The 143,444-nt window shown below is 47.0% G+C and overlaps 4 protein-coding genes across 9 annotated transcripts; 1 reads left to right on the top strand and 3 right to left on the bottom strand.

Annotated features, from left to right (window-relative positions):
• Positions 1-15,090: 15,090 nt before the first annotated feature.
• On the bottom strand, positions 15,091-17,571 carry RPLP1 (ribosomal protein lateral stalk subunit P1). Its single transcript, XM_027570642.1, has 4 exons — positions 17,350-17,571; positions 16,585-16,659; positions 15,446-15,563; positions 15,091-15,210 (listed from the first exon to the last, which is right to left on the bottom strand). Exons 1-4 carry the CDS (start codon positions 17,419-17,421, stop codon positions 15,131-15,133), a joined length of 345 nt encoding a protein of 114 aa, XP_027426443.1. The 5' UTR covers positions 17,422-17,571; the 3' UTR covers positions 15,091-15,130.
• Positions 17,572-35,349: 17,778 nt separating this feature from the next.
• Positions 35,350-61,758, bottom strand: KIF23 (kinesin family member 23). Of its 5 annotated transcripts, XM_027570635.1 has the most exons (24): positions 61,600-61,758; positions 60,031-60,100; positions 58,771-58,899; positions 55,200-55,305; positions 54,651-54,787; positions 54,351-54,460; positions 53,733-53,903; positions 52,446-52,487; positions 51,643-51,755; positions 51,370-51,491; positions 49,993-50,095; positions 45,891-45,970; positions 45,690-45,809; positions 45,339-45,465; positions 44,841-44,999; positions 43,737-43,894; positions 42,867-43,040; positions 42,404-42,583; positions 41,804-42,115; positions 38,793-39,023; positions 37,836-37,918; positions 37,607-37,685; positions 36,879-36,949; positions 35,350-35,905 (listed from the first exon to the last, which is right to left on the bottom strand). In XM_027570635.1, the coding sequence occupies exons 1-24, from the start codon at positions 61,608-61,610 to the stop codon at positions 35,890-35,892; spliced, it is 2,904 nt and encodes a 967-aa protein (XP_027426436.1). In that variant the 5' UTR covers positions 61,611-61,758; the 3' UTR covers positions 35,350-35,889. The 5 variants fall into 5 exon arrangements, with proteins under 5 accessions (XP_027426436.1, XP_027426438.1, XP_027426440.1 ...); XM_027570637.1 differs by lacking the exon at positions 38,793-39,023; XM_027570639.1 differs by lacking the exon at positions 41,804-42,115 and having other exon boundaries at positions 61,600-61,757.
• A 5,057-nt stretch (positions 61,759-66,815) lies between these two features.
• Positions 66,816-142,719, bottom strand: PAQR5 (progestin and adipoQ receptor family member 5). Of its 2 annotated transcripts, XM_027570641.2 has the most exons (8): positions 142,605-142,719; positions 108,434-108,599; positions 90,775-90,902; positions 88,068-88,273; positions 83,271-83,397; positions 76,084-76,180; positions 74,090-74,231; positions 66,816-70,109 (listed from the first exon to the last, which is right to left on the bottom strand). In XM_027570641.2, the coding sequence occupies exons 2-8, from the start codon at positions 108,482-108,484 to the stop codon at positions 69,868-69,870; spliced, it is 993 nt and encodes a 330-aa protein (XP_027426442.1). In that variant the 5' UTR covers positions 108,485-108,599; positions 142,605-142,719; the 3' UTR covers positions 66,816-69,867. The 2 variants fall into 2 exon arrangements, with proteins under 2 accessions (XP_027426442.1, XP_027426441.1); XM_027570640.2 differs by lacking the exons at positions 76,084-76,180; positions 108,434-108,599; positions 142,605-142,719 and adding exons at positions 78,550-78,691; positions 91,180-92,336.
• On the top strand, positions 71,391-72,581 carry LOC113909467 (profilin-1-like). Its single transcript, XM_035728016.1, has one exon. It carries the CDS (start codon positions 71,512-71,514, stop codon positions 71,932-71,934), a length of 423 nt encoding a protein of 140 aa, XP_035583909.1. The 5' UTR covers positions 71,391-71,511; the 3' UTR covers positions 71,935-72,581.
• Positions 142,720-143,444: the final 725 nt, after the last annotated feature.

The raw sequence follows: 143,444 nt of genomic DNA, 5'->3' as shown, positions 1-143,444 counted from the left end.
GCTCCCCAATGCCGGCAGCACCCCTGTCAACCCTGTGACCACCAGAAATACCACCCCCCAACATTTTAATCCCCTGGAGCTTTCCTACCTTCACGGTGAAATGATCTGAAAGAACACAGTCGCCAAATGCACTAGGGCGGGTGAGGACAGGACTTGGGGATTGTTTCAAGGACCCCACCATTCTTTCCGTGGGCATTTTTTTTTTAATTGAGATATTCACATACCACAAAATTCACCCTTTGAAAGTGGTTTTTAGTATATTCACGAAGTTGTGCAACCCTCACCACTAATTCCAAAAACATCTTTATCAGCCCAAAGCCTTGTACCAGTTAGCAGCCACTCCCATTCTCCCCTCCCCACGCCCTGGCAAGCACTAATCCACTTTCCACCTCTATGGATCTGCCTACTCTGGACATTCCATATAAATGGAATCATATAACATGTGGCCTTTTATGTCTGGCTTTTTCACTTAAAACAATGTTTTTCAAGGTTCGCCGATATTGTAGCATGGATCAGTACCTCATTCCATTGAATGGCTGAATAATATTTCATTATATGGATATACCACAATTCATTGGTTGATTCAACCATTGATGGACAGTTTGACCGTTATGAATAGTGCTGCTATGAACATTTATGTATAATTTTTTGTGTGGACATACGCTTTCAATTTTCTTGGGTATATACCAAGTTGTTGCTGGGTCATATGGTAACTCTACACTTAAATTTTTGACAACCTGACTGTTTGTTTTTTAGTTAAGTGATTACACTATTTTAAAATCCCACCAGCAAAGTATGAGGGTTCCAGTTTCTCCACATCCTCACCAACACTTGTTACTGATAGTCTTTTGGAAAACAGCCACCCTAGTAAGTGTGAAGTAATGTCCCATTAGGGTTTTTGTTTACGTTTCCCCAGTGACCAGTGATGTAACACATCTTTCCAGGTACTTATTGGCTATTTGTATTTGTTCTTTGAGAAATGTCTGTTCAAGTCTGTCGCTCATTTTTAACTGGGTCGCTTGTCTTTAGTTTTTAGGTCAGATAATCATCTACATCAATGTCTGGAAAGACGTTCTAAAGTCATGTGGAATGCAAGGCAATTCTTCATTGTGAGATGGGCCCAGGCACTGCAAAATATCTAGTATTCTGGCTCCTCCCAGGCTCCCCAATGCCGGCAGCACCCCTGTCAACCCTGTGAACACCGGAAATACCCCCCCCAACATTTTAATCCCCTGGGGCTTTCCTACCTTCACAGTGAAATGATCTGAAGGAACACAGTCGCCAAATGCACTAGGGCGGGTGAGGACATACCCCCCTTATCAGATGTACGAGTTGCAAATTTTTCTCCCATTCTGTGGGTTGCCCTGATGATGCCTTCTGGAACACTAGTTTTTAATTTTTAATGTTAAAGTTTTAATTTTTAATTTAATTTTGATGAAATCCAAAGTATCTCTTTTTCTTCAGTTGCAGTACGCCACGGACCTTTGAACCAGCTGCCCCAGCAGCCCCACCTCACAGGGCAAGGCCAGAGAATGGAGGCTGCCGTGATTTGAATGGGGCAGCCAAACCCTTCCAGCTTCAAAGCCTCTTGCTGGGATTCCATAAACAGGGTTTAATTTCTCTAGATAAAAAAACCTCTGTCCTTGCCCAAGTAAATAACGTCCCCAGAATGGGCAGCACCAACCCTACCAGTCATTCAAATCTTAGAGGCAACTACCCTCCTGGCCCTTTCTCAAAGAGCAAACCAAGCTGAGGGTATGGGGACCCTGAACCCCAAGTGGGCACCACGTGTGTCAAGGGACACCAGAGGGGCAAGCTGCACAATGGGGAAGGCCAAGGTCACCGCTTTGCAGAGGGAAGTCATCACAACCTGTGTCCTCCATGGGCCTCAGCTGGGAGCCCACCCCTTCCCTACCTCAGGCCATGCTCGGGTTGCACAGCAAAGGGCCCTTCTAAAACATAAAGATGTCTGCAAGCTGGGGACACATTCCTGGACAGCTGATGTTGGACTGCGCTGGGGAAATCAAGGAAATCCTGCAGCGGGGAAATCGAGGCCCGGTGACACCAAGGCCCTTACAGCGAGTCAACAGTACCCTCCTGCTCCCCCGGCTGACCTCCAGTGAGCATGCTGGCCAGAATGAGGTTCGTGGGTCTCTGGCAACAGGCAGGGCCCATGGGACATGAACAGCTTGTTTGGGCAGAAGAGGCACAGAGAGGTCCATGTCCCAGCGGGTGAGCCCACTGACGGAGCAGAGCAGGGAAGCCTGAGCAGCACAACGACATGACCCCTTGGCAGGCAGGCAACTCACCTCTTTGGGACGACCCCACAAATCCCACTGTCTTAATAACGGTAACAGCGGCCGTTCCTTAGTGCTCCCTTGAGCACCAGGTACCATGCTCAGAAATGTACACGCACCATGGCACGGATCCTCCCGACAACCCCACGAGACACACAGTAAGTTTCTTCCACGAGGACACCGAGACTAGAAGAGGTTAAGTGACTTGCCTGTGATCACGAACCGTAAGAGCTGAGCAGGCTTTCAAACACAAGCACACCAGCTCCAAAGTCAGTGCTCATAATGGCCCTACCTCCTGGGTTCTGGAGACCCTGGAGTTCTCAGCTCTCCAGTTGAAGATCCTCCCCTGAGTGAATGGGTGGACGGCTACCCTTAGCCCGCTTCATTAAGCTGAGCTTGGCTCTGGAGCCATCAGAACCCTAGTCTGTTCCCCCAGCGACAGCTGGGCTCTCCTCCGGTGTCACAGCACCCCCTGCTGTTCACTCCCACTCTCTTCTGCAAGAATCTCTTTACTGCCAAAGGGCCACCTGCTAACAGAGGCTCTAGGGGTTCCCCAGATGGGAGCCCCGCTCCCTCACTAACACCATATCCTCTTTAAAGGTCCTCCGATGGCCTGGAGCAAAGCAGAGAGAAAATATGCATGTTTGTTTCTGGGTGCTGAGGTCGGCCCCGGGGCCCCAAATCCCTCTAGCTTGCCACCCTCCCGTCACAGAGCAGGCAAGAGGAGCCTCCACACCCTGGAGGTCAGCGACCCCACTCCAGCTCTGCACATTCCTGCAGACGTGTGTAAACCAAGTCTCGGTTCCCTCATCTGCCAACGGGAGACAGAATTGCCTACTTCCCTCCCGCACCCCATACTGAGCTCCTCCCCTTCCTGAGCCTCAGCTTCCTCATCTCCTGATGTTTCTTGGGCACCTGGCCTTCACCTGCATTACCTCACTCAATCATCACGGTAATACACGAGGTAGGATAAGGAAATTGAGGCTCAGAGGAGTCAAGCAAGTTGCCCTAAGTCGCAGAGCTGGCAATATCTGGAGCCAGGATTCCAACCCAAGCAGCCTGGCTCCAGACGCCCGGCCCATAACCACCATGTCACAGTGTCTTCCAGGGGGCAAGATGCCTTATACACTATGAAATGTGCAGACTCGGCATGGGGCTGGGGAGATGCGAAGGAGGAAGAAATTAGAAAAATTAGTAATTAGAAGAATAAGGCCACAGTGGGAAGACTCCTGGGCTTGCATCCATCTTGGCAGACTTCTTGGAGGAGGTGGGGGTTGAGCCAAATCTCTCAATGTTATCGGGTCCAATGGTCAGAAGGACTGGTGGAAAAGGGCCTGCTGGCCCTCCATTTGCCCATCTGGAAAGGAGGGGTTCCCAACTTCACAGGAACTTCAAGAGAACAGGCATGAGGGACTGTCACACTAATAAACACATTTGCTGCGTATCTATATGGGCCAGGCACAGTACTAAGTGCTTCACGCAGATTATCTTTTTTAATCTCCCAAGAGCCCTGTGGGGTAGGAACCGTTAATAGGGCCCCTTTACACTTGAAGAAACTGGACTTTCCGAGACTTTGAGTGTCTTTCCTGAGTCCTCACAACAACCAAGAGGAGAAGGCAGGATTTGAACCCAAGTAGCCTGACTCCATGCCTTGTGCTACACACCCAAGTCATAGAGCTGCACTTTCTCCAGGAAGAAAGTCTCTGGCAGCGATCCTCACTCTCCTGCCATCTCCGTGTGGGCAGCCTTCCTAGATGTTCCTCCTGGTGACTTTGCTCTCGGCTGAAGCAAAACAAGGAGAAGAAGAAAGACTTCCTTTCTCCCCATGTCCCAGCATCCAGAAGGTGTCAAATGGAGGATACTCCCAGAATGAAAGGTTCTTGCTTGGGGAAGGACAGATTATCTATGTCTCTGGCGCCCCCTGCTGCCCCAACGGAGAACTTCATGGGACGGCCTCGCTCGGGGATCACCCCAGTGCAGGCAGGCAAAGGGGGTCAGGAGCAGGCTTCTGACAAGCCATCTGTGAAGAAGGACCAGGTTGTCATTGTTTGTTTGTTTTTTTAACTTCCAGTCTGTCACAGACTAAGACTTTTTGTAAGATGCAATACAAATGAATTAGGGGGAGGAATGAAATGCTGCTTAAATATTACAGGCAGCCATGTCAAATTGCTATAAAAGCTTCTCAATGTGACTCTCAGGTTCTCAGTTCTCTAAGAATTTCCTGGGCCTGTCTTCAGGTGACAATGGTCTGTGAGCCAGCGTGGGCCCAGGGATCTCAGTTTGAGTAGCACTGGTCCAAAGGGCCACTAGGCAAAAAGGCTGGCCCAAGATCGATGGCTAGCTAAGAGGAATCCATCCCCTGAGGCACTGCCTCAGCGGCAGCAAGGGTTCCTGTGCCATTCAGAGACTGCTAACACTGTTAGCTGCTGCTAACTCGGGGCACAGCTCTGCACCTGCAGTTGGGAAAGAAGGAGTAGCTTCGGCCTAAGAGAGCCCCAGGGACAGCGTCCCAAAGAGAGTGTGCAGAAGCCAGGCCCCGGACTCTGCCCTCCCCGTCTGTAAGCAGGAAGGTGAGCCTTTCCGAGCCAAGGAAACCTCTGGAAACAGCTCTATCCTCTAACAAGCTGGGAGGTTGGGGGACGGAGGTCTGAACCTGATGTGAGACCAGGATGGTGGATGCCCTGGTTTCTAGTCCAAATCACCTCCCCACTCTGAGCTTCCTCTTCCACAAATGTTAAAAATGAGGGGATCGGATTGTCTCTGAGGTCCCCTCTAAATCCAACATGCTGTGCTTGTCCCGGAAGATCTACCGCCTGCACTCGGCAGGGGAGGGCAGGGAGGGCAGCAAGGCTACAGAACAGCCAGGAGGAGAAACCAGAGCAGAATGGAAATGCATTGGTTGTGCATTGCAGGCTGTCCCCAGGGCTTCTTGAGGACAAGGGAGATCCAGGGCCAGGGAGACCAGACCCGACTTCTGGGCAGTACCTTGGAGGGCAGGGGTGTGGCGGATCAGCTGTGCAGAGAGGCATTTGCTGGAACTGAAGGAGCACTTGAGGGAGGGGAAACAGCTCTTGCCACATTAGCTAGCGGCCACACATAGCCACACTCATCTTGTCACCACCCCCCACCCCCACCACCACTCTCGGGGCCCCGCGTGAAAGAGAGCAAACAGCTGCGGAGCAAGGAGCCAGCTTCCCACCCATTCCCAGCCAAGGTGAACAGGCTGTGAGTTTGTTGACAGAGAAAAAAGTCATCAATTTTTCATTACCCAGTGAAGGCAACAGAATGTCTCGGGATGTCAACAGTTTCCAGGCAACAAAGACAAACCAAATACACAGTCCCCTCACCTAAAAAGATGTTTCCTTTACAAGCATCAGCTTGGATTGGGGAGCCAGGGGAAGACGAGAGGCTGAGGAAGGCGAGATCACTTGGCAGGCACAGGGCCTGATCCAGACGTTGGGGGTTTGTGGCTGTCTCCAGTGACCCTGTTAGCAGATTTTGTCAGACTATGACTCAAGCTGAGCCTGCTTTTGGAAGCATTCAGGCCCAAGACATCAGAGCGAGACCCAAGAGGTCAGCTGGTGTAGCTTATTCATCCCTTCATTCAAAACAAACATTTTGAGCATTCTTCAGGCCCTGCACTCAGGTCTGGGGCCCAGCCTAGCTGTGGCGATGCGTCTGACGACCACTTCCCCTCACCTTACAGATAAGAAAACTCAGAGCCAGAGAAAAGAAATGACTGTCCCAAGATGACGCAACCACGTGGAGGCCGAGCTGTCCCTGAACCCACAGCTGAGGGCACTCTGCAGCCGTGCCATGGTCCCCAGCAGGCTCAGGACTGGGCTCTTGGCAGGGGGCCCACCAAGTGGCTGGCCCAGAAAGAGGCTTGTCCAGAATCAACACAGGAAGCTTTCTAGAGACCTCTAGCAAAAGTGTTCAGATATCGAATCTAAAAACTAAAAGGAGATCATTAGAATCTCTTGTGGTGGGTATGTTATTGTGATTTTTAACTCTCAAGGTGGGTCTAACCAAAACAGGAAGGATGGCCCTTTCTGGAGCACTTTGTCAGGCCTGCAGACCTCCAGGATGTCTCCTTGTGTTTGCATTGACATTTCCCAGTGAATGTCAATGACGACTCAACAATAAGTCAACACAGGTCCTCACAATAAATGCCAAAGCTTGTTAGCAGAGTAAACCGTGTGCTTAGCCTGTCTTAAAAGAATCTTTGCTGAGTAAACAGAAGGAAGGCTTTCCTTGAGAGCAAACAGAGCAAGGAGCTGGGCACGCCCAGAGGGCTGGTAGGTGACTCCACTGGCAGACGCTGTAGAGACATCTTCGAGGGGGACCGCGAGGTCAGTGGGCTTATCTAATGTCACATAGCCCCTTCAAGCAGAACAGACCTCTCTCCCCAACAGCCTCTGATCCTTCAAGGAGCCACCTCTCTTGGGAAGGAGGCAGAAACCAAGACTGAAAGTAGAACCTAGAGATTCATCTCCTTTGCTCAGAGGTGTCAAGGAACTAATGTCTTAACCTTCCCAGGACCATTTTTATTTTTAAACACGATTACAATGAAATGTAGCCCTAATGGTGGCTCGTCAGACGGCAGTGGGAAAAATGTTTTTGGTCCAAATAGGCTACCAGCTTTCTGTCTCTAACTGTCAACACCGAATCAATATTATCCTTGGTGGTAGTGGATAAGGAAATGAACCTTAATAGCTGCTGATCTTTAGCTGACAACTTACCACTTCCTTCATGGCCTTATTTACATGAGCTTCTCATTTTCCCAAGTAAAGACACATTACGGTCTGAAATCTTTGACCCATAAACTTGTTAGTCTCAAAAACCCAAGTGCAACCACTGACTTAAAATAATCTCAAATAGCTTTTCACCAAAAAGAACCCCTCAAATATTCCACTTTTCATTTAATTTATGGATTCCTTGCCTCTTTCTTGAAAGAATATGAGAGCGTAGATCAAAGTATAAATATGCAGCGAAATCGTTAAAAAAGGCACACACAAAAATTTTTTTTAATTAGCACCAGGTAAACAAGGAGGAAACATTACCCATCTTGGGTCAATTTAACTGCTGAGAATAGGCATCCAGGCTGGTACTGTTTCTCAGTAGCTGAGACTGAGGGGCAAGCGTGGTAAGTCACAGAGCTCTTGTTATGATAAAAGAGGCATGGCTACCAATTCCTCAGAGGATACGAAATTTCTCTTGGCCCTAAATTTTAAAAGAATTTTCACATGAGACCTTGTAACAACAAAACAGCCTCCACAAGTTTTATGGCAAAAGCAGAAGTGGTTTTCATGTGGCTGTTTCTTCCAACAACCTTGGAGGAAAGTCAAGGGCACACCAGATAGCACAGCAGCTCAGCAACGTGCTTCTTTGTTTTTCGACAAGAAATGAACTTGAGCATGTTAAGAGGAAAAGTCAAATGTTCTAAGTAAATTACACAGGAGGCATGACCATATTAAATAAAGTGCACTTGGTTTCCTCTTGGCGGAGTCACTGGTGGGCATACAAACAAGCCTCTCCTTCCTGAGGTGGAGACTCACTTGCTCACTCCTGGGCCAACAGCCCACCACCCCAGCCTGCTGGACTCACACACCCCACCCAGCCCAGGTGTGCTCTGGTAAGAAAAGGCCAACTTATCTAAGTAGCCAGTCGGATGATTGGCCACTGTGGGGCAGCACTGAGCCAGCATCTGGAAAACAAACTTCCAAAAAATTCCCTTTGTAAGCAGAGCCATCCAGCATATATGCAATTCTACCGATCCACTAAATCCATTAAGCCTGAAAATCCCATATCTGGTTATTTCCACAAATATTTAAGGGTGGAAAAATAAAATAGCCCCTCCAATAGTAGAAATGTTTTCTGTGATTCTCTTTTTAACTTTTTAAGTGTCGATTCATCATACAAAACAGCAAAGAAATACCAACATTTTTTGAACAGGAACTGTGCTGAGTGTCTTACATGTACCATATCATGTAATTCTACAAAAATTCGATGAGGTAGGTTTCATCATTATCCTTATCATGTAAGTGAGGAAACTGAGGCACCCAGGGTTTAGACGACTAGTCTAAAGTCACACAGCCGTATTCAGTGGCAGAGTGGGATTTGAGTTAATCCAGGTAGTGTGACAGAGAGCATTTAACCTACCTCCTTAAAGACCTGTGGTATCTTAGAGCTGCAAGAGGCATCTAGTCCACACTCCTCCCAGAAGCGGACATTGTATTCCCCGTCCCAGCCTCAGGCTAATGGCCAGCAAAGTTTTCCCTTACTTTTCTTATTTTGAGCTAAAACTGTCTCCCAATTGGTCAGAGTTGTTCCCTCCAGAGCTACATAAAATAAATTCAGTTTTCCTTCCTTTTTTTTTTTTAGGTTGGTTGGTTGATTTATTTATTTATTTATTTATTTATTTATTTATTTATTTATTTATTTATTTATTTATTTGACACAGAGAGAGAGCACAAGCAGGAGGAGTGGCAGGCAGAGAGGGAAGGAGAAGCACACTCCCCACTGAGCAGGGAGCCCAATGCAGGGCTCGATCCCAGGGACCTGAGCTGAAGGCAGATGCTTAACCGACTGAGACACCCAGGTGCCCCAAGTTCAGTTTTTCTTCTATATTGAAGCCCCTTCACTTTTTAAAAAAATTAACGATAGTGTTAACTGTTGCTCCCCAACCACCCCCTCTCAAAAAAACCAGCCCTGTGGCAGAAACAGGTCATTATTCCTAATTTACAAATGTGCCCCATCCCATTCCTGCTGGTTAACAGCAAGTGCTAGAATCTCCTGACGCAGAGGTGTAACAATAGATTAGTTGCTTTAATTGGCTAACCAGTGCCAGAGACGACAATGCCATTACCAAACCAGACTTAAAGGCCATTAAAAATAATACGTGGTTGTGGTTTTTAAAAATCCAAGCAATATGGAATGGATAAGCTGAAATGGAAAAATCTCACTCCCATCCTCCCCAATCCTTCTCCTCAGAGGTAATCTTTTACCTTTTACTTTATTTGTGTTTTTCTTTAACCCTTCCAGAATTTCTTTTACACATACAAACACATGCATGTGAATCTTTCAGGGTCATATTACGTATACTGGTCTTCAACTTGCTTGTTTCATTTAACACGGTATTCTAGATATCATTCAATAGCAGCACTCCTGTTAATAGCCACATGAAAGCTTCCTCTCATGCAATTTTCTTCTCTCTTACAAATACGCTTCATTGAAATTGTACATGCATTTTTGGATGGATTTCTACAAGTGAAATTCCTGGATGAAAGAATACTTTTAATTCTGAGAGATGGAACCCAATCACACTCCTTAAAAAGTGGTAGTAATTTACACTCCAACCAACAGTCCCTTTTCCAAGTGTGGTCAACGCGGTTTATTATCCAACTGTTAAACCTTCCTTCAATATTTGAAGACAGTTATTAATTCAGCCATTCTTTCAGACCGTGTTTATTACGCACCTTTTCTTGTCAGGCACCGCGTGAGCAGCTGGGTTTGCCCTAAACCAGGAGTTCCCAACGCTAACCATCAGACTCTTGCGGAGGGTGGGTGAAAACGCAGATTCCCCGTCCCCCTTCGCCCGCCCCCCAGGTTTCGGTTCCTCGGCCTGTGATGTGTGCAGGGGCCCAGGAAACTGGGTAGTTGTTGCTGTTTGTTCCATTTGGGTGTTTTGTTTTGTTTAACAACTTCCCAGGTGACTCAGCTGGATGATGAGCAGCCAAAAGCAGAGCAAATCTCACTTCTTTCTCTGGGTGAAAACGCTTTCTGGAAATGAAGGTGCTGGGAAGAGTCAGTACCCACTTCCCTAAAGGGAACTAGTTGGGGTGATATTAACTAGTAATGTCCAGCCGCCCGTTCCGTCGAAAACCAGCCCTGGGACATTATTCCCAGTTTACAAATATGCCCCATTCCTGCTGGTTAGCGAAAGTTCCGGAATCTCCCGGCAGAGGGGTTTCACAACGGACTAGTCGTTTTAGTTCACCAACCAACGCCCGAGCCCGGGAAGCCTACACTAAACCAGACTTAAAAAGCTGGTTCTTGCGGGACCATGTTAATGAGCATGCGCAAAAGGCTCCGCGGACCCGCGCGCGTCCCTAACGGACAATGGGCCTCGGTGCAATTGAGAAGTTCGGCTTCCCTCGGCCACACTCGGCTTTTAGCCCCGCCTCTCGTCCCGCCCCCCCAGCACGGACGTTGATTGGCGAACAGCGGCCTATAAAAGCTCGAGGGCGGGCGCACGATTCTCAGGCACCTGTGCGGGTTGAAGAATTCTGCTCTGGTACGTGAAGCCGAGGCGCGCAGAGGACCCTTCATCCCTCGGCCTGCCCTCCGTCCCCAAGCTCGTGCACCTTCTCCGTCATCCTAGACGACGTGGACGTGACAGGGAAGGTGACAGGTCGCTGTGTCCGGAAGGCAGTTTGCGGGCTCCGGGGCGCCACACCTTTGCTTCTGCTGCCTCACCGGCTCGAGAATTCCCGGTTCGGCACTGAAGCCTGGCTCGGGCCTCACCTGGGGAAATTTCCGGACGCCCCTGCTTTCCGTTCACGGAGCCGGGTCCCGCGGGTTCCCACCTCGGGGCCTGACCGCCCACACCTGTACCTGGCAACCTGGAAGGTGCGTACTAAGTGGGGAATGAATGAATGAATGAAGCTTGCGGTGGGGGGGCGGGCCTGGTTTTGTGCCCCTGTACGGCCTGCTACAATGGTAAGAGCATTCGCTGGTCCAGAGACTTGGGTTCCAGTTCTGGCTGTCCCATTCACTGCTGCTGAGCAAGGTCCTCCTCCGCTCTGGGCCCCGAATTCCTCACGTGAAAAGGAGAGGTTTGGACAATGCGATGAATGCATACTGAACACCAACAATGAGCCAGACATTGTGATAAGTATTGGGGATACAGGTGAGCACCACAGGCCCAATCCCCAAGCATACTGTATGGAGGAGAAAGATACTGAACAAACTCTCACAAACGCCTCGTTACACATCTACTCTAAGCACCAGTAAGACAGGGAACTTTCAGCAGAGAATTTAATACAGCCTGGGGTGGGCTTCTGAAGGCTTGAAGGAATAGAATTAACTGGGGTAGGTGGTCAGTGGCCTGGCGAGAGTGGGGAAAAGCAAGTGCGAAGAAATGGAAGGTGAACACGCACATTTTTTTTTCACTGTAATTGGATGTCCTAATAACCCTCAAAGTATACAAGCCAGAGGAGTGGAAGATTTGGTGAGTTAAATGGAATAGAAGTTGAAGGTTTCTTTGGAAGCCCCTAACTATTTGAGCAATCCTGTGAAAATACGCAATGGCCCCTGACTCTGTGTCCTGATATAAGTGTTCTGGAAGATTGTTGAATCAGACCTAACAGCTCCGGTTCATGATGCAGGCTGTGTGGCCCCTCCGATCTGACTCTAAGGGGCATCTCCTGGCTGCTTCAGAAGAACTAAAATTACCAACGCTCTCTTGAAAGTGGCCCATGTCTACCTCGAGCTGAATTATCCAGGCTTCTTTGCAAAGATAAGATGGAGAAGAGGCTTGTACGGTGACAGAAAAAAATCAAAGGCTCACCACCGTACCTTACAAAAGTGCACATGTGGAGGGGACGCTGAGTCATGGTAGAATTACTGGAGACAACAGAGGTGGCAGGCCCAGCTTTGCCTTCCATTAGCTGTGCGAACCTGGCAGGCACTCAGACTCTCTCAGCACCAGTCTGATGTGTGACCAGGGCGAATTCCGTGCTCTTGACATGGTCAAGTTCAGAATGGGAAAACCGTGAAAGTTAATTCTAAATTACAAAGCACAATGCGACTAAGCCCATAGACACCTGGCTCACGTTGTTCCCTCAGAATTTTATTGTATACGCTCCTTCAAATTATGGGGAGAAAGGATTCGACATCTTTTATTTGAATTTGTAGCAATATACCAAGTTGTTTTGTTGCATAAATATTTTGAATTCTTTCATTTTAATTAGAGTGCTTCTCTTTTCCAAAAGGTGGTTTTAGAATTTCATGTGTGGTTCTCTCATCATTTTTAGAAGAAGAAAAAAAAAAGAGTAAAACTGTTGACAGGAGCTTTGGATTTTTTTTATCCCATTGTGTAACACATTCAGTGACAATATGGATTTTATAAAAAATTGTTGTTCTTAGATGGTTTGTCAGCAAGTCTGTTCCTAAAATTCTCCCCTACACCTAATCCTGGCTTCTTGCTGATGCAAGATTATAAAAGGGGTGAGTGAGCCAGCCACGGACCTGGGTATGCTTTCAGTGTGGCTGCCACAGGAGAGAGTCGAACAGAATCTTAGGAACAATGGAACTTATTAAAGTAGAGTATGTTTGGTGAACAATCAGTAGCGCAAAACCAGTCATGAGAAACCAAACCTGCTGCCTGATTACAAAGGACTGGCAGGGAGAGGTCTGAAGAGCACAAGGCTTAGGCTTACTGGACCTAGGGATTCTGAGAACTGTGTTCTTACGCAGAAGGGAAATGGCATCTGCATACCAGCAAGCACTGATGGGCAAGTTCATTCCCCAATATAAACTAGATATTCCCATTTTGCAAAGAAGAAATTAAGGGTCAGGAGAACTAAAAGGGGAGTGGAACTGGGCAGACTTTTTAATTCAGTATCAAATGAATAAAAGGTTAGCATTTCTACATGTGTAAGTGGGTCTCCTACTTTATCAGATCATTCTTTGGAAAGGTTTTAGCTCTATTTAGATTTTTTTTACTACGTTAAAAGATTTCTTTTCAACAGCTGGGCCCACCCATGAGGCCATGTTAACACTTGCGTCTTGCTATAGTGAACATTTGTCACTGTATAGTTTGGGTAACTGAACTTGGTATTTGTATCCCAATTTACCACTTAATTTTCAGCTGTTCTAGATGCTGTTTTCCTTTATCTTCTTGTTAAGTGTTCTCTTTAATCCGTTCAAAACATTTCCTTGGCTAAGTCAAGTGTCCATATTCCCTCCTCACACTTAAGTGCTCACCAACTGCAAGGAATTCCTGTTACCTCAGAACTCTCTCAAACCCAGTGAGGCAGGCCCTATCGTTATAGATGAGTAAACTGATGCAGGAGGGGAGAAAGGAGCAGGGGCATGGGGAAAGATGCTAGGAGCAGGCTTAGCAGAGCCTGGTCTGAATCCTTCTACCCATTTACTAGCCTTTACCTCATGTTAACCTCTGAGCTCCCACTGACCCATCTGTGACATGGGGTTCTAACCATGGGATTGTTGTGCAGAATGACAGGACATGCTAGAGATCGGCACAGCATTGGCTGTTAGCTGATGGATGAAGATAAGGGGGAAAAAACACTTAAATGTGGGTGTAGATCAATCTTTAGGTAAGCTCTTCACCCGTCAGGCTTGAACTCATGACCCCAAGATCAGAGTTGCATGCTCTACCAAACCAGCTAAGCGCCTCAGAATCGCTTTATGACCCGTTCCTCATGTGCACAAAGGATTCATCTCTAATACATGAGAACTCCAAAATTTGAATGACAGTAACATCTATGTACTACTATTCATTGCACTTCCTCAAGGTCTTAAATTGATCATCCCTTACTTTTCTTGTCTAATCCATCTTTTTTTTGAGCTTTAGGAAAAGGGTAGTGTGCTGTATGCAGTTTACCAGGACTTGTTCTTTATCTAACCTTACTTTTAAGAATTCCTCTATATCCAGAGCTCATTTTCAGGGCTGATAATTTAGGATCATGTTTTCTGATTGATGGAACTTTGAGGTTTTTGCTATCTTTTAAGTACTGCTTTAAACATTCCCAAAAATGCAGCAACATCCATAATGTAGTTTCTCTTGGGTAATGCATAGAAACATAATTGCTAGGTTGTGTTCAATTCTGTAAGGTACACCAACCATTAACCCATGTGGTTCTAAAACTTAACACTAATGGTCTTATACACTGGACAGCTGGGGCTATGAATCCTGCTTTTCACCAACTCCTGATCTCCTCTATTAAATGGAGACAGGAAAGGGCAAGAAGTCCAGATGCCTGGCAACTAACAGATGTTCTTAAGACAAAGTAATCATATTTTATAAATCCAAATCTTAGGGTCCCCTGGCATTTTGAAGTGAACCAGTCTCCACACCAGTGCTCAGCCACCCCCCTTCCCCAAACCCTACTTCGTTAGTGTCAAATACAAGTTTGAATTTTGGTTTTAGCCTTTGTGTAAATAAGGACCCAAACCTGATTTTTGAGAGTGAGCAAGAGATCAGAGGGAGAGGGAGAAGACTTGCCGCTGAGCAGGGAGCCCGATGTGGGGCTCAATCCTAGGACCCTAAGACCATGACCTGAGCCCAAGGCAGATGCTTAACTAAGCCACCCAGGTGCCCCATCAAACCTGAATTTACACCACTCCTTCAGGATTGCTGCATTATAAGCCCAGGGATATAGCAGTCTTCTACCTCTGATGGCTCAGCACAGCTCAAAAATTTGTAGCCAGGATTCTACTTGGGATTTTTAAGAGGCCTTGATTATACCACCACCGCTGCCTTATTCCTGTCAAGGGGACAAACCCTGTCGTCGTGAACTCACACAGGTGACCCCGACAAGGCATTTGCTCTGATCCTTCTCCCGCCTCTCCATGCGGTTCTAGATGCAATTATTAGGTACATTCTTGGTACAGCATGTGGCTGGTGTACTATTTCTCACCATGAGATGGTGGCAGGGGGAAAAAACTCAGCTGGTGTCATACAAGAAAAGGCTGAAAACCAGTGTTGCAGAAGGGAGATCATCCATACATAGCACATCCCCAAACAAATGGCAAAATCAACAGCAACCAAGAGTTCAGCTTTTTATTGAGCAGCTTATAGAAGAGGTTTAGTCAAAAAGACCAAAGCCCATGTCATCATCAGACTCCTCAGATTCTTCCTTCTTTGCTTCCACTTTCTTCTCCTCAGCTAAAAAACAGAAAGAGTCAATCACACACCTGCTCAATATTTTAAACTCCAAAGAGCTCCAGGCCCTTCAACTTACATGGTCAAAAATACCCTACCTTCCTTCCAACTATGTCCCTGATTTTAGGATTTCTACACATCATCTTCTCTTAGCAAATGAAGTATTATAGGCAATATTGCTCTTCATCTCCACTCCTCCCTCCAATACCAAAAAAAGAAAAAAAAAAAAAAGGTCTACCTGGGGCAGCAGTGGTGGAAGGAGCAGGACCTCCGGCTGGCGCAGTGCCAGCTGCTGGGGCAGGGCCACCAGCTCCTACATTGCAGATGAGGCTCCCAATGTTGACGTTGGCCAGGGCCTGCAACACACGTGCATACACAGATCACTCAGTTCTGGCCTTTTGTTATGGTACCCTTCCCCCTTTTGAACTGACAGCAAGCAATTCCCAACACTGTATTGTTCTTCTTCCCTGGAGTCTGCCAGTGACATTTTGTCTTCTGCTTGGATTAGACATAGATAGGGCCACACAGCTACATTAAAAATTAATCACACACACACACACACAAAACTACTCAAGCTTTAATCTCACAAGTGTATTGCCATACTTAAGTTTAACAAGACAGAATAACTAACTGAATTCCTTCCTTTTATAGATGAGAAAACTGGCCCACAAAAGCTGGCTTAAGTTGTTGGCAAACAACTCAAGCTTCCTTAAACACTCAAACCAGGATTCTTGCCACAGTTCCAAATTTCTTAACAGTGAATTCAATTTTTCAGACTGCTAAGTCCAGGGACTTTATTAAAGGCACAATGTTTTCAATCATTCAAAAGTCTCTGGACACAACCTGAAGGGATGAAGCTAATAGCCACTTGCCAAAGATTAAGTAACATATACAATAGAAAAGGGAGCCAATGCCAAGTTCCTTGGGTAGGAATCTTGTCTTCATTAGTCTTTTTAGATATCCCAACAAATAGTAAACGGTCAATGAAAGGACACTACACCCAATTTCCATGAAATCAGAAAGAAGGATCTCCTTGGAACGGCATGGGTGGTGGTATCCCCTGGGTGACCCTTTTAATAAGGAAGTCATCTGGTGCATATGTCATATATACATATACATACATGTACACATACGTGTGTGTCTGTCATGGTTTCAGAACAGAAGAGAAACCAGATTGAAATCAAGAAGGAAAAGACAAGATAAACTTTAATTAGGTTCTAAATGTGGAGCTATAAGGAAATAGCACTTAAACTTAAAAAAGGTCCAGTGGAATATGGCACCTTCCAGTCTTTTTCGTGTTACATGAGCACCTGATTTAATAAATCAGTAATGACCCCAAATTTGCTTCTCCAAATCACTTTGCTGCCACCAACTTACCTTTGCAAACAAGCCAGGCCAGAAAGGTTCAACATTCACACCCGCTGCTTTAATGAGGGCATTAATCTTATCCTCCTAAAAAAGATGAAACAGCAATCCATCAGAGCAAAGTGTAGTTTTCGTAAACGTCTCCAAAATACTGCAACTGAAAGTAAATCACTCAAAACGTGTGTACAAAACCATGTTTAACCACTTCAAATATTCTATCTGTATTTCATGTATGCTTATTTAAAACGACCATTTCTTACTCTTACGATTGCCACGAGTAAATGAAATGCACCCGGCTCCTGTGTGCCAGGCACCTTGCAAGGCGGCGAGCCCATCGCTGCCATTTCGCAGGCTGGGACTTGCCCAAGTCACGCCGCTATTTTAAGTTACGAGTCAGGGCGGGAGGTGGAGCGAGCTAACGTGCTCTCCACATCACGCAGCCTGGCCCAACAAGGCCTACCAAGTGGACCACAGGAATTCCAGGCCATCACACCAAACACGGATAGTGACCTACGTGAGGGTGAGGATGCCCACACGCCGCGGAAATTTTGCTAAAGCAAGCTCCTAAAGCCGGAGCGCGAAGCCCAAGTTTACTCCACTCCCCCAGGAAGCTGCAGCACGTGGCCGAGGCCCCCCGCCGCCCCGCACGTGGGTCCGCCCCGCCGCGAATGTCGATGGCCGCGGCTCCGGCCGGAAGGGCCTGGCAGGGAGACACGGCAGAGGAGAAAAACGGCCGCCCGCAGGCCGACCCCGCCGCCGGCCCGGGCCCGCACTCACCGTGACCGTCACCTCATCGTCGTGCAGGATGAGGGCCGAGTAGATGCAGGCGAGCTCCGAGACGGAGGCCATAGTGCGGGCGAGTGCTGAGCGGACGCTGCCGGGCGCGGTGCTAGTCGCCGGATGAAGTGAGGGCCTCACCCCAACGCGGCCTTAGCTTCCTCGGAAGAACCGAGCACCTTTGCGGCAACTGAGGAAAGGAGGTCCCGCGCTTGCGCGCAGCCTCTTATAGTGGTCACGCGGACCAATCGGTGCCCGCGCCTGGCGGAAGAGGCGGAGCGAGAACCGCCCGCGCCGACTACCGTTGGCGCCTGCGCATAAAGTGCGACTAGCTCGTTCGTTCAAAAAGTTGGTGGGTTCCTCCAACTGCGGGTTCTTTGGGTTAGGCTAAAACTCAGGACTGGCGAACAGTAAAAATATTTTTAGGAAAAAGTTATCTAAGTAAATGGCTTTCACCCCCATCTACTGTAGCCCGTGTGACACTATATGGACATTTAATGACGCCGCCAGCCTCCCCTAGCTTGCTGTGACCACCTGGAGCGCAGGAGCTAAAATTCAGCCTGGAGGCCTCTGGTGCTTAGCGCAGCGTCTCGGATGAATTAAGTGATGTAAGAGGAAATGAGAAGCTTGCAGCGTGACGATAGCAATACCATTGGAACGCCTACTGTGTCCCAGGCACTGAGCCACACTCTACAAGGATTCATTTAATCTTAATACAGCATAAGAAGTAAGTACTATTATAAGTATAAAAGACCTATTGGGAATGTAGGGGAACTTTCCATATCAACTTCATTTTTTGTAACTAAGGCACTCTGTGTTTGGGTGGAAGTGTCTTGAAACTGCCTGTTCAAGACTTCTTGAAGCAACTGCAGTCTGTCTAGGTGCTGCATTGCCATTTTGTATCTTTGAAGCTTAATAAAATTGGATTCATATTGAGAGTTGGGCTTTGTTTTTAAGTATAATTGACATAACATTTTTATTTCTGGTGTATAGCATAATGATTCGATATTTGTGTGTATTGCAAAATATATGTCAACCATTTTTAAGGTCTACTCTCTTAGCAACTTTTAAATATGAAACAGTATTATTAACTATAGTCACCATGTTGTACATTACATCTAGTGACTTAAAACTGCAGGTTTGTAACTCTTGACTCCCTTCACCCATTCCACCACTCCCTCTGGCAACCACCAATCTATTCTCTGTATCTATGAGTTTGATTTGTTTATTTTTGTTTGTTGTTTGGATTCCACATATAAGTGAGATCATACAGTATTTGTCTTTCTCTTTTGCTTAGTGTAATGCCCTCAAGGTCCACCCATGTTGTCTCAAATGGCAAGGTGTTATACTTTTTTACAGCTGAATAATATTCGTGTGTGTGTGTGTGTGTGTGTCACATTTTCTTCATCCATTCATCCATTGATGGACACTTTGGTTGTTTCTGTGACTTGGCTATTGCAAATAATGCTGCAGTGAACATCGGAATGAATATATCTTTTCAAGTTAGCGTTTTTGTTGTCTTCTGTTAAATACCTGAGAGTGGAATTGCTTGATCGTATGGTAGTTCTACTTTTAATTTGAGGGGGAACCTCTGTACTGTTTTCCACAGCGCCTGCACCAATTTATATTCCCACAAACAGTACACAAATGTTTCCTTTTCTTCACATCCTTGCCACCACTGGTTCTTGTCATCTTTTTTTTTCAAAGATTTTATTTATTTATTTGACAGAGAGAGACACAGAGAGGGAACACAAGCAGGGGGAGTGGGAGAGGGAGAAGCAGGCTTCCCGCGGAGCAGGGAGCCCGATGCGGGGCTCCATCCCAGGACCCTGGGATCATGACCTGAGCCAAAGGCAGACGCTTAACAACTGAGCCACCCAGGCGCCCCTGTTCTTGTCATCTTGATGACAGCTTTTCTAACAGTTGTGAGGTGATACCTCACTGTGGTTTTATTGATTTCCCTGATGATTGGTAATGTTGAGCATCTTTTTCATGTGCCTGCTGGCCATCTGTATATCTTTGGAAAAATATCTATTCAGATCTTTTGCCCATTCTTAATGAAATTTTTGTTGATAATGAGTTGTAGGGGTTCTTTATTCATTTTGGATATGAACCCCTTATCAGATAGATGTTTGCAAAAATTTTCTCCTATTTAGTAAGTTGCCTTTTCATTTTGTTGATGATTTCCTTTGCTGTCCGGAAGTTTTTAGTTTAATGTAGTCCCACTTGTTTAGTTTTTGTTGCCTTTGCTTTTGGAGTCAGATCCAAAAAATCTTTGCCAAGACCAATGTCAGGGAGCTTACCGCCTATGTTTTCTTCTAGGAGTTTTATGTTCCAGGTCTTACATTCAAGTTTTTATTCCATTTTGAATTAATTTTTGTGTATGGTGTAAGATGGTGGTCCATTTTCATTCTTTTGCATGTTTCTGTCCAGTTTTTCCAACACCATTCATTGAGGAGACTGTCCTTTCCTGATTATATATTCTTGATTCTTATGTCATAAATTAATTGACCGTATATGAATGGGTATATGTCTGTGCCATTGATCTGTGTGTGTGTGTGTGTGTGTGTGTGTGTGTGTTTAAGATTTATTTATTTATTTCAGAGCCGGGGAGAGAGACAGATATTGCCTGAGCACACAGGGGGTGGTGTGGGGAGGGGCAGAGGGAGAGGGAGACAAGCAGACTCCCCACTGAGTGGGGAGCCTGACAGGGCTTGATCCCAGGACCCTGAGATCATGACCTGAGCTGAAACCAAGAGTCAGATGCTTAACTGACTGTGCCACCCAGGCACCCCTTAATATCCCAAACTTTTAAAAACGCTTTAAAAGCTATCAAGCTTTCTAAAAATAAAACTTATTTTGAGTTTTCATCCAAATCTAGAAGCAATTATCGTGGAATTTGGGTGGAAAAAGGTAAAGCTATTGAAAAATTCAAACATTTCCAAAGCCAAAATGAATCAGTCTAAAACATAGTCATCCCCCTTTCCCGCCCCTAGTGTACTTCAAAACAAAATAAAACAAAAACTGATCTGGCAAATATACATCAACAAAAAGTAAAACAAAATATTGCCTCTCTTAAACTGTACTAATAAGGGACCTTTTTACATCAATGTTTTGTTCCCCAAATAGTTTTATAACTGTAGTAGTAAAACCTGAACCTTAGAATATAAGAAAGGTAAATTGTAAGTTCTTCTCACTTATAAATGTAAACACAAAAATCTAAAATGTGAATGTCAATTATATCAGTAAAACTGGAAAAACTTAAAGATTAATGAACTGAATTCAGTACTGTGTGTCAAAATATGGTATATCATGACTAAGGATAGTTCAACATAAAAGCTATTAAAAGTAATCCATTAACAAAGAGGAAAATCTAGATGAAATTCTTACAGATTCAGAAAAACCACTTGATAAAATTAAGTAACTATTAACATAGATTCTTAGAAAATTGGAAGAAAAGGTAGCTTCCATATCCTGATAAGATATCTACTAAAAATCTACAATAAACATCATACTTAATGGTGAAACTTAAAACCTACTCTTTAAAATCAGGAACAAACAAGGATGTGTCCTTCCTCTGCTTCTACTTCAATTATGGTTTTAGAATTTACCCATCTTCATAAGACAAGAAAAAGAAAAGGTATTAAATTGGAAAGTTGTGAACTCTCATTATTCATAAATAATATGATAATTTACCCAGAAGTTCCAAGAGAATCCATAGACAAACAAATCAGCCTAATAAGTAGTTCAGCAAAGTAGCTAGATTCAAGATTAATACACAAAAGCCAGCAGCATTTCTGTGTTCAGCAAAAGTCAGTTACAAAATGTAGTATTAAAAAATACACCTCATAAAATAGCAACAGAAATCATATAGTTTCTAGGAGTAAATCTAACAATTTATGCATGATCATTATTTTTAAAATTACAAACTTTATGGAACATCAGACGCAACCTAAATAGAGTGGTACATGATATTCACAGATGAAAAGATCTTCAAGTGGGTAATTCTCTTCAAATTATATAATTTCAGTCAGTATTCCATAGGAATATTCCAATATTCCACTGGTCAAATTCCATTCCAAAAACCAGTTGACCTTAAATTTTCATGGAAGGATCAAGGACCAATAAAAATGAAGGCAGTGTTTTAAAGTAAGAATAGAAGCTTTACTTAAATGTCAGTTCCATGGAGGGCACACATTTTGGTTTGCCACCACATTAATTGTGCCTAAATAGTGCCTGGCACATAGGGGGCACTCAAACAAATACATGCTGAATGAATTAAAACTATGTTATTGATATACAAGTAGATAAACAGACCAATAGAACAGAGAACCTAGAAATCCACTCTCATACATATGGGAACTTGGTAAGTCAGAGGTATGACTTTATAAATGGGGAAGTGGAGTGGTTAGGGGGAAGAGTACCTTTTCAAAAAAAACATAACTGGGACAATTGATTTTCTATCCATATGGAAATGTGGAAAGAATATTTTTAAGTCCGTCCTCATCATATATAATGTGAAAAGAAAAACTCTAAAATTTTAGAGGAAAACAGGAATTTATTATTGAGTATATGAAAAATTTCTTAAGGCACAAAAACATAAAGGAAAAGATTCATAGGTTTGATTACATTAAAATTGAAAACTACAAGCCAAAAGAAACCATAAACAACATCTAAAAAAACTGTTATAGCCAAGAGCCTAAGGAAACACAATGACTAAATGTGATATGGTTTCCTAGATGGGATCCTGGGAAGGACAAAAGACATTAGGTGAAAAATAAGGAATTCCAAATAAAATATGGACTTTAGTAAATACCAGTATATCAACATTGGTTTATTAATTGTAATACATATTAATATGTTAATAATAGGGGAACCTGGCTGTGATTATAAGGGAATTCTTACCACAATTTTTTGGTAAAACTAAAATAATTCTAAAAATTAAGTTTATTTAAAAAAAAAAAAAATCACCGTAACCGAAGTAAAAAAAAAATGTCAGATTGGGAGAAGATATGAGGTCCAAAGTACCCAAAAGCTATATAAAGTCCTGCAAACCAGTAAGAAAAGACACAACTGTCTTGTTTTGCAAAACATCAAAAATTACCAAGTAAGGGGCACCTGGCTGGCTTAGTCCATAGAGCATGTGACTCTTGATCTTGGGGTCCTGAGTTCAAGCCCCACACTGGGCATAGAGCTTACTTAAAAAAACAAAACAAGATTATCAACTAAAAGTAACTAGGGCTAAGAAATTTTTACTTAAACTGTAAAAAAATGAGACAGTCATTAGCTAAGTGGTTAAAAGCTTTGATGTCAGGCTCAGACTTGGGCTTAAATATCAGCTCCACCATTTATGATTTTGGGGGTCCTTGAGCAAGTCATTAATCCTCTCGATCTGTTTCTTCACCTATAAATTATAGATAATACCTGTCAGGGTGTCAGATGCTGAGCACCCAGTTAACCACAGCCATTCTTCATAAATGTTTAGGAGAACTCTTTAAGCAAAACATCAGTTGCCCATGCATTTCCCTTTGTTATGTGTAGTTCACAGACTTAAAATGGATTCAACATCATACTTTGCCTTTAGACAAATTCTACTACCCTTTAAGATGTATTTTTAAAAGACTAAGCAATATGCCATTTAAAACATTAAAAATAAGAAACTGGGGTGCCTGGGTGGCTCAGTTGGTTAAGCAATTGCCTTTGGCTCGGGTCATGATCTCAGGGTCCTGGGATTGAACCCCGCATCGGGCTCCCTGCTCGGCAGGAGGCCTGCTTCTCCCTCTCCCACTCCCCCTGCTTGTGTTCCCTCTCTCACTGTCTCTCTCTCTGTCAAATAAATAAAATCTTAAAAAAAAGAAAATAAGAAATGGAGAGGTTAAATCCAGTAACATCTACTGAAATAGGATTAAACTTTAGTGCTCTGGAGCATTCTAGAAACACAGTTGTGACATTGCTTACTACTATACTGTTAGTGACAAGTGGTTTTTGTGGGCTAATATTCCACCTTCACTACTAATATAACATTACCATGGTAGTAAAAAAAAAAAAAAAAATCAGCCTCCAAAGAAACCCTAATTTAATCAGAAGAAAAATGTGTCTTTACCCAGGTAAGAATGTCTATTTCACTGTTTTTCAGTAGTGCTTTTTCTAATTTATGTTGTCTCCATACCATGTTTTTTGTTTAAATGTCTAGAAGAATATATTTAATACGTAGATATAATGGTTGTTACACAAAAAAGACATTATCAATTTATTGTCAAATTACTTTATATTTCCTACTGCCTTTTTTTTTTACAAATGCAAAAATTATACTTTTCATTTTTTTCTATTGAAATGTGTTTGACATAATATTTTATAAACTTGGGGCACCTGGGTGGCTCAGTCGTTAAGCGTCTGCCTTCGGCTCAGGTCATGATCCCAGGTCCTAGGATCGAGCCCTGCGTCGGGCTCCCTGCTCGGTAGAAGGCCTGCTTCTCCCTCTCCCACTCCCGCTGCTTGTGTATCCCCCCCGATCCCTTGATAACCACCATTTTATTCTCTGTTTTTACAAGTTTGACTTTTTAAAATTGCACATGTAAGTGATACCATATAGTACTTGTCTTTCCCTGGCTTACCTCACTTAGTATAATGTGTTCAAGGTCTATCCATGTGGTGGCAGATGGCAGGACGTCCTCCCTTCTCACGGCTGAATAGCACTCCTCTGTGTGGGTGTGCGGTGCATGCACGCACCACATTTTTTATCCATTCATCCCCTGATGGCCACTTAGGTTGTTTCTGTATCTTAGCTATTGTAAATAGTGTTGCAGTGAACATGGGAGTGCAGGTATCTTTTCACAATAGTGTTTTGATTTTCTTCAGGTAAATACCCAGAAGTGGAATCATATTGTAGTTCTAATTTTAATTTTTGGAGGAACCTCTGTGCACTGTTTTCCATAGTAGTTGTGTCAGTTTACATTCCCACCAACAGTGCACGAGGGTTTCCTTCTTTCCACATCCTTGCCAACACTTATTATTCTTGTCTTCTTGATGATAGCTGTTCTAATACCTGTGAGGCGATATCTCGCTGTGGTTTCATTTGCATTTCCCTGATGATGTGTGATGTTGAGCATCTTTTCATGTACCTGGTGGCCATCTGGATGTCTTCTTTGGAAAAGGGTCTATTTAGTTCTTCTCCCTGTTTTTAAATCAGATTGCTTTTCTCTTACTGAGTTGTATGAATTCTTTATATATTTTGAATATTAACATTTTTTTTAAGATTTCATTATTTGTTAGAAAGAGAGAGAGAGAGAGAAAGAGCACAAGCAGGGGGAGTGGCAGGCAGAGGGAGAAGCAGGCTCCCTGCCGAGCAGGGAGCCCGACGCGGGACTCGATTCCAGGGCCCTGGGATCATGACCTGAGCCGAAGGCAGACGCTTAACCGACTGAGCCACCCAGGTGTCCCTGGATATTAACCTTTTATCGGATGTGTGGTTTGCAAAAACTTTCTCCCATTTTGTAGATTGCCTTTCATTTTATTAAATCTTTTGTTCAAAAGCTTTTAAGTTTGATGTAATCCCTTCTGTTTTTACTTTTGTTGTTTGATGTCATATCCAAAAATCATTGCCAAAACCAGTCTCAAGGAGCTTCTTCCCTATATTTTCTTCTAGGAGTTGGATAGTATGAGTCCTTATGTTGAAGTCTGCCATTGATTTCACCTGAATTTTTGTGAGGGGTGTAAGATTGGTGTCCAGTTTCAGTGTTCTGCATGTGTTCAGTTTTCTCAACATCATTTGTCTTCAACAGTCTATCTTTTCCCCATTTGGTGCTATTGGCCCCCTTGTCGATATTAGTTTAATGTATAAGCAGAGGTTAAGGTTGGCCTCTCTGTTCTGTTTGTCGATGTGTCTGTTTTTGTGCTAGTACCATACTGTTTTTATACTATAGCTTTGTTGTATAGTTTGAAATTAGGAAGTGCAGTACCTGTAGTTTTGTTCTTTTTCCTCAGGATTGCTTTAGCTATTTGGAGTCCTTTGTGGTTCCATACAAACATTGCAGTTTATTTTCTATTTCTGCGAAGAATGCCATTAATATTTGATGGGGATTGTGTTGAATCTATAGATTGCTTTGAGTAGTATACACATTTTAGCAATATTAATTCTTCCAATCCATGAGCATAGGTTGTCTTTCCATTTGTTTCTGTCTTTTTCTATTTTTTTCATCAGTCTTGTAGTTTTTGTTGTACAGAACTTTCACCTCCGGGGCGCCTGGGTGGCTCAGTCGGTTGGGCATCTGCCTTCGGTTCAGGTCATGATCTCGGGGTCCTGGGATTGAGCCCCCTGTCAGGCTCCCGGCTTGGCAAGGAGTCTGCTTGTCCCTCTGCCCCACTCCCCTCTCCACCTGTGCTCTCTCTCTCTCTCTCAAATAAATAAATTCTTAAAAAGAAAAAAAAACTTTTACCTCCTACATTAAATTTATTCCTAAGTATTTTATTGTTTTTGATGCTACTGTGAATGGGAAAGCTTTTGTTTGTGTGTGTGTGAGACCGTTATTACCTTTTTCTTAGACTTGACAGTCATTTTATTGAAACATAATTGACATACAATGTTTTATTAGTTTCAAGTGTACAACAGATTGATTCCACAGTTCTGCACCTTACTCATTGCTCCCCATGGTAAGTGTAGTCACTATATGTCACTACACAACATTATTACAATATCATTGACTATATTCTCTGTGCTGTACTTTTCATCTCTGTAACTTGTTTATTTTACAACTGGAATTTTCCTCCAATCCCCTTTATTTTGCATATCCCTCTACCCATCTCCCTTCTAGCAACCACCAGTTTGTTCTCTGTGCTTAAGAATCTTTTGTTTTTTAGATTCCACATATAAGTGTAATCATATGGTATTTGTCTTTTCTCTAACTTATTTCACTTAGCATTATACCCTCTCAGTCCATCCAAGTTGTTGCAAATGGCAAGATCTCATTCTTTTTTATAGCCAAGTAACATTCCCCATGCGCTTGTGTGTGCCACATCTTCATTCATCCACAGATGGACTCTTGGGTTGCTTCCATATCTTGGCTATTGTAAACGATCCTGCAGTGAACATAGGAGGGAATATATCTTTTCAAATTAGTGTTCATTTTTGAGGGGTAATTACCCAGTAGTGGAATTACTTGATCATATGGTATTTCTAGTTTTAATTTTTTGAGGGACCTCTATACTGTTTTACACAGTGGCTGCACCAGTTTGTTTTCCCACCAACAGGGCATAAGTGTTCTGTTTTCCCCACATCCTTACCAACACTTGTTATTTCTTGACTTTTTGATACTAGGCATTCTGACAGGTGTGAGGTGATATATCATTTTGGTTTTGATTTGTATTTCCCTCATGATAAGTGATGGTGATCATCTTTTCATGGGTCTGTTGGCCATCTGGATGTCTTCTTTGGAAAAATATCTACTCAAGTCCTCTGCTCATTTTAAAATCAGATTATTTGTATTTTTTTGGTGTTGAGCTGTTTGAGTTCTTTACCTATTTTGGGTATTAACCCCTTATTGGATATATCATTTGCAAATATCTTCTCCTATTCACTGGGTTGCCTTTTTGTTTTGTTGATGGTTTCTTTTGCTGTGCAAAAGCTTTTTATTTTAATGTGGTCCCAGTAGTTTACTTTTGTTTTTGTTTTCCTTGCCTGAGGAGACAGATCCATATATATGTTGCTTAGGACACATTCCATGAGATTATTGCCTATGTTTTCTTTTAGATTTTTATGGTTTCAGGTCTCACATTTGGGTCTTTAATCCATTCTGTTTTTTTTTTTTTAAGATTTTATTTATTTATTTGAGAGAAAGAGAGAATGAGAGATAGAAAGCACAAGAGGGAGGAGGGTCAGAGGGAGAAGCAGACTCCCCGCTGAGCAGGAGCCCAATGTGGGACCCGATCCCGGGACTCCAGGATCATGACCTGAGCCGAAGGCAGTCACTTAACCAACTGAGCCACCCAGGCACCCCATTTTGAGTTTATTTTTGTGTGTGGTGTAAGAAAGTGGTCCAGTTTCATTTTTTTGCATTTAGCTGTCCAGTTTTCCCAATACCATTTATTGAAAAACTGTCTTTTTCCTCATTGTATATTCTTGTCTCCTTTGTCATAGATTAAGTGACCAGGTAAGTGTGGATTTATTTCTGGGCTCCTGGTCATGTTCCACTGATCTATGTGTCTGCTTTTGTGCTGGTACTGTATTGTTTTGATTACCATAGCTTTGTAGTAAATCTTAAAATCTGGAATTGTGATACCTCCGGCTTTGTTCTTTCTTAAGTTTGCTTTGGCTATTTGAGGTCTTTTGTGATTTCATACAAATTTTAAGATTAAATATCTGAAAAATGCTATTGGTATTTTGTTAGGGATTACATTGAATCCAGTTTGCTTTGGGTAGTATGGACATTTTAACAATATTAATTCTTCTGATTTATGAGCATGATATATCTTCCCATTTGTGTCATCATCAATTTCTTTCATCAGTGTTTTATAGTTTTCAGAGGACAAGTTCTTCATCTCTTTGGTTAAGTTTATTCCTAATAATTTGTTGTTTAAAGCCACTGTTCCCTTATGGATTTTCTGCCTCAATGATCTAGCCATTGATGTTAAGTGAGGTGTTAAAAATCCCCTACTATTATTGTACTACTGTTAATTTCTCCCCTTATGTCTATTAATATTTGCTTTTATGTATTTAGGTGTTCCCATGTTGGGTGCATAGATATTTACAATTGTTATACCCTCTTGTAGGATTGGTCCCTTTATCATTATGTAGTGTTCTTTGTCCTTTGCTACATTGTGTTAAAACCTGTTTTGTCTAGGGGCACCTGGGTGGTGCACTCAGTTGAGTATCAGACTTGGTTTTGGCTCAGGTTGTGATCTCAGGTTCATGAGTGAGCCCCACATCGGGCTCTGCATGGAGGCTGCTTGAGGTTCTCTCTCCCTCTCCCCCCACACATGTGCATGCTCACTCTCTCTCTCCAATAAGTAAATCTTTAAAAAAAATAATGAAGTTTGTTTTGTCTAATATAAGTATTCCCACCATGGCTTTTTTTTCTTTTTGCTTCCATTTGCATAGTATATGCTTTTCCATCCCTTCACTTTCAGTCTGTACGTGTCTCTCAGTCTGAAGTGAGCCTCTTGTAAGCAGCATATAGATGGGTCTTGGTTTTTTTATTTTTATTTTAAAAGATTTTATCTATTTGACAGAGAGAGACACAGCGAGAGAGGGAACACAAAGCAGGGGGAGTGGGAGAGGAAGAAGCAGGCTTCCTGTGGAGCAGGGAGCCTGATGCTGGGCTCGATCCCAGGACCCTGGGATCATGACCTGAGCCGAAGGCAGAAGCTTAACTGAGCCACCCAGGTTGCCCCCTTTTTTTTAACCCACTGAGTCACTCTGTGTGTTTTGATTATTTAGTCCGTTTACGTTTAAAATAATTGTTGATAGGTATGTACCTATTGCCATTTTGTTAAATGTTTTCTGGTTGTTTTGTAGCTTTTCTCTGCTTTTTTCTACTTCTCTTCCTCTTTTCCCTTGTCTCAGGGTTTTCTTTAGTGTTATGCTTGGATTCCTTTCTCTTTTTATTTTTTGTATATCTGTTATTGTTTTTTTTTTTTAAGATTTATTTATTTGAGAGACAGAGAGCACAAGTGAGAGAGCACAAGCAGGGGCAGCAGCAAAGGGAGAGAGAGAAGCGACTACCCGCTAAGTAGGGAGCCGGACACGGGGCTCGTTCCCAGGACCCTGAGATCATGACCTGAGCCGGAGGCAGACACTTGACCAGCGAGCCACCCAGGTGCCCCTCTGTTACAGGTTTTTGATTTGTGATTACCATTGGGTTCATGTATAACACTAATGTATATAGCAGTCTGTGTTTAAGTTGATGCTCTCTTAAGTTTGAACACATTCTAGAACCTCTAAATTTTTACTCCACTCTCCATGTTTTATGTATATGATGTCATATTTTACATTCTTTTGTGTATGCTTTGCTTAATTTTGTAGAGATAATTGATTTTGCTACTTTTGTGTTTTAACTTTCATATTGGCTTTATAAGTGATTAACATACTACCTTTATTATATTTTCATTTTTATCTGTGAAATTTTTTCCTTTCATTATTTTATTCTAGTTATGGCCTCTTTTTTTTCCCAACTAAAGAATCCCCTTTAACATTTCTTACAAGGCCAATTTAACTATAACTTGTTTGTCTGGGAAACTTTATGTCTCCAGTGATAACCTTGCTGGGTAAAGTATTTTTGGTTTAAGTTTTTTCCCTTTTAGCCCTTTAAATATATCATGCCACCTTCTTCTGGCCTGCATAGTTTCTGCTGAAAAATCAACTGATAGCTTTATGGGGTTTTCCCTTGTATTGTTTTGGTTTGCTGCTTTTAAAATTGTGTCTTTATTATTACTTTTTGCCATTTTAATTTTTATGTGTTTTGGTCTGGACCTCCTTGGGTTTACCTTGTTAGGGGCTCTCTTTGCTTCCTGGACTCGGGTGTTTGTTTCCTTCCCCAGAGTGGAGAAATTTTCAGCTTTTATTTCTTCAAATGATTTTCAGCCCTCTCTCTCCTTCTGGCACTCTATAATGTGAATGCTTTTATACTTGATAATGTCTTTTCTCAGGTCCAGTGAGCATCTTTATGACCATTACTTTGAATTTTTTATCAAGCGTATTATCTCTCTTTCATTTAGCTCTTTTACTGTGATTTTGTCTTATTCTTTGATTTGGGACATATTCCTTTGTCTCCTGATTTTGTCTGTTTTTATGTATTCAGTAGATCAGCTGTATCTCCTGGTCTTTAAAATAGTGGCCGTGTGTAGAAGAGGTCCTGTGGTGCCCTGTAGGGCAGTGTCCCCATGGTCACCAGAACCAGGTGCTCCAGAGGGATCCCCTTTGTGGGCTTGTGTGCCCTCTTGTGGCTGGGCCGTGATTGCCTTCAGCCCCACTAGCTGCAGTCTACCTGCATTGCCTGCTGTGGCATCCTGGGAGGTTAGTCTCCCGGCTGTTGCGAGGCCTCTGCAGCAGCAGTGGGTTTCATTAGTGGACAGGGCCGGCATCAGTCCAGCTGTCTGCACTTAGCCTCTCTGCCACAGCAGGGGGCACACTGACGGGCAGGGCTTGCTCTATGCACAGTCAGCTAAGAGGCTCAGCTGCAGGGACTGCATGCATTTTGGTGTGTGGGCTTATTTCCACCACACCTCAGGACAGGAGTTACTTTGGAGGGAATCCTGGGAGGTGGGCAGTTCGATTGGGTGGATCCGCAGGAGAACACTGGGGTAGGGGCACGCAATGCTAGCAAAGTAGATGGAGAGTTTAGTGCTGGCTCCTGCAAGCATCCAGCCATCTAGGCTGGGGAACCAGCACTTTTGTTCCTGGAGAAATCTCCTGCAGATTCCTACCTCTCCAAACACATTCTAAAATTAGTCAGGATATCTCTTTCAGGCATACCCTAGGTGCTTTTCAAACTGCTGTTTTCATGCTGTGTCTCCCCCCACGTTATTTAGTATATTGGCTCTAAGGGTGGGGACTCAGTTTCCTATCACCCGCCCTCTGAATTTTAAAGCTCCTGGGCTGAAGGCCTGTTGGTTTTCAAAGCCAGATGTTATGGGGACTCCTCTTCCCCAGTGTGCGTCCCCAGTGCTGGGCGTGCCTGGTGTGGGATCTCATCCTCTCGCTTCTTCCTGTTTGTGGCTAGTCACACTGGGGGTCTGGTTCCCAACCCTGACTCCATCCCCCTACACTTTCTGATGTGGCCTTCCCGATGATTAGCTGTGGAAGGTCTGTTCTGTCAGTCTTCAGGTCATTTTTGGAGTTAGTCATTTAGATGTAGCTGTTGTCCCAGTGTGTCCATGAGACAAGGTAAGCTCAGGATTCTCCTCCTCTGCCATCTTCCCAAAATTCCCTCAGCAAAAGTTTATTTCTTTTTCAGATGTTTCATACCTAGTGTATAGAAATGCAACTGATTTCAGTATGTTGGTTTTGTATACTGCAACTTTATTGAAATCATTGGTTAGCTCCAACAGTTTTTTGGTTGAGCCTTGGGATTTTCAGTGTACAGAATCCTATCATCTAAAAATAGTGACAGTTTTACTTCATCCTTCTCAGTTTGGATGGATTTTAGTTCTTTGTCTTGCCTAATCGTTCAGGCAAGGACTTTCAGTACTGTATGGGATAAAGAGTGCTGAGAGTGGACATGCTAGTCTTGGTCCCGATCTTAGAGAAAAAGCTTTCATTTTTACCTCCACTGAGTATGATGTTATTTGTGGGTTTGTTGTATATGGCCTTTATTATGTTCCATTTATTTCCCGTCTAGCAAGGGTTTTTACTATTGAAAGTATGTTATATTTTGTCAAATTGCTTTTTCTATGTCTCTTAAGATGATCATGTGATTTTTATCTTTCATTGTTTTAATGTGATATATTACATTTATTGATTGGCATATATTGAACCATCCTTGCATCCCAGAGATGAATCCCATTTGGTCATGGTGTATAATTCTTTTTATGTGTTCTCAAATTCAGTTTGCTAATATTTTGTTGAGAATATTTGCGTTTATATTCATCAGGGATACTGATCTAGTTTTCTTACGGTGTCCTTGTCTCTCTTTGGTATCTGGCCTTATAGAATGAGTTTGGAACTATCCCTACCTCAATTTTTTGCAAGAGTTTGAGAAGGACTGCTGTTAATTCTTCTTTGAAGGCTTGGTAGAATTTGCCTGTGAAGCCATCTGGTCCTGGGGTTTTCTGTGTTGGGAGGGTTTTGATTACTGATTCAATCCCTTTATTCATTATTCATCCTTTCAGATATTGTTTCTTCCTGACTCAGGCTTGGTGGATTGTGTGTTTCTAGAAATTTATTCATTTCTTCTAGGTTGTCTAATTTGTTGATGTACAGCTGTTCATAGTAGTCTCTTATGGTCCTATGTATTTCTGTAGTATCAATTGTAATGTGTCCTTTTTCATTTCTTATTTGAGTCTTTCTTTTTTTCTTAGTCTGGCTAAAGATTTTGTTTACTGTTTCAAAGAACTGGCCTTTAGTTTTGTTGATCCTTTCCATTTTTCTGGTCCCTATTTCATTTTATTTCTCCTCTGATCTTTATAATTTCCTTTGTTCTGCTAACTTTGGGGTGGTTTTTCCTGTTCTTTGGGGGAAAGGTTATTTGTGATTTTTCTAATTCCTTAATGTATGCATTTATTGCTATAAACTTTCATCTCAGAACTGCTTTTATTGCATCCTGTAAGATTTGATATGCTGTATTTCCATTTTCATTTGTTTCAAGGTAATTTTTTATTTCCCCTTTGATTTCTTCTTTGACACATTGGTTGTTCAAAAGTATGTTGTGTAGTTTCCACATATTTGTAAATTTTCCGGTCTCTCTTTTGTTGATTCCTAGTTTCATACCATTATGGTAAGAAAAGATAGTTGATATGGTTTCAGTCTTCTTAAATTTGCTGAGATTTGTTTTGTGCCCTATCATGCCATCTGTCCTGGAAAATATTTCATGTGCACCGAAGAAGAATGTGTATTCTGCCTCTGTTGGATAGAATGCTCTAATATGTCTGTTCTTTTGTTCTATAGTTCAATTTAGTTTCTTTATTGATTTTCTACCTGGATGATTTATTTATTGCCTACAGTGGGGTACTGAAGTCCCCTACTATTACCGTATTGCTGTCTGTTTCTCCCTTTGGATCTTTTGGTATTTGCTTAATAAATTTTGGTGATCCAGTGTTGAGTGCATATATATTTACTATTGTGTTGTATCTTCCCGATGTATTGACCAATTTATCATTATATAATGACCTTTGTCTCCTTTTGTTTTTAGGCTTGACTTACGCCTGCTTTCATTTGGTTTCTGCTTGCCTGGAATATTCTTTATAATTCCTTCACTTTGAGCCTGTGTGTATTTTAAGAGTTGAAATGAGTTTCCTGTAGGCAGCATGTGGTTGGGTCTTGTTTTTATCAAGCTACCCTGTGCGTTTTGATTGATGAATTCAATCCATTTATATTGAGTAATTATTGATCTTAAGGACTTAATACTACTGCCTCTTATACTTAGCCTTCTGATTGTTTCTTTTCCGTTTCCATCTGCCTTTATAACGTGGTGGTTTTCCATGATAATTTGCTCAGTCTCCCTTTTTTTGTTTTGTGACTTCTCTAGATTTTTGCTTTGTGATTACCATGTGGCTTACATAAAACATCTAAGGAGTCCTCTTTTTATGCTGATAGCACTTTATCTTCATATAAAGCTTCCACCCTTTTACTCCTCCCCTTTTATATTTTTTATGTCATAGTTTACCTCTTCTTTTTGCTTTGAATTATTGAGGAATTATAGTGGTGATAGTTTTTTGTTGCTCTTTTTCTTAAGCTTTTATATTATAATTAAGTGGTTAACACATCATTCTAATATACAGTTTTCTAAATGTTTTTCACCTTTGTCTCGAGTATAGGTCATTTCATGTGCTTTTATGTTAATTAGCGTCTTTCTATTTCAGCTTGGAGAAATCTCGGTATTTCTTGCAAGGCAGATCTAGTGGTGAACCCCCTCAGTTTTAGTAGGGAAAGCCGTTATTTCTCCTTCATTGCTTCAGCTATGTTGTATGGTGTATGGTGTAAAAACACCAGCTAAGTGTTTTTATTTTTCAGCACTTTGAATGGGTCATTCCACTCCCTCCTGGTCTGTAGAATTTCTGAGAAACCCATCATTAAGCTAATGGAGGTTCCTTTGTAGGTTACTTTGTTTCCTGGGTGCCTTTTTTCTTTTAAAAAAACAGATTCATTATAATGTGTCTTGGAGATCATCTTTTTGTATTGAGATAATAGTGTTCTGTTAGCTTCTTGGACTTCTCCACTTCCTTCCCCAGGTTTGGGAAATTCTATTTCTCTAAATATGCTCTCTGCTCCCTTTTCCCCTTCTCCTTCTGGTAGACAATTATATTTTTCTCATCATACGTAATAGCTCTTGTAGGGTTTCTTCTTTTTTATTTTATTTTTTTAATCTAAGCTCTCCTCTCCTGGGTCATTTCTAAATTCCTATCCTCCAAGTCACTAAATTCCTTCTTCAATCTGATCTGCCCTATTTCACTAAGCTCTCTCTCTAATGCATTTCTTCATCTCATTCACTGAATTCATCAGCTCCAGAACTTGTCTGATTCTTTTTGAAAATTTCAAACTCCTTGGTAAAAAAAACCTCCTGTTCAATAATTTTATTCCTAAATTGAAGCACATGAGTTTCATTATAAGCTCATCTAATTTCTTTATAATAGCTATTTTGAATTATTTGTCAGTTAAGTCACAATATTTTGTACCTTTGGTTCAGTTGCTGGAGAATTTTTTTTGTGATACCATATCACCATGATTTTTTATAGTGCTTGATTAAATGTACCTCTGCCATTGCATTGAAATAGCACACTTTTCTTAGTTGTTTACTTTGTTATAGTTCAACAGATTGGCAATTGCAGACCTTTCTTTTATTTCCCAGAAGGTGGTGCAATAGCTCAAGTTTTTGGCTTCTCCTCACCTGAGCTGGTTCTGGAGGTAAACTCAGGACTGCATGTAAAAAAAGTCAATCCAGAAGCTGGCAACAGAGGTAGGGAATGAGGGGAAGTGTAGGCTTAGCACCGTGCTTTGTGGTTGCCTACAGGCTGGTAGGGGGAACCTGGAACAGGGTAGTCCCAGAGGTCCTTGTGTGGACCTCCTACTGAAATCCGAAAGCAGATAGCAGGGAATGTTCCTTCAGTGTCCTTTGATAGTCTTCTAGTTTCTATCTCCTCTCCTCCCCATTCAAGGAGGTCCCTCCTCAAAGCTGTGCTGCTGGGGTGAAATGCGTCCCTGGGCAGGAGAAGTACCCTGTTTTGAAGCTGTTCCTTTGTGTGCTTTAAAACAGGTAGCCCCAAGATGAGAGAAACAAATGAGCATCAGCTCAATGCAAGGCATGACGCTAGGTGCTAGGAGTATGTGTTAAATGACTGTCACTCAACTGCATTTCTTAGTGTTTATTTCAATTCTTTTCGCATATCTATAAGGTCAGAAAGTGGATATATACATACAAAATTCAAAACAACTTTCTAAAATGGCTTTAGTATTAGCCAGTTATTGACATCCTTATTTTGAAAGTTTGAATTGTCAAATGTGTCTAAAGTGCATTCTTGCAAGCTAATCTATAGCAGCATTTGTTGTTTATAAAACCTTAAGTATTCAGACAAGAGCAGAAAACATCACAAAAAAAAAGTGTGATCTACATATATTTTTCCTTAATCACCCAGGACAAAACACTTGTGCGAATTAGTTATTAAGTACATAAGAAATATACAAAACAATAGCATTATTAAAAAGTTCATATGGCAAGGCATGGAATATAAAAAGTGTGCTGAATCCTAGATATCTTTGGAACCATAGGAGGATCTCTGATCTGCACCAGTGTATGATGTATCTGAGGTCTGTGATATTCAACAATGCTGCCAGATGACTCAGAAGACTCCTGCCATGGCTTTGGAGAAATCACCAACACAAATTAGATTGTCAGGTCATGGTTTCTTGCGCCTAAAATGTGAAAACCAGCATTTATTATTGACTGTTGCAATCAATGACACATTCATAGCAATTGGACCTCCTAGGAAAGGTTTTACAAGAACTCGGGTTTTACTGTGAGAAAGTTCAAATCCTGAAAAAGCAAGTAATGGTTATAAAATATATGTACCCAGTATTAAATTTAAAAAGCAGGATTCCTGCCTTCATCCTATTGCAATGATTTTCCAACTTGCCTAAGGAATACATGTGTTAAAAATGGACACAAAGACTTGTATAGGTAAACATTTGAAAGGGGATTTTACTAATATGGAAAATGAAAGGGGCGCCTGGGTGGCTCAGTTGGTTAAGCAACTGCCTTCGGCTCAGGTCATGATCCTGTAGTCCCGGGATCGAGTCCCGCATCGGGCTCCCGGCTCAGTGGGGAGTCTGCTTCTCCCTCTGACCCTATCCCCTCTCATGCTGTTTCTCTCTCTCTCTCAAATAAATAAATAAATAAATAAAATCTTTAAAAAAGAAAATGAATAGACCAGACTCTTGGGTATGTGCTTAATAGAAGGAAAAGTGTGATTCCTTCCCCTACCATAAATTCCACATTCCGTTTTATTTTAGTGAACACTTAGCACTATAACGAGACCAAGAGGCAAGTTCGGAAAGAATGAAGAACCGTAAGAGCTGTCATCCCTGACTAAAGCCTCCAGACTCCCTCCTTACAGGTGATCTCAGTCCAGCCTCTGAGAGCTTTATGAGCGCTAACAAAGTATCAGTGAGCATGAGCAATCTTCCGTCACCTCCTGTTAATGCTCTTAGAAGCCTTCTGAGGTTCTCAGCCCTGCTGCTGAAGTCTGCTAGAGGACCCAGATAGTCCAAGGGGTAAACAGAAACCACATATGTCCTCTTAGAAGTGGATAGTAGGGAGAAGCAGTGACAGTGGAAATACTGGAGGAGGGAGAACACACACAGAAAGGTCCAATTAGTCAGGACTCACTTGGGTTGTGCATGATGCTGATATCCAGGTCCCAGCTGAGATCCTGCTCTCATCTCCACAGCCACAGAACACTAATAGGAAAATTACAGAAGAGGAATAGATCAGCTCCTCTCTCTAGAGTCTATAAACACAGTTCTGCTCAGACGGGTTCAGCCACGGTGGAATCCCACATTGCTTTCTAGTGCAGCAGAGACACCTATGTTAAAATTCCAGATACGTGCAATTTATTTGACAGAGGCCCCAAAGATGGTGAGCTGGAAGGGTCTCTAGAGATCAAGCAGGTAATTTTCTTGAGAAGGTTAGTGGCCAGGGCCAGAGCTTGGCCTCCTAACACCACCTACCCTTCCCGTGCTCTTTCTAGAGGAGCCTCACATCAGGAGTAGCAGTGAGTAACAGTTCCACAGGGCACTGTGCTTCTGTGAAGAGTCATTCCCACCAATTTGATGTGAACTGTTGTTATTCTACAGGGATGCTCTCTGACTCGATCCTCAGGCCCTATCCCTCTACACTGAAAACAGGAACCTTGAGCCAGAGAGCTCCAGTAGGAGCAGACTAAACAAACAGGAGGACCGTGGCAGGTTCACGGGGAACATGCCTACAGGCCCCACTGGCAATGTCAGATCAGACCTCAGCTGCTTCAGAGAGCAGGAAAAGCTGGAGCCAGGGGGCTTAAAATAGGTTGCCCCTAACTTTTATGAAGCAGACAGATATTTAATTTTTACCCCTACCCTTGTTTCTACATCAGTCCATTCCGACTCTGTACCATCTGGTGGGGCAGGTGCTGCTGTGGAAGATCTTCGTTTTCGACTGCGGAAAAACAGGAAAAATACGAGACATAGGATATCACTACACTCTTTCAGATAATTAATGCTACATCTTATAGGATATTGTGTTCTGCAAGAATAAGCAGCTAAGAAAGCTGTAGCCCTCTGAAGAGATACATCTGAGATCACTCACCCAGTTGGCGATTCTTGTTTTAAAGTCTCAATATCCGTAAACTGAACAGACTGTCCACCACCTCTTGTTTTATAAACATCACCCTGAAGCCGAGAGAAAAGGTCAGCATTATACTTTGATATACCTGAATGAAAAACATGTATTTCAAACTGAACTTAAGATTCTCCATGAAACAGTAAATCAAGTCCTATTCACAAAAAACAGATGATGCTGCAGACTGTGCTATTAAAATACTTCCGAAATTATCTCTCACTAAACAAAAGAAGTCCAATGCAATATAATCAGTAGCATTCTTAAATTGCAAAAAATAATATTCCTTTTTGTTCAGTCTATAATTTAAAAACTATACCAAGGATCAAGAAATTTCTAAATGCTCTAAGACATTATGCTGTCCTCTGGGTATACCACACCTCCCTCATATTACAGTCTTATTTGTAACTCTGGTTATAATTAAGAACCATCCTCTAAATTAAATTTTCTCCAGTTGGCTTTTACTTCCCTGATTATTCATTGACTCTCTGATCAAAGGATAATTTTTCTACAGGCGAGGGAAGGGAAAGGGCTCTGGGTAGCTCAATAAATTTTGATAGGTCACATTTTAACGTGGGCTTTTTATCTGGAACTGACAAATGGTAGGAGTTCTTTGTTTGGGTTTACTTTTAAAGTAGTCGTTAAAACTAACTCTACAAGTACATAATAATAGATCTGGAGTTCCTCTAACAGAATCCTGAGGATCTGAGACTGTTCACTAGAGAGCAGCTGATTTAGTCCTAGTTTAGCAGATTTACAGCCTGAGCAGTTCCTTTAGTTTTCTAAGAAACAAACAAAAAGGTTGTATCAACACCCATTTATCTTCGTTGACACTGCCTGTGTATCATCAAAGGAACAGAAGAGTAAGTGGTTTTTTGCGAAGTTGACTTTCTGTATGTTTTTCGTCCTGTGTCAATTTGTTTTTACCTTGATTAGTTTAGTTTCAATCTCCCCATCGGAGGCTAGTTCCTGGTGGGTCAGCATGTACTTCTCACACTTAGCTAGTGCCTTTTCATTTGCAACAGATACTGTGATGGCATGAGGGACATGTGGCTGCATGACTGTCTCAGTTTGCACGTTAGAGGCAGGCTTATGATCTACCCATCTGTCTCCTGCAGAGCGAGATCGTCTGTGGCGGAGACGAATTGGTGGTGCGTTCTGATCAGGTTGAAAGAGGAATCAAGAAACAAGCATAACCCAGAATTAATTTAAGGGTATTATTAGAAGTGCAGCAGGTTTGGCTACGTTAGTTGATGACAGTATCAAAACAAATGCACACACCTTTCCAAAAGCTAAATATGTTATTCAGATAATTTAAATGTTCTCTTTGTATTTAACCACAAGACCAACAAACATCTTTTAATACCGCTTGTCTATTATACATTCTACACCAGGGAGCTTCCCTTTCAGCAAAACAATGGAAGGAAAAGTTCTGGTTATGCTGCTAGGCTTTCCTGTGTAGGTGGTATTCAAGAGAATTCATTTTACATTCCCTATCAAAACCATTATTTGGGCCTGCTATTGTAAGGGAATCTGTTAGGTCTACAACCATGTTAAAAACTTCAAATGAGGTCAGTAAAAGCCCTAAACATGCCACGGGCCTCTAAACAAAGAGGAAAACACTCCGTATGCAGACAGACAATAAATAAGTAAAAATTAATGGACTGTATGGTCCAAAATGCTAAAGAACATAAGGTATAATAAGAAACCTATGTATAAAATGATTAAGAGAATATAAATGAAGTACTTCTGACTACTTTGAGATCTTAAAATCTCAAATAGAACTTCATGACAAGTTCAAATACAATAATGGCTAAAACATACCAACTATTTTTTTTTCTCAAACATTTCATAAAGATTCCAAGAACCAAACTAAAAATTTAGTATCAAATCAGTCTCTATCAATCATACGATAAAAAACTAGTTGCTTCCAATTGACTATCATGTAAATCTGGGACAGTTAAAATTAGCACATGCAGTCCAAGAAAAAGTATTTCACATACAGAACATAGTTCCAAAGACAACTCATTGCTTCAAACATCTCCTGTTTGTATAACTGAAAGCAAATGAAACAGTCTGTCACAGGCCCAGTCCTTCCAAGCTGGTCACATACGAAGATCCCAACTTTAAGATGCCTGTCTGGAGAACTGATGCATTTCCCCTATGTAATCACAATCAACAGCTGAAGTGCTAGTGACAAGTCATTGCTACCAGAGAACCTGGACCATAGGGTTGGCCACAGAAGATGCCCACGCCTCCAGCAACCCAGGAAACTTTCCATTCTTAAAGTGGCCTGATGTTGAACAAGAAAGTCAGGCTCTCGTGACCTACCATTTAACAAAGGTGACAGTTTTCCTGAACACGGTTAGCAATAAATGCATTATGAAACTAGCTTCAGAAAGTAGATTGTTACAATCTACTATCATTTATGGAATCAAAGATATTTACAATTTCTTCCTCACTGAAGTATAAATTCAGCCCACCTAACATAATTTTTGGCCAAAACAAACCTAGATATGTTGTTGATACTAGCCTAAACTTTGCTGCACTTCTAAAAAGATCTGATTTCAAGTGAGAAGTTAAAGAATCTCTAGTAAATCCTCTTAAATATCTGAGAGCCAAATTAGATACCACATTAATGTTGACCAGGCTTAAGCAGGCCTTGAATAGTGTTCACTCTGTAAACTTCATGAAAAATAAAGGGGATTTATTAGAGTTGATCAGAAAGACCAGTCACCATAATTTGCTCCCTAAAAAGTTTTCAAGCAAAATTTGCAAAGTAAAGAACTTAGGCTTTAGAATCATCTGTTGTCTTGGTAAATACCTTGCAATTCATCGTTATCCCTTAATAAGCAGGAGTGCAGGCCATCTAAATGAAGCTTATCTGTACCCTAAATTATAGGAAATCTAAAGTAAAATACTATTAATTTGTTAAAAGACAAATTCTAAAAGAGCTATATAGTAAGATTTTACTAAATATAAATCCACAATATTAACTTGGTCCATTTATTCAAAGTCAGAGGAAGAACTTTAATCCTTAAGAAAATTTAAGCGTGAATTTCTTTAAATACCCTTGACTGAGGCCGAGCCCTTGTAGGTTGAGATAAAGGTCTTGAGATTAAAAGCAATTTACTGGACATGCAAACCTTCAGTAGTTACAAAACAACAGGCCTGGACTATTCAAAAACAGTCAAGGTCATGAAAATCAAAAAAAAGGGAGGCCGGGAGACTATTTTATATTAAGAGATTGAAGATACATAATAACCACATGCAGGGCATTCACTTTGTTAGGATCATAGATTAAAAATAGAGGATATTTATTCAATTAATGTTAACTTTCTTAGGTTTGATAAAGACTGTTTCTACAGGACAATGTCCTTAGTAGGGATGAAGTGTCACAGAGGGTAGGGACTTCCTTTCAGAAGTTCAAGGAAAAAATGATTATGTCTATATAAGTGACAATTGGTAAATCTAGGTAAGAGGTAAGGTAACTCAACTTTTGAGTTTGAAACTTTTCAAAGTAAGTTGGAGAAAACAACTTTAAAAACAAAAGTTCAAAAGCAGCAAAAAATTTGAGGAAGGAAAACAAAGAAAAAAAATGGAAAATGTGCTCTGAGACACTCGTGCGCTGATTTTGTGGCTGCTCGTTAGCTTATGCAAATGAAAAGCCCAGATTACTCTGGGACGCGCCCCACTGACCCGTGTTCGCTGGCGGTCTCGCGGTGGCCAGATGTGTTAGAGCTATTTCAGATGAAGAGCTAGGCCTCAAGTTCAGGGTGATTTTTCAAAGTAAATAACAAAAATTAGACCTTGTTTATATTTAGAGTTCGCCCATCTTTCCGTTGAACTTTCTGAATGAATCAAGTCACAGAAACCCCCACCAAGCCCCAAGATTCGACGCTCCGGCTACGATGCTTTAAGAGAACACCAGCACTGACCCTGCAGCAGTGGTCCTCTTCTAGCTCTACCTCATTTCTCAGTGTGGGAACCACCTCCCTGCCTTCCGTCCAGTACATGCCTCGCCTTCTGTCTGACACGACACAAGTTTTACTTTGTCCTGGCTCCTGCTGCCTACGCCTTGCAATAGAGGTGACATGGACAGGTGTGTTGTACGGAGGCATTTTCTGCTCCCATTCCGAAATACAGGAAGCTACAGAAATGCTGCTGCAAGAGTTAGAGCGCCTACGTAGCTGCGGCTGGCTCAGGAGCTGCTGGCCGGTGGGAATCTGAGCAATATAGTTACTAGAAAGCTAAAAAAATGGAAGAGAAATTAATGAGCAAGACTGAAACACCGAGAGAAACAATTCACTGCTTTTCTGTCACTTTAGCACGTTAGAATTATTTTTACTGAGTTACTCAATGTTTTATTCTGAATTTGCACTAAATTTGTGTTTATGCTAAACTTAGAAATATTTACATAGCGAAGTTGGAGAAATACAGTAAGTAATCTAAAACAACAAATGGAGCATCCTAGAAAGTTACCTAATCTGAACAAATTTTCTCTAGTGCACGTGACTCCCCAGCCACGAAGAACTCACAGGTACCGGTGATGGAGAGACGGCTCTTTGAGTGCCTTTTTCCCGGTCCCGCTCCCGAGAGGGTCTCTCTGGCTTTTCGCCTTTGGGTTCCGTAACAATAGCCTTCAGTTGTTTCAGTTTCTCATCTTTGACCCAGAGTTTATTTTGCATCTCCAGCTGCTTGGCTGCCACCCGGCGCTCCTAGATTAGCAACAGGGACACATCTCTAATTCGGTCACACCAAATGCGCGCACCCAACCACCCAGCCACCTTGTTTCCTAAGAATGACTGGCCTCCCAGAGTCCAGCACGCCTCGTCGTGCGTTTTAAGGGCAGAGAAAGGAAACGGGATGGACTGAACAGAGGCCCCTGCTGCCGCTGCCGCCGCCACCACCAAAACCCTAGGCCTGGGAACACGATTCAGACCACCTTGGGTGGAAATCAGTCCTCATCCCAGAGGTAAGCACCGTAGGACCGACACTCACGCATTCTTTCTCCCACTTCATGGTCGTTTCCGTCACCATGCCTTGCAGCCTGGCTTCCAGTCTGCGTTTGTCAGAAAATTGCCGCTGAAGTTTCTGGTTCTGAGTCTCGAGCTCCTGTTGCAAAGTGCGCTTATCTTCTTCATAGATCGTAGTTGTCTTCTCTAAAATCTCAATCTGGGAAGGCAGACCGTTGTGTTCAGGATCTGGCTTGTAAACACTGCGTGTAGCTGTGAACTAATTGCTTTCGTGATTTGCTCATGGCAGGCATAGTTGTGGAAAGAAAAATTATGGAGAAAACAGTTCCCTCTACAATTTCATCTGAATTCCCACCTCCATTCCTAGAAGTTAGAACTTCTAAACAAGGTCCTCACAGAAAAGACGAAGCTTTAGTTGACTTCATGTGAAAATGATTTTCCTCTAAAATTAGACCTGAATTTTGTTTTTTAGGCTGTTCTCAGAAGAGAGAACGCTATTGGTTGAGATGAGCTTCTGTCTAGAATGAAGAATATCATTTATGGGTACCCCCTAAATGATACTCTGTAAATAAAAGAACAAACCTATCATCCTAAGTCAAAAAGCAAGCTATAACCAGAGCTAAACTCATGAAAGCCCTCTAAAACCTCACTTGTTTGGTCCAAGAACATTCTCTCCAATTGGTAAAGCCTAACTCAGAAAATTGAAGAGTATATTACCCTCTAAAGCTCTTCACTCACATTTCCTCTCCTGGAGTGAGGTGGAGAGTAGTAAGGGGCCGGGTGCTGCCTCTCCCTCAGTGAGCAGTGGTGGAAGGCCGGGAGGGCAAACGCTAGGTCAGACAAAGCAGTGCTAACCTACCAGCACGCATATCCACTGAGTCATGCCAGAACAAACCTTATATTCTAAAGTTTTGTTTCTCTTCTCCAGTCGTTCTATTTCCAATTTCTGTCCCGAGATCACCTTTTCTTTTTCATTTAGTTTTCCTTGAATGTGGCTTTCTTTATTTAAAACAGCACTGTCGAACTCTTGCAACAACGCTTTAAATGTAATAGCTGAAACAAAAGCATGCAGGCCAAGTTTACTCCCCATGCCAAAATAACCAGTGAAATCAGATTTTATTAACCGGTATGTAGCTATTCAGCAAATCATGAGGGTTAGTCTGTAGCAGAAAACAAGTTGAGAAGGAAATCAAGAGTTTGGTTCCCAAATCTACATGAGAGATATCCCTAGAGGCTGGTTTTTACTGAAAAACACGGAGTCTCATTTTGCACTACGGCATTCCCTTGTCAGCCCTTACAGATAAGCAATTTGCTTCAAAACAAATGCAAAAACAGAAATAACAGATTTAGGACCAGTTGGACTTGAAATCCCTGGTACACCAATTACTAGTTATGGGACTTAGGCAAGTTACTTAATTTTTCTGAGCACATCTCCTCCTCTCAAAACGGGGCTATAGATACCACTTATCTCACACCTTTCCTCTGAAGATTCAAATGAATTGGTGTTGATGAAAATCGTAAACCTGCTCACTGAGCACTTGTATGTACCAGGCTGTTTGTTCACTGTTCTACATGGTTCTCACATATTATCTCATTCCCACAACACCCTCTGAGGGAAGAACAGTTAAAATCCTTATTTTGCAGATAGGAAGACCAAGAAATGGAAGATAAAGTCATTTGCCCAAAGACAGTCTTTAATATGTAATAGTTATGAAGTGCCTTGCCAAAGTAAGTACTAGTAGGAACTAAAAGCAAAGTAGCTATTATTCCTTCGTGTCCATCACTGTAGATTTAAAAAAGGGAGAGAATACACACCCACCTGTTTCTTCTGTCTTATGACCTGTGGGAAAGTTCTTTGTCAGTCTATTTGAACAATGCCTTGAGCACTACCAAGTGCAGAAACAAATAACCCTTCCTTAAAGATCTGCCCCACCACAGAACTCAGATTCATTAACATTTCTGGAGTTGAAATGATCCGCAGACCGCTTTGGGCCCTTACATTGTCTGTGAAACTCCTCGATCATCCTCTGCCGGAGGTGATGTCGTTTCTCTAGAGCCTCGATCAGCCTGGGAAGAGTCTGCTCGTCGTTGATATCCAAAAGTTCACAGGACGGCAGAGGTGGAAAACTCTGTAAAACCACTTCTGTAACCAATGGTTCTGCGTTGAATTATAAAAAATTACAAGAAGTTACACAGGAAAGAAAGCTTATTTAAACAACTTGATACTTGTGATTAGAACCCCCAATGAGCCACGTACTTTCTTGAGTTGTCACAATCATACTTCCTTAAAAATGAGGTATAAAAAAGGAAAAGTGGGGGAAAAAAAAAGAGTTATAGTATGTAACAAAAGAAAATTCATTTATACTTTGGTTTTTTTTTTTTCACTTGGTTCTTGAGAGGAAGGGAAGTAAGTAGTAGTTCTCTAATGTGAAACTGATCTTAAGGAAGGAGAGACTGACAGATGTCAGTGTGCACATGATGTGACACTATATCGTACCATCTCCAACTGGACCTCCCCGAACCTGGTTTCTGTATCTCCTTCCAGGCGTCAAACCACATATTGCCTTGTCCACGGGTCTTGCCACTTCAACTTCTTGGGTCACTTCTGCAAATCTCATAACTTGCTAAGATACAAAACACATCAGAGGGGGTTTTTCATTTTTGTTTCTATAAGTCAGCGTATTCAAGTCCTTCAGAAATTACTTAATGAAACAATAAATTGGTCATTAGTTCACTTCTGTAATGGTTCTGTATCAGTTTTAAAAATATTTAAAAACATCATTCTTCACATCCAAATAGTTGTTTTCTCCATAGAAACTCTGAGACTTTATAAGATAATCAAAATTACCAAGCTCTCTTCATAATCTTCAGCCTTTGGATTCACACACACGATCATGCGTACTTTACCTTCCCCATCGAAGTAGTTCTTGAACAGATGAGTTAACTTTGAATCTCGGTATGGAACCATCTGTAAATACATTCAAACACAAATATATAAGGCACAAGAATGCACACAAAGCTCTACAAATGATGACAGGCTGTTGCTTACTTTGTTAGTTCCGTACATTTGGTTCTCTCTCAGGACTTCCATACATGTTCTTAGCGTCATTAATGACTGATTAATGTTACCTGACAGGAAAATATAAACAGAAGACATTTGAAAACAATAGAGTAGCTACAATGTGGTCTGTCTGCCTATAAAATCCCCACTTCATGGAAATACTATATGGAAATTACAACTAACAGGTTTTAGTGGCTCAATCTAAGGAGCTGTCCTCACATGGCCTGGCAGTATTTCAGGAGTATTTTAATAGCAGTGTTTCAAGAGGGGGTTGAACACCATCCTTCAAGGATTCCTATCAAAAGGACTGTCCATGGAATTACATACTTCATGGCCAATAAAGTTTCTTCCAAATCTTAAATTCTATGAAAGTCTATTAGATGCACATGTTTAATATCCTCATATTAAAATATTATCTCAAAAGCATGACAATTTCAGGCTTCATCAGCACTTAAGTCTGCCCAGCACCCAGAGGGGCTCCTGTTTCCAACAGTCGTGTGTGTTAGGATCCAGCTAACTCTGTCCCCTCCACATCCAAACAAGTATTTTTTTTTTTTAAGATTTTATTATTTCTAAGTAATCTCTACACCCATTGTGGGGCTCGAACTCACAACCCTGAGGTCAAGAGTCACATGCTCTACTTGAGCCAGCCAGGCGCCCCCAAATAAGATTACTAAGGCAACATAGCTGTTACTTCTGACCACTCCTGTTTGGACTTCTGAGCCAAGACAAGCCTGACAAATTCATCAGGCCTCCAGTAATGCAGGAGATCTCACTTGCAGAGACCCCCCAAATATATCAGCTAACCCCCACCGTGCTCTCATCCTTGGTCACCTCTCAAAACACAGAGCTCATCTGTGCCCCCATATTGTCCCATGATTCATAATTCCTCTTCCTTGACTGCAACTCCCGGTAACCTTCCTGCTTCCACTGTGCTCTCTGGAACCCAAATTCCTGTTAACAGACTTCGCTACATCCTCACACCCCTCATAGAGAGCTCTACCCATCTCTCACTAATTGCTAGGGTTTCTTAACCTGGGGTCCATGTTGTCCATGGGTGTTTCAGGAAGTCTGCATACTTGGATGGGAAATAAATTATACCTTTATTTTTTCCTGACTCCTGAAATTTAGCAGTTCCTTTCAGTTATGAATGTAGGCCAAAAATATTAGTGGTACCTGTGATTTTTGTCAGTATAAATCATAGGTAATTTTATAGCACATTACAGTTTATTGCTCATCAAGATATTTATATTCATTACTACTTTGAAATTATGTAGTTATAGGACCTACTAGTGCATCTTTAATTAAGGCATTAATAAAGAAGCATGTAAATTACTGTAATGACAAATGCCTTAAGAATACTTTTAGGGGGGGCGCCTGGGTGGCTCAGTTAGCCATCAGACTCTTTTTTATTAAGATTGATTTGTTTATTCAGAGAGAGTACAAGCAGGGTAAGGGGGAGAGGGAGAGGATCTCAAGCAGACTCCCTGCTGAGCGTGGAACCTGACGTGGGGCTCGATCTCATGACCAGGAGATCATGACCTGAGCTGAACCAAGAGTCAGACACTCAACCAACTGAGCTCCCCAAGCACCCCAGGCATCCACCTCTTGATAGCAGCTCAGGTCTTGATCTCAGGGTCGTGAGTTCAAGCCCTGCCTTGAGCTCCACGCTGGGCATGGAGCTTACTTGAAAAGGGGGAGGGTGGGTTGACCTGGGTGGCTCAATCAGTGACGTATCTGACTTCAGCTCAGGTCGTGACCTCAAGGTCCTGGGATCGAGCCCCACATTATGCTCCCTGTTCAGCAGGAAGTCTGCTTCTCCCTCTCCCTCTGCCCCGCCCTCTGCTCGTGCGCTCTTTCTCCCTCAAACAAATAAAAACTTTCAGAAACACATTTCCATCTAATCAGTTTCCTCCGTAATCCTGTGTATTTTATGTTATTCACTCAGAATTATTCTGGGAAGTAGCCATGCAGTCATGGTGCAAAGCCCTGCAGGCTTACCCTCTGTCAGAAGGATAATGCTCCCTGCTGCAGCCCAAGTGAAAATCGCTTGTTTTCTGAAGCCTGACATTTTATAAGGATGGTGAGCAGAGGAGGCCAGCAACATTCTCCTAGTCCGTAGCTGCTGCCCTTCCATGCTCCACCACACTCCTGCTCCTGGGTCATTCTGATGCCGGTGAGGACTACTCTAACATGATGCCAGAGGACCCCCACTCCCTCAACTCCAGTCAGTCTCTCTCTTCACCATAGGAGCTGCACAGCTATGCCCACACCCCACATCTTTATCACTCCGAACCGCACCACCTCTAGAAACCTGTGCCCCAACCACAATCTCCTCTTCTTCCCATGCTCACACCCTCGTTTTTGTCCCACCTGTGACCTGCTCCCCATCCATATCAACACTGCTAGTCCTTTCTGGTTTTTTCCCAAAGCATCAAAACCCTCAAGCTTCTACTTTCCTCCACTGAGATAAACCTCTTCCCATTAAGGTGAATCCTTCCTCTCGTGATCTGGTTTCCAGATTCTCTGTCTTATATACACATATATAATGTGGAGTTTTTGGGTTTTTTTTTGTCATCTCACTTGGCTACCACCTTCTTTCTCCTTCCCAGGCTCTTCAAATCAATCACCTCAAGCATCTGTTCCTCAAGGCTTTGCCCTCAGCCTGTTCCCATGTGTCCTCCATGAATAATCTCATCTCCTCTGTTGCTTCCATCATGTTGGCAAAACCTAAACCTATACACCTCAAGTCAAATCTCTCTCCTTGCAAATGCGTATACATCCAGTGACTAGGCACTTGAACTGGAACAAGCTGAACACATCCAACACAAACGCTGTAACGGCCCACACCTGCACCTCAAACTGCTTTCTCAGCCAAGATCTTGGATCTGCCCTCCCCTCTTGCTTCCTGTCCACATGCAGTTCGACTTCCTAACTAGCTCTCACTTTTCTCACACCCTTGCCTCCAGGGTACAAGATTGCTCCTCTGAATTACTGCAAAAGGCTCCCAACTGCTCTTCATATCTCTAGACCTACCTCGGTACATTAATTCTCTATATGGGAAAACAATCTTTCTAAAAGACTAATTCATTGACTTTAAGGGGAGGCTGTATAACAGTAGAAAGACACAGCGTTGAGAATCCAGCCAACCTCGGTTTAAACCCAGGCTCCAGTCTTAGGAAAATTACATAACCTCTTCCAACCCATTTCCTCATCTGAAAAATGGGTATGACACAATCCTGAAAGGTCAGAATCAAGAAATTGAGCCCATGCGTCGTTAATACTGAGATACACACTAGTCCTTGAATAATTGGCAACCACCATTATTCCTTCGGGACAAAATTCAGACTTTTTAGTATGACAGACAAGAGTCCTCTTGGCCTTGCCGTGCTCTGCCACTTCAGTTGTCAGGGGTCACCAACCCACACCCTTCCACTTCAGGGACCTTGACCCTGCCATATTCTCAGTTTACAAGTGGCTGCCTCCTCTGTCAAGGCTGACTTTAACCCTATCTTCCATAGAGGTCACTCAGTTGAAGTGTCAACTTCATGAGTTTTCCCCCTAAACTTCCCCTCACACACACCCCCAGACTGGATGCGTGTTCAAATACTAGTGCACAGTACACACTCCATAAATGCTATTATGTAAAACATAACATGAATGGCTACACTAATGAAAGATTAAAAAAAAAAAAACAGAAACACAAAAAAACAGATTTCCTTCCAATTCGCTTTGTGTTCAAACATTTTTCCCACCTCTAAAAGCTAATTTTCACCAGTATGAATGTTGGAATCACTGTTAAATCACTTAATTTTAAGGATCTAGTACTTTACTGACAATAGATACAATATGAATATAACTTGCTTTATATTTATTTTAACCACTTACCCTTATTCTTCAAGAAGTCAGTGTATTGTAATATACTGATACCAAACCAGCATTACTAAAGAAACAGCAATGACCACTAAGCCTCTGAATTATCAAAATTGAAGACAATTATGCTTAAACCACCTATCAATAAGCAGATGACAGCCTGGCATTGCAAGTTTTTGAAAGTTGTAGCAATAAATCAGTACTATGCTGTGCTCACCAGCTTCACGTAATCTGTTCCCTTCTGCTTTTGTCCGGTTCGTTCTTTCACTTCCAGCAAGATCTACCAGGGACAACTGGCTTATAGTGATTTGTTCCTTTTCCTGAAGGGAAGATCGTAATGCCAATAACATGAGGTATAACTGGTTTACAATGTTCTTTAAATATATTCCAGTCAACAAATCATTAAGTCTTATGAATATCACGTTTGCACAATACGGAACGGTAGGGCCAAAGGATACAGGTTTTGGGGGAAGAGTCTGCTAAGAGCATATGCTCAACATACTCATGGTAGTGAGGATGACTTGCCCATTGTCTGGTCTTCCACATTAGACTCTAAGCTCCATGAAAGCAGGGACTGCCTGTCAACCAATGTTCTCATCTCTAGCACCCTGTGCAGCGCCTCATGCGCAGGATCTCAATCCATGTCTGCTAAGTAGTGAGTCTAGAACAGGCCTATCCTAAATTTTTCTATAACTAGATACTTAACCATTTTATAATCGAAAAATTTCATAATACTCTAATTGTGTAAGAAATGAAAAGTAAGAGGTACACAACTGCTTTGTAATATTAGAGGTGTTCAAAGGACAGCAAGTGTATACGGAGGCTTGACTTACAAGCGTTTTCTAGCTAACATTTATAAATGCTGACTCTGTGTTATGTCAGGCAGTGGCCTAAGAACTCTAGATACATTGCCTCCTTTAATCCTCACAACATTATAAAGAGTTTATAATAGGTCAGACAGCTGGCAAATTAATAGGGCTCAGAATTCGAATCCTGGTGGTCTTCAGTATGCTGCCGTACCATCTTCTGATGACATGCGGAAACCTTCATGATAATGTTCACATGGAATTACACTTTAATAGCTTAAAGTTATTAAATGATTCCTATTCAGCTCAAATGCTTTTACTAATTGACCTAAGCCTTGTAGTGACAGGCCCAGCAGTAAAGGATGTTCAGCAAATGGGAGCCCTACTGGCCTATCAGCCAAGAGAAGAATTTAGAATTGTCATCTCCTAAACCATACCTACCCTGGAAAGTTAACCGCTGACATTTTAAAACTATTAACTGAATTCCCACATACAAAATGAGTCTTCAGAGATAAAATAATGACTCATACATACTCATTTTACCTCCTCTATTAAAGAGATTTAGAAAGATTTTTAAACCTTTTTCACAGCAAAATTCCAGGTTCTCAGATTCAATAGCCAGGTTCCCAAAACTACACTCTCTAATGGAACAATTTTTAAATGTCATCGCCCACATTTAATAATTCTAGAATAGTCTCCATTGCAGTCAAACTTCCCTGATTTAACTCTAGTTCCAAAAACTAAGGGTTCAGTTAAAACAAGAAAAACTCCACACACTACAAATTTACCTGTAAGACATTGTCTCCATCCGCATCCAAGGGAGCCTGAACTAATTTAATGTTGAACACGCTATGGGAACGGCTGGACTCACGATTCAAATGTGTGTTAGCAATACGTCTCTTTTTCTGGCCTGTGATAACAGACATCATTGATCAAACCTGCACTCAGTCATTACAGTATACATGCTTTCTACAAAAAAGTACTGCCATCAAATTATAGTAGCAACTCTCAAGATTATATTTATTGTTTCAGATTTTCCTAATTTTAGCTCGGTTTCTAACCTCTCCAGAAAACTTCAAAAGCCTCCTCAGTAGATTTCACTTCTACTTCTGTACATCCTGCAACATACATGTTATGGTTCTTATCTTCACGAAGCAATTTAGATTGTGGCGGTCTGTGAGAAAGAAAAAGACATCAGTCAGCTAAATGATGAGATCCCAATATCTCAGCTTAAGACTAGAACTAAAATGCCAGGCCACATGACATCGATTCTTATAATAGGAATAGGCCTAGGCAAGAGCTCCAAAAAAATAGGAAATTTGGGTAAGTATAAGGGTATATAGTCAGGATTAGTTACATAACGGGGTCACGGGAACCTATGTTGTTCTAGAAGCTTTGCTCTAATTTGTTCTAATAAAGCACACAAAACACTAAACAAGTAGAGAACAGAACAGAATTATAGCAACATCACATGCACAGGTTAAGCATCAAAATCTAGCCTTTCCCTAATTTTAAAGATCAACAGAGAGCTGGTTCTCACATCAGAGTCAGCAAAAGACAAATTCAGAAAGAGTTTGGTATATACCAGGAGTGGCAATCTTTTCAAAGTGGCTGGTCAAGTTTTGATCTGCACAGTAGGATAAAGGGAAAGCCCGTTCAGTCTCAGTCTCGTGAGCGGTGGGGGGAGAAATGTGTGCCAGCCACCATCACTCAGTAGAGGGTAGATTCCCCAGGCAGCAGGGAGGGGCTTAGAGGTAGCAGCCGGCCAGCGAAAAACCACCTACATGCAAACATGCCACAGATGCCAACCACTAGTATAACTGCACCCTTTCTCCTTAAGAAAAGAGTCAATGTCATCACATACACAAAATCTGTGTTCCTCATGGGCGTGCTGCAACTGTTCCACCTACCAAAGGAATAAGGTGTAAGTTACCGTTTCTACAGCAGCCAGGCTTGGTCCACAGCAGTGACAGTCACGATGAGTCGGCTCCTGAAAACCCTCTACTTATAGTATTGATCATATTTTCAAGTTAACCAGCTCAAAAAGGCAGGATAAACACCACCTTAACCAATTAAATCTGAATTCAGTGCCAAATATGCACCCAGTGAGTTCATTCAAGGAGTTACCAGAAAGGTTACAAGGCATGCAAGGCACATTTGTCAGTCTTCCTTTTGTAAGACTAAAACCAAGATAGGCTTCTTTGAAAATAATCTCATTTAGAACAAACCAAACAGAAACTTGGCACATGCGCAAAAAAGTGAAATGGATTTGGTAGCAACGAATGACATCACAAAAGTTGAGGAAAATGAGTACACACAACTGATACTCTGAAACAAATGGGAAAGGAAGTAATCCATAAATTGCTTAATGTAATTTATTAAACCTGTCCTCAGTCTCATGGTTTTCTAAATACCCTGCTGTTTCTCCAGGATTGTTCAGTTAGTCTTCATATTATTTGTTCTGAGAGGCCCTACAAAGATAGCACTGAAGATAAGCACTTAGCTTAAGAACAAAACCATCAACTCAAGAACAAGATACTAATATGAAATGAGACTCCAGAGTCTGCTCTGGCACAAACACGGATTGTGATGCCAGGCTGTAATTGCTCTTCAGTCTGAGCCGGCCAAGACCCAAGGAAGTCTAAGGAGTTGTCTTTTAACTCTGGTGGAAGATGATACAGATGTAACTTCATATTAATCAGGGATGAAAGATCTGTATTAGTTGTATGACAACAGCTTTGGTCTCTGCTCTGTAGATTACCAACCACAGATGGTTAACGTGGCTACAAACTCCCAACACTAAGTGTTAGGTTCTTGAAACGTAACCCCACAGGGACACTTCCTTACACAATTCCAGCCCTTCTCAAAATACAGTCCCAAGGCCAAGAGTTCTCAAAAGTAATGTCTAAGATGAGTATTCAGGTCTCTCTTCTTCTTAAGATACCTTAACCCACTGATACCCTATTATAGCTGCATGTCTGGTTAAGAATAAAACTATGCATTGAACACCAGCTGCATGATATACAAGTTACATTTCATTGTGAAAACAAAAGCATTATCACCATTTATCACTGAGAAAACTAAGGCTCACTGAGGTAAAGTGGCTTCCCCAAGGTTAAGCAGCTAACATGGGACTCTCTTCACTACTTACTTAGGCTTTATGGGATCGAACGGCACCTCTTCCAATAGATCATATATGTAATTATTATATATTTCAATATAAGAGACAAATACACCATAGACGCTGTCTTCATCAACCTCTTCTGCTTTGCAGAAATCTTGCACATTTATCATATCTGCAAACTCTGGGTCTACTTGTCGTCTGAAAAAAGAAAAAAGCCAAAAAGTCTGTTCTTTCACATTGAGTCAGTATCAAAAGTAAATTATCTCAAGAGGAAACTAAAAGATGTAAGTTAAAAGACCTGTCACTGCAAGCAGAAATGCACAAAGCAATCTATTGATACTCATGGTCAGCCAACAGTACCACCCCTCCCCCCCGCCTATGTCCTTATAGACACACAACCCCGGCTTTTCTACCCTCTCCCACCCAGAGTGGCACCTTCTCTAAACAGAAATTCAAGGACCGTGTGCTCAAAACCAGAGAGAAAATCTGAGCAAATAAACTTAATGAAGAACATTCCTCAACTTTGATCTCACTACAGTCAACTCTCAGACCAACTCCCCTTCATGTTCATCATTCCCTATGCCTGAGAAAGCCACCAGACAGGGTTCCCCTTAGGCTAGTGTCACATTGAATGTAATTACTTACTTGCTAGAGGGGGTCTTTGGATTGGGCATGGCTTCTCTTTTCTGCCGTTCTAACAAGGCGTCAACTTCACACTGTATATCCATGCTATTCCTGTCATTAGATTTAAAAACCTGAAGTGGGGGTAAAAATCAGACCATGATTTTTTAAGAATTTGACTTAAATAGCAAGAAACATATTTGAGAAATAAGAAACATTTACTACTTAAGGTTTCAAAATGTATCCAGTGAATTGTTTTTCCTTTAACACTACTGTATCCACAGGTCTCTTGGTCCCTGTGCCCTCAAGTGAAATTACACTTACATATCGTTTAGCTTGAAATGACCCTATACTGTTAAAGATCATGTCCAAACAACGAGGAAGCAGACCTCCTTCCCCTGGAGAACCAGTCATCGTGTGAGTTTTTCCACTTCCTGTCACGCCATATGTGAAAAGGAGACCTACAATGTAGCAAGTCACATGGAGTTATATACTGAAAGTCACACTGGGTTATATCTTAAAAGTCCTCCACTTTTAATATTTCTTCATTGTATTAAGAAACACTTAAAATTAACCAGCTCAAAAAAGCAGGCTTTAGGGGTGCCTGGGTGGCTCAGTCGGTAAAGCATCCGACTCTTAATCTCAGCTTAGGTCTTGATCTCAGGGTGGTGAGTTCAAGCCCTTCGTTAGGCTCCACGCCCAGGGTGGAGCCTACTTAAATCAAAATTAGAAATTTTAAAAAGTAGATTTTATACCACCCTAAGAAATCAAATCTGAATTCAAGGCCAAACATAACCAAATATGTAAGTATCAAAAAAGTTTTTTCAGAGGGGGACAAAAAAGGAAATGTAACAAAAACTCCAATAATCATACCATTTTTGCCATGAATGAGGTCATCTACCAAGGGATTAGCCACAACATCAAAGAGCTCCTTCTGGGTGGTATGAATGCCAAATACTTGTTTAAATGAATACTGAGTCTGTGAAGAAGAAAAAAATAAAAAGCCTATGAATGGAATTTCACTCTATCTAAGCTAGAAATACATCCGTTTAAATGTATTCAGATGTTTCTTAGTGAACATTTAAGATCTAGACACACAAAGAAAAAACATGAAGTCTTTAAACTTGGAACCCTTAAAAAAGTCATGACATAACTCAATTATACCCCTTATAAAGAGAATGCAGAAGTCTTAAGTCCACTAATGCTTCACAGACCAAGGCTGATTTTGGACAACAAAGATCAAAATTATCATGACTCAGTCACAGACTTATGAAATCATCAAGCCTTTCTCCATATACTAATTTACCACTTGCTCTTTTAAAATGCCATAGCAGCATAAAACCCGTGTTTTTGGTGTACCATTTTAAAATCAGAAATGAACTGTAAATATAATCTCATCTGAGTTTTTCTATGAAATAAGTTTTAATTGTTACCTTTAAAAAAGTCAGTACTTCAATTATCAAATCTCTATCAAAATATGGTTATTATAACGCTGTAACTATATTACCAAAAATATTACCAAACTCCTATTTGGAAAATTTGACTGGGGACTGAGGTATATATAAATTTATTTTCAGGTAAACTAAATTGTCCTAATTATCCAGAGCCTGAAGTTCTCTTATTTCTGTTTTTGTTATTTTTTAGTTTTTTTGTATTGTAGACATTACAGTTGTTTCTGTGACCTTCCTGAATTTCGCAGTTTTTACTTCACGAAGGTCAGTGCTTGCTAAGTTATTTGTTACATGAGCATTCACTAGAATTCATTATGGATTATAGCCTTTGTCAAGCAGCACCCCCTTTCCTGTTTTATACCTTTGTCCTTAAATTCAACCTGTACAGATATCACTATCATGACCCTTATGTTTTTAAAATTAGCAGTTCTGTCCCCTCAAAAGGAGACGTGTCTAGAATAGTACTCAAACATACACTAATACAACATGTGCCAAGCACTGCCTTCGCCTGGCAGTGAATCATTTCACTCTTACCTTCGATTACATACTATTATTATGCTCATTTGATAACTTGTTAAAGGTCACACACCTGCTTCAGCTAGGCTAACTCTCACTTCGTGGAAGGTTTTATTCCAATCCTGTAAAACAGCTGTAGAGTTCACAAGAAGAACAAAGAATCTTAGAATGGAAAGGATACACATAAATAGTGCTGACAGATCAGTCAGATGACCTCCAAGTTCTTGTGAACAAACCCCTCCTTACCAGGAAAGAAAACCAAGGCCCAGAGGAGGAACTTGCCCAATCCTATGGTGCTGACTGGTACCCCAGCCGTTTCCAGGCCAGCGCTGCCTTCTGTGACAAGGCAGTGAGGACTGCTAATCCCCACCAAGCTTTCTGTCTACTTATACATATGAAATTAATCTAATAGAGAAGTGAAGTTCTTCACAGTAAGGCAGTTCTCGATTATTTGACATCTTTGAAGGCCCACTCCTCCACGAAGCCTTCCCAGACTATTCATTCATGCTTCATCCATATTCACTGAATGGGGAACAGGACAGATAAGGTACATACCCCCGCCCAAGCTTACATTAGAGCCGGGGAAAGAGACAATAAACGTATCTCTTGATGTGCTAAGTGCTTTCAAGGAAGCACATAAAGGGCAGACCAGGACAGAAGCAGGGAAGACTGCCGCTTCTGATACGGTAGTCTGGACACTCTCTCTCAGGAGGTGATGTTTAAGCTGAAATCCACAGATGAGGAGCCATCGATGACAAGAGCCAAGAGAAAGAAAAGTCCCTGCCAAGAGAACCGCCCTGAAGCAGGATCCGGGCTTAACCAAGGAACTCAGAGGACTAGATGACTAGCAAGAGATGACCATGGAGAAAGAGGAAAGCAATTAAGCAGGATTTTGCCCATTTAAAGACTTTATGCCTTGAAAGATTTTAAACAGGAAAAGGGTCAGATCAGTTTTACACTTTAAAAGATCTCTCTGGCGGCTCTGTGGAAAATGGACTGGAGAGTAAGATTCAGAGATGAAGCAAGCAGTCCAGTTAGATTTCAAAGTATGGTCAGCAAGCCAGTGCCCCTCTGGGAACTGTTTTGTTTCCTGTCTAGAAGGAGAGAATTAGAGAAATCTGGAGTAAGTTTAGAAACTTCTGTAGCCATTTGACATGGCTGCCACATCCCAGCATGGCATCACTAGGCTCATCTCATTGAACAGATTATCAAATCACTTCTCTGTGGACTAACTCAGATGGCAAAGCTACATGAAAGTATCAGTCACGGTAAACTGAAAATCTTAAAAAGCTGTTCCTTCACCACAGATCATTTGAGAAGCACTAGTCTTGGTAATTATAATAGCAAGGACAAGACAGGCGGTGGCAGTGGAGATAGAAACAGAAGGACAGTTTCACATTGGAGCAGAACTGACAGAATGGGATACGAGCGGGGACACATGGTGCTACCACTGACTGAGAGAAGACAAGGGAGGAAATGATTCAGAGTGGGGGGGAATCAAGAGTTCCTTTGGACACGTAGAATTTGAGATGTCTATATGACAAACAGTGGATCTTCAAGTTTAGAGGTGAGAAAAAGTCTAGGCTGAAGACAGAAAAAACTCCAGAATTATTATCGTATAACCAACATTTAAAGCCGTGGGAAAGTGTGGCAAAGAGAGCCCTGGGTATAGCCCACCCCACTACTGAGAGGCTGGAAAAGGAAGAGAAGCCCGCAAAGGGTGGACGGTGAGAGCCGAGAACATGAAGGCTTGGACAGGAGACGGGAGAGGGCTTCGCGAGGGACGGTCCTGCTGGGAAACAGATGATGAGGACAAGAGGTGTCCATCCCATATGAGCAGTCCAGAGGCCACTGTAGGCTTGTGACAAGCTCACAAGTGCAGGGTGCACGGGAGTGAAAGGCTGCTGGAAAGCAGAGACAACAGTCTGAATCTGCTTCCTCCTGCATTGCCATCGTCCATCTCTTTCAGCACACAGGTCTGTCTGCCATCTGTGCCTCCAGCTCAGCTGTAAGCCCCGTAAAGGGAAGGATTGTGCCTTACTCATTTTTGAAAATCTCTTTCTGCCCTGCAGCTTTAGTGTAATGTTTGTGGAACAGAACTAAACTCACTTTGCTCAAGATTTTACTAAAAAAGAACACTTCATGAAAATACACAATGCCTGTTGCTATTTTAATATGCACAGGAAATTGTATGCATGTGTCTGTGTGTATAGCCACCTAGCACAATCATTCATTAAACGATCCCTAACCCATGCTCTTAAATAATCCAGTACAAGAAATTAACTTGTAAAAGCAATCCTCTAAACTCAAATGTACCAAACATATGCCTATGCACACTTTATATATGGTGGTTATAGGTAAGTAAACAAGTTTTTCAAAAAAGTGGAAACGTGAATTGTGTTAAATGTAAACAATGGTAAAGGCCTTCCGGAGAGAACATCTCAAGTGAAAACAGCTTGGTTCCAAATGGCAATTACCTCCTTATAGTCCCCATTTCGGTTGAGTCTGTAACCCTCAGGAGTATGAAGCTGAACGGTTGTATTATTGATCACTTCTATGCAGCACTCTTGATCAGGAAGGCTCAGTGGGCGCACCCTACAGTACACCTGAAATTACAGGAAGGTGCTTCCAGAACAAAGGTTGACTACTTTTCATTTAAGCTTCCCATTCATTCATCCGACACTTGGTTTCTCAACATAAGAGATTTATATGAACTTAGAGCTATGAAAACCAAAACTTGCTACCAGAAATTGTCTGATGTAAACAGATATATCAGATACAAGGGATTTTAAATACACATACAATTAAAACAAATTTGGATAACAAAAGCATCAAATCACACAGCTTCTCTACACTATTATTATACTGGCACAAATTGAATAAAGCTATATACTACCATTAATACAAACATTTCTAAAATTAATAACATCATACAATGAGAATTTTTGAAAAGCTGTTAGAATTTTTTGAAATTGGATGTCAAAGAAAACTGGGCAGCTTAACACTTAATATACAAGTAAATATATACAAATAAGTATAATAATATACATATATACAAATAACCGCAACATCCAAAACACGACTTCTCAATCAGTGATAGGGTTAAGGAAAAACTGTTCAGCCGTATGTGCAAAGTATCTGGTTCCCTCAACTTAAAAGAAGAGACACATTCCAGTGCCAGTGAAGGAGAGAGAGAAAAATATCTCAGAGCAAACCAACCTTCTTTTATTTGCCATTTGCCTTTAAAAGCAAGTTCCCAAGCCTGAAACTCATGAAATACATGCAATTATGATTAGTTACTAGACTGAATTAAACTGTTCTACACCAGAGTCTTTATGAAGCGTGCCATCAGTTACTATTTAACAGCCCTGAAGATGGGAGAGGATGCTCATCCAAGCAGAAATTTCCCTGCCTTCCGAGAAAGCAGGAAGAATTCTCCGGGACAGTGGAAGAATATTTTTCATTATCTAACTTTTCAAATTATAATTAGTTATAGGAGTATGCAGATGACAACCAAAGACTTCATTTTACTGGACTGTGAATCCCCCATAGAAACAAAATTTTAAAGCTGGAACCAGCCTTACCTATTTCACTAAATGTTTTCAGACTCTGCTTCCACATCTCCATCCTTTCCAAGTATATACAGAAGACAGAAAAGGACTGAACACACACAGACACACACACACACACACACACACACACACACACACACACACAAATTTATAAGGAGACCTTACCCCAACTGGGTCTTTAAGACTCGTTTGGGATCCTTTCTTCACTAGAAGTTTCCTGGGCGTCTTAGTCCTCCTGGTCATAGGTTAAAAAAAAATTCAGTTCAAAATAACATACAAAAACCTCACCTATAATTCATACAGAGACAACCTTCCTAGGGTTTATAAAGTTCTCCCTTAGCAGTTCGAAAACATTACACCCCAACATAAGAATAAGCTGCATTAGAAGAAAGTTTATAGCACACAATGCAAAAGTAAGGATAACTGGGTTCAGGAGATGGTTTCAGTACTAGATAATAGTTCTATATTTAAAATAGCTTGCATTTTTTCTTGAAGGACAATTTTACAGAAGCACTACAAATTTGAAAAATCTACAGATAATTGACCACACTTATCTTGAAGGCATTTATCTATGCGCACAAGCACACACACTGCCCCAACAGCCATTGCCAAGGCAGACTGGCAAGGATTAACTTCACCAAATGATAAAAAAGTAGATGGGGAAATCCATTCTTTGATCAACATCTGTCTATACTTTTAAGAAACAATTGTTTATTGAGTTCTCCAAGCTATCATCCTTTGTCCCCAAACAAAATTTAGTCTCCAACCTGCCATTTCTTTATCTCTTAGAATCCAAAGATATTTTGACTTCACCAATTTCTCTAGCATGCGGCTTTCCTCCAAGGCAACCCCCACATTTATCTACAGTGCAGATGAACGTTTAACACTAAAAGTAAGTGTAATTATTGGCATGGCCTACAGATTATTAAATATTTTCTCAACACATTCCGAGATGAAACAAGCAAATCAGTGTTTTCAGTACAAAGTATTGTGGTTTTCCTTAAACTCCAAAAAATAAATTTTTTTTAAGATAAAAGACTTTGACTTTGACCCCTTAAGAAAACCAGCTGCGTTTGGCAAAGTATTGCTTTACCCAGGAGCGGTCCGGACGCGGTGCAGCGCGGACGCCGGGGCTGGGACAGGAATGCGGGCTTGGGCGCTCGGGGGCGGGGCGGGGCTGTCAGCCGGCCCAGACTCCCGCCACGGTACCTGGTCTCGACGGCCTCCAGGCCACGGGCTGGGCTCGGAAGAGCACGCCGCGCTCGCGGGGGGCCAGGGCCCTCCAGGGTCGGAGGCCGCCCGGCGCCCCCAATACCAGGGCACAGCCCCGCGGGGCGACGCCCCCGCCAGCCCCACCCGCGGCAGACTGCAACCTGGGCGCGCCGGCGGCCGGGCGGGAAAGGGGCACTTCCTTAAGGGCTGGCGGCGGCGGTCCCGGAGCCAGGCGCGTGGCACCCCGGCTGACGGGAGCCCACCCGGCCCAGGGCTCCCCGTTCCCCCCACTCCCCCGACATGGGCCGGCCTCTCCTGCCCTCGGGAGGCGGGGGCGGGACGCCGGACTCCGGCGCGAGGGGGAGTCGTGGAGGGCGCGCCGCGGACCGGTCCCCGCCACCCGGGCTCCCCCCTTCAGCGGCCTACGCGGGGGCTCCCACTTTGGGGGCCGCGGCCCGGACAGCACGGGGCTCGGTGCAGACCGAGGAGACGCCAGCCCCAGCCCCGCGGCCTGGTACTCACGCCGGCTTCATGGCAGCGGGCTCCGTGCTGCCCGGACGCGCGCGCGGGGCGCCGGGCTCGATCGGGCGGGCTGGCGAGGGCGGCGGGCCACAGGGTCGGACCGCGGGAAGCGGGACAAGGCGGCTGAGGCGCGGCGCTCCGGGAAGCCGGCAAACGCCGCCGAGGGCCCAGGTGAGCTCGCGCCCGGCGCATTTCAAACGGGCCAATCAGCACCCGCCCGCGGGGAAAAGGGCGGGGCCTCGGAGGAAATGACTGCTCTGCCGGAAATGGCGCTGGTCTCCTAGGCGACCGCCGGACCGGAGCGCGCGGCGTCTGGGTGTCAGGGCTGCGGGGCTGGAACGGGGACCTCCGACGTAGTAAAATCCAACCCTTCCCCTTACCCAGGAGGAAACTGAGGGTTTTTTTTTTTTTCCTACAGCACAAGAAGTCCAATGGAAGGGCAAGTCCAGGGTCGACTCGGAGGTCAAAGGCGTTCCGGCACAGGAGTGCCCTATTCTCGTGCTGTGCCCTGCATCTTCCTCCCTCCCTGGCTTCCACATCACCTCATCATGTTGGATTTCGTTCTCTCCTTCACCTTTCCTGGGTTCTACCTTTCTGGTTCCTCCAGCTCTTTCGTACATACACATTGTGTTATGAAATTCTTAACAATGTTTGATCCTGGGCGTTGTTCAAAAGAAAACCACAGGCCCAAAGTGGAGTCCCTCATACCAGGCCAAGTCACCAAAAAGGGCCTTACTCTCTAACCTAAGTGCAGTTTCTACCTCCCCCCAAAACGTAGCCTGAACCGGTCAGTCAGGAACTTTCCCGTCAGCAGCCGCGACGACGTCTTCTCCATCTCCCCTCTCCCCCAGCCCCCCACTAAAGGAAGAGGAGATGGTCCTCAAAGTAAGACCCCCTGCCCTTCACCCTGAGGGAAGGTGACCTGGCCTGAAACAATCCTATCTTTTCTTTCACTAATGATTTCCTTTTCCCACCCTCCTTCCTATAAAAACCTTTCGTTTTGTACAGCTCCCGGGAGCATCTCTCTGCTTGCTAGACGGAATGCGGCCGATTCATGAGTCACTTAATGCAGCCAAGGTGATCTTTTAAATTACTCAGTTGAATAACCACTCTTCTCAGATGAACGGATTCTATCCCACTTCGACATCTGCCCCTAAACTAATGGCTATCAAATATGCATCCACACTGTGCCCTCATGGGGCTCTACTCCCACCTCCTCAACCAGGCACTAGTTAAATAAACATAATTTCCTTGGGCCGTGCTGTTCTACATAAAGATGTTTTTTCCTAATGCCTTTATTGCTTTTTTATATATGAGTCTTTGAACCATCAGAACTTTGTTGTTAAATGGCAGGTTGGGATTTGTATTATTTAGGAATTAGGCATCACTGCTGGCTACTTACCTCTTAGTTACCCTGCAGTCTGGCTTTGGCCTCAGTCTCTCCATTGGAACTCTTCTCATTGAGACCACCATCTCTTTGACGCTAAACCTAATTGACCCTCTCCCCACCCCTATCTTATTGGACCTCTCAACAGCACTAAAAAATATTTATTCTTCTTCTTTTCCTATGCCTTTTTTTTTTTTCCTCCTAGCTCTCTAAGCCCATCTTTCTCAGCACTCATTTATGAGGTGTGTTGTTTGTTTTGGGGATTTTTGTTTTGTTTTGTTTTTTGTCCCTTAAATGTTGTAGCTTAGGGTTTTGACCCGGTCGCTAGCTGAGGCCTCGCCTCAGGCACTCCCAGTCACTCCCAGGGCCTCACATACCATTCAAATTTGTTCTCGGCTGCAGACCCATATGTCCACTGTCTTCTGGATTCTGCACTTGGGTGTCCCACAGGCACCTCATACCTACCGCACCCTAATCTCTTCCCCTGAACCTGCTTCCCCTCAGTGGGTGGTATCACCATCTACCCAGCCACCCAAGCCAGGGTCCCAGGTACCATCTTTGACTTTTGCCTCTCCTTCTGTTCCAGCATCCACTCACCACTCTTGACAGTTCTGCCTATTAAATAGCCTTCGACCCTCTCCTTCCACTTCTCTCCATCCCCTTGGCCCCTACCGTGTCTTGTCTGGATGACCGCAACAGTAACGAACAGGCTTCTCTGCTGCTACCCTCCAAAATCCACTTGTAAAACCACAGATCCGGTCATGTCACCCTCCTGCTTGTTAAAACCACAGTACCTCCCCAGGGCTGGACAGCCCCCAAGGGCCCCGAGGCTCTTCTTCTCCAAACCCATCACTTATCATTGCCCCCGGCACCCCTCCAGGCACGTGGCCCTTCAGAGCCCCAGGCTCACGTAGCAGTCCTGCCTTCCTCTGACACTGCCTCCTTACCCTCAGTTCTCAGCAGATCTTCGTCAATGACCTGGCACTGGATGCTGAACCCCTACTCTATACCCCCAGCCCCCTGCACCCCGCCAGCACGTGTTGCTTTGCTTCCGAGCTCCCATCCCAGTCTGGTCACTGTTCCTTATTGTGTCCTCTACTGGCTTATCCCCAAAGCCTCGCTAGGTGGCGCTCTTGCACCCCAGCGCCCAGCAATTTACCCTCTTGTAAATGTTGGGAAGGAATAGATGAATCCCTCCCAGTTGAGGACCCAGTTACCTGGAGCCCCCACCCCAGCTTTTCTTCTGGCCAGTTTCTTCTTCCTCACTTCTATCCATACTAAAGCTCTTATTTTCTTAAAAAAAAGAAAAAAGGCAAAAATGAACACAAAACAAAACAAACAAACAAACAAAAAAAAAAAACAGGCATCTCAGACCTAACACAATCTTATCTCTTCCCCTGAAGGGTTCCCCATAGCCAGTAAAAGATTTGCACTTTCCCCTAGAATTAGAGATCCAGACCAGGGGTAATGGTAGGAGACAGGGAGGTAGTAGAGCCGGGAGGTTTCTACTAAGATCAGGTTATGGAGTATAATTTATGTCCAGTAAAATCCACCCTTCTCGGTTGTACTGTATGTATTTGACAAACAAAAATACAAAATGTATTTGACAAACACAGCATCCTGTAGCCACCACCATCAGATGTGTAATACCCCCACCACTCCAAAACTTTCTTTGTGCTGCCTCTTTGTGGTCAATCACCTTCCGCTACCCCCAGCCCTTGGCAACCACTTTTCTGACTTCCTCCCTTAGAGTTTTCTCTTTTCAGGGGGCCTCCTCTAGCTGGGCAAAATGCTTTTGAGATTCACACATACGTTGCACGTATCAGTAACATGTTCCCTTTTTACTGCCGAGTAGTAATCCCTTGTATGAATACATGACAGTTTATCCATCCACTAGCTGATGGACATTTAGGTTCTTTCCACCCTTTGGCAATTGTGGTCTAATTATTTGCATAAAGGTCTTTAAGTAGATAGGGATTTTCATTTCTCTTGGGTGGGACTGGTGGTCTCATCATAAGTGTAAGTTTGACTTTATTAAGAAACTGCCAAACTGGACTGGGAGGGTTCTGTGCAAATCACAGGGGAGAGGCTGACTTCACCAGATGGAAACTGTAATTAACTCAAACACCCAGCTACATGAGTCCAGCTGCGGGAACCGTATAACCACTAGTGACCAGAAACTGCCAAAGCCTAGAGTGTTTGAGGGAAGGTGGTACAATGAAGAAAGGGATACCTGTGGCACTTCCAACACACTCAACACTGGGGTGCGCTCTCATGGCCCAGCTGTTCACTCCCAGTGGCTAGGGCAGCATTGAAAATGAATGACTGGATGTTAATGTTTTACAGACTCAAAATACAATAAAATCAGCAAGCCGGGGGCGGGGGGAGGGAGGTTGTAAAATTGATACAAAAAGAAACAAATGATCTGAACCATATTTCAAATGAATAACATACACATAAATGGGCCATAACTTAACACAAGTAATTTAAACTATTGAGACCATATGCCCTCAGGCTCAAGACAAAAAGAACTTGAAACATATACTGAATTCTAATTAGTAAGCCTTTTTGCAGACATGAGTTGGTAATTCTGAAACGACATTCTGTACATTCTAAGATTGAGCAAATAATACATTGTGGATAACGGGAGCCACGTTTCTCACTGTGGGAGAAGAGAGTTATATAAATTGCAAAAGGGGGAAGGATGAAGAGTGCCTGAGAAGTCTCTTTTTCTTTTTTTAAGATCTTATTTTTAAGTAATCTCTTACCCCCAACATGGGACTCAAAACTACAACCCCGAGATCAAGAATTGTGCTCTATCAACTGAGCCAGCCAGACACCCCAGTACCTCGGAATTCTTCATACTATTTTTCCAAATGTGAAAAAAAAGAGAAAAGAACAGTTGGACTAGACCAGTGTTTCTTAAACTCCCTTATATTAAAAATCACTTGGGGCTTTTGATAAAAATTTAAAACTCTAGGACTACTTTTCCCTCCCAAGGTTTTCTGCATCTATCCATTTGGGCCTGACAATGTGCATTTTACATCATCAAACACATTTTTGAAAGGCTGGATTAAATTATCTTGGAGGTTCCTTGTTCCATGCTTTAGAGGAGGCAAGAATTAAGCCAATTTTAGAAATCTGTTGCCCCGAGTGAAGAGAATGGGTGTGGCAACTCTCTCTTTGTCTGAAATACATGTATTAGAGAGTTGAAGCATTCATACAAGTACCAAGAGGACAGAGGAAACCCCCCCTGCACAATCTCCCAGGGAGAACATCCAGGAGAAATTCCATAATTCTTCAAAGGTCAAATGATCCATACATTTTTCTAGAGTTACACATTTTGGAATGAGTGGCTTGATTTCCATCCTTCTAACAGGACAAGTACTTACTGGTCTTGGGGCCTTTGCCTATATGCCACCTCGACCCAAAACACCTGCCCGGCAACATGCTGGCAAAGTGGGCCCTTTTTTGCCCATCAAGGCTCTCCTCCAATGTCAGCTTCTCAGGGTGGCTGTCCAATCTCACCTGCCCTGCCCCTCCCACCTCCATTTCTCCTCCAGGCTTATTTCCTTTAGAGTACTCACCACTATCTGAACCGATCTATCTTTTCCTACTGACAATCAGCACATTTCCTCCACACAAGTGAGGTGGCTTTCCCTCACTTCTCCTATCCCCAGCCCCTAAAACAGTGTTCATTCTATATATATCAGGCGCAAAATAAATATTCACAGAGTGATTTAGCAATGCACACGTGTATAGGAATCTCTTTCTTACAACGAATGAACGCGTTTGCAGTGATAGGTGAAACATCAAATCAAGTGGGAAATAGGTCTTTATTGTAATAAATAAATTTTATTTTCTTTCTCCCACACAATTTAAGAAAACCAGACATTGCTGTAAGTTGGAAGAACATCTGAGTTTGGAAATGGGTCTTTGCCTTTTCGGCCATGATGCATTGTTGACTAGAAAATCAGAGGCTGGCATTCAACTAATATGTTATAAAGTGTTGTCATACAGTGTTAATAGCTGTTTCATATAGTGCCATGGCCAAAACAAATCTGGGACACAATAGAGCCAAATGAAGGGTCTCTCCAACACATGCGACCTCACCGTTCTCTTCCACCTTGCCTTCCTTAGAACTTCGCACATGAGCTGGGTTCCACAACAAGCACTTTGAGAAAGACTACAGCAGACCAAATATTTAGACCACTTTGTACTCGAATGATTTCTAAAACCTCCCACTTCTCATTCTAATCCACAGTGACAAATTCCTTTTCTCTCCAAAACTGAGCAATGGAAAGTGAAACTCTTAAGATGAGCGGAGGAAGGTGAAGTTGACCACATGGCCTCATTCGAACACATTCAAGTTTTATCCCAACTGTAGCATCTGGGAAATTTTGGAGTAGTGTTTCTCAAGAAAGGGGAGGAAGAACGGGGACATCCCATCGGGTGTCTGTCACCCCCCACAAAATCCCTTTTGAGGCAGTGGCGTGGCGAGCAGTCCCTACCAATGGAAGAATGGCGTATCTCCAGGGCGAATTGAGACACTCAAAAAACGCTGAGAGCCGCTACACGAAAAGACCTCTTCCCAGTGAGGTCTTCGGCTTATCCAATGCCAGCCTTTTTGACTTTCTGGGATGGCTTACACAAAACTCTACCCCCATTACTCTTAATACCTAACAGTAATTAATATATGTGAACCCATTTTCCACATCTAGAAGTTTCCAAATCAGTATATTGGAACTGTTCTCAAATTTTAACTTGTAACACTGTCCAAAAGTATACCATGGGACTAAGTTTACCGAACATCTAAAAACATTATGAAACCCTGCTCCTATTTTGTGGATTTAACATTTCTTTTCCATTTAACATTTCTTTTGCAGTATGACGAAAAAGCCACATAACCAAAAATTAAATAATCTAAAGGTCCTTCAGATGAGTCACCTATTACCTTTCAACTATTTCTGAGCTAAACAAAGAACATTATTTTACTCTCTCTAAATAAGAGATATTAATAAAGCTTCATGTCTTTGGCATTACTAGAATAGGGTATTTAAACTCTGTACTTCTCAGCATAAAACTGCAGTTACAGCAAGATGAAACGGAAGCCCACAGACCCTGCTGGAGTAAAATTCCACTAACTAACAGTGTCAGATCATTGCCAAAAACGAAATTTTGTCATGCAACGGCAATTAATGTATCAAAAATTTACCAGCCCATATAATTTTATCAGTCTAACTTCCCCAGAGGAAGTAAACAGATAATAAAACTAATGAAATCATATTTCTTGACCACTCTCATCCAATATAAATTTTTACTTGTCCTTAGAGGATTAGATGATGAGCTATTCACAAGGCCATTTGGGTTTCTGGGCCAGTTAACCATAGAGGCAATATTCTAAGATATGGGGGTGTTCCTGAGTCAGCAAAGAAGATCCTGCTTTGTGATGGACAGCCCCTTAAGTCATTAGCAAGTGCAGATCAGGGGTTGATGGGCCTCTGTTAAAAACTGTTCAGCATCAGCATTTCCGTACTCTCTGAAAACACCATGAAATACTAAACTTTAACTCCTGATGCAAAAGATGAGAAAATGCTCAGGCTCATGCAGAGTAGAAAGCAGGGGAAACATCCTTAGGTGGGAAGTCGCTGAAAATTAGGTCAATCCCAGCAAAGCTGATAGGCCCAGTGCCTTCTGGAATTCGCGAGGAAAGCATCTCTTCAAGTTTGGCCTGGGGCCCTTCTGCATTAGAATCACCTGGGGACTTGCTCAGATTTAAGGCAAACCTCCTCTAAAGGACCTACATTTTAAACCATGTACAAATGCAGAATCTCCTGACTTTGCCAGGAAATCTGCATTTGTCACAAACCCACCAAGCGTTTCTGATTCACGGTAAAGCTCGAGAATCACTACAGTTGACCAACCCTTTAGCAAGGTGTTAGCATCCTCTGCACATGACACTAACATCTGCAGCATTTAAAATGCTGAAGCGACATCAAATGTATAACATCCCCAAATATCGTGCTGCCACTCATTTAAAAGGTGACAGATGAACACAGCCAACTGGGCTTAAGTCAGCCAGCCCCCACCCATAACACAATGGACCCGTCCTACACGATACTGTGCAGCATCAAACTGGCAATGAGAAAACAGAGAAAAACACAACGTGGACACCCAGCCATGTGGACTTCTAAGAAGATCCAAATCCACATGACATGGGAATTGGCACTTTAAGGCAGAACAGACTTGTGGGAAAGAGGACTCTTTCTATTCATTCCCTTCACTACGTGGGGAAAGAAGACCCTTCCCCAAACCAGGTCTCTCCATTCTGGAGTGCTTGCCCTGTCCCCAGAGCTCCCACAGACCCAGCTTCCTCTTATTCAGGCTCCTTACACTGATCTTTCTGGCTCGTCCCTCCCACTGCGGACCTCTTAGCAGATGCAGTGCTATGTGGAACTCATCAAATGAAGCAAGTTCCATTTGCAAAGGGTAATACTACAAGGGTGGTAAAGCTTCATTCAAGTGTTTAATAGTCAAGCTACTAAATACAAGGGTGGTATGCTTAATCCAACTGTTTAAATAGAATTGAAAAACCCATTTTAAATCAATTTAAAACTTAATGAAATGTTAAGAATCTGCCCAAACAAGGACTTACTTGAACCCATCTTCCCCTTTTAAAATCATAATATAGCATCAGTGCACCTCTAGAGAAACTTCCCCAGTTCAATATCTTGTTGACATGAACCCACTCAAAAATGCTAAGACATCAGCCATTGTGAATACTTTCGACCTTTGGAAACAGGCACCCTGCCCCTGGCTTATGGTGGTTAGGATGTTGTAGCTTAAGGTTGACATCTGGCACGAGAAGCACATGGTCTGAATCACGTTTCTTTTTTATGTAATTCTGGCTCAGGAATCCGATACAGAGCAGCTGAGAAATAAATTATGTTGCTGAGGCTGAAGATGAGGCACAGAAGGATGGCTCCAGTTATCTGAGGGAAAGACAGGGGCCTGGAGTGGGCCAGGAGCCATTCCTTCCTCAGAGCCTTGTCCAGAAGTATGGCTTCCATCTGCATGTGAGTGGCCAGTATCACACACACATGGAACAGCTGGTGACTGTGACCTACGGCAAACACAGAAAAGGCCACCAAGATCAGCAATAAAAAAGGAACAGATTGTTGATACTATACCGTGACCTGCAGGCCAGACACGTTATGCTGGGTGAGAGAAGCCAGGCACCAGAGACCACGTACTGACAGATTCTGTCTACATCACACATCCAGAAAAGGCCAATCCACAGACATGAGGTAGATTAGTGGTTGCTTCAGACAGGGGGTCAGAATTGGGACTAACAGTACATGGGCATGAGGGATCTTACTGGGGTGACGATAATGTTCCAAAACTCATTTATGGGGATGGTCGTACAACTTGTAAGTCCGCTAAAAGTATCGCTGAATTGTATACTTGAAATTAGGGAATTGTTTGGTATGTAAAGTATGCCTCAGTACGTTTATTTTTTAAAATGCGGTGTGAGGGAAAAATCAAAAGGCCATCCGAGCAAACCAAGTCCATGTTTCGAACACCTTATCCACCAGTCCTGTATTTCACGTGAAGAGGTCTGGCATCGCGTTCTGCCAGAGGTCGCCTCTTCAGGGCCAGCACTCGTCGGCTCCGATTCTGACTTCAGTGCCAACGGAGAAGCCCTCCAGACTTTGTGTTGGCCGCTTTTGAGGTGGTCCTCTCCCACCTGCCGGTCAATCCCAGACACGACCGGGAGCTCTTCGTCCCCATGACCTGCCGGACCCTGGCCGGCCAGCTGTGAGTGTGCAGAGGGGAGGCGCCCGCAGAGGGGGCAGCGGTGGGCTGAGTTGGTAGTGGTGAGAAAAGGAGCCCATTGCCCGGGGCTGAGGACTGTGTGTGGGACAGACCTCAGAGACCAGAAGATGAGAAGACAGCACGGACAGCGCGTGTCACGGTCTGACTTGTGTCTCCCTCTCCCCAATTCCGAAGGTCGAGGTCCCAACCCCCCAGACCTCAGAATGTGACCATATTTGGAGATAGGATCTCTTAAAAAGACAATTACATGAAAATGAGGTCACTAGATTGGACCTCTGGTGACTGGTGTCCCTCTAAGAAGAGGAGGTAAGGGCCTGGGCAGGCACGTACACAGAGGAAAGACCACGTGAGGGGAGACAGAGAAGCGGGCGGTCCGCAAGCCAGGGAGAGAGGCCTCGGGAGCGCCCAACCCGGCCCCCACCTTGGTCTCAGCCTCCCGGCCTCCAAAATCCTAAGAAGATGCATTTCTGTTGCATAAGCCCCCCCGTCCGTGATTCTTTGTTAGGGCAGTCCTAGCACCCGAATACAACACAAGAGTTCAAAAAGGATTCTTTTCGGGCGGTGCGAGGGCTGCTGCACAGCTAGCAGAGCCGTGGTCCGGGCGGCAGCGCGTGCCCCGAGCTCTCCGCCTCCCCCCGCCCGCCAGCCCGCAGCCCCCGAGCCCAGCCCGCGGCCCCAGCAGCAGCGCCATGGCCCAGTGGGACGCCTACATCGACAACCTCATGGCGGACGGGACCTGTCAGGACTGGGCCATCGTGGGCTATAAGGACTCGCCCTCCGTCTGGGCCGCCGTCCCCGGGAAAACCTTTGTCAACATCACGCCAGCTGAGGTCGGTGTCCTGGTTGGCAAAGACCGGTCAAGTTTTTTCGTGAACGGGCTGACACTTGGGGGCCAGAAATGTTCTGTTATCCGGGACTCACTGCCGCAGGATGGGGAATTTACCATGGATCTTCGTACCAAGAGCACCGGGGGAGCCCCCACTTTCAACATCACTGTCACCATGACTGCCAAGACGCTAGTCCTGCTGACGGGCGAAGAAGGTGCCCACGGTGGTATGATCAACAAGAAATGCTATGAAACGGCCTCCCACCTGCGGTGTTCCCAGTACTGACCTCGTCCGTCCCTTCCCACCACCACTCCCCACGGCTTTTGCACCCCTCTCCTTCCCAGACACACACATACACCATTTTTATTTTTGGGGCCATTACCCCACACCCCTTATTGCTGCCAAAACCACATGGGCTGGGGGCTGGGGCTGGATGGACAGACACCTCCCCCTACCCAAACCCCTCCTGTGTGTGGTTGGAAAACTTTTTTGGGGGGGGTTTGTTTTTGTTTTTGTTTTTCTGAATAAAAAAGATTCTACTTAAAAAAAAAAAAGGATTCTTTCAGTAAAAAGAGAGAGAGAGAGGTTATACCCCCAGGACTTATGCCAGAGTAAGTATTCAATAACTGTGTCCCAGGAAGGGGGCAGCCTGGGCACCTGCGTTCCGGAGCAGAAGCAGAGTCGGGAATGGGAGTGTGGGAGCGAGAGCCCTCTCAGGTGGGTGGCCCGAGCTCCTTACCACAGCTCCTGCCGGCCCCCCAGGCTGTGTCCCCTGGGCAAGAAGGTGTGCCCGGATGAGCCGCCCCTGCCTCGCTCAGGCTATATACTCAGGGGCTGTGTAGGATTGCCAAATCCATTTGGAGTGCAGCAGAGTGGCTTCTCATCCAGCAGAGAGCCCTGCTCTCCAAGGACACATCTCCAAGAAGAGAGAGGTGACTAGCTGAGCTCACCGAGGCTCAAACCTGTCTGCATGAGAGCAGGAGATAAAAAGACAGAAAACACCATGGACACAGGATGTAACTGAAAAGTGATGTCAGCCCTCCGGCCCGACAGGAATGTGGAAGAGCTTCCTAGGGGCCAGCGCCTCACCGCTAAGCACTTTGGCCCGCACTGCAGAGGGAGGCCCACGTCTGGCAGGCTCCATTAATGCAGAACAGAGAATTTTCCAAACCCCTTGTTGATGATCTGTCATTAACAATAGTCTGGCAAATGTCCCATTATAGGGTTGTCTTTTTGCTCTGCACCCCGAGGCCCAAGAGGATGAGACTAAGGTGAATGAATGAAACGTCATTAAGAAACCAGGGAGTTGGCAAAACAAGGCCCAGGGCTACTTTTCCTGCAGCCCCCAGACTTCATATACAACCACCTCTGCTTCATCGAGGCGAGGCTGGGGGTGGATGTGGCTCCTGCAGGCAGGCTCCAGTTCCCAGGCCCTCTTGTCTCCCTCCTTTTTTGGGGAACCCGCCCTCCAAGCCTTTTGGTCTTTACGATCCCTAAGTGAAGGGGAGGAAGCTCTTATCAGAGTCCACAAAGCAAATCTGGCCACGTCTCAGGTGGGAGGAGATGGAAAATCACCGGGCAAAATGGCCTTGGGGAGCACCAAGGTCCCTGCCCACCATTTAAGGACAGGAACTGACCCTTGGATGCCCACGATAGCTTATCTAAGGAACGCTCATCCCCGGGACTCATCAGCCTCACCAGAAGAGGCCCAAGGGTGCCTCCTCCAGCCAGTGCCCACCCCGCTTCCCTAGACAGGGAGGGAAGGAACTCTCCTGGCAGGTGGAGGTCCCGTGGCTTGGACGGCCCCTCCCCCACCACATCGCTTCTCTCACCGTAGTGAGCTCAGGTTCCCCTGGAGAGTCAGTCACACAGCCTGAGTGAGTGCGGGGGCCCCGGCCTCAAGCTTCTGCTGTGGGATTTCTGGGGTGGGGCCTGAGAACCCACACGTTCCCAGAGGACGCTGAAACCGATGGTCTGGGGCCAGACCTGAGAACCACTGTTCTACCAAGATTCCTGGCCCCACGCACCCACCTGAACATGACAGACGCTCTCACCCTCCCCCACCTTCTAGTCGCCTCAGAGCCAGCTGCACTCTGTCTGTCCTGTTCGTCTCCTGGGCTGCCCTCAGTGGCTGTTTAGTAATGGGATTTCATGTTCCGGGTAATAATGGCACGCCCCGGGCCCCACAACCCAGACGAATGCCCTAGACTCCTAGATGCACCTGCTCTCCATCCTCCCCCACCGTCCCCTGCCATCTGCCGGCTGCATACCTCCCGGCCTCCAGTCCCACCCCCCTTGGCCTGCTCCTAGACAAGCTCCTGAGGAATCCCTTCTCTCTCTGCCCCTGCTTCCCCTTCACACTGCACACACTGGTGTCAGGGGCGGGGGCTCTCTCTGGGTTGGAGGACACCAGGCAACAGGGCCCCCCCCCAACACTCACCAATGTAGTCGAAGCGTCCAGGTGCCAGGCGCTCTGGCAGGTGTGCAGAGTAGAAGAAAGAGGCCAGGAGGGTCATGGCCATGTGCTTCTGGTGGTTCAGGACGGCTTCATTCTGCGCACTCTCCCCGGGGAGCAGGAACAGCTGCAGGCAGTTAGAGAAACATCAGGGCTTGAGGGGAGGCCCTCTCCCTTCTCATCGCCTGAAGACGTCTCTGCGCACACGTGTGGTCGTCAGAGGCCCAGGCCCTCACCTCCTCAGGTCTGTGGCTTGGAAAGGAACTCAGGGACTGTGTGAGCAGAATTTCCGTCCTGACGGTGATCATCTGAGACCCCGGGCAACTATTTTAAATCCTCCAAATGCTCATAAAGCCTTTTGGGTTATTTAGGTACAAAAGAAAAGAAAAGGAGTGAAGGAAACGAAAAATCCTATTAGACCTATTGCTACTCTACTGTCTGGGGGTAAAATGTAAGTACAGTAAAAAGTGGTCTATTCACCCTTGAACTCACTTCTTACCAGCACACTGCCTGGTTTCATGTTCCTAGTTAAGGCTTTAAGGCCCAGAAATCCCTGGAAGGCCTTCTGAGTCATCAAAATGTACTAATTACAGCCGTGATGCTGTTTGAGAGCTAAGCCTAGTTGTTGTGTTATCATTATGAACAGCGACAGCGGCGGTCACCAACCTGGGGCACTGGGCCAGCCCGTCTCTCGGGATTTCATCAGCGCCTCGCCTCAACAATTACCATGAGGCAGACTCTAGCTTCCCATCTTGCAGATGAGGAAGCCCTGCCAGAGGGTGACGCGAACCACTAAGGAACGGTGAAGTCAGGATCTGGATCCAGGCAGGCTGATTGCTGAAGCTGCGTGCTCATCAACATCACCATTCAGGATGAGGCCTCCCCTCCCCATTGCCCACCGTCGGCTGCAGCCGAGCGCCAGGAGCGCACAGTGTCCCTAATAACACGGACCTCAAGCTATGCGATTGGGTGGGGCGTGGGACCCGCTTGTTCTCTCTGCTCTGGTTTCCTATGTGTGTTCTCTGTCCTCCAGGAAGGAGTCAGGGGGGTCTTCCCCGGGCCCATACAGGTGGAGCCAGCTCTGACCCTCCCCTTCCGTCCCTGCCTCATGCATCAAGCCTCAGGCTGCCCCTGGGAGGGGAACTCCAGTCACCGGGCGCAGGCCATGTGCCAGGCACGGCTGAGCCCTTCAGATCTGCGGATCAGATGAACCCTCTCCACCCTCCTGTGCAAGACGGGATGTTAGCCTCCTTAATGGATGAGGAAACTGAGGCTCAGAGAGGTTATGTGCATTGCCTAAGGTCACACAGCCAGTGAGCAGTGGGACTGGGATTTGAACTCAGGTCTGCCTGATTTCAGAGTGCCCGGGCTCGCCGCCTTCTTGTGTCCCTCCTACATCCTCTTCCTTCGTGTTCTCTGCCTAATCCCCATTTATCCTTAAGACCCTCATTCATACTTCTTCCTTTGCTCCTCGTATGTTAATTGATGATAATACATAATAATGCGTTTACTGGACACTTGTCACCAGCTAGCATTTTATATGTTCTCTCCTGTAATCTCCCCCACAGCGGATGGACCGAGGTGTTACTACCATACCCATTTTACAGAAGAGGGTAATCAAGGCACAGAGACAGTACATAACTTGCCAAAGTCTTACAGCGAGTACGTATTAGAGATCTGCCTCCAGAGCCCACTCTCCTGGTCTCTCCACTAAACCCCAGGCTGCCTCCCCTACCCAGCCTTCCATGATTACTTCTGAGCCCCCAGTCAGTGCCGGCCATTGATGCATCGCCTGTGGTTTGTCACGGCGTCTATGTTCCTGCCATCTCCTCACTGCTCTGCACCTGCTCTTAAGGAAGGTCTCAAGTCCCACGTGTCTTGCAGTGACCGGCCTGGTGCTCTGACCCCCAGGACCTCAGGAAACAACAGATTCCCTGGTGTTGCTAACACGCAGAGAAAAGACGGAGCTGGGCCCTTACCCTGTAGAAGATGGGGAGGGAGTCCCAGGTGTAGGGATAAGCAAAGGCCAGGACGCGAAGCATCTTACAGAGCCCGGGCTTCTGGATTTCAAGAAACCTAAATCAGGCAGGAAAAAGGAGGAAGAGACTGGAATGAAAACGGTTTCAGTAAATGACATACATGCACGCACATTACAAGTAACCGAGGGCAAGTCATCAACAGAAGGCAAGTACTTTGTGCAACCCCCTCCTGAGACCAGCAGCTTCTCCACAGGCCTCGTCCATTGCTCCCGCCCCCAGTGGCAGCATGTGGAAAGGCCTCAGGGGAAACCATCTCCTGGGGCCGCATCATGAGAAAGCAATCGTGTCCAAGGAAGGCAGGGAGGAAGTCCTGGGCTGGAAAGGCCCTTCAAGAGGCAAGTTATCTAACTGCTAAGGAGCCTTTACGAAGCGCAGTAACAACAGGACAGGGAGACGTGTGGGGCGTGGGTGGCCCCCTGGCACAGGCTCCTGGGGTGAGCAGGTCTGGGAAGGATGAGAGATCTAACCAGTCAGAGCTACCCAGCTGATCGCTGTGCAGAAGCCCCTGGTTCAGCGAAGTGCTTAACGACTTGAAAGAACTTTCTGGAATCCTTAGTGCCACACCCAGGGACACTGGCCTGGGGAAACTGAGTAAATGTGGCCTTTTCCCCTCTTCTTCGTCAACCTGCCTCCAGGCCAAAGATGAAGCCAATGTTAAAATGAGTGGTGCTGACTGTAGGGCCTCTGGGACGGAGCGCCATGGGGCCTCAGTGGCCTTGGGCCCAGCTGAGGCGGGGCTGGCAGCTCGGGGCGGGGCGGGGCGGGGGGGGGGGGGGCGGGAGGGCAGCACAGATGACAGGCTGGATACCGGGAGCACAGGAGAGGAGCAGGGAGAATCTCCACACAAAATCACAGCCCTGAGCAGGGGCTCAGGTAAGGAGTGCTCAGGCCCCAGGCTGGGCTGCCCAGGCAGGGGGGCAGGGCAGGTCCCCGCTTCAATACCACAGTGTACTGTGGAGGGCTGGGTCCTCTCTCGGTGCCCACAGGGGTCCCCACGAAGGTGGTGTGCAGACTCAGGGCGCCAAGGCCGGTGGGGTGGCTGTCCCAGTGCAGTCAGTCAGACAGTGGAGACCCTTGGGCCCTCCCGGGCCTCCCTGACAGCCCTGCCCCTCAGCACGCTCTCCACGGGGGGTGGAGTCTGTCCTACCACTGCTCCCCACCCCTGTTCTCCAGACGCCCTGTCCCGGCCCACAGCCTGCCCTTTCCCCCACCAAACACAATCTGCTGCTCCACCCAACCCGGGCCCTCGGCCCCTGGCCAGGTTACTCCGGGCCCCACAGCCGGTGCAGGCACCTGACTACAAAGCCCTCTGCTCCCCATGTCCTTTGGCATGGGACAGGGCAGAGACTCGCACACCCGCCCCCTGAGCCATCAGGGGACCCTCACAGCCCCCAGGCTGGTGTGTCATGCCTAGCCCTCAGGGCAGCCAAGCATGAAGATCCCTGCTCCAGAGTAAGAGGCAGCCACTGTGGGCCCCGAGAAGCTCCCCCCAGCTTATCCCCTCCAGGGATAAGCTCCAAGTTCTCTCAAGCCTACTTCTGCAGCTCTCTCCTCTCCTGACCCCATCCTAAGTCATGGCAGGCATGGGGTAGCAAAGGAAGAGAAGCTGAAAGAAAAGGAAGAAGAGAAATAAGGGACCTCAATTTATCATCCCCCCAAACAAGACCCCCCCCCCAGCCTTGGAGTAAACCACCAACCCTGGGAGAGGTGAGGCGGCACTGGGCCATCATTCATAAGCAGTGTCTGACCTGGACAGCCTGGGTTCGAATCCTGCCTCAACCCTCCGTGATCATGTGACCCCAACAGGTTACATAACCTCTGTGTGCTTCAAAATCCTCACGTGTAACGCAGGGACAACAACTGTACCCCATCGCGGGCTTGTTGCAAAGATTTGATGAAACCATACTTGCAAGGAGCATACCCACCTCACAGAGGAACGCTCGCTAAATGGCAGCTTTTTAATAAAAGGTGTGTAGTGAGATTCATTCTCTCTCCTTCCCCACCTTACAGCTGTGCTGTGCCAGAAAACAGGAACAGGAGGGGACAGACAGGTTCTGGGTGACTTGCCTAAAGTCAGGTGAGCTGATAAGAGGCGAAGCTAGGATTTATATCCAGCGCGGTCTGGCTTCCAAGTTTCACACCCCCACCCCTCCAGCAGGCTGAGCAGGCCTCGGACCACCACCCAGCCTCCATCCTTGCCTATACTGCCTCTGCCCCAGGGAGCAAAAGGGGCACACTTGCTCCACCACACAGCCAGCCTAGCTCAACAGCCTTCACACAGCCTACCCTGGCCAACCCAGTCCAACCGCAAGCCCGCTCCCTCCTTCCCCATGCACGGCCACCGTCTATCCTTGCTGGGTTCAAAGAGGCTCACTATGAAAGCATGCTCTTTCTGTGACCACTTACACAGGAAGAAAGCTGGCTCTGGCTGGCGAGGGCCATCCCCCAAACCATGGATTTCCTGTGACTTGAGACAACATTTCGCCCAGCCTGATAAAGTGCTTCCCCAGGGGCAAACGAACCAGCCTCTCCATCTGCAAAGCCGAGTCTACAGGGAAAAAAAGGAGAAAAAGCAGAACAGAAGAGAGCAACACAGAATAAAAGGTGGAAGGGCCAGCAGCCACAGAGAGGGGCCTCCCACTACCAAGGTGCAATTCCACAGTTAGCCACAGGGTGTCGCCCCAGCCAGAGATTCCAGGAAGGAGGGGCAGGAGCCACAGAATCCTCCAAAGCACTGGTTGCCCCCAAGTCTCAGAAGCCCCACCTGGGAAGACAGTCCCTGCACCGCAGAGCGGAGACACCCCTTTAGGGAAGTCAGGCCTCATCTGCCTAGAACCAGGTTGGCAGGAAACACTGGATTTTGGCAGAAGCCTCCACCAGGAGAGGGTCAATGCAATATCAGTCTGTTCTAATACCTGATAAATCTTGTGCAACAAAGCCGACAGGGTGTGCAAGCAAATTCTGGAACCAGCGCTTGAAACTAGGGGGCCTTTGGAAACACACTGTTGCAGAGGGGGTGTGTGCACACGCCTGTGTGTATTGTGTGCGCGGTACGTGGTTATGGCTGTTTTATTGCATGGGTGACACCACAGGAATCCGCACTTTGTCATCTGGCTGAGCCCTCTGACCTCCAGAGGTGTCTGAGAACCACTGACTGCCCGTGAGCCTCCCGACTCCAGCTCTGCCCTCCAAACCCTCTCCCGGCCACAGCACCACCCACCGCCACGGCATGGCTCTCACCGAGCAGCCCACTTCCACCAGGGATGAAAAGTCACCTCTCTCCCTCACAGCACTGACCACAGGACATTTCACCGGGCAACTGTTTGTCAAAACAAAACCACTTTTGGACGCCTTGGATGAGTGAATAAAGTGCCTACGGTGACTTGTGATGGACAGCAAACTCTGGGTGACTGATGTCCCTAAGGGAGTGAGGACGCCTTCCTAGGCTTCTGGGGGGCCAGCAGGATGAGCAGGCAGGGTCTCCGTCACCCCACCTTGCTCTGAGAGGCACAGAGAGGTCATGCGTTCTCTCGTCTCCCTTCTCAAATGCTACAGAAGAAGGCAGGCAGGTTTCTGGAACATTCATTTGAACTAGATTCCAGGGAGTCCACAGTGCTCAGTACTATAAAGGACCGAATGCCACTTAGACCGTGATATTCTGGCAAGCACGTGAATAACTAAAGACCACTCAGGAGGTCTGTGGTCTGCTTCTTGCTCCGGGAAGGAGATGGCCGCTCTCTGCCACTCCCTGCCACACCATGGACTGATGGAGCCTGAGGCGGAGGCAGGGTGGCCTTGGGGGAGGAGGAAGGCGAGGAGAGAGATCTCAGAAAAGACTCTGAAGCCCTGGCATGGTAGAACACCCAGAGACATCTTCTCAGATGCCCTTGTTTAAGGTGAAGCCAGAAGTCCGTGAAATCCGGGACCCCGGGGCGGGGGGTTCTCCAGAAGTGAATGGGGGCTGAGTCACTCCTGGTGCAGGAGTCAGCCCTCTCACTCCTCAGACACTGAAGACAAAGAAGGGGATGAAAACGGGAAAGAGGACCAGGCGAGAAGGGACTTCACAGGGCCCTCAGATGAGACATCCCACTGTACCTCTGGCCCCCTCCCTCGGCTTCCGTTCCAGCACAGGCCTCCTCCAGCCCCCTCGCCGGCAGCCAGCGGCACGCCTGGAAGCCCCTCGGCTCGGAAACTGAGGCCGTGGAATGGCCCTCCTGCAGAGATCACTGTCCTTCACCAGCACAGGACCAGTCTACAGCAGGACACACGAGGCACTTCGAATCCCAGCCACCGTGGGAGACCCTCTCTAGCCACGCCCCTCCTGCCAGCTGTGCAGCTCAGAAGCCCCTTGCCGCCTCCCAGGGCTGTCTCCTCCGGCCCCCTCACCCTGTGCGCTGTTTGCTCTGTCCCAAAGGCCCTTCCCTCCTCTCCAGCTCAGGTGTTCAACCTCCCTCAATACCCAGTCCTAGTACCACTTTGCAGAACTTTGTGTATCCAAGCAGGTGTCATTTTGTATTATCATTAGTTGCATACGTTACATTCTGTAATGCTATATTTTATATGCCATTTCCTTTGGCCTTTAGAGGAAATGACTCCATCTGGGCTTCTGGGGGGGGGCGGTCTGCAGTCAGCTTCGACTACTGCACTGGGTGCTCTCTCAGGGCAAGGGCTGGGCCTCACTCCTGCTGGTATTCCCAGATCTTAACATGATGCCTGGAGTATGGCAGACATTTAAGGAATATTGAGCGGTTGGTTGGTTGGTTGGTTGACTTGTTGGTTGGTTGGATGGATGTATGAATGGATGAATGAATGGGTGGACGGGTGCATGAATGGATGGGTAGGCAGATGGGTGGGAGGATGGATGGATGGATGCACAGGCAGATGTATGGGTAGACGAGTGGATGGACGGATGAGTAGGTAGGTGGATGAGTGGATGGGTAGGTGGATGAGTGGATGGCTGGATGGGTCGGGTGGAGAGATGGATAGATGGATGGTTGGGTAGGTGGATGGGTGAATGGGTGGGTAAGATGGATGGATAAGTGGTGGTTGGGTAGGGGGATGGTGAATGAGGAGGTGGCTGGATGAATGGTTGGAGAGATGAATAGCAACAGATGTGTCCCCTAAGTAAACGGAAATAATCCATTTCATTGACAAGAGAGAAACTTCCAAACACAGGCATCAGGAGATTCCTGGCCAGCCTGCTCTGTCAAGTAAGTTTGTCCAAAGGTTAACAGGCATGCCACATCCAGAAGACCCATTTATTATTAACAACCAGGATGGACTTCTGGCTAGAAGAAAACCATCTACCCTGGTGGCTTATAGATGATTCAGGAAGCTTTAAGAAAAAAGAAAAGAAAAAAAGGCAGCAAATTTGCATTGGGGGTTCTTAGGAAAACAGTCCTGGATCACGAACTCTGGGACTTCTTCAACACTCATGGAGCCTTCCATGCCCCCTCAGCCCACAGTGCTCACCTCTCACCCAAACAGCACAGCTACACAGCCAACAGAAGCTAACCAGACAGGATTGTGACTCATCCAAGGACCAGAGCTAGCTAGGTGTGTCCACACATCTGGGCCCCGTGCCTCCGGGGCATGCTTCATCTCTCCTGGGCTGTTGCTGGCATCCTGGTTACTTTTCTATGTGTGTGTGTTATGCCTTGTCTCACCCAAGACAGGGCCCCATCCCCTCCTCCCCATCACCCGTGCAGCCCTCAAAGCTCCACCCTGGCACAGAGGCTGAGCTCCAGAAAGAGTTTCTAATCGACAAGAGTCCTTGAGGAAGTGGGGAGGAGGCAAGAATAACCCGGTGACGTCTGATTCGGTTTCCACCCCAGTGGGCAGACCCTCTGTCCTCACAGCTGTAGGGGGTTCTGCATTTCCAGGGAGAGGGAAGAGAGCTGAGCTTCCACTCCCTCCTCCAGGCTTGTTTTTGTGGGATGAACAAACCCTCGTTGTTGACACTGAGCCTAGAAATGAGACGCCCTCCCACGCAAAGCAACTCCACGCTCCCAACCGGTGTCAAGACAGACAAGTGGAGACAAGTTGGGGCAAATATTCTTGATGCTCTTTAAGAATCTCTATCCTTCCATTTTTTAAAGAAAACCAGCTTGTCAAGTTTGTGAAACCTGCCTACCTTCGGTCCCACGACACCTTAGTGTCACCCAAGGAAAGGGAGAGCCACAGTCATTGCAGGGAGGGTACAGAAACTTCCCACCCCCTCCCTTTCTTCCTGGGGGGGTGGGGAACAATGGTTCAATGGGGAGACTCCAGCTGGCTCCCCGGAATCGAGATGGGGGCAGAGGATTGGGTGCAACCTGCCAGCCTCCCGTGGGCCCTTTCCTAAGCCACCCCCTCTCCCCAAGAGCCCTGTAGCCCGGGGAGCACCCAGCACCCTGGCACCGTCCAGACAGGGCTGTCCCCCCAACACCACCATTTGAGAGGTTTTCTAAATCATTTAGGGAAGCAGAAATTTGGACAGTTCGCTTTTACAAAGAGCTGAGTAAACTAGAGTCATTAGCCCCCAAGCAATGTCTCTCGGATTCACACTCCAGTGAGCTTTCTGGAGTGAAACTGAGAAACCAGAGGGAATTAGAGCCAGTGACCCAGTGTGAGTGGGTGAGACTCATAGCCATGGGGCTTCCCCAGGGACACAGCAGCCATCTGAATATCATCGGCCAGGGAGCACGTGTGTCTAGACGCAGGCTTGCTCAGTCACTATCAGCAGACTGCCCATCGATGGGGTGCCGCCTCGGCCAGATGTGCCAGGCACGTTCCCTGCAACCCTTACACCCCCCTCACAAGGTAGGCAGATGTGTGGGCCCCATTTTACAGATGAGCAAACTGAGGTTCAAGAAGGCTAAATAAGCGACCCGCCCCGCAACAGGACCAGCTACATCATTTGTAGGGCCCAGTGCAGAAGGAAAGTGTGGGACTCCTTATTCAAAAATCATTACGAAGTTCAAGACAGTGACAACAGAGTGTTAAGCCAAGTGTGGAGTCCCCTCAAATGTCCCAGTTGTGTGCCCGTGGAGTGGGTCTGGAACTGAGCCCCAGGCTTCGGAGAGCCCCCCCATGGAGCGTCCTACCCCCCCCGCCCCCCCCCCCCCCGAGGCCCAGCAGCTAGGTACCTGGAGTAGCAGGAGAGGCCGGTGCTGATGATGGTGTTCAGCACGGCCAGGGGCACGTAGTAGTCATGGAATGTGCTGCACACCATCACGTCCGGGATCGAATAGGCCGAGTATGCGATGGCTGAGCCTGGAGAGGAAAAAACCAGCCTTGGACCAGAAGCCAGGCCGCAGCGTAGCCTGGACCCTTGGGAAGCCCAACCCCAGTATCTCGCTGAGACTTGCCACCACACCTCACTTGTGTCATGCCCCCCACCCCAGAACGTCCTCCCTCTCTTCTCTGCCTACCCAAACCCTACCCTGCGAATTTACTATGAGCCCAGCATTGCCCCCAGGGCTTTACACTCAGTAACTCACATAATCCTGACAATCACCCTCTAACATAAACCTGCACTTACCCTCATTTACAGATGACGATGCAGAGGCAGAGAGGGTTACCAACCCCCCTGGGGGGCACACAGCTAGAAAGCGGCAAAGCCAAGCTCCCACCTGAGGCAATTCAGTGACAGTCCCCCCTTTGATCCCCAAGCTCTGGTCCGTGATGACACCTCAGAGTGCTCAGCTTTTCTGAGTATGCACATCTCACCTGCCGATGACAGGGGCGCCCCTTGTGGAAAGACGGACATTGCAGGGAGGGAGGGACCTTGTCAAGGGGAGGAGGCATTTGGTATCAGGGGGCTGGGGCCTGGCCAGCGGAGAGGCAGGTGCAAGAGGCTAGCCTTGGTGTTTCATTGTTTTAGGTTTGGGAGTCTGTGACAGGAGGGTTCCCTAAGGGTCCTTGGGAGACCCATCTGCTGCAGCTCTTCTTTGAAAGAACAGGGGAGATCACTGTCCTTTTCAAAGGGGCCATGTGTATCCAGAGGCCTGGCCCAGAAGGCCTCTCCAGCTACCCTCACCAGGTCTCCTCTGGGAGAGACAGCCACAGGCCTGTCTGCCCAGGGCCTCAGGGGTCGGCCCTATGCTCACCTGTTATTCCAGAGACACAGAGAAAACTGGAATCCTCGCTCAAGGCTGAAGCGGGCCTCCACCACACAAGTTCAAGCTCTGCCTCTGACCCCATTTGACAGATGGAGTCTGGTGCAGCCAAGTGGTGTTCCCAGGGCCACAGAGGCAGAAAGAGCTGAGAATCAGCACACTGCCAATGGGATTTCAGCTGGGAACCGCCTCCTAGGGGACAGACTCTTCCTCAGCCTGATAGGAGCGGGAGGTTCCCCTCTGGACCAGGAGGCATTCGCTCCGTGTGTGCTGGCTGGGGCCAAGGTGCACGCCAATCTCCACGGGCGACACAAGAGCGGGGGAGCCCCAGACCCTGCCCAAAACGGCAGTGAGAAGCCAAATGACGTCTAGGAAGAAATAGACATTTGGTCTTCTCCATCGTTCCTGGCACAGAGCACCTAAAACCCCTGAATTTCCTAAGCCAAGAGAGCAAGGAAGGTGTCTTTTGTAATGTTAATGAGGTGATTTGGAAAGCAGGGGACCGGAGGGTTGACCTCTGGGAGGGGAAGAGGGGCTGGAGGTTGAATCAATTGCCAATGGCCAATGACTTCATCAGTCATGACAAATGAAGTCTCCATGAAAACCCAAACAGAGGTTCAGAGAGCTTCCAGGTTGGTGACCACATGGTGATGCAGGGAGAGGGGGCGCACTCAGAGGACACTGAACTCCGAGCCCTTCCCCACACCCTGCCCTGTGCATCTCTTCCATCTGGCTGTTCCCGAGTTCTACCCCTTTATAATCAACTGGTAATCCAGTACGTAAAATGTTTCTCTGAGTTCTGGGAGCCAGGGTCATTGGAACGTCAGATGTATAGCCAGTCTGTAACAACCTGGGCTTTCGTCTGGCATCTGAAGGGGGGGGGGGAGGGTCTTGTGGGACCAAGCCTTTCACCTGTGGGAACAGATGCGGTCCCCCAGACAGTGCCAGAAATGAGCGGAATGGTAGGACCCCCAGCTGCTGTCAGAGGATTGCTCAGGCTGGCGTGGGGGACAGCCTCCCCACCCCCCCCACACACACATTGTACTGATGCTCAGACCCCTTTAGAGGGCTTTCTGGGGAGCAGGAATAGAGTCAGCTTTGGATTCCAGGCTAAAGAAAGTAAACATCCTCTTGAGGCCATAGGGAGCCATGGAAGGTTTCTGAGTGAGGGACTAAGATGGCCAAAACCTAGTGAAAGTGCACAGGACGGCCTAGAGGGAGAAACAGCTGGAAACCAGGGAGGAAGTAGGCACAAACACCACCCTCAGGGGACTGCGGGTTTCCACAGGGTAGAAGTGAGAACAGGAAGGAGAGGTGGCTATGGACAAAGGGGCAGGGAGTCTGAGGTGGAAGCCAGAGGCCCTCTCCACTGGCCAGACCTTCCTTCCATGTTCCCAGAACACCCCCGTGTCAGGTACCAGGATACCGGCTGGAAGACCAGACTTGAAGGACCAGTGTCCCGTCCTCAGGGAGCCGTTCTGAGGAGCAGAAATGAAGGGCTCACTGACGAGCCTGGGGCCCAGAGCTTCAGGGAGGGGGTCCTGGTCTGGGGGCTTGGAGGAAGCCACGGGTGGGGGCCCAGCCTTGAAGGGCCTGCAGGGAGGGAAAGGAGAAGATCCCGGGGAAGGACCTATGGGAGGGTACCAGACCCTGAGGAACGCTTACAAATCCAGAAAGCCAGTGACGGGAAGGGAGACAGTTCGGGGTGGCGGCCGACCCCCAGGGCTTTGGTTCGAACCCTGGCTCTGCCATTTACAAGCCATGTGACCCGAGTCACTTCCCTTCCTGGTGCCTCATTATTCTCGCCTATGAGAGCCACCATCCCAGGGCACGGACGCCAGGGTTCAGGACACAGCCGCGGTAATGGCCCCCCTCCGAATCTAGGTGCCAGGCACTGCACACCCCACTCGCAACACTCCATTCATCTTCGTGCCGTCCCATGAGGAGGGTATGGTGCCAAGTTTGTGGACGGGAAGATTGGGGCCTGGTGAGGTGAAGAACCTCACCCAGGATTTCAGGGGTGGCGGTGGCTGGGCCACCAGCAAGCACTACATGATGCCGCCCCTCGTGACCTGTCTCAGGTGCCATCTAGGCACCGGGTCTGGGCAGGTGATCAAGGGCTCTGGAAGCCTCTAGACTAAGGAGTTCGAACTTCATCCGGGGTAACTGGGGATCCTGAAAGGTCTTAAGTGGGAGGAGAGCACGGTCAGAAGGTGTTAGAGAAGCCTGGAGGTGGGGTGGGGGGAAGTTGGTGGCAGTCGGGGAGGGCCAGGAGGAAGAGAGGGGGCTGTTGTCAGGGTGCAGCGGGGAGGCAGGAGGGTCTGAGCAAAGGCCATGTTGGGGAGCCATGTGGAGAATATGGGGAAGAGACTCACCGGAACTAACCGACAGGGTGGCAGGGGCATGGGAGGGGGGGAAGCCGAGGGCTCAGATTCTGACTTGAGAGACCAGGTCGGGGTGGAACCATGAGCCAGGTGTGGCACTGCAGGAGCGGGGGCGGATGTGGACAGTCTTGGTCACAGGGCTGGACACGGCGTGGACCTCAGATCAGTCGTAAGCTAGGATGGGATTGGGAGAGCCCGGTCCAGAGGTGTTCGGGGATGGTGTGAGGTCACCCTGACGCCGGACCCCACACGAGAGCAGAGGCCCAAGGCCTGATTCTGAGCTTGCCCACTGCCAGGGGAGCGGAGCAGGGAGCCAGCCGAAGAGAATGAGAACATGCACAGGCAGGAGGAGAAGCGAGAGTGATGTGACAGGGACCAGAGGGAGGGAGGTGGTTTGGGAGCACGGAGGGGCCCCTGCATCAGAGGCTGGCGAGAGCGCCCAGAAGAAGCCATGTGTCCGCAGGCGGGGCCCCAGCAATTGCGGCTTTAGGAAATGGTGCGGGCTGGACACAGAGCACGGAGGAGTTGGGGGGTGACACGGTAAAGCCCGTGCGTGTGTGTGTGTGTGTGCATCTGTATGTACATGTGTATGCGCGCGTTTGTGTGTGCGTGACTTGTGAGAGGGATGGAGACAGGATCCTCATGGACACCCCCTTGGGCAAGGGGAGACAATGCCTTTGCTTTCACACCTGGAGCAGGAGCAGGAGGGAGAAGAGGCCAGAGCAGGGGAGACTTGGGGATAAATGGATGCCCACCAGCTGGGGAGAGAAGCGGAGCCAGAAGGAGGGGGCCCCATAATTGGAGGAAAAACACAAGGAGGCTCAAGTACCGACACCCTCCCGCACCTGCTTTGGGTTCACCCCTCGGTTCCCACGGCACTTTGAGCATATTGCTAACTTGTCTAAGCCTCTCGACAAGCGGGGTTCATGAGCCCCCTTCTTTGTCAGGCAGGACAGACACCAGCCCTGACGTGCAGAGCTGGCTCACCGTGGCCTGTGACGACAGACGGATAAGGTTTCAGAGATCTCGCAAGACGACTGTCAAGCCCCGCTGACTACCTAAACTGACAATTAAATAACCACATTAACACAAGTAATAACTTTCCGTTAGTGCATCTCCTCTATCTGCATAGAAGAATTACTGCATGATGATGTGCACGGAGGTCCCACTGGTGGCCGGAAGTGGGTCATGGTGAGGGGTCAGCCTACCCCACAGATCGGGGCTTTTGTCCCCGCTGAATCGGTTAATATTTGCCAGCACAGCTCTGGACAAGTTTCTTACCAAACACTCATCAGAAACCTGGAGGAGGCATGGCATTCCCATGACTCTTCCGCAAGCCCATCAAAGCCTTCTGGTGAGCCCAGCTCCCGGGGGGGGGGGGGGGGGGGCTGGCAGCTAGCTCGTTCGCAGGGAGCGGAGGGGGACGCGGGGCCCTACGCACCCAGGCTGAAGAGGTTGACGGCCCCGTAGTCCAGGAAGTAGCAGATGTGGCGGGCGTTCTTGGACATGGAGCTGAAGGTGTGTGCACAGCTGGATGCGAGGGGGTACACACAGCTGGTGCCCATGTACACGAACAGAGGCCAGGAGTAGCTGTCATTCTGGATGTCTGTCACACACAAGGCGGTCACAAACCTCCACACGAAGAACCTGGAACACAGCGTGGCCCACTCAACCTCCGTGGCTGGAGGCTCCTCTGCACCCCTCACAGACTATCTGCTGCCCCCCATTCCCCTGGGATAACTGAACCCTGTGTGTTCTTACTTTGGTGAAATACTACGAGTGAGGGAGGGTGAGTGTGATCATTTTACGGTTAGAATTGGGCAGAAGGGGCAAGAGGAGAGCCTTAAGATTTATCTAGTACATTCCTCTCCCCACCTTGCAATGACAGACTCTCTCTTAGAGCATCCTGCCTAAGTGATTCCCCAGGCTCAGCTTGCATGCTTCCGGGGATGGGGAGCTCACCACCTCTCGAGGCAGCTCTAAGTGTCAGGAAATTCTTCACTGAGCTGACACCGGTCTCCCTGGGATCTATCTCCATTTGATCAGCCCGAGTTCCCCTCAACGGGACCACAGAAAACTAGCACATCAAATATCTAAGGCAATCAATCCTCAAAACGCCTCCTCACCTCTTTGAACCTTACATTAAAGAACCCCGTGGCACTCAACCACTCCTCAAAGGATCCATATGGGGCCTTGTCACCAGCCCTGTGGTTTGTCTTTGTCCCCTTGCAGGAAGGTTCCTCAAACAGAAGCAACCTCCCAGGAGGGGCCTGGAGAGTCTAGAAGACAACAGGACGATTGTTCTCCCTCCCCTCCATGCTACTTATTCCTCCTCTAACACTACCCTCGGCTGCGATCTGCTGAGTCCAGCTCCCTGGGTCCACCCCCACACAGAGACACAGGACAGCTCCACACCATATCTGCCTCCTCTATGACCCAGGCAAGGGGGCCCTGCCTGCAGAGCTGCCCACTTCCACAGACCAACCGCGCCGCTAGAAAGCCAGGGCCTCTGCCCCACGGGCTCTCCCAGGGGAGGAGACTCCAACGCTTTTCCCACAGGAACCCAAGGAGCATCCGTCCATCTTCTGGTTACATTTGCGAGATTTGTCCTCCCGTCCCAGCAAAAACAGAACTGAGGCGATGTGCTTGGGCTCAAAGCCTATCCGATCATCTCCGGATGACTCCCTGGCCCCACTTCCTTAGGGGCATCTTACTCCAGGCTCTCCCAACCCCTCCCCACCCTGTGTTGCTCAGTGGTGACCATCTCCCAGGGTCTGGCAGGGCCGGGGGGCTATATGCAGCGGGGAGCCTCGGCCAGAGCGGCCCAGCTTTGGGACAGCTACGAAGTCACCCCACAGGGATCTGTGCACAGGCGCTCCAGACCCACCGGCAAGCAGGGAAGGGCCAGTGCTCCCAGCGGCAGCACAAACTGCAGAACCCCATAAATCACCTGTGGTTCATCCACACAATGGAACACCAAGCAGCCTGAGAGGCCTGGGGGCCAGACGGAGATGGGAGGGAAGAAAGCCAGGGAAGAGAGCAGGAGGCAAGGACTCAGAGTGGGGTGTGCACACGCCCCAGGGGCTCACATCTCCGGAGGGGCTCTGGGAGGACCGGCAACTCCAGGGAAGAGAACAGGGGCCGGGGAAGACACTATCTCTGTCCCCATCTGCAAGTTGCACTTTATGAGCATTTAGACTTTTTACTTACGTTTACTTAGGTTTGCTTAAATTTTAAAAGGACACACACACACACACACACAAAGTAAAATGACAAACAGCCCCCCTGAGCAGGAGCTGGAGGTCACCCTGAGCAGTCTGCAGGCCCTAGAACTTCCTTCCAGATCTCCCTAGTCCACCGCAGGCCTGCTCTCTCTTCTCTGGGGAGGCCTCTGGCACCACCTGGCCCTGCACTTCGGCCCTGGATCTGTCCTCTGACTTCTGAGCAAGCACGGCCTTCCTCGAGCCCATCTCTGTGTGCGGCACACCCTGGGGTCCCTCCCATTCTCTTGGCTTCTGGACAATGATCAGAGGGGAGTCCAGAGTCTGGCCTGTGCCAGGACTTGCCGTGCCCTTTCCCTGGGCCACACCTGTGTCAGCCAACGGGGGTCTTAGTGGACCCGAGCTCGTGGCTTCTCCATTAAAGTGCCTCCTGGCCGCTGTGGCTCCAGCATGATCACGGGGCCCCCACAGCTCCCCGCCCGATGCCTTTTCCAATGCTTCCCCCACCCCCGATAATCCTCACAGCAACCCTGGGCAAGGTGCGGACCATCCCTCCCACTTTACAGACGGGAAAACATGAAGCTCAGAGAGGTTAAATGACTCCCTCGAGCTCGTGACATTTTAACCAGGGCTTCTGGAGGACTCCGAAAACCTCCAAACCGAAGGGGATGAGATCAACCCAGGCCGCCAGTGCAGGGAAAGACTGGGGAGCTGCCAGGAGCCTCTCGAATCCTACTAGAATCCATATGCTAAAGCTCACCCCAGCTGCCGGCCCCAACATCTCCCAGCCCCATGCTCATGCAGCACGGGGGAGTCCCCAAAATCCCAGCATGGACTCTCAGCCTTCCCAACCCCCCTGGGTTTTAAAGAAGCCCCAGGCCCAGGGCTCCTGAATTGACATGGCCAGTCGAGGGGACTGGAAGGTACCAGAAGGGCAGCAGGTGAGTCCAGATGTTGAGAGTCTCATTGGTCATTTGGAAAAGGCTGAGGATACAGGCAGTGGCGGAGCTCTGTGGGTGTCGGTAGCCGAAGAGGATGCCCTGCTCATGGAACACCTGCAGTGGGGGAAAGAGAGAGGAGCACTGAGGTGAGGCCAGATTTGTCTGGCAGTGCCGGGGGCTGTGTGCAGCGGGGAACTCTTCAGCCTGCAACATGTGGCCCCAAGTCCTTGAGCTGTCAACCTGCTTCCCTCCCCCACTTCTCTCCTCCTTCCCATAGGTGCTAAAATCCAGGTCCTTCCAGAAGCCTGTAGCAGCTGGAGGAGGGAACTCAAGACCCCGGCTCCCTTTGGGAATCCGGCCAATCTTCGTGTTCCCAGACAGACACACTTACTCTTGTCATGAAGATTGCCTAAGAATCTGGTTTTGCACCCTCTGCCTGGGGCCTACAGCTCGGTCTCTGGATGCCTTCGTGCTTGGAAGACATATATGCTGTCTGTCTGAGCCAACATGCCCCAGATGGCAGGAGCCGGTGGGAAGATCTCTGCAGAAGATCCCCCCCGGGCAGGGCCAGGATACATTCACCAAAGCGCTTCATAAAGGCCTTTTGATGATGAAGACAGTGATGGCATTAGCCTGGGATGCAGGTGGAGCAGGGCCAGCCACAGCTGGGCCTGCCCGAGTCAGCCCTTCCCCACACAGCCCACCTGGCACGTCTCTGGGTCACCAGCCCCGAGAAGACAGGTGGACTGGTCAGCTGACCTCTGGGCATCAACCCGCCCAGAAGACTCCATCAGACCCATTAAAAATGTAATTGTGAAAAGGAGGCAAGAGGGACGAAGTTCAGCATGTGCTATTAAGTGAAAACAAGTAGAATGTAAATTGTATTCCTGGGGCGATTATAAGGATTATAGAAGTTTAAGGACACAGGCAGGGCAGAGGCTGGGGAGAACACAGGAGAGAGGAGAGTTTGATTCACTGAGGATCTGTAGGAGACTTTCTTTCCCCTTTGTGTTGATTTCAGCCAGGGTTTCTCAGTCTTGACACTGTGGACATTTTTGGCCAGCTAACTGTGTGTTGCGGGGGGCTGTCCTAGGCAACACATGAGTACACCCGTGGCCTCTCCCTAATGACACCAGTGGCACACACCGTCCCAAGCTGTGGCAACCCAAAATGTCTCCAGTAGTGCCAATATCCCCTGGGGGCAAGGTGACCCCACTTAAGGACCACTGATGTAGAGGAATGTTGTCAGAAGCTCTGAAAGGTCAACTAAAAATAAGCAGATTCATAGAGGCAAACAATGACAATGATAACACTAGTAGTCATAATATAAATCGAGTCACAAGAATATTTTACAGTTTTCCCTGTGGTTTTCTGGGGCTGAGGGAGAAAGGGAAGACAGAGAATGCCAACCTAGCCACCCATCTCTCCTCTGGATTACATCTTCTTAGCTTAAGAGAGAATCTCCATTCAAAGGTACATAATAGGGGGCGCCTGGGTGGCTCAGTCAGTTAAGCATCTGCCTTCAGCTCAGGTCTTGAGCTCAGGGTCCTGGAATCAAGCCCCAAATCGGGCTCCCTGCTCAGCGGGGAGCCTGCTTCTCCCGCTGTCTGCCGCTCCCCCTGCTTGTGTGCACACTCTGTCTGATAAATAGATAAAATAAAAAATCTTTAAAAAAAACCGTGAACACGTTCCCTTCTTAGTTCAGTTCTGGGTTCAACTGGTCAACCAGGGGGAGGGGGACCCATGAAGCTGGTTCATGGTCCAGTGAAAAAATACTATTTAAATTAGGTTTGGGTCTTAGCTGATTAAAGCAATTTGTTCCAGTTTTTGATTCACGGTCCAATCCTGCTGACATCCCCGGTTTACAGCAGACAGGCTTCTGTCCCCGGCAGCAGGAATCCTGGCCTCCAGCTGCCCACCCCACCAGGGCCGCTGACAGGGAGGCAGACGGGCCCATGGCCTTCAGCCTTCAATGCGTGTGAGGAGGATAACGTGTGCTTGGTGGACATGCGAAGGCTCCGCGGCAGAAATTGGGGGTCTAGCATTCCATCTCACATTTCAGTCTTCCCTTTATAAAGAAAAATAATTTATTAAGGCATTGGCCTCTTATTAAAATGTAAAGACTCCAGAACAGAGCCACTGTTGTTGATGATTCATGCCTTCACATGAATGAGTTTAGCAGATCTTGTGTAGGAGGCGATCTCATGACCGGGGGGCCTGCAGAGCGCTGGGCACATGGGGGGCGGTAGCCCACAGGAAGGGGGGCTGCAGGACAGCTCGGACACGGGGCCCCCAGGGGGGTAGTGGAGGGACAGGAGCCAGAGGGGGAGACCGCCTACATTTTGCTGGTGGTGACACAGGGTGTGACTACCGTTCTTCCTTCTTCGGATCCTGCATTTGGGGAAGCGAGAAAAGGCACCAACAGTCAAGGGCCCGGGGAGAACAGAAGGGCTGGGAAATTCACAAGCTGGACCACTTGACCGCACTCAAGAATCTTGCCACAGACCTGGGGAGGCTACTTGACCACCACCGCCAGGACTGGGCCTATTATTAAAAGAAATCTCCTCTGACCTGCTATCCTGACCCGAGACACGGATGGGAAGCCCGCTAACCATGCCGTAGAGACAGGATTTAAAGCAGCCCTTCCAAAAAAAAAAAAACGACAGATAGATAAAGAATGGACAAAAGAAAGGGAGTCCTTCAGTCCCAGAAGAGCCTGTTCTGACCGCTCCTTCCCTCCTCAACTTGAACCTCAGTTTATTAGGCCCAAAATGCTAGATGTGCTCTTGTTCTGAGCCCCTCTGAGTAGGGGAAAGGAGTGGCATTCCCTCCATCTTCCCACTCTGGCCTTGCCAAAGCACTTTGCATCGACTAGATCTCAAAAGAAAGCATGCTACATAAATCTAAACAACAAATGAAACATTTGAAAACAATTTTGTATTCATACCCAGTCTCAACCCCCAAAGGCAAATTGCAATCATTGCCTTTAGTACTCCGTAGCTGGGTCTCATTCCTAAGCACCCCCAGGTTAGCAGGTGCTGGCTAATTTGCACAGTGGAATTGATTTGTAGGAATACACCTCGCATCCCTGGTTGCAGGCTAGGCAGTTTAATACGAAATGAAATCAAATTGTGTGCAGCCTATTATTTAGAAGTGAGAATGCCCAGGTTCTCGGGGTGGAAGGCCACAGCAGCGGGTTTTTCTTTTAAGTGCCTGCCAAGTCTTGGTTTCCAGGAAAGACACTGTGCAGCCGCCAGCTGATGCCTGAAATTCCACTGCGACCATTTCAAACCCTTGGTTTCTCTAGCCATTAATCACCTGGGGAAAATCATCGCACGTTCTGGCTCACGGTAAATAGGAGCAGGTTCTGACAGCAGGCCGTGAGTGGGGGGGGTCAGGTGCTGTCAGGGAGGCAATCTGCATTTCCCGCCCAAATTTCAAGGAGTCCTCATGACCTTGTGAGGGACAGCCTTTCATTGTCCCCATTTCACAGAAAAGGAAACTGAGGCCCAGGGAGGTTAAGACATTTTCCAAGCTCCCGGAAGCTGGGGGGGAGGGGCAAATCTGAAAGCTGCATGCACACCTCAGACTTCATTTCTTCGGCCTCTTACACTATCATGGGCCTCTCAGAAGGGCTCTGGGGGAGAGGAAGCACTCATCCCTTGACCTGTGGTGTGATTTAGGACTGTCAAGCACTTCTCGGGGCGTCAGTTTCTTTAGTACTCCATACTACTTTAGTACTAAAATTCAAGACCCTCACACCCCCCACCCCCATACCTCAGAATGTGACTGTCTTTGGGAGACAGGATCTTTAAAGGGGATGAAGTTACAATGAGGCTGTCGGGGTGGATCCTGGTCCCATCTGACTGGCATCTCTTAGAAGCAGGGGCGACACCAGGGGAAGGCGTGCACAGAGGAACGGCCACGTAAGGGGCAGCACAGAGGCCCCGTCTACAAGCCAAGGAGAGAGGTAGGTCTTCCAGAGAACCAACCTTCGCCCACACCTTGATCTTGGACTTCCAGGCTCCAGAACTGTGACAAGTAAATTTCTGTTCGTCCAGTCAGTCTGTGGCACGCTGTGATGGCACCCTGAGCTGGCTGGTTGGGTAACAATTTCTCTAAATCAGTGCCTTGGAAATGTTCTTCCACAGGTGTCAGCAGATGGCCCAGGGATCTTGTTGTAACTCGATGGGTCTAGGGGAGCATCTGCCACTCCTCACAAGCTCCCAGGGCACGCATGACGGGCCCACCCCGTCCCTCAGCATCCGGCGGTCACCTCCCTGCCCAGAATCCAATTCATTGCAAAATACGAGGTTCCCTTTAGGTAAGAGGAACAAGATGCACCTAAAGACACGGGCACAAAAAGCCAAAGCAGGAGAGACAGACAAGGGAGGAGTCTGGTGAGGTGTTTGCGGGCAGAAGGCACGGAGGTAACAGAGAAGGCAAAGGGCAGGCCACGAGCTGATGCACCGATTACAAACTGCCATTTAAGGGAGTGCGTGCAGTGTCCTTGGCACCAGGTTGGACACAAAGCCACTGTCTTATGCAGGACAGACCACGCTTAGCCCTGGCCAGAGGGAGCACTTAGGATCTCAATTAAAATACCATAAAACCGCTTGTACACAACTCACATGCAATTACTAGAACTACAAGTAGGCTGAAATAATAGCCAGCCATTGTCAGTATTAAGCAATGACAGGTGAATGTCGTTGAGAACTTTGGTGTCGTGTTTTTAAAAAAATAAGCGTCTGATGTTCAGTCGAGAAGAAGGATGCTTTTGGTACATGTGCCCCAATATTTACAGAAAATGAAGCTGAATTTCTTATGGCTGAACATAAAAGTTGGATAAAAAGTAATTAACCAAACTACATCTCACTATCTAAGATGGAGGATCCAAAGGATATTATTAGTAATTTAATAGACAATAAAGTGACAAAAAGCCACATAAAATGTCTTAAAAAATTAGTATTGCTCAATTCAGGTGTGGTGTACCAGGGTGAAAAGTCCCACTGAATGACTAGCACTACACACAGCACAGACCTACAGAAGCAGCAAGGAAGTTGAAACAATGGCACATTCCATCAGTTTTCCCTTTGTTGTAAAAATGCAGTCTTTAAGAACTAGGAAAACAATTTTCAATTGTAGGTGCTGATTTAAAAATCCGCCATGGACTAGGCTGTGGTAACAGTGTAACATGATTGGAAAGTCTGCGGCAGGCAGGATTACGGCCCCCCAGAGCTGTCCACGCCCTCATCCCAGAAACTGTGACCATGTAAGGTTAACGTGGTAAAGGAGAATGAAGGTCACAGATGGAATTAAGGCTGCTGATCAGCTAACCTTAATATAGGGAGATGATCGGGATTATCCAGGCGAGCCTGGTGTAATCCCAGGGTCCTTAAAAGCGGAAGGAGGGGGCAGAAGAAGAGAGGCAGAGGGAGATGAGGCCATAGAAGAATGGACAGAGATGCCACACTGTTGGCTCTGAAGTCAGGCAGGGGCTGGGAACCGATGACGCAGGTGGCCTCGAGAACCTGGAACAGGCAAGAAAATAGATTCTCCCCTCGAGCCTCCACCAACACCTTGATTTTAGCCTAGTGAGACCCATGTTTTAAAGCCACCAAGTCTGTAGTAATTTGTTCTGGCAACAGTACAAAGTCAGAATTTGACCAAACATCCAAAAGCAATCTGAGAGCTGGAAATAAATGGCAATACATGGTCTCGGTTTCTTACTGGGAGGACTGATGACTTCCTTTGGAAAATTCAAAGATGGTGTGTAACATTCTCCAAATCTTCTCCAATATGGGACATTTTTTTTTAAGATTTTATTTATCTGAGAGAGTGAGAGAGAGAGCATGTGAGCATGAGCAGGGGAAGAGGCAGGCAGAGGGAGATGCAAACTCCCGGCTGAGCAAAGAGACTGATGTGGGGCTCGATCCCGGGACCCTGGGATCATGCCCTGAGCCGAAGGCAGATGCTTAACCCCCTGAGCCACCCAGGCACCCCCAAGATGGGACAGCTTGCTGAAACGCATATCAAACTTGACCATAAACCTCTGATTCACACCATGGGAATGCCAAATAAATGCCATTATATTCTTAGATTTCATCTAGACAAGATGCAAGATGATGGAAAGAAATCAGTGAAACAGAGGGTCCTCAAATACAGAGCAAACCCCATCTTGGGGAGGAAATGACATTAATTTTGGGTCTGAGCACTTCACAGGTATTCATGATGGGATGTTGTTAGCAAAAGCTTACAAAAATATCAAGGTTTGGCTACTTCACTTTTAAAGGGATTCAAAGTACACATTTATTATCTTAGATACGTATAGGATTTTTCTAAACCAAAGGAGCCACATGCGAAATATGTAACAAAAATGATGTTTGAATAAAATAAAACTTAAAAAAAGGAACAAAATCATCTCTGAACTATGGAAGAGAAGATTCACATACAAATAATCCTGAAAATAACTTCCATACAGATTACTTCTCTGAGCATTATAGATTATAGTACAATTTTCACTAAGCAAAATATTGCTCTATCAGTTTTCTTTATGGTATCTTTTTTCTTGAAAAAATAAAAATCAAATGTAAGTACTTTATGGATCTAGGTATTGAGAGAGTAAAAAGAGCCATATAGAAGATTGAAATGTATATATAATTAAAATATGACATAATTTTTCTTCTTAATTGTAATTATCATATACAACTTCACTGTTTGAATTTGATAAAAGTTATAGTTCATTTCTGATTCTAAATATGGCTTTAAGAATATTTTCCAATAATTCCAGTTGTTCTACCTTAGCAGAACTGAGCAGAAACTCAACAGAAGTTTCTCCCAAATGAAATTAATTAAAAAAAAAAAAAACAAACTAAGACTCAGGGACTCAAGAATAGTGGTCTAATTTGGAATTACTGTTAATAGAATACAAATTATGTGATAATGTTGATTACAGCAGTATAACCCATAATTTTGCTGAAATAAAGGCAAAAAATAAATTTAATGGAATAAACATGTAGTAACTTATAAATTATGTATGTTTTTACTTTATTACTCATCCAAACATCACTTAATCCATCAATACAACATAGAGATATGTGCAACAACCATTAAATTTAGTTGTCTTTGCTATTTTGCTGACTTCTGCTATATAAAAATTAGAGCTTTACCTATACCCTTTCGTGATTATGAAGGGATATTTGTCAAGGGAGGACAGAACCATTCTATAGAACTCTTTGCTAGCTCCGTACGTAACTTCTACACATTCTGTGGTCTCCACGGTTCTCCTGATTCAGACCCAGCGCATGTTAGGAGCGGACCCTGTTTCACTGGAGCATCATGGGAGGACTGCACGGTCAAGACTGTCAACCCCATTTTACAGATAAGGAGACTAAAGCTCAATGGGAGACGTTTCCAAGGCCATAATTAATAGCAGAACCAAGATGTAACCGCTAGTCTGTTGGCTTGCAAAAGCCCATTATGCTTCACTGCAACCACCCAAGTGAAACGAGCGATTGCTATGGTGGATGGAAATGCTAGGCATGAGCAGAGTTCTCAGAAGGGAAAGGTCACTGGGACCCTCTACCCACGATGGGGGAAGCACCGGAAAGAATGGCTGGGGGCCTTCTGGCTTGGGAAGAAAGATGTCACGGAAGATCCTTCTGACTAAAACAATGAAAATGCTAGATGAACTCTGCATCGTCTGTTGGATAAATGTATCAGCAAGATGGCAACAAAAGTAAGAAAGTAACAAATCTCCCTAACAAAGGGCAACTGGGAGCCCCATGTGGGAAGGTGCCTTCAACATCAGAGTTTCTGCTCCTAGGCTCTGCAAATAAAAGATGAACCCTACAGCCCCTCAAAGGCAGACTTTGCCATTAAGGCTAGGACTCTAAAGGTGAAAGAATGTGAAACAAATCCCACCAGGCGGAAGGAGACATTAAGGAAAATTGTCTCTCTGAAACAATCTCTCCCCAGAATTCAGAACCATCAGCTAGATTTCATATGGCTTTCTGATCCAAGCCCACACTACTTCTATGGTCCAAGAAATCTCCAGTAGTAAAATTAAAGTGGTTACAAATAAATAGAGGTCAAAGTTTTGTGGCTCCCTCAGGTAAGTAACAAAAGCAAATGCAAATCCTTTCTGGGGGACTTCTGCTTTAACACAACAAGCACGCCCATGCCTGCAACCAGCACCAGGCCTCAGAAACAGCAAAAACCATCGATGGCAGAAAGAAAGCTCAAGGAATAGATGCTGAAATATAAAATCAGTATGTTCAATATGTTTAAAGAAATAGCTTAAAAATATTAATGAAAATAGACTTAAAAAGAATCTAATATAACTTGGAAGTTAAACACTGAAATAAAAAGTCATTGAAGGGATAAATAGCAGACAGATCTCACTGAAGAGAAAATTAGTGAACTGAAAGCAGATTCAAAGAAAGCAGTTCAGGGAGATTAAGAGGTAGATATGAAAAACAAACAGCGCCTGGGTGGCTCAGTTGGTTAAGCATCTGCCTTCGGCTCAGGTCACAATCCCCAGGTCCCGGGATCGAGCTTTGCATTGGGTTCCTTGCTCAGCGGAGAGCTTGCTTTTCCCTCTCCCTCTACCCCTCCCCCCCACCCATGTTTGCTCACTCTCTCTCTCTCTCTCTCATAAATAAAATCTTAAAAAAAAGGAAAGAAAAACCAAATTAGAGAATATTTCTCCAAAAAGAGAAAAATACAATGGTTTCGTTGTGATATTTGAAGACAAACTTAGGCTTCTAGAAATTTTTGAACGTTGCCAGTCCTCAGATCCAAGAAGTTAGGTGTGGCAGGGACAGTTGGGGTTCACCAAATATCCCATTTGCTTTCCTACGTTTCTCAGCCTTTTCTGCAGTTAGGGTTGGGGCCATGTGACTATTTCTACTTAATGTGACATCTAGATCAGGTCAGTTAAAGCAGGGTGTCTTCTTGTAGTAGATATCATGATGCACTCAGCAGGGAACACTGCCCTCCTTCAGAACTGAGCCACCCATCCCTCTATGGGAACTTCTTTTGGCAAAGGCCACTACACTGACCACGTTATACTCCCTGCCCAGCAGCAGCACACACATCCACTGATGGTGGATATGAAGTCCTGGCTTCCTTTTCTCATTTGGGGTAAGTCTGAAGGACAAACCCCATTCTAGAACATTCTGTGTGGTCAGCAGAGGCCTTGCCCTTCCTGCCTAGTATAATTTTTCATGTTATGATGCTGGAGTAGCCACCAAGCTAATATAGAGCATGTTTCTAGATATTAACTATAGAACAAGTGGAGGAGAAAATCAAATGTTAAAAGGCAAAAAGAAATAAGGATGTAAAACTCAATCCAAAGAAAACAAGAAAGGAAAGGACAACTCAACAGAGAAAATAACAAATAGAAACCACATAAGATGATCAAAATAAATGTAAATATATTAATAATCTTTATAAATATAAACAGACTAAACTGTCCAGTTAAATGACAAATACTGTCAAACTAGATAAAACCCAACGGTGTGCCATTTACATGAGCTACAGTTAAAATATAAGGAAAGGGAGGCATTAAAAGTCAAAGGAAGGAAGGAAATAAACCAGAAAAATAACAAAAACAACAAAGCTGGAGTTGCTATATGACTGTGGGACAGATTCTAAGATAGAAAGCATTACTACTTAGCAAGAGAATCACTATAAAATATTAAGAAATTTACTGCACTAGGAAGATATTGCATAAATTCGGATGTACCTAAAAAACACAGGCTCAAAATATATAAAGCAAAAACTGACTTATGTACAAGGAGTAATTCACAAATCTGCCATCATGGTGGAAGATTTTAACATATCTCAATGCTGGATAGATCAGACAGAATAAAATTAGTAATAATAAATTTTTGACCTTACAGGACATATATGCAATACTGCCCCCAACAATTGAAGATTATACATTATTTTCAGGCACACTTAGAAGATTTATGAAAACTGATCAGGTGTTAAACCATAAAGCTAGTCTGAACAAATTTCAAGGATGGGAATTATACAGAAGACACTCTCAGGCTGCAATCAATTAATTTAAATCAATAACAAAACTCCAGACTTTGGGGGAATTAAAAAAATACACACACACTTCTAAGCAATTTTAAGTTACATAAGAAATCAAAATGGAAATTAGAAACGAATTCAAAAAGCACATGTGGTCTGCAGTTAAAGCAGTACTTGAGGGAAATATATGTACTCAGTTGCTGACATTAGAAGGCAGAGTATAATTAACTTAAGAAGTTAGAGAAGAAACAGCAAAAGGAACCCAAAGCAGAAATAAAATAATAAAAAATAACAGACACTAGAGATATAAAATACATAACAGAGAGGCTCCACTGAGCCACAAATCCACCTCTTTTCAAATATTAAAAAAAAAAAAAGACAAACTGGCAAGATTAAGAGGAGAAAAAAGCAAAACCACATGATTATGTCAATAGACACAGAAAAAGCATTTCACAAGATCTAATACTCTTTCATGATACAAAGACACTTGACAAAATAGGAATAAAACTCCTTCAACCCAGAGGCACCTGGGTGGCTCAGTCCATTAAGCCTCAGACTCTTGGTTTCAGCTCAGGTCATGATCTCAGTGTGTGAGGTCAAGCCCCGTGTGCAGCACCCCCCACCCCTCCCCGTGGAGCCCTGCCTTGAGCCTCTCCTTGAGCCCCATGACGGGCTCTGCGCTCAGGGAGGAGTCTGCCTGACGTCTGCTTGAGATTTTCTCTTTCCCTTTCCCTTCCCCCCTTCCCCTCTGCCCCTCTCCCCACTCTCTCTCTCTCAATAAATTAATAAAATCTTAAAAGAAAAATTTTTTTAAACTTCTTCAACCTAGTAAAGGCCACCTATGAGAAACTCACAGCTAACACACCTAGTGCTGGAAAATGGAATGCTTTCCCCCTAAGATCAGGAACAAGATCTGGACGTCTGCTCTCGCCACTTCCATGCCATATCAGAGTGGAGGTTCCAGCTAGGTCAACTGGACAAGGAAAAGAAAGAAAAGGCATCTAGATAGGAAAGCAAGATGCAAAACTATATTTTCAGGTGATATAATCTCACATATAGGAAATCCTAAAGGATCCACTAGAAAACTATTAGAACTAATAAATGAGTTCAGCAAGGTTGCAGAATGTAGGATCAATATACCCAAAACTTAGGTTTATTTTTATATACTAGCAATGAACAATCTGAAAATGAATTGAAGGGAATAATTCCATGTACAGCAACATCAAAAACAATACAATGCTTAGGAATAAATTTCAAAAACTCTTTTAATGGTATGAGAGCTGTGCACTGAAAACTACAAAATATCACTGAAAGAAATTAAAGACCTAAATAAATGCAAAGACATCCCATGTTCACAGATTAAAAGACTTACTATTGTTAAGATGGTAATGCTCCCCAAACTGATCAACAGATTCAATGCAATCCCTAAAATAAATCCCAGCTGCCTTTTTGTTCATTTATTTTGCAGAAATTGACATGCTGATCCTTAAATTCATATGGAAATGCAAGAGACCCTGAACAGTCAAACAATCTGGAAAAGGAAAAACAAAGTTGAAAGATCCACATTTCTCAAGTCTTACTACAAAGCTACAGTAACGAAGACGGGGTGGTATTGGCATAAGAACAGACAAATCAACAGAACAGAAGTTAGAGTCCAGAAGTAAACCCTCACATTTATACTCAATTGACTTTCAATAAAAGGGCCAAGACAATTTATTGAAGAAGGAATAGTCTTACCAAAAAATGATGCTGGAACTACTTGATACCAACATATATATACATAAAAAGAAGAAAGTTGGACTCCTATCCCACGCCACATACAATAATTAACTCAAACATGGATCACAGACCTAAATGTAAGAGATAAAACTCTTAGAAGAAAATATAGAACTAAATCTTCATGACCTCAAATTAGCCAAAGGATTCTTAGATAGGACACCAAAATCACAAGCAAGAAAATAATAAAAAAAATAGGGGCGCCTGGGTGGCTCAGTCGGTTAAGCGGCTGCCTTCGGCTCAGGTCGTGATCCCAGGGTCCTGGCTCCCTGCTCAGCGGAGAGCCTGCTTCTTCCTCTCCCTCTGCCTGCCACTCTGCCTACTTGTGCTTGCTCTCTATCTCTCTGTCAAATAAATAAATAAAAATCTTTAAAAAAATAAATAAAAATAAATAAAAAAAGAAAATAATAAAAAAATAGATAATAGCAAAATTTAACACTTTTGTGCTTCAAAGGATACCATCAGTAAAGTGAAAAGACGGTGCACAGAATGGGAGAAAATATTTGCAAGTCATATATCTGATAAGGGAATTATATCCAGAATATGTAAAGAACACTTATGATTCAACAACAAAAAGACAAATGACTCAATTTAAAAATGAGGAAAAGTCTTGAACAGGTATTTCTCCAAAGAAGATACACGAACAGACAATAAGCACAAGAAAAGATGTTCAACCTCACTAATCGTTAGGGAAATGCAAATCAAAAATACATCCTACACAGTGGGATGACTACTGTTAAAAAACAAACAAACAAACAAAACCAGAAAACATGTGTTGACAAGGATGTTGAGAAACTGGAACCCTTGTGAGCTGTTGATGGGAACATAAAATGGCACAGCCACTGTGGAAAACAGTATGGTGGTTCCTCAAAAAATTACAAATAGAATTACCAAATGATCCAGCAATTCCACTTTTGGTTATATACCCAAAAGAACTGAAAGCAAGATCTCAAAGAAATATCTGTACACCTATGTTCATAGCAGCATTATTCACAACAGCTAAAACACAGAAGTAATCCAGTATCTATTGATGAGGGAATGAGTAAGCAAAATCTGGTAGATACATACAAGAATATTATCCAGCCATAAAAATGAAGGAAATTCTGACATGTACAACATGGATGAACCTTAAGGACATTACGCTAAGTGAAATTAATAAACCAGTCACAAAAAGACAAACACTGTATGATTCCATTTATAGAAGGTACCAGAATAGTCAAAATCATAAAGACAGAAAGTAGAAGGACGGTTTTCAGAAGCTAAGGGGAGGGGGAAATGGGGAGTTATTGTTTAATGGGTATAGAGTTTCAGTTTTACAAGATAAAAAGAATTATGGAGATATATGATGGTGCTCGCTGCACAACAATGTGAATATATTTAATACCATTGAACTGTGCACTTAAAATTGGGTAAGATGGTAAATTTTATGTAAAATGTATTATACTGCAATAAAAAAAATAGTTCAGCATAGAGTTACCACATGATCCAACATTCCACTCCTAGGCGTGTACTTAAGAGAACTGAAAACATGTTCATACAAAAACGTATACTCAAATGTTCATAGAAGCATTATTTGTAACAGCCAAAAAAACAGAAACTCAAGGGTCCATCAACTAATGAATGAATAAACAAACAGCGGTACATCCATACGATGGAATATTATGTAGCCACAAAACAAATGAAGTACTAATACATGGTACAGCATGAATGAACCTTGAAAACATTTATGCTCAGTGAAAGAAGGCATTTGCAAAAGGCCACCTATTATACAATCACGTTTATATGAATTACGGAGAGGAGGCAAATCCACAGAGACAGAAAGTAAATCAGTGGTTGCCATGGCAAGTAGGAAATGACTGCTAATGGGTACAGAGTTTCTTTCTAGGGTAATGAAACTGTTCTAAAATTGACCATGGTGAGAGTTTGTGCAACAGACTTTGTGTATGTCACCATACTAAAACCCCCGGGGCTGCGTACTTTTAAAGGATGAATTTTATGGTATGTGAATTATATCTCAACAAAGCTGTTATAAAAAAAAAAAAAAAACAACTTCCCACACAGAAAATTCAGCTGCAAGATGAGTCATTCCATCCACCACTCCACAGGCTGCCATACATGTAGATTAGCAGGTAACGGTGCTCCCCTGGGTGGGAGGGGCGCAAGGTGGTGGCCCTGCGGGACAATCATGCAGGTACCTTCTATGACCCACTCAGGAACACAGAAATCTAATATTATACGAAGTTTTCCATAGAACAAATAAGAAAGGCTCTCCAACTCATTGTGGTTGGCACAATCATAACCCAAATCTAGACAATGGCAGTATCCGAAGGAAACATTACAAGTCAACTCATTAGAATTAAGGCTCCTGAACAGGAGCACGTGGGTGGCTCAGTCGGTTAAGCATCTGCCTTTGGCTCAGGTCATGATCTCAGGTTCCGGGGATCAAGCCCCTGGGATCAAGCCCCGCATGGGCTCCTTGCTCAGCAGGGAAACTGATTCTCCCTCTCCCTCTCCCTCTCCCCCTGCTTGTGCTCTCTCTCTCTTTCTCAAGTAAAAAAAAAAAAAGTTCCTAAACAAAACACTAGCTGATTCCAGCAATACATTAAAAAGATATTACATCATGACCAAGTTTTATTTAAATGCAAGGTTGACTTAAACATTACTAAACTGGTCGGTGTAATTCACCACGCTAATAACTTAAACAAATCATACACGACCATCTCAAAAGATGCATTGATAGGGAAAAAAAGGGTTCTGTAAATTTCATTCCTAATTAAAGGGAAAAAATCCTAGAAAACAAGGGGTAGAAAGGAATATCCTTGACTCGATAAAAGTTATTTACATACACACACACAGACACACATAGAGCTACATTATTTTAAATGATGAAATGGTGAAAGCATTCCTTTTTTTTTTTTTAAAGATTTTATTTATTTATTTGACAGAGAGACAAGCGAGAGAGGGAACACAAGCAGGGGGAGTGGGAGAGGGAGAAGCAGGCTTCCCACTGAGCAGGGAGCCCGATGCGGGGCTCAATCCCAGGACCCTGGGATCACGACCTGAGCCGAAGGCAGATGCTTAACGACTGAGCCACCCAGGCACCCCTGAAAGCATTCCTTTTCGTTAAAATCAAGAACAATATAAAGATGCCTGCAATCATGCTTCATATTGTATTTTTTTTAAAGATCTTATTCATGAGAGAGAGAGCACATGTGAGCAAGAGCATAAGCAGGGGAGAGGGGCAGAGGGAGAGGGACAGGCAGACAGACTCCCTGCTTGGCAGGGAGCCCGACGTGGGGCTCGATCCCAGAACCCCAAGGTCATGATCAAGCCAAAGGCAGATGCTTAACCAACGGGAGCCACCCAGGTACCCATTCATATTGTATTTTAATAAGCTCCTGATGATTCTGATGGCGGGGATCCAAGCACCCACTTTGAGAAACCCTGAGCTGGAGAAACCATTTGCCTATTGAGTTGGCTCCTGGGTCCTTAGGGCCCAAGCCCTCCTACCCAACACCACACCATCTGGCTATGCTTCCGTTCTTTCATAATAATCCCACTGTTCTATTTCATTTTTCTTGGACCCTCACAATAGCCCTGTGAGACTAAATTAACAGATATTATCTCCACTTTACAGATCAGGAAACTGAGGCTCAGAGAGGGTGGGGAAGTGGCCCAGTCCACACAGCTCATTAATATGCTAAAGGAGAGGCTATCCAGGGTCCCTGTACGAAGACCTGATGATGGTAACTGCAGCCGACATTACTGACTTGACCCCATGTGCCGGGCACTTCACACGGGCCATCTCATAACCGTAACCCCAGGAAGCAGATATTCCCATCACCCCATTTTACAGGTGCAGAAACTGAGGTAGGGAAATTAAGTATCTTGCCCAAGGTCACTCCACAGACTGGGGATCAGAACCCAAAGAGCCCACCAAAAATAAGCTTAGCATTTGTAGGAGGTCTATTCTAAATATTCATGCAAATTACGTATGCATTTTTCTCAATATGCTTGCACCTGTTTTAACAACAAACATTTCTGTCCCGCTCCCCCAGCAAATCTTCAAATAAAAGTACCCTCCAGGCAGGCAGAGCCACTGTTCGCTCCACGGCCTCACGAACCTTGAGCATGGGGCCCCAAAGCCCGGTAGTGGATGTAGGTGCCCAAGGAAGGTTTCGAAGCAAACAGTGGATGTGAGGCGCGATGTTGGTTCTCCACCTGACTAGCGCCATTTTACCAAAAAAGACACTGTCACCTCCAACCTCTGTGAAAACCTGGACAGAGGAGACACGTTCCTCTTTAGCCCTCCAGGGTTTTCTGGCCCTCGTCTTCAGGATCCCCACACTTCAGAAGCCCACAAAGTAGCCATTGAGACCTTCACTTCCCCCTTCACGTCTTTCCTGGGCACATGCTCTGAATGCGAGCTTGCCCAAAACACCCAGGGAGACATCTCAGCAGCACCCATGACCCCTCTTCCAAGAGTCCCCACGCCTGCTCGCTGCTTCCCTGTCCCCAGGCCTTTGTCCACACCCGTCCTGCCACCTGTTCTGGTCGGCCCACCTCCCACCTCCGACCCACCCTCAAGCCATCTTAAAGATCGCCCTGAGCCCTTCCTCCCCCATGATGGAAGTAACCGGTCCCTCCTCTGGGTCTTTCAGGACACACCCTCACCCATTTGGCAACAGAAGCGGGAGTCCATATTTTACAATCCTTAGGGGCAGGATTTGTATGGGATTATTCAGAGTCCGGTACGGAGTGACACCTTGCACATGGCAGGGCGTCAAGAAAAATTTCGTGAGTGGATGAATCAAAGAATCACCCGTGCTCCCACTAATCGCAGCCACTGGTGGTCTGTGGGTAGAAGCCAGTGGAGAACCGCACCAGGAGGAGGCACGGCCCTGGGAACACACAGGAGGCGTTCTGTGAGGCCAGCCTCATTTTTAATTTGTCTGTCACCTACTGTGTCCCTCGCCTCTTCCCACCAGACTGCTCTGCCCCATGTCCCATCACCCCCCAGTGCCACCTAGCTGCAGCCACCCAGCCGCACAGGCTTTTGGACAGAGCCTGGCAGGCTGCCCGCTCCTCATCTCTGTGCGCGGGGCTGAGCACGCCCAGGACTTAGGCTTCTGAGGGAAGTCGGAAGTGCTTGGCAGTCAGCAGCGTGGAAGGGTCTCCCTTCAGTCTGTGACATCCTCCAGATGAAACTTCCCACCCTGGCTCGTCTTCAGTCAAAAAGGAAGGGAATGTGACGCAGCAACAAGAGAGTGTAAGAAGTGACGTTTGCTCTGCCAGGGAAGGGGGGTGCGCCGGCAGAGGGGCCTCACCTCAGGCCGCTTACAGATGCGGATTGTCAAGGCCTACCAGGTGTCTTGGAGTGGCCGCCTGTGAGCTCCGGGGCCCAGGAGTCCACGATGGGGCCAGGGCTGAGGCCCACGAGACCACCCTCCTCCTCACTCCTGCAAGTGATACGGACAAGGGCAAAGCCACACACCCGAGGCGACTTGAGCCCTGGCCTGCTTTCCAGCACCCCAGGGAGGGGCCCAAAGGAAACGTCTACCCAGCAGGACGCCACTGGCTACATGTCTTCAGCTCGAATGTGGAGTCTCAAGAAAGACTTTGCTTCGGGATGAAATACAGACGTCACAGGGAAGGGTTACAACGTCAACAGTCTCAGGATCCCGCCCATTTCCAGGTTCAGTGTAGGTGGGGGAGACGGGGGTGCTGGCTGAAGACAAAGCCGGCACCCCCCGCTCCCCACCCGGGGCAGAGACCACACAGCGCCCTCGTCACTGCCCGAACTCAACCACCGGACCCACAGCACATACCTGGGGCATCTGGTCGATGCTAAACAGCCGGGGCAGCTTCAGGCTCAGCATCTTGAAGCTGGGTTGGGGGGGGAAGGCCGGTGGTGGACCGCAGCTCCCCGTCACCGGCTCAGAGTCCTGACAATGCCCAGGGTGCCTGTGGCCAGTCGGTACCCGGGCTACTTCCCTGAAAGAGGACGGCGTGAAGAAATCCAGTCAGCCTCAGCCCAACTCCAGCTGGATCAAGACTGTCAGATTGTTTAACCACGGAACAAACACTTGCTTGTGATGGCAAAATAATCAGGCTTCCTTAAAAACAGCAACAGAACTATCAGAGCACTGAGTCATTTATTCCAAGAGTGCTGGAGGGGGGTCATTCACTCATGATATGGGTGATCATAAAGTTGGAGAGCCAGAAGGGCCACGGAGGCCACCGGGTCCCCTCATGTCGGACATCAGGGCCAGAGGGGCAGAATGACTTCTCTAAGGTTGTGTGGCTAGGGGAGAGCAGGAGTGGCTGGCTCTTGGCTGCATCGTGGGCAGACCGTGTGATCCCAAGTCTGTGTCCACTCAGTGGGCAGAGGAGGACAAGGGCCATGCCCCCGATCACCCAAAGAAAAGCAGCTCTTCCAGAAGGCCGACGGGCATTGTTGCCCTGAGACACACACACGAACCAGACAAGTAAATCCGAGGCACTTGTTGGAGACACAGCAACTCCGAGTAACAAGGCTGTTTAAATGCAGGATTAAGACTGCTTAACAGCTGTGAGTAATGTGAGCTAGAGGGACCCGAAGCCCTCAGGACACGCCTAAGAAACAGAAACTTGCCAGCTGGGTTTAGCTGAGAAAGAGCAGTGCTAGGAATTTACCCTGGTTAATGCCTCCCCTGCTCCCATCACCACTGGGCCAAGATCTGCCACCTCCTTAGAGCCTCCCTTCCCCCCCCCCCCCCGAGGAATTCCCTGCCTCTGAAGGTCCAGAGACCTTGCCTGTACTTCTCGTGTGACACCAACCGCCGCCTCTGCCTGCAAGCAAAGCTACCTGCTCAGGTGCTTGGAAAGGAACCTCCTGGGATGGCCGGAAACTCAGGGTGTATGCGTGGCTCATGCTGGGCCTTCAGCGAAATGCTTGTTTAACACCATTCATTAAAGCAATGGTTGCTCATCCTCTGAACTTACAGTGTGTTTTGTTTTTTGTGGTTTGTTTATACTTTGATGCTTATTATAGTTCCTTATGTTTTATGTGTTAGTATCTGGAACTCTGTAGCAAACACAATGTATTTGTGTTTCACTGCCATAAATTTGCTTCTTTCTTAAAACCACTGATGTATTATTCACAATAGTCCAAATGCGGAAACAACCCAAGTGGCCACCAGCAGACAAAAAAACAAAATACGGTCTATGCAGACGATGGAATATTATTCAGTCTTAAAAAGGAATGATATTGTTGATCTGTGCTTCAACATCAATGAAACTTGAAAACATTATGCTAAGGGAAACAAGCCAGTCACAAAAGGACGCATGTTCGATGATCCCACTTATACGAGGTACCGAGACTAGGCAAATTCACACGGACAAAAAGGGGATTAGAGGCTGGGTTGGCGGAAGAATGGGGCGTTGTTGTGTAATGGGTACTGAGTTTCCGTCTGGGATGATAAAAAGTTCTGGAAACAGGGGTGGTGATGGTTGCACAACATTCTGACCATGATGTCACCGAATGATACGCTTAAAAATGGTTAAAATAGTCAATTTTACATTGTGCATATTTTACCACCATAAAAACTTGTGTAAAATTTCCGATCCAAGTTACAGAATAATGCAGAAAATACATTTTTAAGAAAATAATTTTGAAAGCATATTTTACTTAGGTTAAAGAAAATAAAAGTTAATACTTTGCAAACAACATCGACGTGAGTGGGCCACAGCACACCTTGGTTCTCTCGGTTTTACAGTCCTAATTACCAAGACTCCCAACACTCTCCGAAGCACCACGAATTCACCCAGTGGCAGGCCACAAGGTGGAGGTCCGGTACTGGGGGGACCTCAGGCACACCAGGAAATCCTCCAACAATAACGGGACCAAGGCTGGTCTCCAGAGACCTGCCCACCTTGGTCCTCTGGTTCTTCCTCGAGTAGCCTCAATGTCATGGGCAAGGCAAGGAAAAGAAATGGTCCCCTACTTGCCCAGCACACACCATCCCAATAGGATGACCAGAGTAAACTGCAAACATAAAGGGTAATGACAATAGCATATGAGTCACCCATTTCTTCATTCAGCCACTGTTTGCTGCATGTTTATCATGTGACAAGTAGTGGTAAGGCTGAGTAGTTAAGGATTCTCTGTGGGTTGCTACAGCTTGAAGGACAAGGTGAGAATTTAACAGATATAAAAATTGTATGGGTTTGGGGCGCCTGGGTGGCGCAGTCGGTTAAGCGGCTGGCTCTTGGTTTCGGCTCAGGTCATGAGCTCAGGGTCCTGGGATTGAGCCCCACATCAGGCTCCATGTTCAGCGGGGCGTCTGCTCGAGGATTCTCTCTCTCCCTCTCCCTCTGCTCCTCCCCCGTTCATGCTTGCTCGCTTGCTCTCTCTCTCTAAAATAAATAAATAAATCTTTTAAAAATTGTATCGGTTTGTGACACAAAGAATGGAGGGAAGTAGGCATCCTCCATACCATTCTCTTCTTTCACTGCACGGGGAAACAAGATGAATAAGACAGTCACTGTCCCCAAGAAATGTATAAAGAAAGAGAGGAGACACCCAACTAGCCAGCACAAGTCACCCTGAGAAGGAGGGAAACTCTCACTCACACTGCACCAAGCCTGTACTGGTCACCTTGCCCCCCAGCCCATCTCATTCACCCCCACTGTGGCCATCTCAGGAGGCAAGGCAGGGCGGGGAAGGGCCTGGGTGCTGGATTCCAGCCACTGTCATTCAAAGACTGGTTCATCAGTTCCTGTGCGACCCTGGGCAAGGAACGTTAACACCCGTGCCTCAGTTTCCCTAAGGGTAACGTGGAAATAACAGTAGTACTTTCTTCATGGGGATGTCGTTATGATTAAAAGACAGAACCCACCTGAAGGGCCTGCCATAAAGTAAGGGTCCAACAAACACTTGCTATTATTATGAATTTTCAGAGAGGAAAATTCATTTTCTATTTTACAGGCAGGAAAATGGAAGCGTGGAAAGCTATAGGGCTTGCCCGAGATCACATAGCTAGTGGCTAGTAGAATTGGATTTGATTTCTGGTTTCATAAGTTTCCTTTTCAAAAGAAAATGGACTTTGAATAAAGGTTATGAAGAGCACAGAGCACTAGGTCTTACTTTCCCTTTGCTACTGAAAGAAGATGGACAACGCAGAGTGTTTACTCTGTTTATAACCCAAAGGCTAAAGGATGGCCCTCCTTATCTGTTAATCAGGTTGAGACAAACTCTCAGGTAAGACTTGACCTTGGCTTTTTTAAAGCGGGAGATTTCTTGTGTCGTGTCTTTCTGCCAAGGAGGTAAGAACTCTGCATTAAACCATTGTTAGGCTGCATCTGAAACGTAAAGCTTTCTGTCTGTCGAAATCGTGAAACATCCCTGGATGGTCGTGGAAAGTCAGAAAGAGTGGCAGATGACTCATATGTCGTATCCCTTCTTAATCACGGCAAATAAAATTGAACGTCAAATGAACTCACCAGTCTTTTTACTTCCCATCACACGCCAAGCTCTTAATTTCACCAACACTATAAAAACCAGAGTGTAATTTCCAGTATTTCAAACAGCAGCTTGGTTTGCTCTCTCTGTCTACAGAGGCCTAGAAACAAGAGTGAATAAAACAAAAAGGCTTTGGACAGTTCCCATTAGAGACACAATGTGAAGCTTTGCCAATATTTCATTGGTATATTGGCATTCCATGTTGAGATTTCATTTAAATGAGGGCTCCACAGCTTAAAAATATGTTTTAAAATAGCTAGAAAGGGGAAAATGTGCTATAACATACTCTCCAAGACCTGCCAAGTTCTCCTGAAATAGCCCTAAAAAACACTTAAAAAAAAAAAAAGGCCAAATTATCACAACAAAATCACCATCAAATTTCCGGCTAGTCCTCTCAGATTTCTCAGATTTCAGACCAAACAAAATTAATACAAGGTGAAATTTGCACCTAACCACCTCATCCCTCTCAGGCTAGCGCTCCATCCACATTCCTGGAGGTCCCTCCCCTCAGAAATTTCATGCTATACACTGTGGATCCCAGACCTTGTGGACTTGGCCGGCAAAACTTGTAACCTCCCAAATAGGTCTACATATAAGGTTGCTGAATAGAAGTTGATGGCCTATCTTCCCAATGAGAGGGTCCAAAAAATGTGTAACTTCTAGGGATGCAAATGAACTAGTACACAATCTCTAACATTAACTTACTAACGTGGCTAGACATATTAGAATCCCTTCCTATATCCAACATACTAATTTTAAAATACTGCTTTTTCCACTCACATCTCACAGAAGTTAGCGTATTCAAAATCTTCACATGCATCTTCGATAACAGTATCTTCATAACTATGGCCACGTTTTGGAATTACTAATATAGTTTAAGTAAAAAATATTCTCATTTCCATATATAAGTTATTTGAAGTCTGTGTTTTTTTGAGAGAGAGAACATGTGGTGGGGGGGGGGGGCAGAGGAGAGGGAGAGAGAGAATCTCAAGCCAGCTCCAGGCCCAGTGCAGAGCCCCATGTGGGGCTCCATCTCACAACCCTGAGATCACGACCTAAGATCATGATCAAAGCCTAAATCAAGATATCAAGAGTCAGGACCCTTAACCGATTGAGCCACCCAGGAGTCCCCGAAGTCTATACTTTAGAGAAGCTGTGTTTAATTAAGCTGCTGCTACAAGATGTATCCTGAGTCAGAAGTATTCATTTGCTATTATTATACTCCCCATGATTTGCTTTCAAACACTTGAGACAGTGTGATATGAAATTGTTAGGTCTAACCCATAACCCTGGGGTGGTGGTGAATTAGCATTTGAAAGACTAACCATAAACTCACACTCCAGAGGCCACACCTGTGGTTCAGCTGGGGTTATTTCTGATCCACACCAAAGAGTTTGCGAATTAGCACAATGGGTGCTGTTTAATTGGAGAAATGAGTGGAAGAGAAGACATGGGAGCTGATAAGGATGGCCCAGGCGCCCTTCCTCTTGCATGAGCAGGGATGGCGACGGATGCCCCAGGGCGGCTCCCCTCTGAATGAGTCCAGGTGAGCCCTGTAGGGAGGATTCAGGAGCCTAAAGCCAGGAAGTCCAGCTGATGCAGGCCCCCAGACAAATGTTGTATCAACCTTGCACGTGCTTACAGAAAAGTTACGCAAAAGTGATCCTAAGAGAGCAGAGGGTTGGGAATCTCCTGCCCACAGAATAGGCCGTCCTGCTTCTGCACCTGCTGAAAAACAGGTGCATGGCGGTGGAACTCGGCCTGAGACTCACTGCACCGTGCCGCCTGGCAGTGAGGGTGTGGGGGTCCCCTCGCTCTCAGGTACCTCTAAACACTGATAGAGCCCACGACTGCATCTCAACGCACTTCCAGACACTCTCAGCTGGAAGTCACACCACTATTTTGTGTCCCAGGGGAAAAAATGCTGCCAATCATAATCAGGAGATGATATCACTGATTGGCAAAGAATCCTGATTTCAGAGCTCGTAAAACAGCACCACATAGGAATTGAGGAAATACAGAAATTGTGAATGAGCGATTGGCTTGGGTCAGTTTGCAATGGCTACTCTTTTTTTTTTTTTTTTAAGATTTTATTTATTTATTTGACAGAGAGAGACACAGCGAGAGAGGGAACACAAGCAGGGGGAGTGGGAGAGGGAGAAGCGGGCTCCCCGCCGAGCAGGGAGCCCGATGCGGGACTCGATCCCAGGACCCTGGGATCATGACCTGAGCCGAAGGCAGACACTTAACGACCGAGCCACCCAGGTGCCCCTGCAATGGCTATTCTTTCCATCTTCCTACTCTGCTCTTGAAAGGGATCAAGGTCTCCTTTATAACAAAACCAGTTCTCACAAATGGGATGTCGGGCCCCTGGGAATAAATCTCAATCTGGGTGTTAGACTTTCTGCCTAAATCTCCATCTGTATTACATTTTCTGTCTCTTTCACTTGCTTGTGTGCGTCAGGTGCCCTCTCGAAGGATCCAAACAAGCACGGACGGGGAGAGTTTCGGGTTACTGTATCTCCCCCAAACAGCCCATACAGCCAGCCAATTGTTCAAAATAAAGGAATGCAGTGGCCCCAAACGTAAAAACTCTGGATGGACCCAACTATTATGCCACTTCCTCTTTTCTGAAAAAAAAAAAAATGCTGGAAAACAAAAAACTCATAGTCGGGCATATGTAGCAAAAACAAAGAAGGCTGTTTGCTAGGGAATTTTTCCCATGCTTGCTTTAGAAAACTAGAAACATGAGATCAGGAAGCTCCTGAGAGGTCTCTAATCCAAGTTACCGCTGGATGCATGAATTTCATCAATGGCATTACAGACAAGAAGTCATATATTTGACCCAAAGAAGCAACGTTCACAGAGGGAGTTCAGGATTCATGAGTAGACAGTGGGGAGGACAGGAGAGAGGACAGTCACCCCTTTCTGCCCAGACGGGCTGGCCAGCCCCCCTCTGATTCCCCCCTTCCCCTGGGGCTCCTGTTTAGGTCTCCTTCATGTTAAACAGAAAACAGCACAGAGCCCAGGAGGCAACTGAGGCAGAGTTTCCATCCCATTACTGTGCCAGAAGGCCCCTCTCAGAGGACCACCAAATGGTCCTCACCATCACAGAGGGTTTAACTTGCACTAGGGAAGGTGGGGGACAGGAGTGGGCAGAGTCTAAGAGCAGCCCCAAGCCTCCTTCATACTCCTGCTTTACCTTAAAAATGCATATGAAAATCAAAAAATTTTGTGCATCAAAGGGTACTATCAAGAGAGTGAAAAACAAGGGCGCCGGGGTGGCGCAGTCATTAAGCGTCTGCCTTCGGCTCAGGTCATGGTCTTCGGGTCCTGGGATGAAGCCCCGCATCGGGCTCCCTGCTCCGCGGGAAGCCTGCTTCTCCCTCTCCCACTCCCCCTGCTTGTGTTCCCTCTCTCGCTATGTCTCTATCATAAAATCTTAAAAAAAAAGAGAGAGAGAGAGAGAGACTGAAAAACAGAAAATATTGCAAACCATATACCCGATTAGATTAATATCCAAAATATATAAAGAACTCCTACAATTCAACAACAATAACCCAATTCAAAAATGGGCAAAGGACTTAAGTAGACATTTCTCCAAAGAACACACACACATGGCCGATAAGCACATGAAAACCTGTGGTTCAGCTGCACTAGTCATTAGGGAAATCTAAGTCAAAACTACAGTGAGATACCACTTCACACCACTAGGATGGTTATTATCAAAAAAAAAAAAAAAAGTAACAAGTGTTGACGAGTATGTAGAAAAACTGGAAAAACTTAGTGTATCTCTGGTAGGAATGTAAAATGGTGCAACCACTCTGGAAAACAGTACGGTGGTTCCTCAAAAAATGACCCAGAGAATTACTATAGGATCCAGAAATTCCACTTCTGGGCATATACCCAGCAGGGACCAAACAGGTATCTGTACACCCATATTCAGAGCAGCAGTGTTCACAATAGCCAAAAGGTAGAAGTGCCCCAAGTGTCCATCAGCAGATGACTGAGCACAATGCAGAAGAGACATGCAATGGGATGTTATTCAGCCTTCAAAAGGAATAAAATTCTGACACATGTGACCACATGGATGAACCCTAAAAACATCATGTTAAGTGAATAAGCTAGACAAAAAAGGACAAACATTGTGTGATTCCACTTATAAGAGGTCCCTAGAATAGGCAAATTTATAGACAGAAAATAGAATAGAGGTTGCCAGGGCCTGGAGAGGGGGGGAAATGGGAAGTCACTGTTCAATGGGTGATGATGAAAATGTTCTGGAAATGGACAGTGATGATGTTTGTACAACACTGTGACTGTAAATAATGTCACTGAACTTAACACTTAAAAATAGTTGAAATGGTGGACACCTGGGTGGCTCAGTCGGTTAAGCGTCCGACTCTTTTTTTTTTTTTAAAGATTTTATTTATTTATTTGACAGAGACAGACACAGTGAGAGAGGGAACACAAGCAGGGGGAGTGGAAAAGGGAGAAGCAGGCTTCCCACAGAGCAGGCAGCCTGATGCGGGGCTCGATCCCAGGGCTCTGGGATCATGACCTGAGCCAATGGCAGACACTTAACGACTGAGCCACCCAGGTGCCCCTAAGCATCTGACTCTTGATCTCAGCTCAGGTCTTGATCTCAGGCTAATGAGTTCAAGCCCCCTGTGGAGCCTACTTAAAAAAAAATGGTTAAAATGGTAAATTTTACATTATGCATATTTTGCCACAATAAAAAAGTATCTAAAAAAAGCACGTGAGGGGCGCCTGGGTGGCTCAGATGGTTAAGCATCTGCCTTCAGCTCAGCTCATGATCCCGGGGTCCTGGGATTGAGCCCCACGTCGGGCTCCTTGCTCAGCAGGAAGCCTGCTTCTCCCTCTCCCTCTGCCTCTCCCTCTCCTCATGCTCTCTCCCTCTCTCTGTATCTCTGTGTCTCAAATGAATAAATAAAAATCTTTTAAAAAAGCACGTGAGTTTTATAGTCTGCTCCATCACTGGGCTATGTTTGTATTAACATAAAAATTTATTTTCTCCAAATCTTCCAGAAAAATACAAATCATAAATATATACATATGGTCTCAGTCCATTCAGGCTGCTCTAACAAAAAACCATAGAGTGGGTGGCTTATAAACAGCAAACAGTTGGAGCACCTGGGTGGCTCAGTCGTTAAGCATCTGCTTTCGGCTCAGGTCACGATCGCAGGGTCCTGGAATCGAGCCCCGCAGCATCGGGCTCCCTGGTCATCGGGGAGTCTGCTTTTTCCCTCTCCCTCTGCTGCTGCTCCCCCAGCTTGTGCGCTCGCTCGCTCTCTCTCTCTCTCTCTCTCTGGCAAATAAATAAATAAAATCTTAAAAAAATAATCCAGCAAACACTTATTGCCCACAGTTCCGGAGGCTGGAAGTCCAAGATCAGGGGGGCAGCATGGTTGGGTTCCGGTGAAGGCCCTCTTCTGGTTGCAGACTTCGTACTCACTGCCACGTCCTCATAGGGAAAGGGCCTCTTTCCTAAGGGCACGAATCCCACACGAGGGCCCCAGGCCTCCCTCCCTTCCCTCAAGCATCCCGCCACCCACAGCTCTGTGGGTCCTCAGCTCTCTCCCTTGTAGAGCTGTTCTTGCTGGGATAACTCCTCTCCCCTCACGGCAGCTGCTGAGACCTGAGATTTGCCCAGCTCTCTGTCACCTACCACCACCTCTCTCTCCGTTGTCAACTGCACCCAAATCAGTTTCCCTGGAAGCCCCAGCCTCAGCGCACGTCCAAGCACACAGTGAATCCCAAAGCCCTCAAGGTCTGTCCTAGGCACTGGGGGGATGCAGACTGCTAGGCTTTCAGACTTCTCTGAGTGCCTCAAGGAGCTTCCAATCTGCTGGAGACCAGAGAGCCAGCACACTGTCCCTGTGCGGGGACAGGAAGGTCCCGAGTCCAGAGAGGTGAAAAGAGCTGAACTGGGGGGGGCGGAGGGGTAGAAAATGAACAGGAGGGGTGTGGTGGGATGAAAGAGTATGGAAAGCAGAGGCTCTGGGCTTCCAAACTGTTTCAAAAATAAGAGGCAAGAAAAAAACAAATTGCTGGCATGATACTGTAGAGGTGGATACATGACATTATACGCTGTGAAAGCACACTGAATGGAACGTACAACAGTGTGAACCCTGACGTAACTATGTGCATGTTAATAATGTATCAGTGTCGGTTCATCAGTTGTAACCAATGTACCACGCCAAGGGAGGCTATTAATAATAGCGGAAGGGGGTGGGCGGGAAGGGGGCACTGGGAACTCCTACTTCCTGCAAGTTTTTAAAAACCTAAAACTGCTGTAAAAAGAATAAAGTCTATTAAGAAAAACAAATGTAGGTCAACATCAAAAAATAAGGGACCTCAGAAAAACCTGGACTCCAGTCTCTCTTGACAGATCTGAAGGTCAAGTTCACATATAGCTAGAACTTGCTGTTCCTTCTTTCTGGGTAAACGGAGCAAACGCAGTCAGGTTCATGGCAGACCCCCCATGTCTGCCAGGCTTGGCCCCAAGCTCTGCGTTTTGGGCTCTGGTGATCAAGGTCAGGTGTCTGATGACAGACACAGGGACAGCCAGGGTCTCAGAGTGCCACGTCCCACAGGCTGGGAAATAATGACATCCATGAAGGAAGGGAGTAAGACCAAGGCAGTTTTCAGTCAAGTTGAGTTTGATTTGTACAGATTTACAGTTTAAAAATATGTGACCACATCGTGAAGGAGAGATCAAGGGTGCAGATCGATTTAGGAGGCAGAGAGAGGTGACTTTCAAAGGTCCTCCAGAGGGAGGAGAGCAGACAAAAGATCCAAGGAATGAGAAAAAGTCAGGTTCATGGCACTGATGAAGCAAAATTGACAGAGTTGGGGGAGGGGGGCAGCAGGAGCAGCGATCTAGAGGATTCGCCCAGTACCTCGTTTCCCTGGCCAGGCAAGGTTAGGAACTGTGAGAGAAAGCTGTGAGCCAGCCTGGAGGAGGGTGGAGGCTGGGGGGCCAGTGTTGAGGGGCAATGTTGGGGAACTAGCCAGCTGAGAGGCGGGGAAGCTGGGAGCAGCTGTTGGTAGACAGGGTGCTCATCCAACATGCCGGGGTTAAACTCATCCCTCTGGTCCCCCTAGGGAGAGCTGCCCGGGGCAAGGAGCAGAAATGGAGAGTGGACAGGAATATGCTCGGCGATTTATTCATTCATTCAGCACCCACTTACCGAACACCCACTATGTGTCCGACACTACATAGGACATGGGGATGGACTTTTCCATCCCTTAAGAGCTCACATTCTAGTGCAGGAGATCAGCACCGACACGTGACACAGAACACATCTGAAGGTTAGAACCATCAGCTGCTTCTGGGGGGAAACACAGAGGAAGGGCATCACACCAGGGAGTCAGGAAAGACTTCTTGAAGACATAGAGCTTGAGCTAAGTCTTAAGGAATAAACAGGAGTGCAGCAGCCATGGAGGACAGAGACCGCCCTGAACTGAGGGTGCGGCTGGAGCCAAGGCGTGGGGGTGGGGGCAGTGCACATTCCGGGAGCTGTCCACCGTTCAGCATGGAGCCTGGAGAAGAGCCACATGAAGGCTCAGTGTGCACCCTCTGAAGGCAGTGGGAGTGAATGCACGAGAGGGCAGGAGTCAGGAACGGAGGTCTCAGGGATGGTGACGGGGGAGAGCCTGGCATCCCAAGGTATGGTAAGGAGAATTCTGAACAGTGGATGCCAGACACTTTCAAATCCTGGCTCCATCACTTCCTATGTGCCCTTGGGACCGATCACCTAATCTCTTCAACTTGCATTTTCTTATCAGTTAAATGAGGATAATGAAAGTATCAATGACTCTTGCGAGGATGAAAAACCAGACTATCTATCAGATAACCAGCACTCAATAAAAAGTGCCTATTGATACCACTGCACCCTAACCCATCTCAGTTCTGCATTAACTCGTGCTCCTTCTGCCCTGGGTTTAGAATTTTGCTTGAAAATAGACTATTACCTTTCGGGCTGTGACCCACCTCCCCGGCTGGAGGTGTAGCTAATGGGCGCTCCACGCGGGGAGAGGTTGCCATGGTGACCTCCCAGTTGGCTTCAGGACTAGGTGAGTGAACCAAGCCTTTCCTTTGTTCCAGCCATCCCAGCTATTCTAGATATTTACTGCTAGGCAATGACTGCACATCCGAAAGAGCTGAATGATATTCTTTAGCACATTGTGAAAAGATGGAAACAATCCAAATTTCTGGCACTGGAGAGCTGCCTAGGTAAGTTATGCTATAGCCATGCAAAATTGCACAGCACGCGGCTATTAAAAATGTTACAGATCTGTGGTTACTGACAGGAAACGGTGTCATGACATGTTGTTAAATGAAAAAAGCAGGTTATGGAGCGGCATAAATCTTGTAACACCATCCATATAAAACTGTGTTACAGTTAACTGCTTGTATTTATGGACAGAAAAGTGTTTGGAAGGATGTTCCCCGAAGTGTTCAAAATGGCTCCCTCTAGACGGTAGCGGTGAGCCCAAGGGATTTGCTCTACTCTCTTCCTCCTCCTTTTCTATGACACCGGAGTTTGCCCACAATGAGCATGGGTCATTTTTTTTTTTTTCACCAAAGCAAGAATGCTGTTAAAAGGAAATAAGGGAACCCTTGGAGAGTCTTGGAGATGTTAGCTTTGCGAACCAATCCACGGGTTGCAAATACCAGCATTTCCTCATATGCCCACCTGAGAATCTTGCATCTGAGCCTTCCTCCCTGCACCCCACCCTGCCTGCTGGCCCAGGGGCAACCCTGGCCTTGCAGTCCGCCATTCAGGGTAAGTGGGGTGCAGATGCATAAAGCCAAATAGCTCACCCATTTTGGAAAAGCCACCATATTTCCCCCAGCTGCAGCTTAAGGGAGCTCCCTCTGTCATGACCATGGTGAAGGTGGAGGTGGGCAGGAGTGCCCTCGCTGGGAGCACGGGGAGGTCATCCATCAATGGACACATAGTGAGCACTTTGTGTGTGCCCCGCCCCAGGCCAGCCCCGGAGATCCATGGAGTTGAAGGCAGACATAGGCCTGCCCCCCACAGGCGGGACTCCTGGTCCAGTGGAGGGCTCCAGGAAGGGCTTACAAATCCAAATAACTCTTCATAGTTCCTATAAGGCTCTGCTCTCCCGACTCATGGTCCAAACTTAACGTTCCTATGACAAAGTCCTCGGGTCTCCTCCGGAAGGTCCTAGAAGACCCCACTCCTTAGCATATCCTTAAGCCCTCCAGAGCCCATCCAGCCTCGGCATCACCTCCCAGCAGCCTTGCCACATGCCCCATACCCCTTCACACCCCTTCACTCTGCTCTGTCCTTGAACACTCCATGTTTTTTTTTTTTGCACTTGCTGTTTACTAAGAGTGGGACACCTCTTCCTCCACTTTCTCTTCTGGATGAAATTCTACCCATTCTTCAAGGCTAAACTCAAGTATCATTTGCAAGAGTCTCTTATCACCCCATTTGCAAATTTCACAGTGAAATGCCTAGAGTCCCTGCTGGCAACACTGGCTGAGTCTGCCCGGTTCACTGCTATGTCCACGGTGCCCAGCCCAGGACTGGGCACGGTATCACTCTCGATTGAATGCATGTTTGCTGAACAACTAAATGACTTCCACCGCCCACGACACTCTGAACCCCAAAGGCAGGGTCTGGCCCATTTATCTAGAACCTTCTTCCCAGTGGTTGCCAGGTTCTACTCATAAATCCTGCACCTCCGTGCCAAAATGCTGTATTTTTGCTGGTCCAAAATGTTTATTTCCCGATTTTTAAGATCTGAAATCTCATACCAACTGTAAAAAAAAAAAAAAAAAAAAAAACGTATGAGACAACTGGGGAAATCTGAACACCGGATATTTTATGACAGTGAGAGATGATCAATTCTTAAGGTGCAATCATAGAACCACAGCTGTGTTTTTTAAAGAGCCCTTTTCACTGAGAGATGAACAATGAAGGAATTACAGATGAAATGATACAGTATCTTAGATCATCTTCGACAGAATCCAGCTGGGAGCAGGTCAGCGTAGAGATGAAGGAAGACTGGCCATGAGTTGGTCACTGTTGAAGTCAGGCATGGAATTTTTGTATATGTTTTAAAAAGGAGACAATCACAACGTCAAGGGGGAAAAAAAAAAACCCCAACCAAAACCCTTGAAATGTGACCTACATCTCGAGTCCTCCTCAGACACTGCACAGCGGCGGACAAAGCAAAACTCTGTTGCTAGAATAATCATTACTCTATTCACTGACTTTCCTAACATAGGGAATATCAGCACGACAGTTCCAAAACTGATACAGGAAATGCTGCCTCAGACTCTCCATCTGAACAAGATAAAACCAAAGAATTTGAGGACAAACCGGAAATGCTTCAGGAACAAGAGCTAGGGCTCCTTATAAATAAAAGACAGCAGTCCCTGAAAAAAAGCCAACAGGCCTTGTCAGCGGAAAACATTTGAAGATATCTCACAAATCTATCTTCTCACCATTCCCCGGCTAGGGTAGAGCCAGGAAAAGCTTTTTATCGAAAGTTCGATAGGAAAAATACATGCTTGAGATACAATGATGCCCCAACACACTTTTTTTTTTTTTAAGATTCTGCTTTGAAAAGGGATCAAATAACATTTCATCTTCAATTTTTCATGACTAGATTTGGTGTTTTTGAAGTGTGTAGATTTTAACGTTTTTATTACTTCATTTTTGTTTATCTGTGACTTTAGATCTGTAATGTCTATTTTTATCAACTTTCCATTTATTTGATGTTCTAAGGCATACATTTATGTATTTTTGATTATTAAGTATTTGGTTTTACTGACTTAAATTTTTTTAAAATATTTATTTATTCATTTGAGCGGGGGAGGGGCAGAGGGAGAGAATCTTAAGCAGGCTCCACACCCAGCGAGGAGCCCTACATGGGGCTCCATCCCACAACCCATGAGATCATGACCTGAGCTGAAACCAAGAGTCACACACTCAACTGACTGAGCCACCCAGGCGCCCCCTGACTTAAATTTTTAAATACCTTTTTACAAAATGTATAAAGTACATATAATATAAAATAACATTTCAGTATTATGGGATATACAGAGTAACAGGGCCCTGGCTCTTTTACTCCCATGTAACTATCCCCATGCATAGTTGGAGCTAGCCTGATGGGTTCCGGACATGTAGCCCAACGGTCCTCAACTCAGGATGCACCTTAGAACCACCTAGAAAGCTTTAAAATATAGTGCTTCCCTGGGCCCACCACAGCTCAATTAAGGTAAGCTCTCTAAAGGACAGGGAAGGAAGGTGAAGCCCAGTGACCACAGCATGGCCAGAGTTGAGACTGCTAAGATTCTAGTCCCAAGGGGAGAGCAGAGTCCACCCAAAGCTAGTCTGCCACTGAGCTCTGCAGGGGGAAGACCAGGGCATCCACACCTCGCAACTTGCTGGCCTCCAGGGTAGGTGCATAGGTGGGTTCCTCCCCCTAGGTTGAGAAAGGGTGAGTCCCTGCCAGGTCACGGAGGGTGAATACAGGCCCTAACCGTTGGGGTCAAATGTCAGGCTGCTAGAGAATCCATGATCCCATCTTTACCCGCTTCCCAAGCCTCTAATCTGATCAGAAACTTAAAGTCTGAGATAAGGCTGTCAGCCTGCAAGAGAGCCCAGACTCAGAAGGAAGGAAAGGAGGGGACCCGGCAAGGATGAGGCACCCAGCCCCTTCCCACATCCTGAGAAGGCAGGTCTGGAGCCCTGGAGGAGGCCGTGCAGCCCCTAAGGTCAGAACCAAGACCCCTAGAGGGCTTCTTCTGGGAGGCGGGTTCTGCTCCCACCACAGAGGCACTGCCCCCCAGGGAGGAAGGCCTGCTCCACGGGCACTGAGCTCCCCACCTGGAAAATATCCAGGTGGGGTCTGGGGCACCTATCCTGGGAAGGACGGTTATGTTACCGGTCGAGACAGGGGCCTGGAAAACCTCTTTCACGTGAAGTTCCAAACTCAACCATGCATCCAAAGACCCAGAGGTCAAGGCTGAATACACAGAACGGACTAGGTGAGCTCACCTCAGGCCTTCGCAGTCAGAATCCTCAGGGGGGGCCGCCTGGAAACCGGCCTGGTTATCCAGCTCCAAAGCTGAGTCCCACACAAGGCCCAGTCCTGAGACCACTGCCCTGAGCTTCTGGGACTGTCCACCTCTACTAGCCTAGGTCCACTCGGGAGACAAGACACTCCGAGCCCAAAGTGAGAGGAAGAACGGGGAGCTGGGGATCAGGGCCGGCAGGAAAAGGTGGAAAGCGTGTGCCCAGAGGGGAGAAAGGCCAAATGAGAGAGGGTTTGTGATGGGCCGTGAAGGAGGCAAGTTTTAGATTCAGTTCCACATTCTCTCAGGGAGCAGGTGCCCATGACTCAGGCCTTGCTGAGCGGGATGTCAGAAATCATGGCGCCCCTCCAAGAGATACCTTCTTTCTGAGGAGACAGACATAGTAATAAACTGTGAGGGATCCATGGGAAGGAAGGAGACAGACCTCTCCGAGGGGTCACCTGCCTCCTGGATACACCCACCTGGTGATTCACAGGTGCCTCGAAGGCCGCACGTCCACACCCAGATCATCATCTGACCACCCAATCATGCTTCTACGCACTGCTCTCTCCACTTCCAGACACCCGTATACCCTCAGATTTTGTCCGCCTGGAAAGTTCTCTCTCCCCCTTCAGTGTCCACCCAAGCCCCTCAGACTCCAGCCCCTCACCTCCCATCTGCCTCCGGGCCTCCTCGGGCACCCCTGCCGTACCTCGGGCTGCACGGGCGCTCCCGGGGCAGCGTGTCTATCCCCCTCCTGGACGGCAGGCTCCTGACACGCTCACTGCTGACTCCCAGGAATCAAGCCCAGTGCCTGACATGCTAGGGAGAGCTCAGGAGAAAAATCTGCCCAATTGTGCAGGGGAGTTCCGAGAAGGGGCCCAGAGCAAGGATGTCGGGTAGTCAGAGAAGGCTCCCGGAGAAAGTAAAGCTTGAGAGGAGAAGGGCTGGCTTTGGCAGAGGAGAGAAGGGTGCCCCCAGGGAGGGGGACCGTAAAGCAAAGGCCCAGGGCGGGAGAGTGGGCCGGCATACTGGTGGTGCTGAATTCAGAGAGATAAGAGCTGGAGAACAGGAAGGTGAGGGCAGTGAGGAGCGCGGGGAGCAGGCCCCCTCCAGGCCAAGTGGTTCAAAGCCACACGTCCCTCCCAACTTCCTCCTCAGATGATTCAAATTCATGAGCCGATTTCCTGAGCAATCATTAACCCTGAGCTTCACACACCGGGCCTGGGGAGGGACTGTGGAGGGACTGTTAACTGATCCGACTGGTGCGTGAACTAGTCCATGTAATTATTACCCAAAGAACACAGCACACTGGTGCCGGGGAAATGGTCAGGGGTGGCAAGGAGCCAGGGAAGCGTGAACTGGCAGAAGAAAGAAGTTCACATGGACTGGGGCGGCGGTGGGGGGTGGAGGGCATGTGCCCAACTCTCAGCTGACGAGAGGACACTGAAGGTCAAAGAAGGACAGAGGGCCCAGACAGAAAAGGGCGTGACTTGCAAGTGGCCCTACAGGAACTGAGGAGTGTAGACAGGCAGGAGCCTCCATCACACACAAACACACACGATCGTTCCCACCCGAGACGGGGGAGTCTGGGCTCTGGAGTCAGGTCGACCTGGCTTTGAGTCCCAGAGTCTCTTTCGGCCTCACTTTCCTCCTCTGTAAAATGGGGATGACATTGATTTGAAGTCCCATTTATTGAGCACTTGGTCTATTCCAAGCCCTTATGGGCATTTTACACTCCACTGAATTTTCACAATATGGCCCCGCGTGGGCGCTTTTATAAGCCCCAGAGTGACTACCTCTCGGGTCTGTTTCGGGCATGAACAGGAGCCAATGGGTAAGCGCTTGGTATGCAGTGGGTGTTCAGTGGTGCCCGAGCCGACAGGATGTCCTGATGTCTCGGGCCGGCCACAGGCTACTAGGTAGATCACAAAACTGACCCTCCTTCCTCCTCGATGGAGTGGTATTTTTCCTGCTAGCCCAATGTCATAAGCAATATATTTCCCAATATTTGAATGCAGCAGTGGATTAAGAGCCCCAGTGGCTGACATGTGACACAGGTCATTATTCTAGCATTAATAGTAAGCACAGGCTTTGTTCAAGGGCTGAGGCAAAATGCATTATTCAAAAACCTCTGAAAAATGGGAATAATAGGTCGTTCCAAATCAGCCCCCAAGACCGTGTGGCCGGAGCTCAGGAGGGCATAAAGAATAAACCCCCACCTTCCCAGAGCCTCAGCTGCCAGACCACCTCTGAGGCCCCAGCGGGCCTGCACTCCTGCTCTGAGGTCTGCCCAGAACCCAAGAGGGCCCACCAGAGTCTGCAGCGTGGAACCGACAAGCAGGGCACAGTGGGAAGGGGGGATTCTAGCTGCATCTGTCCCTGAGCTCTGGTCCTCCCTTCCTGCCCCCGAAAGCCCCGACAGCAGCTGGTTAGTGTGGACACGGACTCACTTTGCCCAGGGAGGGAACACCAGGCCTCCATACGAAAAGTGAGAAGGAAAAAATCACTTTCATGCTGGAAATACCTCTCCCAAATACATGTCCCTACAGCGTCCCCCAGAGCACTGTGAAGCAGGAAGTGCCGTCGAGGCGGACACACACCTGGAAAAAGGTCTCTCATTTCTTGGCCCCGGGATGCCACACGGGTTTGGCATCTGTGTGAGGAGGGAGGAAAGTGGCCACCTCAACTGTGCGAATTTCACCATTAGGGATTCATTTGTCAGGGTCTTACAGGAAGGGCCTCGGGTGCATCCCGGAACACGGGACAGGGGAGGTGTCACGGGGATGAGCTGAAATTATTAGAGGAAATCTTTTTCCTCTCACTTTTCCTACAGAGGCTCAGCTCTTACTCCCTGAGCAAAGTGAATTCACTCCCACAATCACTGGCGCTCCAGGGGGATAAATCAGGGCAGAGAATGCAGCCTCCACAGGCTGCACCCCCCCTATGGAGGGCCCATCATAAACAGTTTGTGGGAAGACAACACAAGCAAGGAGTCCGAAGACCTGGCTCACACCTGACTGAACTGTCCCTGGGAGGCCCAAGCGCCTCTAACTGAGCTTCGTGACCCGCCTGTGCCTTGGTTTCTCACCCCAGAGTGAGGACATGGGAGGGGGTGCACCTGCCCACCGCAGCAGGCGCTCGGGGAGGGGTGCTGGCGGCATGACCGGCCATGCACGACCAGGTGCATGAAGCGCTTTGCCCCCCCCCGTCCCCCCGGCAGGAGCCATGTCACCCACAGAGCCCTCAGCCTCTGCCCTCATACCAGCACAGGGGCCTGAACAAAGCCGGCTTTACTGGAACGAGGCCCAGCTGATCAGGACAGGTGCTTTCCCTTTGAAAGTCAAATCTGAGGCCCTGGGACAATGAAGGGTGGGTGTTCACACTCTGCACACCCAGGCAGGCTGGGTGGAGGCCCACGGGCCCGGGCCCAGCCCGACAACTCCCCCCCAGCCCCGAGGAATTCACTTCCTCAGACCCCTCTTGCGCTCTTTTCAGACCCTTAAGGAAATCTTGAGGATGGCAAGCCAAGCTAAAAGACAAAACTTCTCTTCTCCAGGAGAGACACCGGGCGTGAAACCCGGACCCGGAGAGGTTGGGCCGCTTACTGGGGATCACAGAGCAAGCTGGGCCTGGGGAAAGTCCAGAAGCCCCCAGTCTTCTGAAGCAACGTGTCAACGTTCAAGCATCTGTTGGACTTGGAGGAACTGTCCCCAGGAAGACAGTGAAGATAAAGCCAAACCGGACTGGGGTGGGGGGGGGGGCAGCAGAGTGTCACTTTCTCCCTCCCACATCCTCTCTCCAGCCTCATGATTAAGCCAAATGTTTCATCCTCCTTCACACAATTTCCTTTTTTCACCACTTACATTTTTTTTTCAAACCATCAGTCAGGTTCTAGAGAGCATATGTACCAAAAACATCTAAGAAATAAACTACTGACATCCCACATTTCGGAACCCAACGCCCTCCCCCCTTGGCACCCTCTCTTCCCCCAGCTGCAGCTCCCCACCTCTGCTTTCAAAAGGATCCCCCGCAGAAGCATCACGGAGCCCTGATCTGGGGAAACACTTGTTTCCTGCCCTGGGGGCAACCGAAGGATCCTTCGGGAGGCAACAAACCCCCACTGGACTCACAGAAGTGCAAGGTCACTGAGTCCATCCCCATCCCATCTAGCTCCAGGGTCCCCAGGGCTCCCTTGCAAGCAGAGAGGGTGCAACATGCACAGCCCCCGCCACACACACACACACACACACACACACACACACACACACGCGCGCGCACTAACAAAGCTCTGCTGCCTCCTGTCCCTTCCCATCCTCGTGGCTCCCCTGTTGACCCCAGGGTAGCCATCACCATCCTCAGGCCACGCCGGAGGCCTGACCCTCAACCTCCCCTCACAGACGGCTGGCCGGTGGACTGCCGGAAATGTGGGGGCCTCCTCGCCAGACCTCCTGTCTCCTCCGTCCCCTCTGCCACCTTTTCCACACCTGCTGTCTGCTTGAGCTCTTCCTCTTTCTAGAAGTCTGGTCTGCCAACCACAGCCCAGCTGGCTTCCCTTTATTCTCTGCACTGGCAGCTGGGCCTGCATGGCATGTTGGTGAATCATTACACGGTGCCTTTCCTTGGGGGGCGGGGGAGCAAAGCAAATACAACACGATTCGAAGCCCCACAGCCCACGGCCCAGTTCAGAGTTCATCAAAACTAGATGGGTGCATGGTGAATATGAGATTATTTCCCCACAAATTCCACCCTCAAAAAGGTAAATAATGCTCTGGGCAACAACAAAGAAATCGCAAGGTAGCACGAGTAATCACCAACTGTGTGTGTGGGTTCATGAACTCCCTTTGGACTCACTGACTTAGAGCGCACAGGACAGGGATCTAAGACCAACATTATTAGAAGAGGCAACTTCTGCCCCCCCACCCCCCAAAAAAGACTCTGTGTGACTTGCGGCAGTGTGGATCGGGGCCCCCAGCAAACAAGGCCATAGATATTGCTCTGTTCGCCATGTTTCCAAGGCTGTTGGGTCTTCAAGAATTCTCTTCTCAATTCAAATGCCATGAAGCTGAGAACTAGTTGGCCGGTGTGGTATCTGATGCTGAGGGAGAGAGGCTCTGGAAGAGAGGGGCGGGTGTTCATGGAGAAGGCAGAAACCACCAGGATGGTGGAGGCTCCCTTGAGACAGGAGGGGAAACGTGGCCACCACGTAACAGGCAGAAAGATGGGAACGGGGTGCAGGTGTGGGGGTGCTGGTGGTAGCACGTTGAGGGAGTGAAGGCGGAGGGTTGAGTTCATCCAGGGATGGGTGCTGTTAATGCAGCAACAAAAAAGGAAGGGGGCAGGGGAGTCTGCTGTCTTAGCAAGAGTTGGGTTGGACCACCGGGCACTGTTTAGACCCTTCATCTTAAGCAGCCCCACCCGAACCCCCAGAGGGCATTAACACAAAGTCAAATTATTCCTGGGAATTAAAAAACTGTTTTCAAACAGTACCCACAGGACCCGCCCTGCATTATGAACCCTATCGCTTCTTCTCCCCCTACATGGTCACACCTGCCTCCTCTCGTATCTTTCTCTCCAGCCTCGGTTCTGACCACTGCCCACCCTCGTCCACAGACACTCCCCTGTGTCTCCTAATTGGCGCTCCTGCCATCCCCACCATGAGGCCTTGCCTCATCTCCAGACCACCTCCTCCAGGAAGCCTGCCCTGAGAGCCTACTCATTTCACCACCCACACTGTGGCATTCTAGAGCCTCCCTGGGACCTGCAGTTTATAGGCCCTCATACTCTGTCCCTGTCCTAGGGCACTGTTGTCTCAACTGTACGCACAGGATTTTAATTTATGGAGGTGACCAAGTGACAGGAAGAGAGGCTAATGCCATTGAAAGAAGATTGTCCTTACTCACATTTCCTGAGGGGGGCGTGTTACGCCACGCAGGGCCAGGTGGAGAAGCACCAGTGCCGGTCAGGAGGCAGAGAAGAAGGAGGGGAAGGCAAGGCAGGGCAGGATGACTGGCTTCGGGTTGGCTAGTTTGAACAGTTCAGGTGGGCTTCGGGGTCCAGGAGCTGTCCCTAGTTGTCTGGTCGTTGGGCCTGGGTGGTTCGGGGCAGGAGACGTTGGCATGGTGTGCCAGAGTGAGATAAGGAAGATGCCAGATCACAGGCAAGATCTAAGCAACTGCCACTGTTACTCTGGCCCCACAACTAAAGGGTGCCCAACAGACAAACACAGAGCCTGAGAAAGCACACCACACCATCCACTCACTTCCCCTCCTCTAGCTCAGTTTCCAGGGCTTGTTAACCCAATCGCTCTCTTGCTAATACCATCATTCTCCTGCCCCTCTAACTTTCTGACACCTTGTCAACACAACCCCATCCCTGGACCAACTCCACTATCTGCCCGGCAGCCTCCTCCCTCCCTCTGTCTGTTACACAGCAGAGAGGAGTTTCCCAATCTGGAACCCACCCCAATGCTTCCTCAGGGACCTCCATGCCAGGGACCTGCCACTCAGGTGACTCTCCCTGTCGGCATCCATAATTCTTAAAAAAATAGCAGCAACCGCAAAAACCTTGATCGACTGTGGAGGAAACACTTGTAATTGATATTCTAGACAAAAGACTAGTTTCCTTAATATATAAAGATCACGTCCAATTCAGTAAGACAAAGACCAACGACCTGATAGAAAGTAGGCAAAACAGGGGCACTGGGTGGTGCACTCGGTTCGACGTCTGACTCTTGGTTTTGGCTCAGGTCGTGATCTTGAGGTCATGGGATCAAGCCCCACATCGGGCTCCACGCTCAGCATGGAGCCTGCTTGATATTCTCTCTCCTTCTCCCTCTGCTCTTCCCTCCCAACCCGTGCCTCAAAAATAAATAAATAAATCTTAAAAAAAAAAAGAAGGCAAAACATATGACGAGACAGTTCACAGAAAGGAAAACACAAGTGGCTCTCATGTGTGTGAAAACACGTTCACCCTTATTCATAGCCAAAGAAATGTAAATTAAAACTCTACTGAGAAACTATTTCTGTCTTCCAGATTGGCAAATATCAGGGCGTGGGAAACAAGCACCTTCGCACATTGCTCCTGGCAGTATACCTTCCTAAAAATTCTATGGAGAGCAATTTGCTGATGTCTTTCAAAATATAAATGCACATACCTGTTTGGTCCTTCAATTCCACCTCTGAGATTTTATTCCACGGGTAACCACCTGCACTGCAAACCGACTAAAGCACAAGGTGATTCAGTGGGGCATTGTTTGTGACGTCCAAAAAACAGGAGATTCCTCAAATTATGTGACATCCATAGAGTGGAACATTCTATAGCCATAAACAAGAATGAAGATGCACTCTACATACCGATCTGGAAGCATCCCAAGACAGCTAAGTGGGAAAAGAACAAATGAGGGGCAGAAAAGAACATACCGTGGGCTCCCATTTGGGGAGAATGACTCTATATATGCATGTTCTGACTCATGCAGGCAAGAGAGTACATACAAAACTGGTAAAGTTGCTTCCAAGAAGGGAGAGCACTAGGAGGTCGAGGGAGATGGGGGATAGAAACTTTTCACAGTGAAATCTGTGCAACTTTTTAAAATTCTGAGCCATGTACATTTATTTTCTAAGAAAAAAAAAGTGGGGGGGCCACAAGCAGATTAAATTAACAAAACGAACCCCTTCCCTGACCCACGTTCCTTTCTGGCTTCCAGAACTCTCTTCTCACCTCTTAAAGACAAGCTTTTGGAGCTGTCAGCTGTCTCCCTTGCGTCCTGCCTCACTCCCCACCTGCCCACCCCCCCCCCGACCTGCCGGAGCTGCCCCAAAGGAACCGGCCTCCCTGATTTCTCGTCTCCAGCCCCCAGCGGCCCCTGGCTCTGGCCCCACCCACTTCACGGCGGCCACGCCCTCCCCCTTGAACACGCCTCCCTGGGTTTCCAGGGCATCGAGCCCTGCGGGTTTCTCTGTTCCCTCCCTGGGCAGTCCTCCCCGGTCTCTAAATGGTGGAGCTCACCTCCAGGTCCTCCTCTTCGCTCTTCTCTTCTTGGTCCACACGCTCCCCCTCGGCTACCTCGTCCACCCCGAGGCTTCACTCGTCATCGGTATGCAGGTTACTCCCAAATGTGTATTTCCAGCCAGACCTCTCTTCTGAGCTCAGGGCTCCACATGGAAGTCTCCAGGGGTCTCCAACCCAACATGCCCAAGTGTCTCTCACCAGCTTCCATCCTCCACGTCAGAGAGGCTTCCTTGCCCGTGCTCCCTCCCAAGTATCCCTAGAAGCCAGCCACTCTCCCTACCTCCACCAAGGCTCCCTTTGCCAGTTTCCCCTCATGCTCTTTCCCACCTCAGGGCCTTTGCACACACTGTCACCTGTGCCCTGAATACTCTCCCTTCTGCTCCCCACACCTACTCCTGCTTTATCTTGATTAATTCTTATATATCTTCTAGAACTCGGATTAACATTGCTTCAAGAAGCTTTTCCTGGCCTCCGGGACCAAAGAATGTCAATTAGAGGTGATTTCTGTCCCCCCAGAGGACGTTTGGCAATGTCTAGAAGACATTTTTGGTTGCCACAAATGGGTTGGGGGTGTGTAACTACTGGCATCGAATGGGCTAAACATCCTACAATGCATGCGACAGCCCCCACAGCCAAGAATTCTCTGGTCCAAAACGTCAGTAGAGCTGAGGTGAGAAACCCTGACCTAGACTAAACCATGTCCCCATGACATGCTTTCAAAACACACTCCATTATCACCTGTCCCCAATGTGATTAAATGTTTAACTGTGCAAAGGTATTGGGCAAGTTCCATTTTCTAAGCTTTACAGGATGAATGCGTGAATTCGAGTCCCTGGCTCCTGTTTATCTCTGTCTCTCCACCCCCAGTGCCCAGCCTCAAGCACAGAGATGGATTGTCTGGATTGATACGAAGTGCACAGGGTTGGCCCTGTCCCACGCAGAGGCTGTTCCATGTCCAGCTCCACTGGGCCCTCTGTGCCATCCCATGGCAGTCTTTTCCCTGGTCCCTTAACCAGCTCCTCTCCTTGTACCACAGCTCTGCCCACCCCCTAAACCCTCGTCCCCACCCGAGGGGGCGTTTCTAAGAGACCCTTTAGGCCATCCGGTCCCGGCCTCCCCCTTCATCATCTTGTCAAACCGGCTACTCCCCTGTAAGCTGACCCAGCAACGGCACCACGGGTCACCCGGCCGCCAAAGCACAAACGCAGAGACACCCCTGCGCAGCACGCCCACCCTCACACCCACTCCCTCTCCACGCACCCCAACAACGTGGCTTCAGTGGTATCCACCCAGTCTTGTCCCTCTTGGTTCTTGCTTTAAGCCTCTCTCCCTCCTGGTCCACCTGTGACACCGCTCCCTGTGACATTCTTCTAAGATGTCACTGGACTGTATCACTTCCCGATTCCAAACCCCTCCCAAAGGGGCGCCTGGGGGGCTCAATCGGTAAAGCGCCCGGCTCCGGGTTTCGGCTCCGGTCATGATCTCACAGTTGCGGGATCAAGCCCCACCACGGGCTCTGTGCTCAGCGCGGACTCTGCTTCGGATTCTCTCTCTCCCTCTGCCTCTCACTCGCGTGCTCTCTCTCTCTCTCTCATATAAATCAGATCTTTAAAACAACACAAAGACCTAAACGTGAGACAGGAGTCCATCCAAATCCTAAAGGAGAACACAGGTAGCAACCTCTTCGACCTCAGCCGCAGCAACTTCTTCCTAGAAACATCACCAAAGGCACAGGAAGCCAGGGCAAAAATGAACTATTGGGATTTCATCAAGATAAAAAGCTTTTGCACAGCAAAAGAAACAGTCCACAAAACCAAAAAACAACCGACAGAATGGGAGAAAATATTTGCAAATGACATATCAGATAAAGGGCTAGTATCCAAAATCTATAAAGAACTTATCAAACTCAACACCCAAAGAACAAATAATACAATCAAGAAATGGGCAGAAGACATGAACAGACATTTCTCCAAAGAAGACATCCAAATGGCCAACAGGCACATGAAAAAGTGCTCAACATCGCTCGGCATCAGGGAAATCCAAATCAAAACCTCAATGAGATACCACCTCACACCCGTCAGAATGGCTAAAATTAACAAGTCAGGGAACGACAGATGTTGGCGGGGATGTGGAGAAAGGGGAACCCTCCTACACTGTTGGTGGGAATGCAAGCGGGTGCAACCACTCTGGAAAACAGTATGGAGGTTCCTCAAACAGTTGAAATTAGAGCTACCATTCGATCCAGCAATTGCACTACTGGGTATTTACCACAAAGATACAAATGTAGGGACCCGAAGGGGTACGTGCACCCCAATGTTTATAGCAGCAATGTCCACAATAGCCAAACTGTGGAAAGAGCCAAGATGTCCATCGACAGATGAATGGATAAAGAAGATGTGGTATATATACACAATGGAATATTATGCAGCCATCAAAAGGAATGAGATCTTGCCATTTGCAACGACGTGGATGGAACTGGAGGGTGTTATGCTGAGTGAAATAAGTCAATCAGAGAAAGACATGTATCATATGACCTCACTGATATGAGGAATTCTTAATCTCAGGAACAAACTGAGGGTTGCTGGAGTGGTGGGGGGGTGGGAGGGATGGGGTGGCTGGGTGATAGACATTGGGGAAGATATGTGCTATGGTGAGCACTGTGAATTGTGTAAGACTGTTGAATCACAGATCTGTACTTCTGAAACAAATAACGCAACATATTTTAAGAAAAAAGAAAAAGAAGAAGATAGCAGGAGAGGAAGAATGAAGGGGAGTAAGTCAGAGGGGGAGATGAACCAGGAGAGATGATGATGGACTCTGAAAAACACACTGAGGGTTCTAGAGGGGAGGGGTGTGGGGGGATGGGTTAGCCTGGTGATGGGTATTAAAGAGGGCACGTTCTGTGTGGAGCACTGGGTGTTATGAACAAACAATGAATCATGGAACAGTACACCAAAACAAATTATGTAATATATGGTGATTAACATAACAATAAAAAATTTAAAAAAACCCTTCCATGCTTCTCACAGCTCGGAGCCCAGGGTCCCCAGCCTGGTCCCAGACCCTTCCCACTCTACCCTCCCGCCTCCTCGTCCGCCACACCCTGCTTCAGCCCCCGAGCACACACACCGCTGTTTCATGGCAGCAGTCAGGCTACCGCCCCCCCACCCCGCCGCCGCCCCTCCCTTCCCCCTCCTCTTCCCTCTCTTCCTCCCCTCTCCCTTTACCTAAATGCTTGGGTATCTCATGTTCATCCTTAAAACCTAGCTCTAACACTTCTTCCTCAACAGGACAGTGAGTCCTCAGAAAGTTAAACACAATTTCCATAGGATCCAGCAATTCTGCTTCTGGGAACATACACACCAAAGAACTGAAGGCAAGGACTCACACAGATACCTGCGCAGCCGCGTTCACAGCAGCACGAATGACGACAGCCGAAAAGTAGGAGCAACGCAGAGGGCTGTCCACAGATGAACGGATAAAGAAAATGTGGCACATCCGTACAGTGGATGCTAGTCAGTCCTCGAAAGGAAAGAAAATCTGGGGTCCCTGGGTGGCACAGTCAGTTAAGCGTCTGACTCGATTTCGGCTCAAGCCCTGCTCCCAGGGTTAGGAGATCGAGCCCCATGGCGGGCTCCACGCTCAGCGCCCAGTGGGAAGACTGCTTGAGATTCTGTCTCTCCCTCTTCCTCTGTCCCTCCTCCCCACACTCTCTCGCTCTCTCATTCTCTCTCTCTAAAATAAATAAATCTTTAAAAATGTTTTAAAAAAGGAAAGAAAATCTGATGCCCCTGCAACACAGATGAGCCTTACAACAGGATGCTAAGTGAAACAACCAGACACAGGAGTTCGCGCGTCGCGAGATCCTGCTCACACGGGGTACCTGGGAGAGTCAGATTCGTGGAAACAGAAAGAAGAATGGTAATCACCAGGGGCCGGCGGATGGACGAGATGGGGAGTTAGTGTTTAACGGGTACAGAGTTCTAGTTAGTGGTCAATGGGTACAGCGTCTACAGGGGACATTGGTGACACTGCAATTACAGACTGAATCTTTGTCCTCCCGGACTGAAGACCTCTGCAGGCAGGGACTGTATCTGATTAATTCACTGCTCCTAGCCCCTCCGCTGAGAGCCATCTACAGGCCTTCAGTGCGGATAAGAAAAGGGGGTCAAGGGCGCCTGGGTGGCTCAGTCGTTGAGTGTCTGCCTTCGGCTCAGGTCACGATCAGGGTCCTGGGATCGAGCCCCGCATCGGGCTCCCTGCTCGGCCGGAAGCCTGCTTCTCCCTCCCCCACTCCCTCTGCTTGTGTTCCCTCTCTCGCTGTCTCTCTGTCTGTCAAATAAATAAATAAAATCTTAAAAAAAAAAAAGGAAAAAAGGGGGTCAAGAGGCACACACTTCTAATCACAAAATAAAGAAGTCATGGGGATGTGACGTACAGCATGGTGACTGGAGTCAGTAATATTGTTGTGCTTACTTGAAAGCTGTCAAGAGTAGGTCCTAAAAGTCAACTTGGAATGAGGACAGATGGTAACCAGGCTTACCACGGTGACCGCCCCCCCCTTGCAGTGCGTACAGACATCAAATCATTACGGTGTACTCCTGAAATCAATGTTATATAGCAAGTATACTCAATTTAAAAAAAAATTTAAAACAAAAAGAAAGAATAACCCAAACCAATCACTGTGGTTAACGTTATCCCAAATCTCACAGCCTGTCGTCTCCAGAGCAGCGATTTACTTCCAACATCCATGGGCAAACCCCTCCCACCCCTGGAGAAGAGACATCTTCATTCCATCAAGCGGTGAGGTCAGAAGGGGCTTCTGTGGACAAAGTTAATAAACAGCTCACTTGGGAGGAATAAACAAAACCAAACCAGGGCTGGGTCGGTGCAGGCTGTGTGGCCCTTGTGCCCAACACCACTGGGCTCTGCCCAGCGGGTGGGCTGGTTCATTTCCTGTGTCCTCCCCAGGGGCAGGCGGCGAGAGGCGGGGGGGGGGGGGACAGGAGCCTGCACAGGAGGAGGAGAAGCTCAGTCGTTAGGGCACAGGGAGATGATCAGTCACTGGTGGAAGGCTGCTGACCTTAGTGTGTGTGCCGGCCACAGGCCTGCACCCCCCACACACACACTTGCTTATGTAACCCAAGGTCTGGAAGGCAAAGTGGACTTGCCCTTGGTGCTCAGCAAGAGGCAGGGACCCAGAGACTCCCTTTTTTCTCATAGCTCATGTCCCACCCTACAAGCCCTTGGAGCCCCCATCCCCAGGCTTCTTGTTCACGCACAGCCTATATTTATAAAACAGGGACTAGAAAAGATAAATGTGTCCCCCATCCTGAGGATAATCATCAGGCGGGTCTTCAGGGATCATCCAACCCGGGGGTTCTCAACCGGAGATGATCCTGCCTCCAGGGGACATTTAGCAACCTCTGGAGACATCTTTGGTTGTCAAGTGAGAGGTGGTGCTCCTGGCATCCCCGGTGGGGGCAGGTGGGGGTGGGTAGAAGCCAAGGATGCTGCTGAGCATTCCACAATGCACGGGACAGCCCCCACAACAAAGAACTATCCAGAAGAGCAATCCCAGACATCGGGAGCGCTGAGGTGAGAAACCCTGATCTAAGCCAAGCTGTCTTTTAGAGACGAGGAAACTGAGGCCCAGGAAGCGACTGAGCCAAAGTCACACTGTGATGAGATAGTACCAGAATTAGAATCCAGTTCCCCGCCGGCCACATCAGCCTCCAGCTACCAGGCGTGCAATGACCAACTCTGGTAGCAAGTTGGCAGAGTGGCCGAATGTGGGACCACGGGATCGAAAAGCCCGTGACGGCTGGGCTCTGTGCTTCTGACAGGCTCCCAGTCAACCCACCAAGGTCAGCCTGGCCACGGGGCTCCCGAATAATCAAAGGGGAAGAACGTCTCCGGGGCTGCGGTGTGCTGGGGCAAAATGCCCACCTGACGCCTAGGCAAAATTCACTACGCACAGGCCCACGGAGCATGCTGGGGGTGGGCCCGGCCTGGGTCAAGGCCAGGAGCGAGGACAGCTCTCTAACGCAAACCCCGCCTCACAGGACACGGCGTGGGCAGGAATCACACCTTGGATCACTGCTTTGGGGGCCCCCGCCTCTTCTCCCAGACGCTAAAAGTGATTGTCTCTCTTGTACCTGCTGGCTTCTCACTGCCATCTGCATAATTTCAAAATAATATCTAGGGTCACCCTTGTCCTTTCCCCCCAAGGACCCTTGTCGTTTCCCCGCACAGGTGTTCCCAACTGTGAGCCAAGACCAGGGCACAGGGCCAGGTGTCAGAGCTGACAGAGCACCCCATCACTGAAGGGCTGACTCACACGATGTCACAACAGACGTACTTTTCCATCCCCTGTTGCCGAAAGCCACCGGACTCGTCGTGATGGCGGGTGATAAGGAGAACACCAGGGGTCAGGAACACAGGAGCTCTGTCTCAGGCCTGGGCCTCGCCCGCTCCAGGGCAAGGGAGCCCATAGGGAGGAGCTGGGGAGCAGGGATGGGGGGTGGGGGGGAGCTGCAGTGGCTTGGGACCCAGGAGTCACCAGGACAGATTCATTTCTTCAGGTAAGTGTTATCTTTGTTCCCTCCACCTCCCTGCCCCCTTCCTCCCCAATTTTCCAAGCAGCGGGTCAACTCCTATACATACTTAGAGGCGCAATTTCTGGGTGTCTCCCCTAACGCCCATGCACAGGGGCATTCCCACTCTTAATCTGGCAAGCCACAATGACGACGGGAAAGGATCTGGGTGGGTGTCAAGAACGGGGCTTGGGGAAACAGCCAAAGCTCCCCACGAATCTACTGTGTGGGCAGGTTCCTCTGGGGTGGGGGGTGCCAGCCACCTTGGCCTCCAGGCTCTCCGACCATCTGTGTGGCCTGCTGGGTTGCAGTGCCTGGCAACCAGCTAACAAATATCGCATCCTTATTACTAGTATTAAAAATGCAACCATCGCCCCCTCCAAGCAATCAGGAAAGAAGGCAGGGGCTACATTTCCCATGTCAGAAGGAAATGCCTCCAGGGACCCCACCTCCCACCTCTGCCCCTGCCAGCTTCCTTGGAAAATCTTATTGTCACCTCTCTCCTCCAGCTGACTCCACGGGGCCCCAGAGTTTTGCCTTAAAACACAGATAACATTCCTTTCCTGAAAAATGGCAGCCGGATGAATGACTGGGGGTAGGGGTGGGGGTTGAAGCTGCTTAGTGTGTGTCTAGGCATGTCCCATATTTTTCTGATCACATAGAAAGTTCCAGCTTCTCCTGTGGACAATTCTTGGCCCGCCACTCCACCCCCACACTCGAGTTTCTCCATTCTGCTTGTCCCTACACCTATGTAGTTCTTGCGTCCTCCAAGGAAACCACTCTTATCAGATTCCTAAGTGAGGCCTCAGAGCCCCAAGCTTTCCACAGGACCTTGGGCGGAATAATGTCCTCACTCTTCCTGGCCCACACATCTAGTCACACCTTCTCAGCCTGGTTTGTTACCCCTGGCCCAGGGATCTGGAGTTCCATCCTTTCCCCCAGCGCAGCAGGGGGGCCTGGCTTTGGTCCTCCTTGGTTCTTTAGTGTCCCGGGGAGTTTCGAAAGGCTGCCTGAGAGGGGCACTGTTTTTACCACTAACAAAGGAACTGCCCACCTTTGGAGAGCAGCCCTGTGAGTCTTCTTTTGGGGATGGGGGTCTAATGGGAGCACTCCTCCTTGGCTCTCTCAAATCACCCTATGTTGGTGGCCATCTGCTCTGCCGAGGAGCTGTCCCTCTAGGTGACCTGAACATTTTCCCAAGGCAACTCTTAAGCATCCCTAACAGCCAGGTGTAGGGGACCTGGCTAAAACAGACAGGACGTTAGATAGTGATAAATACTATGGAAAATCGAGCAGGGAATGGGTGGAAGGGATAGGACCTCAAACGCTATTCCAGCTGAGAAATTCTGGGTCTTAAGCTCTTCCTCTGCTGGGTTCTTGTTAAGACTCAGGCACTGGCAGCAGGAAGCTGGGCAGGGCGCTACATGCGTGCGGGGACGGCTGGTGGGGGGCGGGAGCGGTGACGGGGGCTGCAAGGGCTTGCATCCCAGCTATGCTCCCTGGCCTCCGCCAGGGAACGGAACTGACCAACTCTGAGCGCCCCGGTCTGTCCTGAGGCCAAGGGTCTGCAGAGGAGTTCAGGGGGACGGAGTGCCTGGCAGGGCCTCAGAAGTCTTCAGGGCGCTGCCATGGAAAGTCCTACACCCCTTGCTGTGCTTTCCGCACTTGACCATGGCCTTGAATGCGCCAGACACTGACCACCTCCACCTCTAGGGGCTCTCAGGCCCCTCTGGTCCCTCCTCCTGAAACCTCCCCTATATGGTGGAATGTCCTCTCTCCTTACTTACATGGGGATGGGAAAAAGGATTAAAAACTCCCATTTTCCACCAATTTTAGGAATTTCTCTTCCTGTTGAAATTGTTTTTGCTCAAGGAGTACTTCCTGGGAGCCCACTGCATGCTCAGGATAAGGCCAGCTCTCTGAGGGAGGCCAAGATGCATGTGTGGTCGCTTCCCAGACGGAAGGGACAGCCCACGTGAGGAGCTCAGGCTAACACACGTACACAGAAGCTTACAGAGCCCTTTGGACCACTCACTCATAAAAGTCATGCAGACTCTCTTGTCCCCATGTTGCAGATGAGGAGACCGAGGCCCAGGAAAGCAAGTTCTCTGCCCTCAGTCCCTGGTTGCCCCCATGAACGGGGAAGGAGAGGGACGAGGCAAAGAGTCAAGCTTCCAATAAGGTTTCCTGGAGGGCTGGGATGGAAGCTGGCACAGATGGGACAGGGCCCCCTACTCCCAGGACAGGGCCAAGCTGGGCACATAACCCACCCACCTCCCTCTGCTTCTCCTTGGCCTGACAAGAAGTGGATCCGGCGTAAAGGGAAAGCCTACCTGTCTGGAAAAGCACATGGGATTATGGATGTGCTCAGTGATTTATAAAGCATCAAACTGCCCCAAGTGGGAAAGGATGTCAAGGACCCTCCGGGGCAGTAAGCACCTTTTTGAGTCCAACTTTCCAGAGGACCCTCTTTCCCTGCCAAGGGCAGAGATCCATCAGCTGGAAAAGGATCTCTGTCATTTCAGGTTCATTCGCTCAGGTCTGCTGAGCACCTCCTGCGAGCCAGGTACTACGGCAAGGGCAGTGACCCTAACAGGTGCCTGCCCTCCTGCAGTCCTGTAGCTGGGCAAGGAGCTGGTTCTCTCCCAGGAGCTGCCTGACCCGATTTTATTTCTTCTTGGAGGGGCCCTCTCCTGGCCTACCCCTTCCAGGGGAAGAACCTCGAGGGAAGAGGGGAGAAGAAATAAACCCCTGCTGAGTCAGGGGCCCAGCAAAACTGGAGAACCAACCGTCTGGCTCTAGGAGACTGCCCTGAAGTTCAGATCCACCACGTTTTCCCAGCAAATTATTTAACCTCTTTGAGCCTCTTTTTTCTCATTTGCCAATGGAATAAGACCCACTGCCTCACTGGTTTATTGGCGGGGGGTGGGGGGGTGGGGGGGTGGGGGGGTGGGGGGGCGGGGGGGGGGGAGGCGGATGAAATCAGAGATACGTCCATGTTAGTGATGTTAGCTCTTCTCTGATCCGCGGACCTTCCTCGTCTGTTCTGTCCCGTTCGTTCTGCGTGGGCAGGGGCATCTTTCACCCCCAACCCCACACTGAGTGGGCTGCACGACGCCCTTTCTGCTCACATCAGCAAGGCTTAGGGAGCTCTAGATCGGTCCAGGCCCCCCGCCGGGTTGCGGGGCCACGCTCTCTCCTGCGCGGGACTGGGGCTTGGGGGGAGCCAAGGATGCCCAGCCGGGCGGCGGCCTGCCAGAAGGCAGGGCAGGAGCCGGGACCTCCCCGAGGCTCGGCACCCACCTCAGCAGGGCCCAGATGGCCGCCCTGGGCAGAGGCCGCCCCCTCACCCGCACCCCTCCTGCCCCGGCACGCTCTCCCTCCGTGTATCTGGCCCGAGGCGGCGGGAAGGGCGAATGTAAACATCCCTCCAGAAATCGCCAACTCCGCAGTCCCCATCGCAGGACTCTGTGAAGGGACTGGGGGGGGGGGGAATGGATGAGAGGGACGCAAACGCTCCGGGGGGGGGGGTGAGGACGGGACGAGCGAGAAGGCCAGCATCCCCCGTGGCGGCGGAGACCGCGCGCCCGCCCCGGCCCCCCGCGCGACAGGACCCCCGGGGCAGGGACATGCGGGGCCGCGGCTGCCCGTCGCTCCGCCCGGGGCGCGGCCGTCCCGGCGCAAACTTTCCGAGAGCGGCCCTCGGGGCGGCCGGCGGGCTGCAGGCAGCGTGGGGGCGGCGGGGCGCGCGTGGAACCCCCCAGGTGCGGAGGAGGCGCGCGGCGGGGGCCAGGAGTCCCGCCCTCGGTTACCTGGCTTCCGAGGGTCGCCGGCGGCCGGCGAGGGGGCGAGGGGGCGCGGGGGCGCAGCACGGGCCGACCGGACACAGGGACACTCCTCCGGGGCCGCAGCGGCCCCCAGACACGCGGGCGCTGCACCTGGCCCGGCCGGTCGGCGCGCCTCCCCGCGGGTCCCGCCCCCGGTGCCCGCCCGCGCAGGGCGGGGCGGGGCGCGCCGGCCCCGGGGGAGGAGCCGAGGGCAGGGGGCACCCCTCCCGCCGCCGGCCCGCACCTAACCACGTGCCCCCGACGCCCGACTCGGTGACCTCCGGAGCGGCTCCCACCGTTCGCCCGCCCGAGATGCCACGGAAGCCGTGCGCCTGGTGGAGTCGTGAGGGGCGCATAGGCCCCACGCCCACCCCCTGGACCCCTCCACGCGCTCCACGCCCACCCCCACTCCCGGGGTGGGGGCAAGGGCCGGGAGCCTGCCCTTCAGAAGAATGCACGGGGTGGAGCACAGGGAAGGAAAAGTACAACTGGGTACCCGCGGCCCCACCCCACCACGTCCTCTCCCCACCCCGCGCTGTTCTTGGCCTTGGCGTCAGCTCCACCGGCTCTCTCCGGAATGCCCCTGCCCAGGGGAGCTTTGCCACCCTCCGCCTTTCCCCAGGACTCCATTTCCGAGGTCTGCAACGGGCTGGGCCTGGACTTCTGCCACTCAGTGGACGCAGTGACAAGAGTTGAAGGGACACAGGGGACAAATAGAAACAGCCGTCCAGCCTGTGTGGCTACTCCCAGGTGCTGAAGGAGCAGGTTGCGGCTACTTCCTGCCTGCCCCCCCCACCCCCCTAGGAATTCTGGAAAATGCACCCT

The sequence above is a fragment of the Zalophus californianus genome, chromosome 6 (genome assembly GCF_009762305.2).
Source record: "Zalophus californianus isolate mZalCal1 chromosome 6, mZalCal1.pri.v2, whole genome shotgun sequence".
Taxonomy (NCBI): Eukaryota; Metazoa; Chordata; class Mammalia; order Carnivora; family Otariidae; genus Zalophus; species Zalophus californianus.
The sequence above is the reverse complement of the archived record's forward strand: the minus strand, read 5'-3'. Positions and strand labels throughout refer to the sequence as shown.

Coding starts and splice junctions, on each gene's coding strand:
- KIF23 (XM_027570635.1), bottom strand. Junction 45,971..49,992: donor GAACAGATTACGTGAAGCTG/GTGAGCACAGCA, acceptor TTTTCCTGTCAG/GTAACATTAATCAGTCATTA. Junction 45,466..45,689: donor AAGATTATGAAGAGAGCTTG/GTAATTTTGATT, acceptor TTTGTATCTTAG/CAAGTTATGAGATTTGCAGA.
- PAQR5 (XM_027570640.2), bottom strand. Junction 83,398..88,067: donor CGTCAACCTCTTCAGCCTGG/GTGCGTAGGGCC, acceptor TTTCCTCTCCAG/GCTCAGCCATCGCATACTCG. Junction 78,692..83,270: donor GGCCTCTCCTGCTACTCCAG/GTACCTAGCTGC, acceptor TTTTCCCTGTAG/ACTCGGCTTTGCAGATGGAG.
- LOC113909467 (XM_035728016.1), top strand. CDS start 71,512: ATGGCCCAGTGGGACGCCTACATCGACAACCTCATGGCGGACGGGACC.
- RPLP1 (XM_027570642.1), bottom strand. CDS start 17,421: ATGGCCTCCGTCTCGGAGCTCGCCTGCATCTACTCGGCCCTCATCCTG. Junction 16,660..17,349: donor ACGATGAGGTGACGGTCACG/GTGAGTGCGGGC, acceptor CATCTTTTTTAG/GAGGATAAGATTAATGCCCT. Junction 15,564..16,584: donor GGCCTGGCTTGTTTGCAAAG/GTAAGTTGGTGG, acceptor CGTGTGTTGCAG/GCCCTGGCCAACGTCAACAT.